The 118,587-nt window shown below is 46.1% G+C and overlaps 3 protein-coding genes across 3 annotated transcripts; 2 read left to right on the forward strand and 1 right to left on the reverse strand.

Annotated features, from left to right (window-relative positions):
- The first annotated feature begins 2,734 nt into the window (after positions 1-2,734).
- TLL2 (tolloid like 2) lies at positions 2,735-88,660 on the forward strand. The gene is made up of 21 exons (XM_032116854.1): positions 2,735-2,891; positions 34,433-34,543; positions 50,287-50,358; positions 52,811-52,981; positions 53,758-53,875; positions 54,278-54,456; positions 54,773-54,878; positions 59,802-59,926; positions 63,868-63,983; positions 65,823-65,925; positions 68,717-68,833; positions 72,213-72,358; positions 73,284-73,479; positions 76,744-76,869; positions 78,595-78,755; positions 80,133-80,313; positions 81,611-81,736; positions 82,558-82,685; positions 83,478-83,691; positions 84,716-84,966; positions 85,837-88,660. The coding sequence occupies exons 1-21, from the start codon at positions 2,741-2,743 to the stop codon at positions 85,969-85,971; spliced, it is 3,033 nt and encodes a 1,010-aa protein (XP_031972745.1). The 5' UTR covers positions 2,735-2,740; the 3' UTR covers positions 85,972-88,660.
- A 10,301-nt stretch (positions 88,661-98,961) lies between these two features.
- LOC116447580 (cytochrome P450 2C9-like) lies at positions 98,962-104,985 on the reverse strand. Its single transcript, XM_032116929.1, has 9 exons — positions 104,773-104,985; positions 104,275-104,437; positions 103,661-103,810; positions 103,196-103,356; positions 102,620-102,796; positions 101,969-102,110; positions 101,451-101,638; positions 100,179-100,320; positions 98,962-99,511 (listed from the first exon to the last, which is right to left on the reverse strand). Exons 1-9 carry the CDS (start codon positions 104,950-104,952, stop codon positions 99,330-99,332), a joined length of 1,485 nt encoding a protein of 494 aa, XP_031972820.1. The 5' UTR covers positions 104,953-104,985; the 3' UTR covers positions 98,962-99,329.
- Positions 104,986-110,187: 5,202 nt separating this feature from the next.
- ZP4 (zona pellucida glycoprotein 4) lies at positions 110,188-117,463 on the forward strand. Its single transcript, XM_032117011.1, has 12 exons — positions 110,188-110,587; positions 110,929-111,050; positions 111,129-111,231; positions 111,791-111,946; positions 112,320-112,507; positions 112,674-112,771; positions 113,107-113,237; positions 113,433-113,622; positions 113,697-113,844; positions 115,149-115,227; positions 115,540-115,656; positions 115,778-117,463. Exons 1-12 carry the CDS (start codon positions 110,389-110,391, stop codon positions 115,918-115,920), a joined length of 1,674 nt encoding a protein of 557 aa, XP_031972902.1. The 5' UTR covers positions 110,188-110,388; the 3' UTR covers positions 115,921-117,463.
- The last annotated feature ends 1,124 nt before the right edge of the window (positions 117,464-118,587 follow it).

The following is a 118,587-nucleotide window of genomic DNA, read 5'->3' on the forward strand; positions in this document are numbered from 1 at the left end:
TGCTCATGGATGCTATTCAGAAAGAGCTGTGTGCATTCTTGCTCAGCGAGGCTTGAAAGGACAGTGGATTTTGTCTGCATGTATTGGGCAGAAGAGGGTTCTGCAAAGGAAAAGACTGCCTTTGACAGCAATGGATATGGATTGTTTTCTTTCCAGATAGTTAACTGTTGGTGTCATGAGTTGCACTGCTGATGTGAGACTTCACTGAGTGTTTTACCAGCTCAGATGAAAACTCACAGGGCTTTCTGTGTTCCTTAATTGCACTGATGTGGCCCTGCCAGTCGAGATGACACGAGCTGATTTCCTAAACCCCAGGTAGCAGTCATTGCTCTGGGTACACTGCTTTGGCTGCCAGTTGCAAAGTGCCATGGTTGTTATGAGAACTATTTCTATAAGGTTTGAGCAGTTCTCATGTTAGGGACTTCCAGAATTCCCAGTAGTAGGGCCACATTATTTTTTGTGTGTGGATAATAGTGATAGACTCCTCTGAACTCCCTCACAGGCTCACTCTAATTGCACAATTAAGGATCCACATTTTAATTTACTCTCTTCCTCCTACAAAGCTGTAGGATGTCCTCTTTCTGTGTTCATCCATGTCTATAATAGAGGTTCTGTGTGCAGAAGAGGTTGGGCTCCCCACTGTAAACTGTCATGCTGGAAGAGGTTAACAAGCATTTTCCATGTGGTCAAAAGACTGTTCTTAGAGGGTGACAGCCCATATTTCTACAGGGATGACAAGGATTCATGATGCTGGTCAAGGAAGCTGTTGACCACCTGTACAAAGGTTCAAGCTTTTATTTTCCAGCTTCTCATACCCTCAGAAAATAATATTTTCTCTCTTTGCAGAGAGAAAAGAGCAGCTAGTGCTCATCCCATAAAAGCTGGGAGCTCTAGAACACAGAGGGGATCAGCTTTTCATTTTAAAATAACCATTAGACCGCTCTTATTTGACAAAGTCAAAGAAAGTAGCAACCGAATACAGAAAAAGTAACAGTAGTTAGTGTGTAAATGAGCAGTATAAAACTCAGGAGATGGATATTGTTACCTTACTAAGTTTAGTCTGATGGCTGTTTGTCTACACTCCTCTTCAAAAATCTACAGTGATGGAAACTCCCTGGTTCTTCATGGCAATCTGCTCTAGGACTTCCCTGTTCTACTGCTAGAAAGCTTGCCTGAAAGCTAAATCTACCTTGGTTCATTGAACAGCAGCTGTAAGAAACTCCAGTGTGTTTGATTAGCAGAGCTTTTCACCATCGTCTTCATGTCAGAGTTTGATGCAGCCTTTTTGGCTTCTGCGAAGGTTTGAAGAGGATTTTAAATACTAAATGAGAGGCAGGGGCAACAGTCAGAAACAGTTTGCAGTAGACTGCTTTGATGCTGAAGAGATGCCTGAATCCTGCTGTGCCCTTTTATGCTGAGTTATCATTCATTGCTGTAGGCTGGAAGAGAAGGGACAAATTTATGGATGGCAAATGATTATCTGTCTGAGTGAAGGGAGGGCTTGGAGCCCATGCTGTATTGGGAAATGCTGCTTGAAGATCCTGCTGTGGGAGCTTGGAAGCACACAGTTGAAGGAGCAGTTTTGGCACAGGGAGATCGTGGTATGCACGTCCACCCCAAGAACCGCCCACTGAGCTTGTACCCTTGTCAGCTCTCCTCTGCTCACCAGGACGGTATCTGTACCCTCTCTGCCTGATGCTACATCTGCTGAGCAGCATGAGCACAGGTGATCAACCCATAAATATTGCTCCAGCCTCAGACTAACATCTTGTCAGACAAGAGGCTGTGCTAGGCAGTGTTGAATTCATACGGAAGCACCTGACTGGCCTTTGTGAGATTCATCTTAGGACAATTCAGCACCCGGCGAGGTGGCTGGGCTTTGGCCATCTGCCCTTACCCTGTCACTATGCAAACAGCAGAGTCATTGTGCCTGTGTGAACTAGCTCCATCACAAGCCAGCAGCCCTAAAAGTATGATGCTTTACAGTGTGTTACCCCATGCTCTGCTGTTAGAGATGTCCAAGATATTGTACAGGTTCAGACAGCCACGATCCGCTAGATCAGATATCAAGGTGTAGATTTTGATGCAACTGAGTATCTTGCATGTGATCCATATGCCTGATTTCCCAGGCCTTGCTGTATATGGATCATCCCAAAGCCCAAATTTCCAGTAAAACAGCCCAGTTGCCCCTGAAAACTACTGTGAAAAGCAGGTGAGAGGGATAAATGCACAACTCGATATTCAGTCCCAGCTTTCTTAATTTCTCCCATTCTTTAGTTTGGAGTGATTTCTTTCGCATCGCTGTCCATCCGTGGTCTAACAACTCCACTTACGCACGGGTTTTAAGGCTGCGATGTGAAACGTCGTTTCTCCCAGCGGCGGATCAGGTAATTCTCTTTGGCTGCCCCTGAAGTACGGACTGAGGGAAAATAACACCAATAACATTAGTAGTAACTAATCGTAATATTAATAATTTCTGCCTTTTTTATGTACTTTATTATTGCGGCTGGGGCTCTCGCTCCCAAGTGCGGCGGGAGGCAGCGGCTGCGCCCCGGCTCCGCCGCGGGCCGGGCGGGGCGGGGCGGGGCGCGGGGCGGGGCCGAGGCGCGGGCGCGGCCGTGATTGGCTGGCGGCGCCGTGAGTGGCAGCGGCGGCGCCCCCCGCGGCCCCGGGGCCGCCGCCGCCGCGCAGTGCCCGCACCCCGGGCAGCCGCGCCGCCCGCTCCGCCCGCGCCGCCGCCATGGGCCGCGGGGCCGCCCCGCTCCGCCGCCTGCTGCTCTCCCTGCTCCTGCTGCCGGCCGCGGGGACGGGCGCGCCCGGAGCCTCCTTAACGCTGGGGGAACCGGAGACGGCGGAGGAGCTGATGGAGTACCGCGACCCTTGCAAAGCCGGTAGGGAAGCGGGCTGGCTGCAACTCTGGGAGAAGTTTGGAAGCACGGCGGCTGTGGACAGGTGTCCCTGCGAAGCGCTCTTCGGTAGCCCAGGTCCGCCCGGTCGAACCGTGCCCGGGCTCACCTGGCGGCGGCGGCGGCGGCGGCGGGAGCCCCCCCGGCCCGGCCGGGAGCCGTCTCGGCATCCCGCTGCCTTCCCAGACCCAGCGGGCACCCGGCGAGCTCCCGCGCTGCCCCCGGCCCGCCGCTGCGGGAGGCTTCTGGTTGTCTCCAGCCTGCGCCCCGCTGCCCGCGTTGCCGGGGGGCTGCAGTCCCGGGTGGGAGGCTGTGCCTGGCGCTTCTTTTGTAAATCGCCCCACACTCCCACACCGCTCCCCCACCTGTCCCGCTCCCTCTCACGCGAGCTTTCCCTCTGCAAAGCCAGGGCAATGCCCGGCCGTGCTTTGCCTTTTGGGGTTGGGGGTTCTCCCCCTCGCCCTCAACCATTTTGGCTTTTTCTGTGCATTTTCACAGCTTTTTGGCAGCTTGTCCCAAGCTCTGTCCGGCCCGAAGTTGCGGTGCGTGCCCCAGAGCGGCGGGAGCACGGCGGCGCTTGGCGGGGCTCCCCGGGGCGCCCCGCGGTAGGGAGCCGGCGCGACCCGCCTCGCACACAGCCCGCACTCCCGGGCCAGCCAGGTATTCCACTGCTGCCTGTGCGCAAATTACCGCATCCTCTCCAGGAAGCCTCCAGCTGCTCCCTCCATCCTTTTCTTGGAGTTTTTTGTTCCCTTGTCAGACTGCACTCTGCTGGTTCTGAGCTCGTTGCTTTTTATCTGTTTGAGTTCTGAAAGAGCTGCTGTCATCACTAATGTTGAATTCCCGTAAATTAAAGACAATATGGACCCGGATTTTCTCTTTGGAAAACTAGGAGGTACTCTTGATGTGAGTGTAACTCGTTTTGGTTCCAGCTATTGGAGAATGTTGTAGTCTTGTGAATTGCTTCTCTGCGGGGAAGTTGGCAACTGATGCCTTGTTAATCGTGTTGTATTTACAGATAACTTTGTGTGAAGTCCTGTTTTCTGAATACTGTAAGAGTCGAAAAAAGAAAGGAGTTTCTTTGTGTGTGGTGTTCTTGGTCTCTTAAGTTGAGGCTTTGCCCCCTGAATATGCTCCTAGCTGTTCCTCAGTGTTCCTTGGTGATAGCTTCTCTTGTTATCAGCTCTCTCCTGCCTGCTTTTGTGGTACTTGCAGCCGTATCTGCTCACATAGATGAGCTCTGTCAATGTAATGTCTTTCAGAGCTTCTCTGCCTGGTACAGCAAGTTTAGCTGGCCCGATATGTAGGCTGAGTGTGGTGGGTTTCCTTCCAAAATTCAGCTCAGTCCTCTCCAGAGAGTGTTTTTTGCACAAAACATTCCCTTGATCAGCAAGCTGTCATTTGATATATGGTTTGGTGTGTGGGGAGGTTAATTCTTTTTAATGAATATGGGATCCAGCCCAAACATGCTTTACTGTATTTGTGTCTACTTCTAAATGGTAATGAATTGATCTGTCTTTCCAGTGAAACTAATTGTTAGTGACACAGCTATGGTTTAGACTTGGAGAGCTTGAGGTACAGTGCTTTGGCCTTCCCATCTGAAAATGTTTTATCCTTGTTTTCTCCTCAAAATTATGCCATCATCTCTGCTGCCTCACTTGCCCTTGTGACTGCTGGGTGCTGCTGTTAGAGCAAGTACATGGAGGATGAGGAATGCTCCTTTAAAGACCACACAGAGAACATTTATTTAATTTGACTTCTCTACATCTAACATGGAATCTGTGGCAGAAAAGGGGAAAAAAATTATTTTCCCAGCCTTCCATTTGCCTGCCTTCACTGCAGGACCTTTTAGTTTTTTCTCCTGCAGTCCCCTCATTTCCCAAGTTCTCTCCCTTTCACTTCTGTACGCACACAGAAAAGACCCTGGACTGCCAAGGACAGCCTCCGTTCATTTACATCAGCACCTCCTCTTGTGGTGGGCAGAAAAACTTTGTGTGCATTATTCCTGTTAATTCAATTCAGGCAGGATCAATCACAGAAATTATTTTCTGACTTCTCAGTGTTTGCCTTTTATGCTTTTCCAGTGTCTTCTTTCCAATAGAAAGGGAGGAGTGAACAAGACCTGTAGGTCACACAGGAAAAGGATTCCTTTTCCTCCCAGGAGCAGGCTGGTGTTTTTGGCAGTGGTGGCACACAGCTGTCTGTGGTGGGAGCTGCCAGGCACCCTAGCCCAGCACTGCTCTGGCTTTCTGAGGCTCCAGTACTGCAGTTTGAGTTTGCCTTTCTCACCCAGTCTGTGCATGTGTGGAGGACAGTACAGTGCCTTCTGCTTTGCTGCAGCCTCCTGCACTGGTGAGCAGGGGTGAGCACCATTACCAGCTTTCTCAAGTTTCAGTCTTGTTTTCTGTAGAAGAAAGAGACTCTGGTTCTTTCAGTGTGTCCTGACTGGCTGTATTTCCAGGCTCTCTGATCCAGTTTCTCTTTGTGTGGCTGTGTCTACCTAAAGTGCAGGGCACTTAGGGAGCAGGACACTCCTTACATGCTATGTACCTCTCTCAGTGCACTGAATAGTTCCAATTTTTAAAGTTAGCCCAAGACAAACCAAACAAGGCTTGTACCCCATGTTAGACCCTGTTAGACTGTGCCTTGCATTTGCAGCCTTCTTCCTATCCTAGACCATCAGCTCCTAGTGGAGCTAGGCAGGTGTTCTCTGCTGCAAACACCATTTCAAAGGGTTAGTTGAGCTAAGATTAATAAGTGATCTATTTCTATTAGTAAAACAAGGTGAAGACACCGTTAATAGGGCTGTCTCTTGAAGAGGGCCTGTCTGGGCTGTTGTCTAATGCCTGTATGGGAAGTCTGTCACACTCTGTTCCTGATGAACTATAGCAGTGACAAGTCTTCTTAACTTCCTTAGGCCTGAGTTCCTCCACTCGTGGGACAGTATCGGGATCTGTCAAGAAGCATGACTGGCGAGGGCAGTGGCTGCAGACCTGCTGTGAAATGCTCAGGTGTCTGGTATGTTTTGCAAGGGGAAACAGGTGGTCTGTGGAAACAGAGCTGGCACTGTGAGACTTGTGGTGATGCTTCCATTGCCACTGTAGGCGCAAGCTCCCGTGCATGGTCCTGTGGCTGCAGAATGTGTGCAGGCTCTTAGCCCATTGTGAAGACAAGCTGCTGCTCCTCTTACATGATTTCCAAAGCTGTTCAAACTATAGTGCTTTACTTATTTCCTTTTATTATCTTTTTTTATTTTTTCTAATTTCCTGTGGCTGTTGCCCAGGGGCTGTGATGGATTTAAATCTGGCAGGTTATGACATGAAAGCTTGGCAGTTCTGCACCCCTGCAGCTCATGCCCTGAGGTTGAGTGCAGACTGTCGATGGTTGTTCTGCTAGACTGGGAGTGGAAAGCCTGGCACATGCTCCTCTCTGTTGCATTAGTGGAGGATGTAATAACTTCCTGCAGCAAGGCAGGAGGGACAGTAACCTCCTAAAGCAGTGCAACCACTGAGCTACTGGTATCAACACATGCCCAGTTACCAGGGCTCAGCTGATGGGCCATAACTCCACTGCTGCTCAAGCTCTTAACTCCACTCATCTGGGATTTTCTTTTCCTAATGTGCTGCTTTCCTGCCTTTTTGTAAGGCAGAAAGAAACAAGGAGATTCCTGAATGGCTGATCAAGGGGCAGTTGAGGCAGGGCAGCACTGTCAGGTTGAGTTGCCAGGGAAGGTAGCAGTGCTGGCTCTGTGGAGTGGATTTTGCTGAATGTTGTAGCAGGTCACTGGAGCTTTTCAAAGGTAACAGTACAAAGGTTCCTGCCCAGATTTGCTCTGTAGTAGATGGAAAACTTTCATAAACCTGACATGTGCTTTGGATGAATCTGCTCAGAGGATCCAGCTAAGGACACCCAGGCCAGTGTGCAGGTCTGAGAGAAGCTGTGTAACAGGCAGGCAGCAGGAGGAACTATGGATGCCTTCAAAACAAAACAAGCGTGTCCTTCTGAGACTCCTCAGACAAACTGGAACCAAAGGAATTAAATAGACTGTAGTTTGTTCTGGTAGTTATTTAGATGCAAGTTTGTACAAACTTTAATTTGAGGTGAAGAGCAGAACCTCTGAGGTTCAAAGTGACCTCTGGGGATAGTATCATCCAACTTATGTCAGCAAGGGGAGCAGGGGAGGTGTAAATAAGAGGGGGAGAGCTGGGCACTGAATAACCTCTGGATGTGTTGATAATCCCTTCCTTCCAGCCCAAATGTGCCATGAGGCTCTTTTCCAGGTGGGGGGAAAAAGCTGCAGTTTGGTCTCACCATCTTGATTTCTTGGTACTTTGGCTCCTAGCATGGTGCTTCCTGCCTTTTGTGAGCTGGAGGTGCAGTGCAATAGCTCATCTTCCAGGAAAGGGTCTATTGAGGGTGTTCTGTGTTGGAGTCCTGCTTCTCTCCGCTTTAGGCAGTTCATCCTGGTGTGACGTTCTGACTGCAGGCTGACCAAGTCTGCAGGACACAGGCCAACCTTCATGTCTTGACTCCCAGGTCAAATGCAGTGTTTCTCTGTGCAGGTGTTTGCATTAGGAGGTTGGCAGAGCTGCCTGCCCAGCCATGTGCTCCTGAGGCAGAGGGCAAAGGGGACTTGGGCTCCTGCTGCCTCCATGTGTCTCAAGAGTCCTTCAGGAGGGTTGGTGTTGCTGAGGAGAGCTGGACCAAGGAGGAGTTGCCTATAGGTACAAATGAGCCTGGCAATCAAGCTCAGCTTCTTTCCGTGGGACTTTGATCTTGCCATGGCTTTTGCTCTGGGCCGTTGCTTGCAGTGCTCTGAGCGGGGAGGCTGCAAAACAGAGCAGGGCTCTGGCAGAGAGATAGCCCCTAGAAGGTGATTAGTCCCCATGGATTTTGTGGAGTTCTCAGGAAATGAGCTCGAAAGGGGAAGAACTGAGGCAAGAGGTGTGAAGGGGCATCAACTGAGCAGCAATCCCATATCTCCTGTCTCTTTATCACTAGAAAAGTTATTAGAGAAGCAGTTTGGCAATGATAGCTCATCTTTTCCTGCAAGCCACTGCTCCTTCAAGTGTGGATGCTGCTTGTCCATCACAGGATGTTGTTGTGCATCATTGCTCCTCCTCCACCTGCTGATTTGATCGACCAACTTCTAAATGCCCCATGCATTTAGAATTCTCGCACTGAGTGCTGTCCTGAGAGCTGTAAATTGTGCTTCACTGTCGTTCTGTTCCTCACAGCTCTTCCTCTGTATAGGCACAGTGGCTTTTGTTCTAGAGACTACACATTTCATTCGGGCTGTGGCTGTGGCACAAACATCTGAAGTCAGGTGCAGACATTTCTGTGGGCTACTGAGGGATTTGCTATTAGGAACTGAAAGCCTCGAGGGGGTAATCAAATGAGAAAGGGGAGAGAGCATCTGTAAAGTCTGGGTCATTTGAATGTTGCTTGTGGTTTGAGTGGGAGGCAGATGCTGTTTCCCCTGTTGGAAGCATGGATCCATCATGTTAGCAGGGCAACTAGAAAGCTCTTTGCAGGCCGTGCTATGGATCCAGCCCACTCACTTCTTGACAAGGGCTTTCCTGCAATCTTGCAAGTGGTCCTGTTTAGTTTGGCAGTGGTGAGAGCACTGGCAGAGTGTGTGCCAACCTGCCCTTTGCTTGGGAATGACAGAATCCTGCAAAGAAATCTCATCTGCATCTTACAGATTTTCTCTACAGCTTTGAAGCTTCTGGGCTTGTATAGAAAGTGGCAGTGCAGCTGTGGTGAAGGTACCAGTCCTCTGGTGTGGGGTCTGAGTTGTAGAAGAGCGTGGGAGCTATAAGTTTACCCAAGGGCAGTCCCTGTGATGGTGGCAGTGCTGGGAGCTGAGTCCTGGTCTCCTGATGTTAGAAGGTATATGGCCTTCCAGAAAGGAAAGCTTCCTTTCTTTGCCACCAATGCTTATAGGAATGCTCTGGGAGAAGAATCTGGGACATGACTCAATCTGTGGATTCCTCAATGCTGTGTTGATGGAAACTTTTATCGAGGAAGGAGAGAGCTTTCACTGGCAATCATTCTCCTTGCGTTTTTTCCCTGGTAAATTGCAGGAAGGGTTAAATACTCAAGGAAGAAACTGACTCTTTTTGGGTGATCTGGGAAAGAATGAGAGACTAGACTGTTCAGTCTTTAATTTACCTGCTTTGGGGAGGTGACAGCAGTGACAGGACGGAAAACAGCTGTTTGCTACTGGGAAGGTGTTTTGCAGTGGGGTAGAGCTGCAGCAGGAGCTTCCTTCTCAAAGGGAAGGTTTAAGGTGACTTTTATTATAATCCTAGCTGAGCACAAGATAATAGCTCTGGCTTAAAGAAATAATAACCACCAACCCTTTTATTGCACCCAAGATTCCTGAGTAGGGAAGTCAAGGGCCTGGGGAATTGGAGAGCAAAACCTTGTGATCATTGTGACTTGAGATTTGGGTCTGAAGTCCTTCCAGTGTTTACCTGTCTTCTTGGGATCTGACTAAATCCTGCTTGATCTTTGACACTTCTTGGGGTGTGTTGGATCTGCTTGGCCTGTAGGAGTCGTAACCCTCTGTGCTATACCTACACCTTGGGATTTAGCGATGAACAGGACAGAAGATGGGCAAATTCACAACAGAGGACTTTTTTTTTTCCCCCTCGCTTAAAAAAGCCTGGTAGGGTGGGGAAGAGGTGCTTGCAGTTGTCATGGATACTTCTCCAGATCTTTTATTGAACTTTGTAGTCTGGGTACAGTTCACAAGTGTCTGCCCTTGACCACATCCTGCACAGGTGGGATCAAGGAATGCTGCTTGTTCTTCAGCTGTTCTGTAGCATAAGATTAGTAAGTCAGAGTCCCAGACAAAGGCATTTAGAATCTGTGCTGTAATTCTTCCAGGATTTAAAAGTCCACAAAGCTGAGGATTTTGGTCAGAGGCACTTTCCATTTGGGTAATTACATTATACCTTTGCAGTTGTGCTTGGAGATTTTATTCTCTTCCTGCTCCAACCTGTGTAGTGTGCCTGCTCTTGCTGATGGTTAACACAAGAAGTTGCTGCATTTACTGGTAACCCACCTCTTTCTTGCTGCTAAAACTGTGCCTGTGGGTGTCTCCCAGGTGAGAAGCCTCTGGCCCGGTCTGGGAAGAGCCGTGTGGCTGTAGATACCCACTGCAATGTGCTTAGGCTCACGCAGTAGTCCTTGGGAAATTGACAGTGCCATGTGCTGATACATTCTAACCTGCTTCCCCTGATACTTTAATTTCCTTCTTTTTTCCCATGGCCTTTGCTGCAGAAACTTTTGTGCTCTCTGCCTGCTTCCCTCTGTGTTTTCTACAGATTCATTTCAGGTGTTCCCCCATCTCCCTTTTGCTGAAGCCCTCTCCAAACCCTGCCTGGAGAATTGCTCAGATCCTTCTCTGTTTCCTGCCTCAGGTGTCCTGCAATGCCTTCTCCCCAAGGCTGTGGGGTACCACATCTCCTCTCCCATCCTGGCTGTAACTCCCAGAGGTCAGTAGGTTCTTCTATCCTTGCTCACCCAAGAGCAGCCCTGTTGTGAATCCACCTGCTGTGCTGCACTTGACCAGCCAGTTGTGTGCCACAGGCTGTTTGCTGTGATAATTGTGCTGCTCTGCCCTGCTCCCCTTCCCTTCGAGAAATAGGAGGGGACTGTAGGGCTGGCTTCTGTGACTCCGAGTGCAGAGCTGTCTGTGCTGAGGAGGTGATGATGGGACTGGGGGGACACTGACCTGACAGGGTAGTCTGTATGCTGGTTTGGAGATGGGCAGGCTTGGCTGAAAGGAGGCACCTCTGACACTGAATGACTCTGTTGTCCTGGATCACAAGTATTGCAGGTATTAAGCTGCAACAAAACCACTTTCAACTAGTGCTGAAATGTGATTTCAGTACTCAGAAGAGATAGATGACTAAGCAGAAACTGGCTGTTGTTTTGATTCAGCTGCTAGGTCTTCTGGGTTTGTTTGGTTTTTGGGTTTTTTTAATCCTTTGTTGCAGCTGAGCTTCCAGAAATGCTGATCTCCAAGCATACTTTGATGTTCAGACCCATTCTAGTGCTTCCTGAACAGGAAGACTCCCTGTCAATAGAAACTTCTTAAATTTGCAAGGAAGCCCTTGATTAAAGAACTCTCAATGACTGATTGCTCCTTCTTGGCCAGTTTGTGTCAGCCCAGCCTGCAATGGAGGGAAATCTCTAACTGCATGTTGAGAAGGAAGCCCACAGGAAATACCAGCAACTGGTAAATCCTGGTTTCTCAAGCCTCTGGTTTGAGTGGTACAAATTGTTGGAGACCCACAGCTGCTGCTGGTCCATGAATCAGCTCAACTTTAGATGTGAATGGAAATTCACATCCTCTCAAGTCATTTTGTGTTCATGTAAATGTATGTCAGCACTCAAGAAAAAAGCATCTGTTTAATTTCTCCACCCACAAACCCCAATGGTGTTCACAGAGCAAACCATACCATAGTATTCTGAGACAGAAGTTTAAGCCTGCTGAGTGCTTTATCTCTTCCTGTTGAGAGTTGCTGCTGGAGTACAGTTGGCTCCCTCTGCCTCCTTATTAGAAGAGGCTGACTGATGCTGTACTGGGTGCTGAGAATTATCTTTCTCCACTTTTCATGTCATAGTGGGTGTTGCCAGTCTCACGCTCCTCATCAGTGTGACTCTGAACTTAGCGTTGTCTGCAAGCAGCATTGCCTAATTAGAAGCACTTTCATTTGCTCAGAACTGTGGCAAAATTGGCTGGTTTGTTTGGCATTTTGCATGCTGAGTTTCAGGTGGGACCTGCTGGAGGTTGTTCATTTCAAAGAGCAGACTTTGAAAGAGATGGATGTAATTACAAACTGTGCCCTTCTTCCCACTAACAGTGGCTTTACCTGACAGAAGGGCTTGTCCCAGCTCCAGGAACAGACATCTGCTGTGGAGGACTGTCCACACTGCTGTGCGTGTTGGCAGGATGTGTGTGATGAAGGTATTGCTTCAGTAAGGCATTGGTTTTGCTTTGAAATTCCTCAGATATAAAAATCTTTAAACTCACTAGACTTGCCAAGTCAAAACTCACAGAAATGCCAGAGTCAGGTCTGCTTTGAAGCTTATGGTGTAGTTTCTTGGGCATGAAGGCAGATGATGTGACATGGAACTCTGACTTGAACAGCTATCCTCTGCAATGAATCTAACCTGAGACTCCATCAAATACGAGTAACAAAGGGCATTTCTGGCTGAATTATCCATATCTCTGTTGCAGAAATTGGGTAGTGGGTAGTATACAGGGCAGCTGCCACAGGAGAAGCTTGTACAGCTGCATGGCAGAGGTGTTTGAGCTGTACTGGATTCAAGAGGGCCCAGACTGAGAAACGTCCATTGGTAAATGATTCTTGCAGGCAGTGGGGGAACCCAGTGTAGTGACCTACAAGTTCAGTGGCCTTAGGAAAAGGATGGAACTCTTGCACCTGCATCTCCCTCATGCAGTACCTTGGACCTAAGTAGATCTATTCCTTGGGTCACTTATTGTTAGTAGCTCAAACTACATGTGGGCAGGAGAGTGATAAAGCAGCAAGGGTCGGTGCCTCATTTGTGGGGCCTGCCAGTAGGGCTCCCAAATGCATCTGTCTTCGGATGTGTTTGATACTCCAGAGGTCTAGTTCAGCCTTCTGTGATCACCAGGTCTTGTACCCTGCCATTGCCCACATGCTTCTTTGTTGTTTTGTTTGCCTGTGCATTTCCAACAAAGGTAAGGAACAGAACTTTATATAAAAGTGAGTTTTGAGAAGACAGCCAAGAGCTGTCTATGTTATTTGTACGGTCTGATTTCTGGTGCAGTCTGTTTTCCATGGTTCTGTTGCAGTTACATCAGAGATTCATAGACCATTTTTTTTTTGACCATGCTGGTACTGCTGACCCAAGCAGGCAGAGATGCTCTGGCTCTTGGGGCTGACCCTTTGAGGGGGCAGGGTGGCCTGTCAGGCTGATTTTGCCCTGGAAGAGGAGCCTGCTTTTTGCTGTGCTGTTGATGTTGGAAGAGTGTTTTTCTCAGTGAGGCTCTGAGCTGCAGCTGTACCAAGCTGCTGATGTGTTGTGCAGTTGACCGCTGCCTGGATTTAATCTCTAACCTTTGATTGTTCTTGAAAGCATGTTCTAGGGATTTCATTCCCACCCACACTGCTCCTGTGACCCCTTCCATTTCCTGGGTGTCTAAGTACAGAACAGAAAAGATTCATTAACCTGGTAAATAACCTCTTTTTATGAGGGAAGTGATTTTCCGTCACGCTCTGTTAGATCCTATTGATTTCTGGTTTTCCCCTCGTTGGCCTCTTTTGCCATATATTCTCCTCTTTGTCATGCTTCAGTAGGAAGGTGATACATGATATGCTGGTTTGGTTTTTATTTTGCTGTTTCCTGGGCAAAGAGCTGGGATCTCCTAAGGCCATCGCTCAAGTGCCCACGTCTCTGCCTTTTCTTGGAAAGCTTTGTTGTCAAGGCAAACTGCTGGTTGGTAATAGGATGTTGACATGAGGAGTAAAACCTCCTGGCTGCCCTCTTTTGTTTTGATGTTGAAAAGAGCATCTTTTGCTCTCTCTGCCCATTGTACAATCCCTCATCTCCTGGCAGAGGTGTGACACATTTGCCATGGGGTTTGCAAGCATGCGTGAAATGGGGAGACCCTCAAGCCATCACGTGTGCCTGCTCTTTCTGTCCTCCTGGGCTACGGCAGTGGCTGGATCCTCGTGCTTTTGTGGTGAAATGGAAGGACCTGCCAGGTTTCAGCTTGTCCCAGAGGCTTGTTGTTAAGGTAGATTGTGGCAAGTGTGGGGGGAAGAGGCATCGCCTTGGATCTGAGTGGGAGGCATGGGGGTGTCCCCTGTTTCAGAAGGAATAGGACATTCAGTGCAAAATTCCACATGGGGAATGGGGAAAGTGTTTGCTTCCCAGCCAGTTCCCCTCCTACTGTGCACATTTGTGTGTTTCTCCCTCTGGACAGCCATCTCTGTGCTATTGCAAAGATAAAATATTACAAATATTACAACGCTAAATACATGCACTCTCAGCAAGATACCTCGGTTTTGAGGAGGCTGTTGTTGTTTTCTGATGTACTTGATTTTTAGACAGAGCCTTTCTGTGATTCAAGGCAGATATTTCAGTAGTTGGAGAAATGGTTTTCTTTCCGAAAGTACACTTCCATCTTTTGTGTTAATTTCTCAGCTTCCATAGCTCTTGCTAAATTCCTCTTCTTTATGTATAAATATTCTGTGCTAGTCCTTTGTTGAATTATTGCAATTGTGAAGCATCAAAGGCTTAAAATCTAAGGGAGCATTATTGTTTTTATTAGAGTTTTGTGTTGTTACAGGAAGGTGTATTCTTAAGCTGTGGTTGGTCTTTACACTGCCTGTCCTAGTGCAGATCACAATGATCAGCTTTGCCCAAACAGAGAAACAGAGAAACAGAGCTCTCTGTGGCAAGGGTTGTCATCTAGATTGTCCTAAAGAAAGGTGTGTGAAGAACAGATCCTATTTATTTATGAATCTTAGGCCGTGCTTTCCCTAAAACAGGCAATTAAACCCTGAGGGGTCAGTGAGGGGATATGAGTTCTGTTTGCAGACCAAGCAGACTGATCCATAGTGGTGCAGAGTGGAAAGCTGTGCTCTCAGCTCTCAACAAAACAGGGCCTGGCTCTTGGTGCCAGGCTGTTGGAAGCCTTGCTTTCATGGTTCACTACGGTATGTGGGGAAAGACGAAGAAGGTAATTGGAAGTTTTTGTAGGGAAAGGGGGTGGATACTTGGTGAGTTGAATACACCAGAAATCTGCTGAAGACCTTACTGGATCACAGTCTTTGTTTTTGGTTGTAAGCAGTCATGAGGAAAAAAACACAACAAACTAAAATGTCTAAAATGCCTTCGATCAAGCGTTTAAAGTTGTTTTCCTCTTATTGCTTTCAAGGCTTTGAACTTTGAGTCTGTGGTAGGGTTTTTTTGTTTTTTTAAAGTTTCTACATGTCCTTCATTAACCCCAAAGGCTCCTAACATACCTTGCAAGGGGCATTGTAATCTGTACATGTTAATGCAGGTTGGAGTAGAGAGATTGGAAGGTCTCATAGCAAAGGGAAGGCTGGTAATGTTGCTGTCAGCAGAGGGTGGCACCCTCAAAGGAACAACTGGATGTGGGCCTGGCTAGGGAGGCTTGGGACTCCTTAAAACCCACTTTGGGATGGCATTTTCTATCTGGTGAGTGCAGGACTGGAGCTTGGTGACCTCTTCCTGCAGGACTGTTTTCAGAATGCAAAAGTGTCCTTTCAGTTGATGTGAAAGCTCAAAGGATTGTGTTTAGGGGCATGCAGGTCTTCCTTCCTGTGTGAGGAGTGGACCTCTCCTCTGTGGTGCTGCCATGTGATGCCAGCAGCTTCCTCAAGGGCTGGTCTGAGGATGCCATTGTCTTCTGAGGAGGGAAACTCTGGAATGAGCCGTGTCCTGAATGGACTGGAAGTGAGGAATGGGGTTGTGCCTCTTCTCCTTTTGCTGGTGTGGAGGCAGAGAGGGTGACAGATACACCAGAAGTTCTGTGCATCCTGGGGCTCTTGTTACTCATTGTCAAAAACTGCAGCAAACTCTGTTACGTTGTCACAAGCCAAGGTCCTGGCCTTGTCTCCATCCCCCTGCCTTGCCCTGAATTTTGCTAACATGCATGAATACAGAGTCCTGAAATTCAGGTTCATGGTTCCAAAGTTCATGGTCTTGAGAATAAACAAAAAACTATTGTGGTGGCTGAGAGCTGTATACCCCATTAACCCAGAATCATGAATATTTATTGTGCTGGATTACAAAAGAACATAGAGACTATATTGTATTTCCTATAACTTTATTTCCATGGCATCTTTTCTTGGTGGGTCACTTTAATGTAAGCTTTGCTTATTTAGTTGCACACTTTAAGCCGATTAACTTTTTACTAATAAAATGTGTGTTGCCTCCCTTTGTCCCAGCTACTGTTTGTTAGTGCCTACACTCCTGTGACAAAGAGTCCCAGAGAACTGCTTTAAGCTCTGGATAAATTCCACTGCTGGAGGATTTGGCCCAGCTGAATTGTGTCTGAGCTGATTTCAGCCTTGCATTTTCCCTTTTCCTCTCTTGCTGCATGAAAGTCGGACCCTCAAAGCAAAGGTCCTTGAACACCTTTCCACTCTTGAAACCATTTGTGTGCTCTGGGGCTAGCAGAAATTATTCAGCCTGTTACTGCTCTATGAGCTGGGCTAGAATAAAACTGTAAGTGGTGGGAGTTGGGGTTTTCCAACCATGTAGACTGGTCTGTGGCTCTGCATCTTCAGTAGTTTCCCAGCTGGTAACCACATTACTCTTTCCTGCTTACAGAATTTGCCCTGTCATTCAATGTCCAACATACTGCATGTTTTACTGTGACTTGTCTCTACTAGAAGTATCATCCCAGAGAGATGATAACATCCTGCCATTTTGTTAAAGACCCTCTATAAAACTGTGTTTTTTCACCAAAGGCAATTCAGGCCAGAATTTTAAAGTTAGTTGGAAGCCAAAAGGCATGGATAAGCACTCGGAAAATACTTTCTAAGGGACTTTTATAAATCTGTTCTTTTATATTTGGAGCTTTGCTAAAGCTAAAAAGATCCCTTAGAAATGTACTGTTAATACTTAAGAATGACTGATCTGCCCCAAAACCAACTCAGTAACCTGTTTTCATTGGGGCAGCAGTAAATGCCAAAGGAGGTGTGGAAAAGCAGGGTAAAACAGAGTGGTACATCCAGAAAGTCTCCCTGACTGCAGTAAACTCCACAACCCCCTGTCCAGAGATGCCTCATTGTCTCTAATGCTATTGGATAGCTTTGTCTTCCATCTGCTTTCTTTTTGAACCTGTGTAAGTTTTTAGCATCCATAGCCTGCTGGAACAAGAAGTGCCAGACCTTAACTGCAGCACCCCTGTGCTCTTCTCTTACTCACCTGTGAGTCAGAGCATCTGGTGTCTCAGAGGTTTAGTTAGTGTTGCCTACCTGTTTCCATTCTTGTTCCCTTTTACACCAAGGCTTCCCACATGTTGGCTCTTGTCTTGGGGAGATTCAGAGGAATTCAGCTATTTTTAATAGCAGGAAATGCTCATCCTTTGCTATTGAAGGAAAATCCTTTCTTTAAGAACTCTGAGATCACACTGGCTGTGGAAAAGGAGGGGAAACATTGAGGGCAGTAGCAGGCAGCCATGCTCCACACCCTGTGGAAACTGCTTAGTGCTTCTCTGCAGCAGATCATATGAACTTATAACTGGCTTTCAGCTGGTTTGGAATTCTGCTTAGGAGCTAGGGGTGAGTCAGGAAGAGCAGTTTCAAAGAGTGGTGGATGGGGCACTTTTTAGCTTGTGAAAGTTCTCGCCCTGCCCTCATTCTGCTGGCACCTGGAAAGCATGAAGTGGCAGTGCAAGTCCTTTGGGTAGCTTGTACTCAGTATTCCCTGCTGATGGCAGAACCAGGTATATTTAGTGTAGTGCATTGGTTTCCCTCTTCAGGGGAGTAGTTTGGGGTTTATATATTGTTTCAGATTTGTGAAGTTCCTTGGGTTTTCTTCCCCAAACTTTCCCAGTGACTGCTTGTCCTCTATATAGGACTAGTGGAGTAGATGAGGTTTCACATGAGTCATGATAGATTTTCAGCCTCAGGTGTGTGGGTGTAAAAGGGTGTATTAGCAACAAGCCCAGAGAAGTACACTGATGTGTTCCTCCACTCCCTTGCTCTCTGACCCGTGGTGAGGAAACAAAGCCAGGCTTAGCATGTGAAGCCATCACCAGCCATGGAAATAATGGTTCCCTATCCAATGGCACCCAGTTCCTACGTGACAGTTATGCCATGTCCTGCAGTAGGGACAGCTTTGATGCTAAAGAACACTGTGAACTGTATTTATGCTGCCTAACCAACATGTTAGTTGCTTTGTTTGAGGAATACGGTATGTTGGAAACCGAATTATGTTTTCAGAGCTACCTTAAATATTATTTTTCTCAACATCCTCAGATTGCTAGACCATGTAATGCCCCTTTTTACCAGTGGATTTGCCTGCTTTCAGCTCTTCAGTGTCTGATGGTGAGGGAGCTCCGTCCTCTCTTGCACCTACGTACGTGAAGAGTGGATAATGGTTTGCTCCCCACTGTACTGCAGGTCTGTGCAAAATCTGGAGGGGAATCAGAAGAGCACAGCTTGAAATCCTCCATGTTAGGCCATAGTGCTTTATGGTGGTTTTTAATCTTGTGCGAGGTGTGTACCATACAGAGGAACACTGGCATTTGATGGGTGTTGATGTGGCTGCCGAAGGATGACTGACAGGAGGGGGAGCAGATCTGCTGCTGCTGGGTTGTTACAGTAGCTGGGAATGTTTTTTGATGGGGGCAGCCATTCTGGAAAGTGCCTGCATTTTGCTTTCTGCTGATCCAGAGCTGGCTCTGAGAGGGTGAGCCAGAGGCAAATCTCCCTCCTCATCCTTTGTGCTAATGGTGGGAGGGAAAGGGGTTTGCTACTGCTCCCTCAGGCTCTCCTGCTGAGCTAATCCCCTGTCCATGGCACCTTCTGGAGGAGCAGGAGGGATTGAAAACCAGCAGCCACTGGAGCAAACACCTGAGCACCACCTCTTTCTAATCCAGGACAAGTGTCGTGCAGTAAACAAGCCACTTTCTATTTTGGTGCCTTCCTTTTTTTTCCAGCAGAGCTGGTGACCCTGCCTGCTGCTGATGCTCAGGGTTGCTGATGATAAGGCCTGACTTAAAGCTGTGGGAAAGGAACTAGATTCTATTTTGCAGTTCTTTGGGTTGGAGTTTTCCCTGACTAGTCTGCCTGTGGCTGGAAAGTGTTTTTAGAGCCTGAGCCAATAAAGGGCTTTGTTGTCTCAGAGCAAGCATAACACGGAGACCGTACTGGCACCGCTAAACCCTGGCAACAGCCTCAGAGCAGCTCTGGTCCCTCTCACCTTTGCTCCCTGCTTTTGTCAAACTGCAGTGTCCCACTTCAAAGACAGGCACACTCCTGACACAAGACTGTTTGCTCTCCAGAGGGCACAAACAGCTTGTCAGGGGAAGAACTTGTCTGTGTAGTGATATTTTATTAAAGCTGAGAAATGTCAAAATTGAAGTTTGCTTTTTTACCTTCAACCCTACTCTGCTTACGTGTTGTGGTAATCACTAATTATGTGATTGCATGACGCTGCTTCAGGAATGGATCCAGCGGTGGGGCAGAGGGGCTGATTTGGACACGGATCCTTTCTCTTCTCTTGCAGAGCCAGGGAGGTACATGCAGAGCAAGGATCGAAAAAGATCCTTGCTAGCTTTGTGCTTTACTGGGTGTTTGGCATAGGAGCATATGGATCACTTGCAGAAGTGCTAAGTACTTGCTGTCACAAAGTGGGGAGCAGAGCTCTGACACAGACTAGGCTAATGCACAGGGTGCAGCTGAGGTGTTTCAGAGGGGGATGGCCAGCAGAAATGCTTATGATTTATATTTATATAGTTGAATATTTATAATGTAATCTTACAAATGTTTGTGAAGGCCTGGGATGAGTTCTCTGACTGATCCTTTGTATTCAGGACAAAGCTGGAAAGGGAGGGATGAGCCTACTGAGGTAGAAGTCCACCCACTGCCTAAGGGTCCAAAAACTGCTCTCTGACCCAGCCATGTCCACTGATGCTGCAGTCATGGCTACTTTATTCTGATTTAAAGCTGGGCTGCTGCTGAGGAAGACGGTCTTTCCTCTCATCCTCCTTCTCCCAGTATCAGTGAACTGTGGGAACTGAGCACAAAGGGGGACTGATCTGGTTTTTACTCAGAACCAAGTGGATTTTTACTTTCCAGTCCTCTGAATGCTTGTGGTAGCACAGGAAAGGCCACAGGAACAAGTGATTGGAAAGGAAGAAGGGAAGTAAAGAGATAAACCCAGCTGCCTTTAGGAGTGTGAATGAGCAATTCTGCAAGCTGCATAGCATGTACAGTTGATGGTATTTCTGTTGTGCATGTGCTTGTCTCATCCTGCTCGCTTGTCTGGACAGTCATGGCTCTAGTTAACCTTCCCTGAGAGACCCTCCAGTTTCCGTGAAGTTGTAGGAGATTTCCTGTATTGGCAATCAAGTGTGACTGGAGAGCACTAAGGATGAGTTAGCAGTTAATGGAGGTGTGGAAGGTAGACAATATTTGCATATGCATGAAGCATAAGCCTTGTTGAATGTCATCTTCTGCTGGATGCCTGAGGGAGCAGAGCTCAGACTGGTGTCTCCGGCCTTCCCTGGGAGGTGAAGGATTAATGATGCCTCCTTCAAATTGCTGAATACTCTATTTTTATGCTGGCTCTTCACACCTGCTGTGGTGTGATACAGTGCTAAATGGCGTGAAGGGCCTTTAAATGGCAAACAGCTTCCACCCAAGATCCTCCTGATTCCAGAGCCTTTGATTCTGGTCTGGACCTGCAGTCTACTAGCAATTATATTTGGTATGAATTCCACCATCTTGCCTTTGGAGATGGCAGTGTGTTGATTTTAATTCTATTCCCAATCTCCAGTATACTGATTTCTGTTCATGAGAAGAATTAAGTGTTCTGCAATGATATCCCCAAAAGCAAAGACGACTGTGATGGACAGCCTGGATATGTTCCTAGCACTTTCTGGTGCTGGTCTTCCATTACTATAGCCTCACATGTGCTCCAGGCTTCCTGCAGAGTTTAGGGCATGAAATAACTCCTGTAATTTGGACCCATGGGAAGAGGCTGAACTGGAGAGGACCCTGCACTAACAGTGGAGGAAGCAGAGGTGGCTGATGTTAGTATGCTGAATTGCACAGCATTTTCATTCATTCCAGCTGTTTAATGGGATTACACGAGGAGTGGCTTCTGCCTGCAGACATTTAGTGCCTATGGAAATCTGCAGCTGTCTAAGTCGGTTATGTGCAAATCCCATGTCTCCCCTTTATGCATAAGAATTTCTGAATGATGGAAACCATGTGAATCAATTGTATGAGTAATTTTTCATGTGCTTCACCCAATATCAGATTTGAGGGATATTTTCTGTTAACTGTGCCTATGGTCCCCAACAACTTCCCCAAAGAGGGAGGAGATACTGCAAGGTGGCCACTAGATGTAGGAGTAGGATAGCTTTGGTGAGAATGGATCCCCTTACCTTGGGCAATGGGAGACAGCCCCCCGTGCAAGGCAATGTGGAGCTGGATGCTCTCATATCCCACTTGGTCCAACTGCCCTTTCTGCCTGGTGAAGTGGCAAGGAGTAGACACCCTCCATCCTCAAGAAAGGGAGGGGAACTCCAGCATCTTGGAGCTGGCCAGCAGTGGATGGTCTGTCTGATAGTGACCATTGAGGTGGAGATCTGGGACATCCAGCTCTATCCTGGATTCTGTGACCATAAAATAATCACTTCTTCACGACAGGCTGAGAAACATATCTTTGAATGGTTCTTGGAGGCACCTGTTTGGTGCCTCCTCCAGCAAGCTCTGTCTGAAGAGACAATGTGGGTTTTACTCTGCAAGGCCAGTTCCAGTAGGCACAGGCTCTGCACTGCACTTCCCTGGGGTGCAAGTGCAACCTGCCGTTGTTGACAAGGAAAATAGTGGCATCTGTGTACTTTCCCCTTCAAATTTTTTAATCCTTCTAATAGCCTCCCCTCCATTTCCAAATCGAGATGTTGATTGTATACTTCTCTGACTGGATATACCTCTTGGAGAGCAGTAACCCTGAGTGAAGGCCTTACTGACAGTCCTCTCATCTACACATCTAGAGACCATTAGTTTGGATGTAGTCTAGCTATAATATGGCAAGTGACCTCTTGGCAGGCTGGAATAGAGAAGAAAGCCACTGTGAATACATTAGAAGTGAAATGTTAGCTTCTGGTGTCACAGCAAAATGTGAAAACGTGAAATTATAGCTTATATGGAGCCACAGAGCTTCATTTATGCTTTGAGCAATTCCAGCAGTTACAGCCTGGTGCCCAATGGAAATGTCTGGATAAGGACTGAGCAAAAAGCATGACTGTCCTATGAGTAAGTAACTTTTTCTGGATCAAGGAGAAAAGGAGGTGGTTACACTGATAGAGGGTAACAAAGCACTGGAACAGGTTGCCCAGAGAGGTGGCAGATGCCCCATCCCTGAAAGCACTCAAGGTCAGGTTGGATGGGGCTCTGAGCAACCAGATCTAGCTGAAAGTGTCCCTGTTCATTGCAGGTGGTTAGAACTAGACCTTTAAAGGTTCTTTCCAACCCAAACCCTTCTATGAGTCTATGATTTCCATGTGTTGAGGTGTTCATCACAGGTCTTTTCCAAAGTCTGCCCACTGTGATCTGTAAAGTGTGTTGCTGCAGCATCATGATCCCAGGAAGAAGCAGTGTTTGGACCAGTCAGCAATATCTGACTGCAGAAGGGGCTGGGGAAGCCCAGGGAGACCTGGGAACAAAGGAGCTGTTGCTCCAAGATGAAACTTTTTTCTGTGGAAGCCAGACAATCTTCCCATTTATTTGCAAGTGGCATTTGGTCACAGCTCTTTGGCAACATATGGAAACTGTTTAAATTAGCTGCATGAGCCATGCGTGAAACAGATGCATGTTCTTGAGCAGGCTTTTATCGTTGATGTTTGAGCGAGTGAGGGGTGCAGCTGGCTTGCTTGGGAAGTGAGAACATGTCCTCACCCAGATGTAGTTAAGTGCTTGAAGTGAAACAGAACTAGCATGTTAAAGAATGTATCAATAAAGACCAACTTCTCATGGGCACCTACTGCATAAATAACATGAATGGAGGTAATGACACTTAACCTTTCACTGCTTTCTTGCCTGCTCACTGCCGGTGCAGGATCTATTGTGTCAAAAGATGATGAGGTGCATGATGCCTTGCTAGTGTCTTTCACTTGTATGCTGGTCTATCAACAACCTAGTTTAAAACTCCGAGGTCTGATCAGTGCACAATTCTACACCTTTCTGAGCAATCTCAGTGAGCAGAGAGTAATGAGATCTTGTTGAAGAAAACAGAAAACTATGGCCTCTGTGACTTTTGGGTGTGAATCTTGAGAGCAATTTTGTATGGTGAGAAGTTGCACTCAAAACTGATGTTTCTATAACTGGAGCTATGACAGCCCCTGAAGTCTGAAGCCTTGTGGAGCTCTGTACACTGGGAGGACTCGGCTGCCGCACAGTCCTAGATGCTCAGTGTGGTGTGCATGGCTGCAACAATAAAAATGCCCTTGAATATTGAGAGCTTTGACTTTATGCATGCCAACTGTGATGGGATAGACCAAGCTGGGAGTCACTGAGAAATCAGTGATTGTTGCTGTAGATGTTTGGATGACTGAATTTAGCTGATGTGGAACAGTAACACCGAAATTCAAGAACAGAACATTTATGGCAGTGGTACTCAGAAAAGGGTGAGTAAGCAATGAACATTTTGGGACATCAGAAAGAATCATTTGAAGGAAAGCCATGGCAGGATGCAGACCTCTCCTGTGAGGGCAGCACTGTGATTTTGTGTGCTGCACAGGGTTGTCTGCACAGTGCAGTATTTATAGAGGGACATGCTGCTACCAGATTTGTAGCACTTACCATTGCAAAGCAGACTGGAAGAGTGCCTGCTGGAGCAGGCTGGCTCTGTCCTCTGCTGTGTGTCTACAGGTGCAAATCCAGAGAGGTATTTGAACAGGCTGCTGGTGAGCCTTGTGAGCCACAGAAGGGGACACGAGATCCTGTTTACTCTGTATATATGATGAGGCAATCACCAGGTTTTTTCATCTTTCTTGTAGGAGTTTAAATAGACAGGGAATGGCCAGAGCGACATGTGGTATTTTAGGGGTTCTAGAAACAAGTTATGTCTCTGAACCAAGAATCCTTTCAGCAGCCTGTGCTGTGGGCTGTGTTGTGCTGAGCTACCAGCACAGTACCCATCTGGGGTGCCACTGTATCCTGCAAGATTGTCCTCTTCTGGGGAAGCCACCTCTTTGAATTACATGGCGCTAGAGGGCTGGTTTCAGTGACCAAGGTGAATTACTTGGTAAATGCCTGTTTCTGGGCAAGTTGGTGGTACAGGGAGTTTCCCCGAGGTGCATAGTGTGGTGTGAGTGCCCTTTCTCAGACACTGGTGGGCTGAGCCCTTCCCCAGGCTTGTGCACACCAGCAGCCACCTGATGGGCACAAACAGCCCTTGTGTGGAGGGGATTCCCCTGGCTGTAGCACCAAAGGCCTCAAATATAAAACCAATGCATTTTCAAAAGGAACAGGTAAACCAAACAGCTGTTTGTGATGACAGATACTGATACTTTGACTGGTGGATGAACCTGGGTGGAACAGCTCTTGTGATGTGTTTTGACCTCTCATTTGTTTTTATTCATATTCTTCTTTGGACTGTTTTTGCTGGTGGTGAGACTCACCTGGAAGCATCCTTGTCCCAGGTGTTACTCTAGCAATGTTTTGTGTATTACAGGGGGTGGAGAACTTCGTTTTGCAACTTTTAACCCCTAAATATTTGTGGTGAGGCCAGTCCAGGATGGTGACTGGACAGCAAGGAAGGGCTGTGTTCCCTGCCAGGGAGAGTGATTTCCGTTCCTCCTGCTCAGGGTGCCACTGTAATTTTTCATGTGTAGTATCTCCCTCCAGGGAGATTGTAAAGTTTGATTTTTATAGAGAAGAATGAAGAAAGGAGATCAAGTCTGCTGGCCTCTTTTTGTTTTGTGTTTGGTTGTTGGTTTGAGGGGTTTTTTTATTTGTTTGTTTCTTCAGAGGGGAAATAAACTTTTTATTTTGCCCCTTATTAACACAACATAAATGCTGTGTTTGAGAATTCACCACAGCTCAGCATGTGCCTGGGACAGCACTGACACCAACTTGGGACAGTTCTCTCCAAAACTGGAATTACCTAGTGCTTTGCTGTATTATGCTCACCTGTTTCCTCTATCACCTCTTGCTTTTCATTGATGCTGTGTCTTTGCAGCTTGTGAGGGCCCCAGTCCTGTGGGTTGCTGAGCCTTTCATTCCCTGGAGTGAGCTGTGGTCCTTGCTGGTTTGCAGAGCAGGAATGTGGCATTTGCCTGGTTCCTGAGATCTCATGCAAGGAAGAGTTTTTTTGTCTTTCCTGCTGGGACACCTGTGCCTGGCTTAAGGCATGAAGTCTGCTGTAATCTGGGGTGCCTTTGGTTACATCTCATGCCCCCCACCATGCCGTCAGTGCCACAGCCACTCTGGCTTCTAATCTCATTCTGATCTCTTCATTGTGGTGTTTTTGGCAACTCAAATTCCCCACCCAGGCCTGAGAATTTAACATCAGCACATTTGCATGACTGATCGGATTTGTCTCGCTTCTGTGACGACATTGTTTCTATGGAAAATTAATGGATTCTCACGTTGTATTTTTAATGGCTGAAACCACCTCCCTGCCCACCCTCCCATCCCTGAGCTTTCAGAGGGAAAGTCTGTAAACAGCTCAAGTTAGCTATCCTCCATAAATAGCTCCCGTTTCTTTCCTGCCTGCTGTCCATTTCTTTTTTCTCTTCCAACAGTGCTGCAGCACTCCTCTCCTGGTGCTGGTGGATAAAGAACAATGAGTAAAATGAGCCTATGTTTGCTTTCCTTGTCTGGCCCTTGAATAGATGTGATCTATCATGAACTGCCTTCTTTCATCCAGGACCATGTGGTTTTAAATTGTCAGCCTGCCTTAAAGTTTGCTCCAAGCAGGCCTGCTTTCTACCTTCCTTTTTTGAGGATGCAGTTCAGTTCATGGCTCCCCTTCTGGTCATTTTTGCCTTGAGCCAATTTCTTCTGTGGGTGGGCAGGTGGCAGTGAATTTTCTGCCTGTTTGGGGTCACCCATTCCCCTGTTGCAGTGCTTGGGGTGAGAACAGTGAGATTTTGACACCTCTGTGTGTCTGGCCACCTGAAGGAAAATCATCCCTCCCCAAATGATGCAATTTGAAATGAAATGTCCTCAGTGGGGGGACAGTGCTTAGCCACTGAGCCATTCCAAATGAAATTAGAAGAGTTTTAGTCTTAAATTTTCTTCTGTCATCTCTAAGGTTATGTTTCTCATCTTAATTTTGAGGAATAAATCCAGGGCAAGTCCCATGGTATGGGAATTATCTGAGGAAAAGGTCTGACCTGGATGTCTCCTCCCAGAAGACTGGAACTGGTGCCCATAAGGCTCAGGAAGTGTTGTGGGACAGCCACTGAGGAACATGCAATATTTTAGGTCAAGGTCTCCTAGCTCATGGTACCAAAACCAGTAGTGATGAACAGGAACCTGAATTCCTGAGACAGAAACTGCTGGCAGCCACTCTCCATGCCTGTCCTTGAGGTGGTGCTGGGGTAAGAAGGTGACCCCTAACCACTCTCAGCCTTAAATGGTTGACTGATGATAGTCAAGGCCTGGGGTCCCTACAAGGCAAAGGAGAAGGTCCTGTGAAAAGAGCTTGTTCCATTGCTGCACAGCTGGGCTGCACTTGGTTTACTGCACTGGGGTGTGCTTGCTGCTAAAGACCCTGCTCTCAGCCCCACAAGCCCACGGTGGGGTCCTGTCTCTTGCTGAAAGTAGGGCAAGTTATTAGGGACCTCAGCTGAGCTTTTGTTCCTGCTGTCAGCAAGAGACAGCCTGGTACCTCAGCTAGGAGGTCGTGTTTTCCAGCGGAATAGGCTTTCCTTTAGTGCTTTGGTAGTTGAGATGCACTGCTACAAATGGCAGGCAGGAAACGACAGGGACTTGATCTCTTAGTTACTTAGGACAATAACATTGTCAGGTTTTAGGCAAAAATGATGAAGGTATGCTTTGGATTTTTGTGGTGGGGGGAGAAAAGGACGCAAGAGAGAATCTTCTCTGTGCTGGCAGAGGCTGGGCTGAAGCAATGGACTGTGCAAAGTGTTACTTTTCAGGATGCAATTGTTGCTTGGGGCTTTGGATTATATTAGCATGGAAAAAAATGCCTCCAAGGGAAGAGGCACAAATCACAGCTTGACCAATAGGGAGGGAAAGAGGACTATAAAACAGAAAATCAATTTAATACTCAGTGGGTGTTTGCAGCGTGCTCACCCTTCCTTCAAATTGCCAAAGGAAAGATTAATTAAAGTTATATTGAGCAGCAAAAATGATGAAGGGGGTGAGATGGGGCTTGTGTAGTTCAGCTATCTCCATAATTAATTGATGAAAGCATCCTTGGATTTCATTACCCAGAACTTTGTCATCTCCTGCTCTTAAAGGGCAGCTGAAGCAATGCTGGATTTCCAAGACAGCATTGCTGCCTTGCAGGTTGAGCTAACAAGGGTCACTTCATAGGCACTTGGGGAAAGAGCTTCCTCTGTCAAATAATGCCACTGTGCTATTTATAGGTCTTATCACTTAGGATCAGGCCACAAAATCCTTTTCTCTGGTTATGGCTTTGTTTCCTGGTTCCCACTTCTAGTAGGGTTGAGAGATGTATGTGCACTGTGGGGTTCAGGCATTGGCAGGGAATGGAGATAGCTGGTTCTTAGGTCTCTTGTCTCTGTCTGCTGCCTTCATTTAACCAGAATAACTTTAGAGCAGGGTGTGACAAAAGCTGTTGGAGCATCATGGCTCCATGGAATGGACAGAATCCAGGAAGGATACCTGTGTCCCTCAGGCAGCAGAAGGGGGCCAGAGTTGCCTGGTCAGGACAGCCAAATGAGTTGCTGAGGTCGGTTTCACTTGCAAGGGAAAGAGGTCTCCAAGTGAGTTTACCTGCTTTTGGGGTGGCTTTGAGGATGTTTGCCTGTCTGTGTTGAGGGGTAGAGATCAAACTACATGTGTTTGTGAGTCCATGATAGCTTCTCCCTAAAGTCTGTTTCCTGCCTACACAAAAAATGTGGCCAAGAGGCACTCTACAGACTGTCTACAGCTTTCAGGGAGACAAATTCAGAGATGCACAGCCAGATCCCTTTCTCATGTTAGCATTGCCATGGAACTTGCCTTGTCACCTAGAGCAGTAAACAGAGTGTTATGAAGCTCCCACAGTTTAATTTACTTCCTATGGAAACAGGAGGGGTTAAGCCAGTTGCTTGGGTTTTGCACCCCACATTACAGGGAGCAGCTTCTTAGAGCTCTGAGGTGCTCTGAGGTACTGGGCAGCAGACATCCATCCCTGGCAGCACTCTCTATGAAGGTGCAGCTGTTTAACCATTTCAGGGCCCATAGAGGGAGCTGCTTTGCTGCTTGTGGCATGGATTTCCAGCTGCTTGTGGCATGGATTTCCAGCTGCCTGGCATGACTTTCCAGCTCTGTGTGTTCACATGTGCCCTCCTGCACTGCTCATTTTACCGGGAATGGGTTCACAGATTATTGGATTGGCGTGACTACCGTGTTGAAGTGGAAAAGACAAAGACCTTGAGTGAGGAAGTAACCAGCAGCAGGAGAGTTGTAAATTTTAAAATGAAAATACCTTTCTCCTAACCTGATTCTGGCAAGCTCTATTGCTCGGTTCCTGGTTAAAATAACAGTATTCAGTCCAGGGACAGCAAAGCTGGGCATTGTGTAGGCTCACATGCATGTTTGCAGTTTTGACCAAACTCAAGCCCAAAGTATTTCTTTGTTGTCACCTTCCGGGATAGGAAATCTACTGAATATGAATCAGGACTTCTGGCCTAATTATGTCTCCTGCAGATCAGTTCCCAAGAGACAGTGCTTTGGGAGCACTACACATGATAATTTAGGCAGTTTAGGTTTCTGCAGAAGTCTGAACAGGGATTTGGACTCTGATTTCCAGGAGATTTTGATGTTTTTGAACTATTTGTTGCCGTTTAGAAGCAGACCATGTTCGTAGACATTCCTACACAAACTGAGAGGAATTTCTGAAACAAAATTTGTTCCCTGGACTGGGGAACTTCCCACTGAAGATAGAATCCCCAAGTCCCTATTGCCAGGAAACCCCACTGATGCCAGACCCCAGCTCTGACTCCAAACACCCTTGCTGAGTGGAGCCGGTTACCACCAGAGCCTCCACAGCAGCTTATTCCCAAAGCTGGCCAGTGGGAAACTTCTGATCATTCCTACTGATCTGGATGAAAACATAATGGATGAATGCGGCAGTTTTGATGCTTTTTGTTTACTTGTTGCTTGTTTCCCATCTTCCTTTGTCTTGAGTGTTCAATGCTCACAATCTGGCCCTATTTCCAAGTTGTTGGTCTGAAATTTTTTTCTCTCTCTTCTTTCAGTGGTTTCTGTCTTACTTTGAGGCTTTGCTCTCCCTCTGACACAGTTGTTACTTTGCCGAGGAATGTATTGAGTTTTTTCTCTAAGGTATAAATCTTAGCATACTTCAGAATATTGTTCTGCTGGTTCCTGTGCCAGCAGGAGGTTCAGCAACACGCCTACCTTCCTGCGAGGAAAGAAATATGGAGGTGCCGGGAACACTCTTTGATCTGTTGATTTATTTTCTTATTGTGAGACTGCAAAGTGTTAGCCCTAATGAGAGCATGGCCAGCCCTGAAAATTAAATCTCCCAGCACTCAGACCTGTCAGCTTGGGAAGCATTCAGCACAGGCTCAAAAATAACTTGGTGTGTTTTTGCTAGTGCATGAGGAGTTGTACTGCTGTTTGCCAGGAGGTGGGATGTGTTTCTGTGTCCACATATGCCCAGCACCCCTTGCCAGGTGCTCCTGTTGCTCAGGTGGGAGGGACATGGTTTTTCTCTTGTACTATTTGGGTGTGGTACACTCAACTCCAGAACAAAAGGAACTAATTGGTGCCCTAGGACTTTTCCGTAATGTAGGTGATGGAGAGCAGAGATGTGGGTGGGGGTAGAGACCGTGCCTTAGAAATGTGCCGTGATTGATCTCGTGGGTGGGTTCAGAGCATCCTACGTTTGCACTGTGAGGCACAAACAGAGGGTGTGGCTCACCACTTGGGTGACATAGCTGAGTTAGTGTCTGGCAGGCTGTATCAGTTGCCTGCCCATGATGCTCATGGAATTGGAGATGTCAAGGTTAATTGTGCGAGCACTTCTTCCTCGTGTGTTTTGTACTGGCATGAGTCATGAGGCACCTCTGCTTGGGAAGCCGGCTCTTATCTACACACGGGGGTTGTGAACACTAGTGATAACTGAGTTGTGAGTATTGATGAAACAAATCTGAGGCACCTACTTGGGTTCGCATTGCTCTTTGTTTAACCTGCCCATTGCTATATTGCCCTGTGGGACACCTGCTCAAAAAGAGCAGCAAAACTGTGTTAAAGCTCTGCTAGAAGGACTGAAATGAAATCTGTCAGTGTGAGCTGTGCCAGCTAGCTGTGAATTCAGACAAGACCCTGGAGCTGGTGACATACACAGGTTAGTGTGACTCCATAGAAAAATTGGCCCCTTTGACTCAAATTGGAAGACACAGTCCTCAATCTAGGTTCAGATCCTGTTCATCACTTAAAACCTGCCATTTCTTAATAAAAGCTTCAGATGATGAGTCTATATTTGAGGTGGAGTGGGATGGAGGGAGCTTTGCCTTGGAGGCAGGCAAGGTATACATGTTTCCAAAGTCTCTCAGTCAGTCTCTGTCACAGCTGGTTCTGATCAGTGCTAGAGGGAGAATTTTAGTGGTCTTCCATAGCGTGCAGAGGGTGACTGCTTTGCTGATCCCTGTTCATCAGGATAAACCTATGGCCTATACTGATGCTGGAATAGGGGCTTCCTGGCAGGAGTTTGTGGCAGGCAAATGAATGAAAGGTTTGCTCCAGCATGGGGGCTGAAGATCAGTTCAAATACCGACACTTGATGTTTCTCAAGTATGGAGTTATATTCTTCTTCTGCCAGCTCAAGTGGCTCATGTTCTTGTAGAAGCTTGGAGCTGACTGTGGTGAGGGTGAAGGATACCCATCCCCAGGAATTTGTCTTGAAGTGTTAGAGATCAGCCTGGTTTTAACGAGTTGCAACAGTACATTTTGGTTTGAGATGTATATTTAGGAACAGTGTTATTTAGTTTTCTTTCTGAATACCATAAGCTTCTTTTGGTGATCTATTCTTTTCCTTAGTTGTCTTTGAGGGAGAGAAAAAAACCCAGAAAGTATAAGATTTTTCTTAAAAAGCCTGGATGACACACGCTTTTCATGGAAAATGAAAGTTTTAAACAGTTGTGAACACTTCTGAATTGAGTTTTCATGAGAGATAGCAAAATTATTTTTCTCCCCTGAAATAAGACTGTGCTGCTCAGAACCAGGAAAAGGAGAAAATGCAAGTGGGGAATAGGAGACGGACAGCCTTAGGGGGAAAAAGCAGGTTGGAGGTGATTCTCAGGGAAGAGTGGTGAAGTTTTTAGAAAGAAGACACTTTGTGCTGTCACATTGCTGGCGACTCCCCAGAATGTTACTGTGGAAAATGAGAACTGTGAGGACATTGATGGGTTTAGGCCCTGGTTGTGGGGGAAGCACCTGGGAAAACTGTTGAGCTTGTCCTCTGCCCAGAAGGAGGTGTTTTCCTTCCCTGTGCCACCTGCCACACTTTCCTGGTGTCGTGGCACCTCTGTGCTCAGAGCACAATTCGGACGTCAGCATGTAGACTGTTTTCCTGTGGGAGAAATGTGCTGAAAACGCAGACAGCTTGCCAGGCTGCTTTTTTCTTTTTGGTGCTGAATTTGTTTGTTTAACACAGTCATCCTTCCCCTTTGCCCAGCAGACAAATGCTGTCTGGTTGCATATGCTGGGGGGTGGTGAGGTTTGAGGTTCAGCATTCAGGTGGTTGGTGCAGGCTACCAGTCCAGTAGAGAAGCAAAGTCTCTCATGTTGGCTCCATCAAGCTCAATAAGAGCTGCTCTATTCTTACTATCCAGAGCGATTAATGCATTTTCTCAAAGAAAAGCTGGCATGCTGTTGCACTGTGTGTTAAGAGTTTGCACCTGGGTGTACGCTACAGAGCTCTGCCAAGAGAAACTCTGGATTCCGAGCTTGTTAGCCTGCTGTTTGGAGATTTAAATTATTTGTTTGTTTCTTTATTTTTCTTTTTTTTTGGAAATCTTCCCACATTAAATTAAAAAGGAGAACTTAGTAAAAGAAATCAGAAGGGATGATTTGAGATGCTTCATTTGCCAGCAGTCTCTGAACTTGTGACCCTTTAAAATAAAGTACTTGGGCTTTCCTGTGGGACGGCTCCCTCTGGGTGAAGGCAGGCTTTCAGGCTTGCATGTCTTTAGGAAGGAGCCTTTGACAGCACAGGAGAAGTTGCAGTGTAGCATTCTCTGCCGGGACTTCCAGCAACGAAAATTGTTCAGCTGGTTGGGGACTGTGATAAATCACAGTTCCCCTGGAGCATGCTGGGACTGCAGAGAGCTGGAAATAAATGCTAGGAAAATTCTGCTTTTGTAGTGGGCTATCTTTCAGGATGATGTATGGCTTTGTAACAGAAAGAGATCCCTTTGCTAGAGCTGGGAGAAAACTGCTGCCTTCCATTGGGAAGGAAAATATAACAATTCTGTTGGTGTAAATTCATGCTGCAGGCTTGCCCTGAAAGCTGGGTTTTTGCATGGGCTACCTTAGCCTGCGAAACAGACTGTGTGGTACTAATGGAGAGCAGCCACTGAGAGCCCACAGTGGTGGCAATTAGTTGGGACAGTAGGTTTGACAAGAGGGTAGGGAATAGTGGTGGTAGATGGCCAGTATAGTAATGACTTACCAAGCTTGCATCTCTGCCTCTTGACTGCCACATTGTTCTGGGCAAGTAATTTCTGTGGATGGGTAAAATGTCATCTCCTCAAACTACAGCCACAGAAACCTATGTCACTGCTTTCTTCCACTTTCATCCCAATCAGCTTGGGATGTTTGGCTGTAGTGGTAGACTTGTTACCTGGTGGGGATCTGCCAGTGTTTTGGGTTCTTCTCTATTCTGAGTGACAGCTTAGATTGCCCAGAAGTTGGGGAGAGCCTGAGTTCTCTGTTTGTATAGCAAATGGAGGTTCTGCCCTAGTTATAACTGATATCAGTCTGTGTATAGGTTTGTCTGCACTAACTATGTTCTCTTCTGGAACTGGGTTTTGGCAGCACTTTTAAGAAGACCCAGCCAAAAAGCTTGAGCCAGCCTCTCTTGAGGCTGCCATGGCCAGGCAAACAGGGGGGACAGCTTTGTCCCAGGGAAAGGGAGGAGCAGTAGAGTCACCCTCTGCTCATGCCAGGGCTCTGCTGCTTGTAGCAGGCAGTAGCAAGCAAAGATTTCTTGCCATGCCCACATCCCAGAACAGTGACATTGGCAAATTCTATGGTACTGACTGAGCTGCTGAGATGCAGAATAGAGGAATCAAGTGTTGCATCAGGACCAGGACCATGTTGTGTCAGAGAAAACTCTGAGTTAACCTTTCTTAATTCAATTGCCACAGATCTGATTGCAGGTTTCTGATATTCAGGCAAAGGTCCATATTTCATTTGGTCTTCGTAGTAAAAGTGAGATGATTGGTAAAGCACATTGGTTTCTCAGGCCTAATGTGTTTTGATCAGTGATGTTCCCAGTATAGCAGCAGGATGTTTTTTCCCCTCAAGTAATGTAAATGTTGACTTAACAAGAGAAGTAAAAAGCAATTTCATCCAATCTGACCACTGTTGCAGACAGTGCCTTAGCATTGTTCCTTGTCTGTCTGACCGATTTCTCTTCAGCTGTATCATTAATTAATTTGCTCTATTTTTTCTTATTTTTTATCAGCCTATACAGGCTTCTTGTATGAGTTTTAAGAACTCTGTTTGTAATCTGTTTATCTCTGAAAGATCTGCTAGGCTTGGTCAACTGCCTCACTGCCTGTGTTTATTTTGTTCAGATTCTCAAAGTGGTAACTATACACTGTGCAGCATCAACTCAGCCAGGATACTCCAGGGGTATAATTTTTTCCACTCAGATGATTTCTAGTCTGTTTCTCTGAGCTGTGAATATCAAGTGGTCAGTTTGTTTACCTTATTTTGGTGACGTCTGACTGAAATTCAAAGATTTCTACAAAATTTAAAACTCTGCAAACGTAAATCTAGGGAACTGATCCACAAGGGGACACATACCTGGTGTTTCTCTAGCAAAGTGGAAATGGTAGGCTGGCTCTCAGGCTGGATTGAGACCAATGCAGTGTGTCTGGATGAGTGAGGTCCTGAAGCCTGCAGCCTTTAGCTATACACTCCTGAGCCTGAGTGCTTCACTGCTGTGCTCTAGTCTTACACACATTGTTAGGCTGGGGATGGTGCAGGTGCAACATCTCAGTAAGGACCTGAGCTGTGACTTATCTAGTTCCTTCACAGGAAATAGGACAATGCTGGTGGTTGCCTCTTGTAGGCTTTAACGTTCACCTGGTTGAGTCACACCTATATGAATGAGTGGCACAAGGAATCCCAGCTAATCATCTCATTTTGGTGGATCTATGCTGTGACTTAATGTAAGTGCTGTCACTTGGCCTCCACTGATGTTCACTGTTTGTACTTTCAGAACTGCAGCAGCCTTTGACCTTTTTCTGGTCCATTAAGTCATTGCCTTTTAGATGTGATGCAAGCCAGATGGGAACTGTACTTTTCTTCCAAAATAAAAAACTAAACTAATTGCACTTTGTTTCTCTCCAGCTGCCTTTTGGGGAGATATCGCTTTAGATGAAGATGATCTGAAGTTGTTTCAAATAGACAGAGCTGTTGACTTAACAAAGCACTCAGATGGCAACGCAAGACACACTTCAGGTAAGGGCAGCCCTGGGGTGGTGGTGCCTTCTTTCACCTGGTTTTGTCCTTAGGGAAGGAGCACTTCCATTTCACTCGTGATGCTGTTCCCACAGCCAGGGCAGCGCATGCAGGGCTTAGTTATGGCACTGAGGGTGGGATCCAATTCTGAACTTTGTTAAATAAAAAACAAGTCGCAATTTGATGTAGCCAAATCCTATCTTGTCTGAGGGAGATTTTCAGATTTACGTCACTGGTCTCTTTCTATGAGGAAATACCTTTTTGCCAAGTTGGAAGGAAATGTGTTTGAGTTTGGGCCACTCAGTTTGGCAGGAGTTCTGGCTCTTACTGTGCTCCTTTTTCTTTCACTGTATGATCTTAATGGAATAACACATTTTTTCGGCTGTCTACCGAGTAAAACCTGCTGCAGTCTTGCATATAGTCTGCCCTAGAGGTGATATTATAATCGAAATAGGTTAACAATTGTGTTGATTTTCTGTGAATTGTGTGCTCATTTTCTCCCCCTATGCAACTCTAATGTATGCTCAGTCTCATGCCAAAGCAAAGGTGTTTCTTAACTCAGGAGCTCTGACTGCACTCCAGCTCTAACAGTCTCTGAAACACTCTGCAGCTGGTTCAGAGGGCTCCCCGCAGTATTTTTCCCTCTACTTCACTGTATGCTGCAAGAGAGAAATTGCTGGAAGTCTGAGCTCTGAGACATACCAGAGGGACTGGAGACAGAGCAGGTCAGAACAAACTTCTTCTGTTTTTCTTTGCTGCTCTGCTTCTAGTTTAGCAAGTAGGGTGAGAGGTTGGGTAGAGGCAAAAATCACTGAAATTGTATATTCACCTGACCCCTGTGCAATTCAGCTCATATATCATTTGAAAGCATTGGTGGCTGGATCTCTTTCCTTGTAACTGTCTAACTTTGGCTTCAGAGCATCTAAGCGCCGTGTAGGTCTGGTTCTGGGGAATGAGTGGTCCAGTTTCCTATTGGGATGAGTCTGAAAGGTGACGCATCCAACATTTTTGTTGGCGTATTTAATTGTCACTCTAACTGAAATTCTGGATAGAGAAGGGCTGTCCAGTTCTTCAGATTATGGGTAGCTCCCTGGAAAGGCCATTGTCCTGCATTGCCATGTCACTTAGCCCTTTCATATCGTGTTTTTGGCTGTCACACATTCTTATGTGATAGGTTATTAGGAGCAGAAGATATATCAGAAAATGAAGACTAAGTGGGACAGGCAGCATTCTCTTTCACATCCCTTTGTCAGTTCCTGAAGCTAGATGAGGAGACTACTGGGAAAGCAAAGTCATATGATGTTTGAATGTATCAGTTTTTCTTCTGGTAACTTTTTTAGTTGTCATGTCTAGCACATTTCTTTCACTTGGCACTGGTGCCAGACCCATGCCATCTGGAAAATGAACTGGGTTTTATAACTCACATCTGTATCAGGTAATGCAGGCACTGGTCTCTTACAGCCATGGCTTATGTGGTGTGGTTGGACCAGTCTCTTCTTTGCACTTTTTACTGGTGCATCATACAACGCTTTGCCTTAGGTGGAGACGTCACCTCACTTACCCTTGTCCTCATCTCTGGCAGGTTTCATTTGTACCCCTGGGAGTGCAGCTGACAAATGGGCAGCCCCCGTGACTGTGATGCTTTCTGCAGAGTACACACTGAGGGATCTCTATGGTCACCTGCCCTGGGAGGGGCTCTCTGCAGGGGCAGGAAGGGTTGATTCTTCTCTTGTGGGGCTTGCTTGACACTCATGTGAATTGTAGGAGAATGGTCTACTTCAGCATGGTGGGGACTGGGCTCCGTTCTTCCCTGGGAGAAAATCCTACTCCCTGCTTTATTTCCAGTGGGAAGAATGCAACCTCTGTACAGAAACAGCCTAAGACCTTTTTTGAATGGAACGCCTTGAATTATAACATTTCAGAGTTTCCTAAAGCTGTTAATCGGATTAGTTGTATAGTGGAGGAAGTACTTAATATGTATATACAGACACACAGGCTCTTCGTATCTGGGAGCTGCAGTTCTGAACGTGTTACTAGGCCAGGCATTCTTCTTGCCTGGTGTTGTTCCCTTATTCCCAGAAAATGCTGTTCAACTGGGAGGAGAAGTGAAAATTGTGCCATTTGACACTGCTGGGCTGTTTTTAGGTGTACACCCTAATAGCTCGTGTGGAGCATCTGCAGCTGTCAGGCTCTGAAGGAAGAATGAGGTTCCCATGTACTTAGGAGTGATGGGACATGTCCTCTGGATCCAACGACATTGTACTGCTTTAGGGAAAGCTTTGCCTTGGCTGGCAAGCACAGAGACTGTCAGATGTTTCAAGTTTTCCCCTTCTTCACCCTCTTCCAGTCATTGTCTAGAAAATAGCTAGGTACTTCTCTAGGTCCTTGAGAGAGAGGGGCAGGGAATCTGAGAACTGTTTGGATTCTGCCACAGATCTCTGTCCTGAGCTTAATTTCACAGCATGAGTGTGCTCCAGGTGTGTTTTCTCCATTAATTTCCTGCTTGCAGAAATGCCACGGTCATTTTTCAGAATCGGAAAATTTGTGATCCTGCTTGAGTGGGATGCCTTGAAGTTCAGTGTTTCAAAGCACTTTCTCAACAAATACTGGAGTTAGTGTTTTATTCCTAGTATCTGAAAGCAATGGACCAAGTAGCATTGTCTCCTTGGTGAAGTCACAGAGCAGGGTCATGGTTCCTTCCCTCTGAGAAATGCTGGCTCAGAGCTCTCTGGCAATCCCCTCAAAACCTGCTCATGTGGATTTTAGGGGTGGCTGTCTCCTTGGTACCTTACTTCAGTGCTCCAGCAATGATGTTCCTCTTTGGCTTTGTCTGGATGTCTCTGTCCAGTATACCCAGATTTTTTTGTGTGAGTGGTCACACTGGGATTTGACATTACACAGGGAATTCCATCACTTGTGTTAAGTACTTAAAGGCTTCTGGAGTGCAGCATAGACCTGATAGTCCTTATTCATGAGAGCAGCCTCATCTGCTCCAAAGGAGCTTCCTTCCTAAAAATTTATCAGGAAGAGTACAGGTCAAGCATCTGAATACTGCAGTAGGTTTTGCAATAGCATCTTGTGTGCAAATGTCCTTCTCTGGTGCAATTATACAAGTGGGGTTTTCTTCAGGCGCTGTTGAGGGAAAGGCAGGCATGCTGGTGGTCTACGACTAAGTGAAGCCCATTTAATGCAAGCAGTTGTTAGATGTCTGCATGTTGATCTCTGTTGACTTGGTTAAAGCTCTGAGCTGTGTGAGTTAGTAGAGGGGATTTGCATGCAGTGCAGACTAACTGTGAGTGAATGCCAGGAGGTGTGCTCTTCTAAGAGGGCTCAGAGCTACCAACTAGTTAATTTCTTGTCAAGACTCTTTCATGATTTCCCTGAAGGTTTTTTCCAAAGTGCTGTCCTCCAACCCAGTTTTAGATTGTGATCGTTACATGACTTCTGGGCTCCTTTCCACCGGTCTCTCAACCTCAGCTCTGTTTTACCTGAAATGTAGTTTTACTCTCATCAGATCTGGGAAAAGAGCTGTTTAAAGTGGAACATTTGACCTTTCTTTGAGTTGAGATAAGATTTTCGTAATTTTCTAAACCAGGAATTTTTTTTTCCCCTCATGGGCTGTTCTCCTTTGAACCTAAGTCCTAAACCAGAGACTTGCTTGTGATCTTTTTGTTTGTTGCTTTGCAGACCAAACTGTCCTCCACATCACCTGCTCATCCTGCTATCACCATCTGTAATACCATATAAAATCTGCCAAACAAGGAATTTCTCCTCTTCCTTAAAAATATTTTGCAGCTAGAAGAAGGGACAAACAATGAGGCATATTGTTAAAATGAAGGTTTTAGCTGCCTCTCGGCTTCTGTGGGATCAAGTTTAGATGTTACGTTTACTATGAAAATCAGGTGTTCTCATGCAGTGGTGTTGAAATGGATTCCCTTAGGATTTGGACCTGTAGAGAGACAATAATGGTTCAAAACATAATGAAATGAATCCGGTACCTGGAGATCTGCCAGTGAGTGCTGTCTCAGCAAGCCCGTGCATCGCCAACTCCTAATCACTTTGATGAAAGATTTTTCAAAAAGCTTGCAGTTTTGAAAAGTTTCTCATAGATTTTTTTTTTTAAAGCCTAGTGAAAATACTTGCTTTTACAGTGTAATTTTAGTTTAGAAGAAATTTGAAAGATTTGAGGATTCATCTGCTGCAATGGGAAAAAAAGAGATCCACAGGTGGGCTGGGAAATTGTACAGTGTTACCTGTCTTTTGGACACAAATGAGTCCGCTGGTGCAAGGTGATTATCTGATGAAGCACTAGCCACAGAGGAAGAAGACCTTATTTCTTGCCATGCCTCTGAGAGGTTTGTGCCTGTTTAATACTATCTGGCTTAATTTTTTATGGGCATTTTTGGGATTATGAGGACTTTTCTGATACATTATCCCTCTTCCTGATTTTTCTATCATCGCGCGAGTTTCTGGTTCAGAAAGGCACCTCTGTGAGTAAGAAGGGTAAGTTTGTCTCTTCAGAGTTTGGCAGCAGCAGATCAGAAGCCAAGGGAGTCTGGCTGCCCTCACTGATGCCTTGCTGTGCTGGGCTTGCTGCTAAGAAGCCGACTCCATATCCCACTGTCACCAAGAATGCTTTTCAAGAACAGTCAAAACAAGTTTTCTTTACCTCTCATCCTGAGAGATTTTTGGGGTCATGGCTTGAAAGCCTTGATGAGCCTTTCACACTGCCACAAATGACTGGCACCTTTTCTAGCTAGAGTATGCTTCAGATAACAGTGCAGCTGGGAGAGGGATATATTTGAACCCAGGCTTTCTACTGAATCAGGGGAGACAGAGGCTGCTGTGAGTGACTGGAGTCCCTGACAGCAAATCCATGCAAGTAATTCTCTGACAAATGAGGCAGACAGGAGTTCTGCATTAAACCTTGTCTTAATAAGAGCAGGGAGCTGGTTCGTTGGCAGCAGCTCTGTTGTTCTTGAGTGTGCTGTGAAAAACACAGGCAGCTACTCTGCTGCTTCACCACATCTGCACAAGGGTCCATCTGCAACAGGATGCTTTGCTTTTTCTTGTTTTAAGATGCTCATGGTCGCTGTCTCTGGTTGCATTCTTGAGGAAAGGCATTGATTCGCATGTGAGCTGGGTTTACTTGCCGGACAGGTCGATGAAGTGCAGCTCTCCTGCTAGGAGTTATGCTGCTTAGCTTCAGGCTAGAGAGCAAGACTTCTCTGGTGGAATACTTAAGGTACTAGTGGCAGCCACGAGCACGGTTTCTGCTGTTTCACTTTGTGAGAGGTTCCTCAGTGTAGGGGCTGTGGCCAGTAGTAGTGCTGCACATTACATCTGAGTCCTCTTGGATGCTACTCATGTGTTTCCAGTGCAATTTAACTTAGTGCAAAATATACTTCTAGAAGACTACAGAATCTAGGGATTTAAGCCGTGACTAACTGAGATTCCAGGGAAGATCTGATTTATGGATTTGAAAGCAAGGCTGTTAAATACAGCTGACATTGACACATGCTTGCCAAACTCAGCTTCTTTTCCCCTTGTAACTCATATTTGGTGCTCTACTGTACTGTCACTTGGTTCAGGGTAGAAGGAGTGGACTTCAGCTTTGCTGGACTTCACAGAACCATAGAGTCATGGAATTTAGGGCTGCTTGGAGGCCAACCTTTAACTCATTTAGACTTAGAGCAAGTCTACAGGTTGTGCTAACAACGTGAGCTGTATTGGCCAGGAGCAATGCAAGTAAGTATGTGCATGCTGTAACATAACCCACGTCTGTGAACTCTCTGCAGGGGTCTGCTCTTTGCTTGGGAAATCTTTAGTGAAGGTTGCTTCCTCCTATGTGAGTAGAGGAGCATCTTGGTTCCAACAGACCTGTCTGAGGGCTCTGTCCAGCTGTCTGCATACCTCCTTTCAGTTTTCCACAACATGTGACATGCACTCTGGGGATGTCTCTTTGCAATCCAGGCACATTCTTAACAGGAAGAGGAGTCTCAAGAGTGGAAAGGTAGGTGCCTAGAGCCTGGCCTGATGCTGAGGTTTGGTTAGCTGTGCCAAATGATTTTCCTATGACTAGCCCAGATGTTTACCTATGTGAGTCGATTCAGTCAGGGGTTTTACCAGGGCAGACAACCATGAAATTAATTTCCCACAGTTCTGTAGTTTGCTAAGGCAAGGCAGGAGCTCCCCTTTGGAAGAACTGAGTAAGTCCTCTAGGGCTGAGAGTGCTCTGTTCACACTGCTCTTCTGAGTTACCCCATGTCCCAAATCTACATTTCTGTGCAATAAGCCAGTGATCTTCTCTTTGCAGAAAAGCAGATACTGTGCTTTTCTCTTCCCCCCAGAGTCTTACCATCCTATTGCAACTTTCTCAGACTTGCCTTTCTCCAGCATAAAGATAACTATCTAGAAATCCCATGCCTTTAGCTGATGAGCCTTCTAATTCCATTGTAGTTAAGACTCTTCCACTAGAAAATGCTAATCTTTAGGTTTGATATTTTCACACCAAATACTTTTCTTTATGGATTTCTGAGTGCCAGCTTGAAGTTTTTTCTGTAAATTATTGAAAAGGATTTTTCTCATCTTAGGGATGCACTTTTTCTAGTCACAGGACTAGAATCTGCCAATCTGGTGCTTGATGGTAGGAGAGGAGAGAAGGTGATCAAGTTAAGATACCAAAGCATGGAACGTGTATGTGTGTAAAGAGGACAGATCTCCCTTGTCAGGTTGGAGAAGAAACCCTGTCTAAGGGCAGCACAGCTATCAGGAGGAGGGAAGTCAGATTGTTGGCCACATCTGCCTTTTCTCAGGGGCTGTCCAGTGCCTTCCTGTGCAGTCAGTTGCTGCTTGTGATCTGCCTGAGTATCAACAAGAGGTGCTAGAGTCTTTATTCCACTTGTCTCACCAACAGATATGCAAGCTCTAGTTTTCTTTCAGTTAGGGTCTTTCCAGTATGGCACATTGCTTTGAAACTAGTTGGGACTAGTGGGCTTGCAGTATTCCTTTACACACTTGGCTGTGGTGTTCCAGACTTGTGACAAGCAGAGAAATGAAATCTATCTCCTTTTTTTCGCTTTGCTTGTGATAAAGGCCCTGCAGGGCAGGGTAAAGAGAGTCCCAAGCAATAGATGCTGAGTACTCCTGAATGGGCAGAGCACAACCTGAATGACACAGCCCTGTTACTTGCTCCACATTACCTGTGGATTAAGATGTTCATTTTCCTCTTGTCTCCGTTCCCAGTGGCAGCTGGTCACATGCACCACAAAGTTTGTTTTGTAAATGCACTGTTCTCTGAAATCAAGTTTTCTGGATGGTGGCCTTCCACCTGTCAAAATAAGTGGTTTGATTTCTGCTGTGCCGTCAATGTTCAGCCTTACACAGGTTTTTTTTTAGGGTTTTTATGAGCTCTGCAATATTGCTTAAATTAATCCATCCAAGCAATAAAGCTTTCTCCATTGTAACAAAAATCCCCAGCTATTTCAAACTCTGCCACTTACTCATTCTTAGTGGAAACTTCAGTTGTGCTTATCTTGTGAGTCACAATTCATATGCTTCTTTCAGAAATCATCCAGGAAGGCAAGTAACTCTTGTCAAATGCTGCACTTCAGAAATCAAGAAGTATGGATTTTGTTAGTGACCAATTAACATTATTTAAGCACCCAAAAACATCTGCAGAAACGATCTGTTGATGCCATGGTTGAAGCTGCTTCCAAACAGCCTGTTTCTATAGTTTCTTCCTATTCAGCTTGGTGCCACCATCAGCTTCAAGCATAGCTGCAGCTTTGGGCACAGTTGCTGTGGTGCTCCTGCACAGATGATGCCGAATCCCTGCTGCTCCCTGCTTAACTTTACCAGGTTTTGGCTCCCAGCCCCCCTACGTTCCCCATATTCAAAGGTCTCTTGGACACATCTCAAGCACCTGGAAGTTGGTGCTGGATGGTACTATTAACCCTTTCGGGAGCTGGAGTAATCACCATGTAGGAGCATTTATAACATCTGATTTCTGTTTGCAACTGTCATGCTCTTGATCGCTCTTAATTAAATTTTCTTTTGCTCTCGTCTACAGCTGGTGTATCACACTTGGAGGCTGTTCCTTTTACTGATGCCAGAAGAGTCTGAATGGTCTTTTGTGTTTAAGTGGAGGTTGTTAAATAGCTTTATATTAATTAACTGGGATGGAGGGAACACATGGGCAAATGTACTTGAGGAGATCAGTTTAATCGTATGGAAATTACATTGAAAGTTAAATCCATTACCCTTATTGCAAAATTCGACAGTGCTTAGCCAATAACTGTGGAATTGGCTAAATCATGCATTTGTGCTTCAGAGCTGGGCAAATGCCTTATTTCCTTGAATATTTGCTCAAATGAAGAATTGTATTTGCCTCAACTTCATAAGCTGCCTTGTCATTTCTGAGAGTGTTTTAGGCAAGTGAGTTTGGAGGCAGAAATGATCAGTGAAAGAGTAGGGTCTAGTAAGCTCTGAGAGCAGTCATTGCAGGATGGTCACTCTGAAAAACTGGCTGGGATACCTTGACCCTCAGGCTCTCTGCTTTCGAGCAGGAATGTTTCTGTGCCCACAAAATAAAAGTAGCTTACACTGGTCAGAAAAATGTCTGGAAGGTCCAAGGAACAAAATGGCCTGATGGACAATAACAAACAACAACTAAATTAGAAGTTGTAAACTGCTCGTGGTTGATTCTGAACAGAAAGGGTTTGTATTTGTGGAATAAATGTGTTCACTTTGAGCTGCTTGTTCAGGCCTAATTTGGAGACAAGGCTGATGCTTGTAGCTGCACTGGACAAAACGCCTTTGCTGTGGCTCCCATTTTCAAGTGGTGAGGACAAAGTATTTATTCAGCTGTCAAGTGGGGAAAGAAAGCAAATTAGTTTTAGGCTGGAACACTGGATTGTGTTTGCTGTTGTAGTTCTGAGGCCAGATGGTGACTTGGACAGCCCTGGGGAATTGGTAACAAGTTTCTCCAGGGCAAAGATCAGAAGCAGAAGGAAATATTCAGATTATCTTGCAGTTCCATTTCCTAGAGAGGAAAAGGGAGCGTGAGATGCATTAGACTGTCTTAGGGAGGGGACTAGCCACCCCTTTTCTTCTGTTGTTGCTGTTGCTGAATCCTGGAGTCAGATGGTGGCAGAGTGGGTTTGAGACCTGACTCCCCCTGCGAACTGCAGCTGTCCCTGGGAAGGACAGGGCAGCTCTGCCAGCACCTACTGGGTGACGAAAGTGCCTCTGCCCTTACTCCTCAGCTCCCCCACAGCGCTTTTAATGACAGCAAAATGATTCAGGCATCTGTTTCACCAAAGGGTCAGGGAAGACATTGGGGAAGGAGATGGTCTAAGGTTACCTAACAATGGCTATATTTGGCTTGTGCTCCCGAAGCATTTTAAGTCCCACTTGCCCTGCCTCAGTGCTGGCTCCTGCCTCAGTTTCCCTGGTTTGGCAGTTTGTTTCAGGTACTCTTTAAATGAGCTGTGGTGGAGCTGGTAGGTAACCAGGCAGATGAGGTGTCTCAGCTGTACCTACTTAGGCTGCTCAACTGCCTGTTAAGCATGGTTCAGGCTCCGAGGGGGTAAGAAGGCACCAAAAACTCTCCAAGAAGCTCCACAGCTGTGAGTGTCTGAATATCTAGGCGGAAAATGAAGTAGAAGAAAGGTCTCTCTACTGGCACAAAACACTCTCCATGGAAGGAGTTTTAATTGCATTCAAACACAACTTAGCTTCCAGTGTGTTTTCATTTTGAGTTATCTTTTATGCAGTATCAACAAGGTAGGGGGAAAACAAGAGGACTGGGAAGGCTAAATGGAAGGAGCAGCCTGGCCGGGCTGCTGAGAGCCCCGGGCTCTGCCTGGGAGCCACAGCTGGAGCAGGGCAGGGAGCTGCTGCAGGGAATAGTGCATGGCTCTGTCTGGAGTGGCCCGGGGTGTACTGAGGCTGAAGAAATTAGACTCTGCAGGTTAGAAGGAAAAGGATGTCAGCCAAGGGGGCCATGAGGTTGGTACTGCCTACTAGGGCAGCAGTGGGTGAACCCAAATCAGCTCTTACAGTTTCCTTATTGCCTGCAAGTTCACTTGTTTCTCTTTCCTTCCAAAAGAGACAGGGAGGGAAGGTGATTATTGTGAATGGAGAGGAATGTAGCAGTGAGGCAGACACCTGTTAGGAAGAGATCTCAATCCATCAGATTGACAAGAAATCAAGTGCAAGGGGATGGGGATAGTTGGTACTATGATTGCTCAGTTGATACGCTAGGAGGGTAGAAGTCTTACACCATGTGTAGGGATGTGGCTAAACAACAGAGACATGCACATGTACTCACTTTAGCTTTTCATTTTCGCTTGCCTCAGTAAAAGCACTGTACTTGCAGAGCTGTTTCTCACTGCAAGAAATCAGTGAGATGGCACAGGTTGTAGATAAGGTTTTTCTTTCTTTTATCTCTCATTTATCTGTCTTTTTACCCTAGGGAACAGAAGTGATTGTTACAGCCCACAGGAGAAGACCCCTTTTAGTCTTCTCAGTCCTTCCTTGTATCCAGAGAATGTTGCTCCCCTTAAGCATTGACTCTCAGTTGAAAGGTTGGTGGAGAGGTTGGGTCAGATTGTCCCCTTTCTTGCAATGCATTATTTAAAAACAAGATGCATCACAGTATAAAAGTGATGCTGCCACTTCCAGAAGAGCGGGGAGTATCCAGGGGAAATACAGGGTGTTTGGGAATGGTGCTGCCTGCACTTCTACTCTGCCTGCTGTACCACTCCAAATACAGCTGCCCAGCAGAAGATCTTGGTCCATTAAGTGCTTTGCAGCTCATGTCTGTGGCAGCCCTGGGTTTGCTTAGCTGTATTCACCTTCCTCCTCTCATGAACTTCCCTGTGAGGCCAGTGTCCTCCTTGCCTGCACAAGCATTCACAGCTGATGTGGAGATGACACATCTGCCTGTCAAGCCTCTGGACCTTGGGACTCTCCTGAGTTATTGCAGCTAGTCAGCTTACTCTGAATATGAAAAACAGATTCCTGCAGGGAGTTTGGGGTTCAGAATTCTTCCTTTCTTTAATTTATTTTTCTTTAAGTAAATTGAGGGAACTTCAGCTATTCCACTGACAGGAAATACTGAAGGATATATCTCAAATCATTTGCTCAGATCTCCAGGGTATGGGGGTTTAGGAAAGGTTTTTGCTATAGACTCTCCACCAGCTCTGGGAAACATCTGTTCTGCATTCTGAATGCGTTTTCCCAGCAGAAATTGTTTTAATAAAATCATCACTTTTTCTGTGCTTAGAAAACCCAGTGCAGTAAAGCTTTTCCTGTGCTAAACAGTTCTTGACCATTGGTTAATGAAGTTAAAAACCTGCATGTAACATTGTTTGCCTTATCCTGTTTTTCCAGGAGCTTCTCTGATGGTTGTAATACGACAGAACTCACCAGAACTGAAACTCTCACCAGTGACTAGTGTTTAATATTAACTGCACTACTTGGTTTTGTTGGTGCTTCATTGCAATCTCCATTTGAAATCCAGTCTCTAAGCCATGGCATGTGACTAGCCATGTCTATTGAGTGAGACTATGAAAGCAGGGTGTTCTAAGGCATGGGTAGGGAAGGTGAAATTGTTAGTAATTTTTAAAAAGTATTTTTTTATCACTGTGTAGTGACCCAGCTCTGAAATGGCCTTTTCTCCACAGTAAGTAAGATATATCAGAAAAAGTCTTGCTGTGGTTTGATTCACCTGAGAGCAAATAATTATGTGCACAGCCAAGTTATTCTCGGCTAAACCAGAAAAACTGGAAAATCTGCCAAAGTCCTCAGTGGTCACTGTGGACTCCTTTGTCCTCAGCAGAGGTGATGAGCATATGGGTGGTAGCTACCTTCAAAGTTCAGCTGTGGAACCCTTTCCCTGGGTGGACAGCAGCCAGAAAAGGGAAAGGAAAACTCCATGAACATGAAGAGATTCTTCATTGGTCCGGAGAGGAAAAATTATCCCGGCTTGGACCTGTTCTGAAAGTGGTTTTGATTTTAATGGGATCTTTTACAGTTTGGGAAAAAGGGAGGTGTTGCAAGCTTCATCCCATCCAATTTCCCATGTAAGAATATTCTGTGTTCACAGACTGCAGTTTTTCAGACAACTACAATTCCTATTGTCACTAGTTGGGTTTTAGACTAGCATTATAGATAGGTATCATTTGAAAATGAAGCTTGACTCAGGATAGGCTGATGTTTCTCCTTTGCTTTCAGTTGGGTAACTCATCTTGCCTCAGAGTAGTGTTTTCAGATGAAAGCTCGAAGATGGATGGTGCTAAAATGTTTTCGAAATCAGCTGCCTCTCAAGCAGCTTTGAGGTCTTAAACAGACCCAGTAGGAGGGTGGTAGGTATTTCTGGGCCGACTGCATGCATTCTGATTCACCAGCAGACTGCTTCACTGCTTTGCCTGGCTTTCCTCTTCATTTTTCAGACAAGAACCCCTTCATGGTCCATAAACAAGTGAAAGAAGCACAGAAGCTTTAGTTAGCAAGAGATCTGGTTGTCCCCTCTTTGGTGATTCAGACTACCTGGGCTTAAACAAAAAACCCAAACCAGAACATGTACAGCAATAAATACCTTCAATCCTAAATTGCAGCTTGTAGAAGACACATTTTCAGGTCTGATATATTGCTACTTCTGCAAGTCCCACCCTCTCTTACTGGAAGTAAGGGTACTGAGTGGAGTCTGATTCCTGCTCTTCCTTCAGGTTGCAGATCTTTTGCCTGTGCTAGTGGTGTAAGGGAACTGCAAGCAGTATGGTTTTGATGGCATGTTTCATGCACGCTCTCTCTCTTAGCATCTTGTCTTTTTTTGGTTTCAGCTGAACGACTTGGACTTCATTTAACAAAATTGGATTTTCAGTTTCCTCTCCTGGGAGAGTGAGAGGAACTACTTTCTTCCCAACAGTGCCCTAGCCTGCTGCTTCTGCTTTGCTGGACCCTTACTTACCACCTCAGGCTGCTTGTAGTTCCTTAAAACAATTTAGACACCTGTTCTTCAGCCATGATTGCAGACATGGTGGATTTATCTCAGATTTGTGGTGCTTTCAAACTACTGGACATTTCCTTCAGTCAGCCAAGATCCCTTGGCAGTGCTGGTCTGTGAGAAACAGAAAAAACAAGTTGTTGTACAAGTGCACTGTAGGTAGAAGATGAAATATTCCCCAGCCCGGGTAGAGAATCTCTTTTGTGTCTCTGCCAGGTCATGCACAGAAAATAAGTTGCCTAGTTAGGGAGTCCAGCAGTGTTCTGCTGGGCTTGCAGCTGTTAAGTAGGACAAATTATTAGGAAGAATTGAATTACAAAAATGTGGTGTTTAAGAGGGTTTAGGAAACCTAGTACAGCTCTCTGTATGGAGACATGACCTAACTAATTCCGTATCATCAACTGGTTGTGGGAGAAACAGACAAAACTCAAACAGCCAGGCTGAAGAAAGGTGAGTGCTGGTCTAGCACAGCAGCAGGTGGGAAATACTGAGGATGAAAGTGATTTTGGGGGGCTTGTTAACTGCTGGATATCCATTAAATTCAGTGTCATGCCTTTGTGGGGTACCAAGCCTGCTTTTATTGGCTTTCCACAGAGCACAATGTCAAACTGAAATTCTCCCTTCTCCTCTTCAGTGTTTCCAATGATAATGGGCTTCAGTATATACATGGGCATTTCGTGCTCTGGAGCAGTAACACTGGAATATGTTCTGCTTTTGGATGTGACAGAGTAGTCCAACAGAGAGGTACAACTTCAGGAGTGTTGAGGGGACAACAGGACCTACACATTGCCTGCAACCTATGTGCAGCTGCTTCCAGACACAAGGTGCATTTCTTGGCTTCCTTATTTATTGGTAGTGGCATATCAGTTCTTCTGGGATCCTACATTAGCCGTCTCTTGAAAAGAATCAGAAGAGGGCTAAATGTCTGTCAAGTCACTTCAATTTTTGGGATATCTTTAGGCATCATGACGATAGGAAATGTCTAAAACAAGGTGAATCAGAACAGAATCTTCTAAAGTTCTCATGTTTGATTCCAAAACACCCTTGTGGGACACAAGGCTGTGGGTGCTCCCTGTCTGTATGAGTGAGATTAGAGTTTGAAATATCCGGTGTATCTGCACCCCCATATCTGGCCTTTGTGTAGTGCTCTCCCTTTTCATCGGTTACAATAAGACAAAATATGCAAAGATGTTGTAGATTTCATTAGTCACACTAGTTTATTCAAACCTCTTCTTTGCATAAGAAACCAAGGCCTGCACTGATCTCTGGGAAAGAATGTGCTCACAGCTTGGAAAAGCCGTGCGCTCGAATGGCACCGCGGCACAGCAGAGGTCAGCAGCTCGGGCACAGGAGAGGGGCCCGGCTCTAGGGTTTGGTGCCATCATTTGCAATTCAATCTCATGCAGCTCCCTCTTAGGAGAACAATTCACTAAATACAGAGTTGTGCTTTTTCCCTAATTCACCATATAATTCACCTCCCAAGTTCAATTAAGAAGCAATCTGTCTGTGACTGGAAGCAAGCTGCATTTATTTAGAAACACAAAATTATCCTTTGCCTCAGCAAAGACCGCATGCCTTAATAATTCTGGTGATGAAAGGCTAGTTGGGGTTTCCTTTAAATGGAATGAGATATTGTGTGAAGAATAGCATACTTTGCAGGGGTGGGGGTGTGAGAAGTCCTGGGGATGTAAAACTGAGAAGAGGAACTTTTGTTGAGCTTGGGCTTAAGGAAGTGAAGAGGACTGGGCATGAAAGAAAACAAAGGGAAATCTTAAGGATGGGACACTGAAGCTGGAAAAGAGTGATAGAGTTCAGAGCAATCCATCTTGTTGAATCAGGCTTGTTCCTGTTCACACATCTAGTGGCTTTTGTCCAGCCAAGCTCTGTTAAACTATGGCACTTCCTTTGGGAGACAAACCCCTGATTTACTGTGTCTCTTGGACCAGGAAGCTCTAACCTATAGCCAGCTGAGAGTCTGGGTATTTTATTTTCTTCTGAATTGTTTTGTAACTATCTTTCATCATAATTTTTCTGATATTCTTATCAGTTGTAGTAGTATAATGTTGGAGATTTGTTACCATCCTCTCAGTCCTTCTCCAGTGTGTCAGGGATATACCTTTTCCCCTGTCCTTGCCGCGTTGGACGGGCTGGAGAAGGATTTGTTAGTAGCCAGCTTCAGAGCAAAGGAGAGCTTTCCAGCTGGCGAAGCAAGACTGCTTCAGTGACTGGAAGATGTCCAGCTGTCTTGAAAGTGAGACATCCCTCTTGGAAGTGTCCACACTGCATCCAGCAGTGCCGAATGACTAACAGTGTATTCTTTTCTGCGTGTGGTGGTTTACCGTGCTCTTCATTCTTTACCTTGCCACCAAGACTGCAGAAACTTGCTCTTGCAATACCTCTACAGAGATCAGCTCATTCAGCTCCTGCTCTTAGTAAATCTCCATGAAATTAGCCTTCCCTAGAAGAGACTTTCTGCCTATTCAGCAAATGGAGAAACTAAGGCATGGTATGGTAATGAGTTGCAGGGTGTCATTGTAGGCTAGGAACAAATCCAGGAAAAGTGCCTAGCTTTATCAGGCATTTAGTCCCTGTTCCCTGCACAGGGAAAGCAGACAGTTTCTGTGGCCAGCGGACCCCCAGCTGACATTACTAGTAGGTGCTGTCCTTTCCACATCAGAGCTCTGCCAACCAGCTCACCAGAGATGAGTCTCTGCTCTTTTTTCCTTTGCAGGAGGCCTGGGAGAAGAGGTGTCAAGTGAGAATGCCACTTCAACTGACCACAGTGACAAAGCAGTTAAAAAGGGTAATGTTGTACCCCACCCAGACCTTTGGGTATTTTTTATTTATTTTTTTTACACTCTGTAAAAACATATTTTTGTTGTGTACATGTGTGTACCTCTCTGCCTGGGACATCAGCCCTGCCCAGGCATTTTTTGCTGTTGGTGAACTCTCTGAAAGGGTGGGTTTGCTGTGTATAATGTGGCGGGTTGACCCCAGCTGGAAGCCAAGCACCCAGTCAGCAGTCCCCTCCTCCAGCAGGAGAGGTGAGAAAGCAGGAAAAGCAAGAGTGAGAAAACCCATTGATTGAGATAAAGACAGTTTAATAAGTGAATGAAAGAGGGAAAAATATCCAAAGTGATATAAAGGCAACTGCTCACCCCCACCCACAAGCAGGCCCTGATAGAAGGATGTGTCAGGCCTCTCCAGGGAGGAGAATTTAACAAATTTCAGTTGTTAAAGGCAGAAAACTATAGCAGGAGTTAGGAGCAGTCAAGAGCTGTTGCAAGACTGGTGAGGAGAATTTGCCCAAGAGGGTGTGTTGCTGGCAAGGAATGGAAGCCTTGGTGGCACAGAAGTGTGGACCCAGAGTCCCCTGTGCAGAGCTGCTGCTGCACCAGGCACAGGAGAGCACAGAGCAGACAACTCCTCACTTGAGTTTGCTGTCAGGAGCTGTCCATGTGCAAATCCACAGAGCTCTTGGGCAGCCCCAGGAGCAATTTGTGAATAGAAGACAAGACTACTTCTGTCTTGAGACCCTCTCTCTTCTTCTAGCTGTGGACCTCATAATGCCATTGCCTGTGCTAGTACCTGGTACCAGCAGTACCAGGTGTATGCAAAGAGCAGGAGAGTGGTTCCTCCTCTGTTGAGAGAACACCCAACCTCAGAGCATCAGCCTTCCAGGATCCAGCAGCTGGCTTGGGGATGGGGCAGCTTCTGAAATGCCAGGAGGTGCTCAGGAGTAAGAGGAACAAAAGGCAAATTCCCGTCTTTGTCTTGCAGCTCAGAGCAAGGTATTCAGCAGGAAGGGCTTGACCTGGTGAAGCAGGAGGGAGGGTTTAAAGTTCATTCTTTTCATTCCCCTATACTGCCTGAATTTCCTTCCCATTGTATTGATCCCCTCAACCTTGACAGTAGTGGTTTGTTCACTGGTGCTTCAGCTGGAGGGATGAATAGGAGAAGAGGCTCTCAGCAGCCCCCCTGGTCACTCGAGGAAGGTCTTAGCAGGACCTGTGCTTTTTAATAACCTGGCAGCCCATGTCCCTGACTTGGAAAGCAAAGCTGTGGCTGGTCTTGCTGATTTACATACAAATTGCCGTATTCTTGGGCTTCACAGTGGTCCCCTGGGGAGCCACCATCAGCAGTGCTGCTCTTCAAGGTGACAAGGATGTTCACCTTGGTGTGACCCTTTAGGCCAGCAATCCCTGAAGTTACTCCTTTGCCCTAGTCCAGCTGATGCGTTGGCTGTGCAATACAGGGAGCTTATGTAGCAAGTGGTGTGTCTACACAGTCCTTACACAGGCTTGTAAAGCCCAGCTGGACTGTGGCTGCTTTGAGGTTTGAGCTGCCCATGGCACATCAGTCAGGGGGTGAACAACTCGGAAGCTTTGAGTAAAGGATATTTTCTCTGGGTCAGACTAACACCACATTAAAAGTGCAACTCATGTATGTATAACCAGTATCTGAGCAGAGCAGCAGCAGCAGCACAGATGTAGGGCATGGTACAGGGTCTGCCTAGAAGCCTGTATGAATCCTCTGGCAGATTTTAAGGCCAGCACCGAACACCACACGACCAGGCCTCCTCTACCCTTTGCAACAAGAAATGAGATGTGTTCTGCTTTCCCTTTTGTATTTTTGCTCCTTTTCATTAAAATAAGAGATTCAGCATGGATGGAGATTTGCACTTCTGTTTTTCCATCCTGAGCATCCCTCCTCCAGCAGAGACTGTCTGATCTATAGATTTCCAAACCACCCAAGACCTGGTATGTGAAACCAAATACTTTTCAGCCTTGAGTACAGATTTCAGTTAGGAGTCTGTCACCTTTTTCCAAGGCCAACTCGAATGAGTGAAGCTATTCCTGATAGAACAAACCATTCTCTGCAGATGAGTGGATGGGTCTAGGCTTGTTTGAGTCCCACCTCCTGTTCCCTTTGTTTAAGTACTATGTCCCCATTTGTGAAGTTGCTGTTGCAGAGAGTGAGTGGCTAGAAACAGGGAGGGATGTGCTTTTATATCCTAATGGGAGAACAGGTTTGGCACAGTTCATATGGAGGTTCCAAAATAAGAAGGGTCAGTTTTCTGTAGATTAGCAGTCTCAAAGTCCCAAAAAAATCACTGGCACATCTGGCTATGACTTGTGGTTTGGTTTAACACCTTGCTTTTTCTTTTTATCTTTTTCTGAAGCTCCAGGGTATTACCTGAGGGCTGCACGTGGAACTAAAGAGGATTTAAACAGTGTTGCCACTCTGTCTTGCAGACGGCAGGCAGAACACAACGCTTGCAAGGAGCCCGAAGAGGAAGGAATATAAAGATGAGTCTGGGATGGATACACACTCCTCTCCCAGAGTGCGCAGGGCAACCACATCCAGGGCTGAGAGGATCTGGCCAGGGGGGGTCATTCCCTATGTGATCGGAGGAAATTTCACTGGTCAGTAGTGAAAACACTGTCTTCTGTTAGTTACGGGGTTTGTGTCTCAAATTGTGTGGGAAATCTCTGGAACAGAGTTCTCCCACAAATGACTCAGGCCCTTGGAAATCTGTCTCCTGAGATAGGGTGGGCATGTCGTTGCACAAGGAATTGTGCACTGTGGAAGCCTGAAGCTGAGGTGCGCAGTGAGATGGTTCTTCTCTTGGAGTCCAAGAAATAATCGAGTGACTGAGTCACTTTTCTTTAGGGGCCAGCACCTGTGAGCTGTGCTCATCCCCTGTGTTTCCAGAAAAGAATCCTCTCTGCTGTTGGAAGAGCAGGAACAGAACTACTCTAGGTTTCTGACAATAGCTTTGCATTAGTTTTGAGGAGCATCTGTAGCACTCATGAAATTCCTGGGTGTCTTGGGGTGACAGAGCAAATTTGTCACATCACTTAGTAGCTGGTGTTCAGATCAGAACACCTGGCAGCTCTGCCAGAATGGCCTGTGCCTAGAGAGCTGTCATGTTTTATGTGCACAAATATTGACGTACTTAATCTGTAAAGTTTGCTACCTTTTTATTAGAGCAGTTAATTCATCAAGCACAAGGAGAGAAAAGATGATACAGGAAATTAATGCTATAGTTGGAAGTGGGCCCCAGAGTCCTAGAGGTGTCTACAGGCATAAGATTGGCTGTTTGAAAGGTTGACTGTTCCCATATATCCAGATGAAGTCCCTTAGAGATTTTCCTGAAAGCCAAGCCTTCACTGTTTGCTCATCTTGATTTCTTTTCCAGGAACCCAAAGAGCTATCTTTAAGCAAGCAATGAGGCACTGGGAGAAGCACACTTGTGTGACCTTTGTGGAGAGAACTGATGAAGAGAGCTTCATTGTGTTCACATACAGAACATGTGGGTAAGTGATGCACACACTCCCTGCAGCTCCGTATTGCAAACAGCCCTTTCAGTGACACATGGCTCTGTAAGCCTAGCCCAGAATAGACCAGTGGCTACATTGGAGAATCTGCCACAGAGATGCAGCTGGTCTCTTTCAGTGAGGGTTGCTAGGACAGTTTAGTATTTGCTCAGAAGGTGCTAAGCCTTTCTGGATTCTTTTTTCCTGGGATAACACTTAAGTGTACACATGCATATTTATAGATACGCACTTTTTTCTTTATGTTTTCTGTATACATACATGTATAGTGTATGCAACTGCTGGCCTGTCCTGAACCCTGCCAGATGCCATCCTCTGTTCCTATGTTTCAGAGTTTCTCAAGTCACTGAAGTGCTGCATGGGTTTGTGGGTTTTCTTTTCCAGGTGCTGCTCCTATGTGGGTCGCCGAGGAGGAGGCCCTCAGGCTATATCCATTGGAAAGAACTGTGACAAGTTTGGTATTGTGGCTCATGAGCTGGGTCATGTGGTGGGTTTCTGGCATGAGCACACACGGCCTGACAGGGACCAGCATGTCACTATCATCAGAGAGAACATACAGCAAGGTAAAATCACACTTCAGGTTATTCCTGGGTTTTGGCTGGGTAGAAACCTTTCTTGCTTCACTGTGGAAGATGCTGGTGCTCTGTGAGTTGAGATGGAGAAGAAGAAATATTGCTACTTCTTGTCTAGAATAAGGGTCAAAATAGCTATATGAATAGACATTTTGGATGTCCAGTTGGAATTGTTGGAACACAGGAGCATATCCATTTCATTCTAGGCTCCCAGAGGTAGAGGGCATCTTCTTTTCTTTTTTTCTTTTTTTTTTTTTTTTTCCTTTTACAGTGGTTTTTTTCTTTTCCGTTTTGTTTGTCATCACAGGTCAGGAGTACAACTTTTTAAAGATGGAAGCTGGGGAAGTGAATTCACTTGGAGAGACCTATGACTTCGACAGCATCATGCACTATGCTAGGAACACATTCTCCAGGTGATAATTCCAGATTACACATCCTTAGGACTATTTTTGGTAATTGTGGTTGACTCTGTGGGATATATAGAGCCTAAAAAGGGATCTCTGATCTATTGCTGCATTGCAAGGCTTGAAAAATATTTGAAAAAGCACAGTGGGCGTAGTATGGTGGGCTCCTGTTTTCCCCTTTCCACTGTATTTACTCAGTAATAATCCTGATAATCTCAGAGAGTTTCCAAAGCCTTGTTAACATTCTTTGCAGCCTTTTCCAGGCAGCACATGTGTATCTGTGTGCATATGTGCCCACGTGCAAGTTGGGTAACACTAAATCAAGCTTTGAATCTCTTGGTTGTCCAGCTTATGCTTTGGAGTCACAATACTACTACCTTCAGAGTCTCTAGTGGCTGTGCCAAGGAAGAGTTTAACTCTAGATCATGATCTTTAATTACTTGGGTATTTTTTTAATCATTTACGCATGAGCTTTCGATCATGGCCTCTGCAGCTATGTGGTTCTGTGTGACTGGGTTTTGTCATGGAGGAGTTATCAGTGCTGCTGCAACTAACTGCCAGTTTCTGCATAGGCTGTTTGTCCTTGACTCCCATCTCATCCTTCCAGATGGAGCCCACTTTCTGACCAGGCTGCTCTACTGGATAGAGAGGTGATATAAACATAGTTACGTCCTGGATTTGGAATGAGAGTAACTGGATGACCAGCTTCATTTTGCTGCATTATTAGAAGTTTTCTTCCGTAAACCCTACTATTGCTCTTTCCCAAGAGCTTTCTGTCACTACATATTATGAGTAAAGGGGTTGGAAGGTACAGTGGAAGTATTTACACTCTTGGCAAATTTTTGTTGCAAAAATTAAAGGTGTCTTTGGGACTTTGTTAATCTTCTTACTCCCCACTTGTATTGAAGGGCCAAGCCTGTTGTTCTGTGCTTTTGTTTTGATGACTTCACATCAACCAGTGGAAAATTACCAAACATGCTGAAATGCTGCTTGTTGTGGCAGGAGGAGATGGTGTCTGGGCAAGGGTATTTTGCAGCCTTCGGAGATTTCTTTGCATCAGATACCCAAAGCAAACAATTTTTCTTCCCTTGAGGCATCTGCTGGACCCTTCCAGCATTTGCTAAACTCTAAATGGTTAGAATTGTCTTGCACAAAAGCAGGATTAAGTTATTACAGCCATTTATATTGTGGATGCCTTTGAGTCTGTGTCTCTTGAAAACCAGGGTCCTTCAGAGCACTGCTGGGCCAAAATGGGATAAAAATGGCAAGAGTCCTTCTAAATTTAAATTGGTGCTCGATAGGATTTTAAAGTCTGTTTTCTTTAAGCCCTTTGTCTCTGTGACCCACCCTTACCCCAGTTGCAATCTTTGTGCAGTAATTGAACTGAGCACTAAGTGCCTCTGTGGGCTGATTGTGCTCTCACCACACATAAGCAGTGCTGGGAATAGGCTTTTACTTTGCCAAGACCTGTCTTGACATCTGCTCCCTGAGGAAGCAGTGTATTGACCAGCCACAAAGACTGGTGGGTGTATGCATGTATCCTTCCCACCTCACTGAGGTTGGCGAGTGCTGCCCAACTGCAACCCAAAGTGACAAAAGCACAGAGTCCATGAAGATATTAAGTTCCAGCAAGTTTCATTAAGATCAGTGGCTAGGAAAGGGAGAGAGTCCCTGCGTGGCCCTGTAAGGGAAGGGCTACACTGGGTGTGTTAATACATTAGCAGACACCAGAAAGCCAACATAAGATGGCGTGAGCCCCTGACCAATGGAGATGGGATGTGTGAGTGAGCAGGGGAAGGACACAGAGTCACATCTGTGACTTACTCTCTTACCTGGCACTTAGCACAACCTTGTTTTTAACTTCTGACAATATTGACAATAGTAAATCATATGGTGCTTGCCATGGTCTAATGCTGCTATAAATCCTGGGCTCTTTTTATTCAAAACTTTTACCTAAGACAGAAAGGTACAGCTTTTCTGAGACTTGATGAGTCTTGCTAGTGTGCTAGTCATACTTTTGAGAATTGGTGTAGAGTCACTCCTTCTTTCCATTTCATAGCAAAATATGTCTCTCATTTGTGTCTATGGCTAATAGAAATAGGAGTATGGCACAAGAGACTGTAATGACAGCAGGAACAAGATTTTACCATTGGAATTTCTGTTCTCATCTGTGTCAGAAATTTGCCTGTTTTGCAGAGTGTGGCTGCAGGCTTTTATTTCCTGATGGGTTCCTTACAGACATGGCAGCAATCTAACCTGGATGTTGCTGTATCGTGTAACGATTTCTTTTACAGTGGTCAAGACCATAAATGGCAACTTAGCAAGAAGAAAGTTTAAACCTCCACAAAGTCCTAAGCAAGTAGCTGGTTACCTTAATTCACTAGGTAGCTTGCTAGTAGACATGGCAGCACAGTCTGGAGTTACCAAACATGACCTCTACAAAGCTTGTGTTCAAATCAGAATGTAGGTAGCACTGCCTCCATATCCAGGGACATCTTGTATTTGCAATGCACTGTCCTAATCCTGCACAAGACATACAGATATCCTCCACAGATTGTACTGTGTGAAGAAGAGTCATGTAATCTCTCTTCTGCACATGGAGATAAAAATACAGAACTGGGACAAACGGTAGCTGCCTGCAGCTCAGTTCTTAAACTGCCTTGAATATCTGCTTCCTTGAGTGTTGTTTAAGCACCTGTATTTTTTACCCTATCTATTGGGACATGAATATTTAGCATTTGCTAAATCAGTTGATAATTTCATAGCATTGGCATGGCACTTTGCACACTCAGGGTACTGTGTGGATGCTAAGGACTCTTGTGAGTCTCTTCTCAAACTCTGTTGTTCTTCGCTGGTAGGAATGGTGGGGTGTTGTGCTTGACTTACCACTGCATTGGGCAGCTAATGCATGTTCTGCTCATGCCTGGACAGCAAGAGAATGGGGCATCCAGGATCCATGGGTCTTTTCCTACCTCTGGGAGGAGAGTTTAGATATGCTGCTCAAGAATGGTTCCGGTGTTAGATTTCCTGAGCTGCTTTGTTTAATGATGTCTGTTTGGTGTTTATTAAAATATTTGCACTTTTAGAGACACTCACCAAATGTGCAACTTTACACTCGAAGTGTTTTTAAGCAGATGGTGTTTAGGTGGACAGCATGGGACTTCTGGAACTTGTGTGGTTTGGGCCAAGCAGACTCCTGTTCTTGGTTCCTTTGATGGCAAAATGAGAGAAACTACTTACTGCTTTGTAGCTGGGAGTCATGTTCAGCAATGCATGTGAAAGGAGAAAAAAATTCAGTTGGAGGAAAAAGCAAAACCAAAAATCTGCCTAGAGTACAGCCTTCTGGAAGAAAATGTGTTTGGCAGATAACAAGGCTAGTTTGAAGTTATGGGTTGTTTGTGTTGTGTGAGCAGTGCCTGAGGTATACACTATGTGCAGAAAGCTGAGGGCTGTGAGTGTGCATTTGTGAGGGCTGGAATGGGAAAAAGAATCAAAAGTTTGCATGTGCAAATGGTGGTTTTTCTGTTAAATTCTGTAATTCTTCCCTGGTTGAGCCTGGAGATCTGCAGAAAGCATTTCAGAGGCCACAGAAGTATGTCCCTGCCAAATGCTGAGTTCTTCTATGAACTCCCGAGGAGGCTTGAAAATTTACTTTGAGCAAACTGACCTGTTTCTACGTTTGTGGTGTTTCTGGAATTGGAGGATTTGTTTTCAAGACATAAATAAATCCAGTCCAAGGCATGCAGCTGGCATGTAGAATGCCAAACTGAATTTATAAATCAATATTTGATGGACTCACCTCACATCTTGTAAGTACTGATTTTGGTGCTGATCAGGAATTTTTCTACTGCTGAAAAAACCCCAACATCTCCCATGCAACAGCTGATTCCAGTTTTCAAAACAGATTAAATTCCTTTCCTTCTATTTCTTTCTTCAGTTTGAATATTTACAAAACAATTTCCCCCTTTCCCTTACCACCTCTGGACTAGGCAGCACTAAAGTTACTGCTTCTGCCCTGATTTCCCATTGGACTCTCTGGACAGTTATATCCTGTCCTTCATGAAGAGCAGTCTGCTTCACTAAGCTGATGCTGAAGGTTAAGCTCGGTGTTAGCCTTGGCATCCCCAAGCCTGTTTGGCATTCAGGGGTGCAGTGAAAGGTTCCTGTGGACTGGACAGCCTGGCTGCAAGAGCTTGGATTTTGCCAACCTGGAGTTCAGGTTTCTGATTCCCTCCCTCCCTCCCTGCAGTCCTAATGCTCCCTTGGGGTCTCTCTTGCGTGCAAGCTCTTGCTTGGCTGCATGGACTGCATTTTGATAGAAGTGAGGCCTGAGCTTAAATCCCTCACTGGACTGAGATCAGAAGTGCAGTAAAGAGCTCCTGAATGTGAAGCACATGGAAGAAATAGTAGCAAGTAAAAAGAGGCAGAGACAAGTAGAGTTATTAGCTTGGAAACTCATACAGAACAAAGGTAGAGCACATGATCTTTTCCTCTTGTCTGTGGCAGCCCCAGTCACTGCCAGCCCAACCCCATCTGCTACTGAGAAAATTCCCCTTCCCTCTGCTCCTTTGACTTAAATGCCAGATCCTGCTGAGCCAGATGTGCCATGAACCTTCTGCAAGAATATTTCATTGCTTTTTCTGATTTATGGCAAAGAATGTGCTACCTCAAACAGAGGCAGCAGCAGTTTCGAGCTATCCAAGAGGAATTTTCTGGCTTGGCAGACTTGCCTGTACATTTGGAAGCTGTCTGCTGTAGTGAGAAGGCTGTCCTGAGATAGTTAGCAGTTACTAGAAGCTGCCCCACTCTTGCTTGTTAGCATGGGATATATGGCCAGGGGGATGGGTGTGGGAGGCCTGCCAGCACTACTTTCTGTTCATTGCATCACTTTCCCTGCTTCACTGCTCTGTGTCTCTCTGCTCTTCCCTTTAGAGGAGTTTTCCTTGACACCATCCTTCCCCGTCGAGATGATAATGGGGTCCGGCCAACTATTGGTCAGCGCATTCGCCTGAGCCAGGGAGACATCGCTCAGGCAAGGAAGTTGTACAAATGCCCAGGTAAATATGGCCTGGGGAGATGGATCCTGCTTTATCATAGACGCATGGTTTATGTGGTAGGCATGGGAGTTCAAGAGCACCTTAACAATGCCTTTGAGGAGAGAGACTTGGGAAACACAGACTATCAAGTGCTTTAGGCTGGAGCTGTGGGAGAGAAGTGAATTTGCCTAAAAATGTGTCTACTGTTAGTATTTTGCCAACATTCTTGTTGGGTTTAGGGCTTCAGATTGGTCCAGTGTAGGCTGTATTTGTAGAAAATTAAACCAATGTACAAGACCACAGACAGAGTGGGGACTAGGAGTTAGCACAATGCTGGAAAGATTTCTGTTCGTCTGAGGCCCTGGAAAGTGGTGGATAGCTGCTGTGCAAATCCACTGTTTTTCTGCATCCAGCAGAAGAGGTCAGAAAGTATGACTTCATAAGGGTCCATAATTAATTCTGAGGGCTTCAGGGTCTGTATGTTCAAGGATTATTGCTTTTAGCTTATAATGGGTGGTATAACTTTTGGGTCTATTAGTTCTAATAAACCTTTTTTCTTTTTTTGCTTTTTACCTCATCATTACATTTTTCTTTTTACACTCATCATTATCTTCAAATTGATTTTGGTTGAACAAAATGTTGTTCTTGCAAAATTATGTCACAGATTAGTTTAGGGGTTAATTTATTTTGCACTATGTTTTTTGACTGAGTCAGACTTAATCCAACCAGGCTTTTCATTCCCATAGCTGGAAGAATCAATTACAGAGTTAGATTTCTCAAGGCAAGCTGAAAAGCCACTTTGGCCTGAGGTACTAACTAAAAGCTACAAAGCAACTTTCTTTAAAATGAGGACTCTTCTGTGAGTCTCAAGTTTTCCATTTGCAAAGTAGAACTTTTCCTACTTTTTTTTCCCACAAAGCTTTAGCAGAGGTTATTGCAGTTCAGAACATATTTGGCAGCAAAATAATTAGAGATTTAGGCCTACTAAACATTTTTTTCAAATACCTGTTGTTCTGCTTTGGTTTTCTTTTTTTCTTTGCATCAAAATATATACACAGGTTGCATCTGAGGAGAAGAAGTGCAGTATATTTAATGACATTAACATCTTCATCTGCCATTTGAATCTGTGGCTTTAAAAGTTTTCTTCCTCTGCAAAATACAAAGCAAAGGAGTTCAAAACCAAAGGACTTCAACTGTGTGTTCAAGCAGGGTCTGAACGAGACTTTAGGATGAAGACACTTATGCTTATGTTCAGTAGTCAAGCTAAGGATTTTAGGGTAAAGTGCAGCAACATAATTCAGAAGTTGAATGGCAGATGGCTTCCCTGTTAGAAAGAGAGTCTCCATCTGAGAATACCTAATAATATATCCCAAAAAAAAAGAGCTAGTATGGTGGAAGATGAGTTACAAGTATGCACTGGAATCAGCCAGAACAACTGCTGTGTCTGTTTTAAGAAACAGGACTCTCCAGCTCATTAGACTGGCGTTCATGTGGCTGCTACAGTTAGGGCTTGCTTAGCTTGTCCATTCTAAAACCCTGCTGTTTCAAATTCCTCTTAATTCCCCAAAGCTTATACCTGCTGGGTTAAAGTTAGTGCCAGGCCAGGTGAAACCAAATGAAATTTGCTGAAGGAATTTCTGGAAGGCAAGATGCAGTCTGCTACATAGTAGTTAATGCTACATTTGCTATGGCTGCACAGTTGAGGATTTGATGACTGCAGTCACTACAAAAGCTTTAAAACAGCTTATCCTGCTGTCTTGTGCTGTGCTAAAGGAAAAAGGCTTGTGTAGCTGTGCTAATTGTGCAGGAATGGTTAAACTGTAAATTGAGAATGGTCCTGCATTATATCACCTCCTCCAGTTCTCTGGGCATTTTCAAAAAGATGCAGTGTACCAGTAACCAGCTGATGAGCTGCAAGTGCCCATCACTCAACTGCTTCATTTACAAACGAGTTCTGAAGCATTCACCTTTCTACTTTGCTTTTCACCTCTGTTCCTTTCTACCTGCTCAGTTTCTTGGATCCCAGAAGTACCAAACCGTTGCCTTATTGGACCTGTTGGCTTCTTTGCTACTAAGTGGAGTACAGTCATATTGCTTTTTAGAGTGCTCTGCAAGAGGTTGTGCTCTACCCACAAAGATGCATTGCTCACTGTTGTGCTTCCCCCTGCACTGCAAGCAGTCGCTTTCCTCCATGCTGTAAGACCAGCCTGTCACAGGGTCTGGGGATTTCCTCTGCAAGGGTCGGAGAGTTAGATAGGTCTCCTTGCATATTTCAGCAACGTAGTCTTTGCAAGTAGATACAGTAGTGATGCCTTGAAGTGGTGGCTACCTGAAAACAGAGGCTAGACAAGATTAAGGGAATAAAAGTAGGTATTTATTTGAAGGCATCATTCTTACCTGTTCCATAATTACAGAGTCTTGCCAGTAGCTGTGTAATTGCACTGTGGGAGAATTAAGTCTGGGCTGTTGGAAACCTTCACTGTGGTTCAGCCGAGGACAATAATCTCGTGTCACTATGGTCATGTTGTGCGTGTTTCGCATGATTTGGAGCTCCCTTTATCATTTCATGTTTGTTTAAATAGATTTTTGAGCAGAGAAAAAGAACATTTATTTATCCTGGTGAGTTATGGATTGGAATTCCCTCTTTATTAAAAAAAAAATATTTAAAAACCCCTCTCTGTGTCCCCACATTTGTTCATCTAGTCTGATCTGTCAAGCTGTGGATCAAACTTCCTTAGGGAAATTAAGAAATTCTGGGCTAGGTGACTCCTTCTCCCCTGCTTGAACATATTAAACTTTTTCAATGGAATCAGTCTCTCTTAATCTCCAACTGCCAACTAGCCCATCTAAATGTAATCATGGCTGCAAAATTAGCTTGTGATAGCATCAAGCAGAGGAACAACCCCTGGTATTTCCATGAGAAAGGGAAGGCCTTGTCAGATCTTTCAAAGCACTGCTGCTTCATCGGGGATTTTTGGGGGCTGCCTTACTGTGTCTGATGAAACAGAGTTGCAGATCCAGGGCAGCTTTATAATATCAGTTGGTTATGAAATGGGAGAAACAACTGGGAAGCAGGCAAGTCAAGGTCCCTGCTCCTTGCAATTGGCATTTGGATGCGTCTAGTGGGCAGTCTCAAGGAAATGGGAGCTTTGATATTTGTGGTCCTCCCACCCAGCCAGCCAGCTGCTCTGCAGATGTGGATGGTCACTCCTTGTTCCAGCTCAGTCATCCTGGCTCAGAGAGCAGAATTACAGTAGTCACAGCTTTTCCAGATGTTGGAAGTTGCAGTTCCCTGAAGGAGCATATGCATGTGCATATTCCTTGCTTCCCAAAAGTCGCTCTGGGGTCTACATTTCATCAACTGCAGCAGGCTGCAAAACAGGAAGTTGGAGACCAATGGGCTGCTGTGCTCATATGTAGTCCTGTGCAGCACAGTGGCCAGGAAGGTGCTGGGCAGCCACAGCATGAGGGCAGTGGGGCTTGCCCTGCTTTTGTTAGGGTGTTTTAAGCCAAAAAAAGACAACTTACAGTGGTAACTAAGGAGAACCTCATTGAGCAGCTTGTAATGAAGGGAAAACAGTTTTGCTGGTAGCAGTGTGGGGTTGTGAGGTGGGGTGGGGTTAATACTTTGCATTTGATTAGTGAATGAGATATTCCTCAGCTGAAACTTGAAAGTGCTGGCATGTGGAAAGAAGATGAAGGAAGAAGGGTTCTTCTTTGGAAGCTGTTTCCTCTGTGTCCTTGCACTGATCATCTTCTATCCCAGAAATTCTGACAAATTTCACGTCACCCCTTTGGCAAGGTCTCAGCTGGTCAATGACCTTTGGCCAGTACCATGAATGAGCACTGTTGGAGTACCAGCCATCGACCTGCACACAGCAGCCATGAGCAGACAGTTTGGTAGACCCTGATGTGTTTCAGAGTCACTCCTTTTTGACAGGTTTTTTTCCCCTCTCCTGCAGCTTGTGGAGAGACCTTGCAAGACTCATCAGGTAATTTCTCAGCCCCTGGCTTTCCAAATGGCTACCCCTCCTATTCCCACTGTGTCTGGAGGATCTCAGTGACCCCAGGGGAGAAGGTAGGTGCCACAGCAGCACAAGGTGTACTCTGCACTTCCCTCATGTGAGGTTTTGCCTGTGATGACAGTGTTACTACCTGCCAGAAGATCTCTGTATGCCTGGCGTGTGGAGCCAGGAAATGCTCCTGAGCACCACTCAGGAGAGAGATGGAGTCAAGAACACACATTCTTGAGGAGAGAAGTGGTGATGCTGGAGCAGAGCCCCTCACATATCTGGGCCATGTGTTGACTTCTGATCCTCCTCTCAGTTTGAGACTAACCCCTGCCTGGACATTTCCTGCCACCTGTTAGCTTTGGCAAGCACACACTCCAAAGCCAGTCAGATGAGTTAGATAAAATGTGCTGCAGTCTGGGGTCCTGAAGTGAGCTGAGGAGCCATGAGTGACATCTGTGGCCTGCCCCTGTCATAGAGGCATAATGTCCCTGTCAGGGAACTTCCACTTCCCGCCCTGAAACACCAAGCCCCGCTGCGCATCAATCACCCACCCTGTCCACTTCCCTCCCAGCTCCTTTTGTTTTATTGATCTTCCTGTAGAAATGCAAAATTTCCTTAATCCAGTAACACCAGCCCCTCAGGCCTTTCACACCATACCAGGCTGCAAGAATGAGCAGCCCAGCTTGGGAGCTCCTTGGCAGAGTGACTTTGCTGAGGATCACCCTCAAGACATGCTTAAGACTCAGACTCGGACAAAGAAGCGCAGAGCTTGTTCGTTTTGCAGCAGCTGCCTGGCTCCAGGACCTGGTTGTGTCACCTGCAAGCCCAGTCCCGTGCCATGCTGAGCTGCTGCCATCAGCTGCAGGGAGAGCATCGCTGGGGCAAGAGGGCCAAGAGCTGTCCAGGTTTGAAAACAGTGGCATTGAGAGTTTCGTGGTGTCCATCGTACTATAAACTCTCCCTTTGCTTCTCTGCCTCCTCAGAGTTGTGTCGGGAAGGACCCAGCATCTAAATGCTGAACCACTAATGTTAAAAAAGGAAATAAAGAATTGATTTCAGATTAAATGCTTCAATTTACCTGTTTAATCCAATGCAGTGATTGATGCAAATTGTTGCACTGAGGTGTTAGCTGAGAACAGATATTGGGCTTATAGAATTCATCTGTATAGAAACAGATGAATCTCCTTTTGCTCTCCAAAGTCAGAATACTGCAAAAATGTGAAAAAAGTAAAGACATTTCTGTGACTATGTGCAGATTATGGGTGTAAATGAATATATGGGTCAAATCTTGCAAGGAAAAAATACAAGTACACTTCAACAGTGACCTCCATAGGTGACCTCCCAGACCAAGGCCCATGATCCATCTCACAGAGGAAGGAGACCAAAATAATAGCATTTTTATGCCAAGCTCTGTTTGGTAAAGCCACTGAGTGCACTTGCATCACGATGATGGTGAGTCTGATGGTCAGAATGTGGAACCTAATTAGCAAAATCAGATATTTCTTGCAAGTATCATTTTTATGCAGGTATAGACCCTGAACATGTGTGGTTTGTGACAATGTCTTTCTCTGTGATGTTCACATTACTCAAAACCAAAGATTTGGGTTTTAATTTTAAAGATCCAAACTGGGCTTTTGTTTAAGTAACTGAGGGGTATTGACTTTGAATTACAGAGTTGATAGTAAAGGGCTGTCTGCTGTCATGTACTGTCATGGTTTCATTAAAATACTTTGAGAAGCCTTTCTTTTTTGACAAAAGGTGGTGTACAAATCCCACACACATCCCTACTGTCTTTGCCTGCATTTTCACTTATGCAGCACTATAGCAAAAATGAAACAATCTGTGGGGTCTTCTCTTTACAGTAACTCCCTCCCCAAAGAGAAATGTGCAATCTCTCCTTTCAGATTATGTTAAATTTCACATCGATGGACCTATTTAAAAGTCGCCTTTGCTGGTATGATTATGTGGAGGTGCGTGATGGCTACTGGAGGAAGGCTCCATTATTGGGTGAGTAGCTATTTCATTTTAATTGCATTTAGTGTGTTCTTCTTGATGCTTTGGAGAGTGGCTGGGGAAAACAAACAGAAACAAACTTTCCTTTACTTGGAAGGAGCCTAGGTCCAGCCAGTGCACTGACCATCCCTTAGTGTCTCCATCCAGAGATGTCAGTGTGCTGTACTCACTCCAAATGATCCATGCTCCAAGCCTTTTGGTTGCAAAGGCTTTATTCCTTCCTTTTCCAGCTTGAGAAATGAGGCAGGGAGGGAAGTGAGCCAGGGCCCTGGCTGGGACTAAAAATGTCGTCTCTGGAGTTTTATTATTGCTTTTTCCTAAGTCCAGGGAAGAACTGTCAGGCAGTCAGAATGAAGCAGCTGCACAACTCCTGACCCAAGCTCCAGCCATTATTTCTCATGTATTTGTGTTTACAAATACACAGTACTCTGTACTTTGAGCCTCTGTACTCCTAGCAGGGAACTTGCTAGACCATGCCTATAGTGTCAAATTGTGCAAGGACTCTCCTGCTTCCAGAGATCTCTAGGAAGTGCAGCTCCTCTGTATCCTCCTTGTTTCTCTGCCTCCTGCTATCATACCTGCAGGCCTTCTGTCAACCTGAGTGGTTCAGGAGTCCCACCTACTTTGCCATTGCCTCTGATCCTGACCTCATCCCCTAAGCTCAGTGTCCCAAACATGTAAAATGTGGCACTGTAAACAGCCCCTTCTGCCTAAAAGGAAAGAAGCAATCGGGTTGAGCAGCATCCCCAGCTGTGTTAGAGGGGCTGCATCCCATGCTGCAGAACAGAACTGGGCTAGTCAGCGTTGGGTCAGAGGGTTTAGAGAGGTTTGGGTGCTCTCCTTGGCCCCACTGGACATCCTAGCCCTGGTACCAGGTGAGGTGCTGAGGCTGAAGCCATGCTGCTTCCCAGGTTTCATTGGGCCTACCTTTCAGTGTAGTTGGCAGCTGGTTTTACTGTTTACTGCTTATTTTGGAGCTGGCAGCATTTATTGCTGTTCTCTGCTGCATATGCATCAGGTAACATTGCTCCAGCAACTGCAACTTAGCTCCTCGTTTGTTTTTTTTCTGCTGAGTAATTTAAAGGTACTTCAGAAGCCAAGCACCTCCCTGTCCCCCTAGTGCAGGTGGACTTGGGAGCGTTTCCATCTGGAAGGAGACGCTGCATGAGTGGCCATGGCTCCCGCATGGGGCTGAGCCCATGAAATTAGGTCGGAAGAGGCAGGCAGACGGCAATTCAGCAGGGGGTGGGGAGGGGGATTAGTGTGAGTTGTGAAAGCATGGGCTTCTTGTGGAGAGAAAAAATACATGTGTGCTGCATATTTTCCCAGGGAAGTGTGTGAAAACCCAGCCTTTAAATGGTGTATAACTTTTTATGAATGGGCCCTTTATCACACTCTGAGGAGCTTGCTCGTTCTTGTTCCTCATCTGCGTTTCCTCTTCTTGACACCCTTGTTAAACTCCGAGTCTAAATCCAAGAGGAAGTTGCTCAGTGACCCTAGAGGAAGGAGCTTTGCAGTGCTGATGCTGTTTTTAGCATCCCCTTTGGGAGTGGAGGTGGGAGATGCTATTGATATGCTGCAGGGCTGTCACACTGCCTCAACAGCACTGGGCAGGTTGGGGGCACAATAGTAGCTGAGTAAAGCTGGGTCCAAGATAATATTTGGATGGGTGATTCTGCAAAAAACAAAAAGCTGTCAGTGAAACTGCCATTCCCAGCCAATTACTGGGAAATAAGATCCTGTCTTGAACGTAAGGCATTAACCAGATTTTTACCCAGTGGAAATTGTTCAAAGGTGCCTTTGCCTGGTGTTGGAAGGCCAGGATCCCTATCACCACTGTTCTGACTGAATTCAACCTGAAGAGCTACTCTCTGCCTCTGTCAAATTCTGACTGGGATTCAGTTGGGCAGGGTGCCAAGACCATGTTGAATTCAGTGTATAGTCCTGCTGGTGTCAGCTGAAGTGAAAAACCGTGTTTGCTCTGTGCAAGCTCAAGCACAGGTCCCTGACTATCAGTGTGTACTTGGTGCTCGCTCTGTTTCTGTGAGGAGCTTCTGGCTTTAATAGATAGAGGAGAACCAAATAGGGGTTGCTGAGGTTGTCTGGGCTGCAAATGCTATCTGCAGTTGTTCTGTTTCAGGATTCATTCTTACTGGCAAAATTTGAGAGTTTACCAGTGCTGGTACATGCCAAAGAGCTCAAAGCTGGGGGAATCATGGAGAAAGATGGCTCCTGGTCTCTTTCTCTTGAAAGAAGTTGAATGACTGCAGAAGCTTAACTGGGATTTGTTGAGCAGAAAATGAGATAAGGGGTTTTTTTTCATCAGCATGGCCACGTCCTGCCCTTGGTTTGACTTGGACTATTTGCTCCTGTATGCAAAGTGCTGAAGGCTTAGCAGGTGGAAAGGACATTCTCTAATGCCACATCTCTAGAAGGACAGGGTGATGCTTCCCCACCACGACAGCTCAATTGCTGAATTATGTGACCAAGACAAGAGCCCTTTTGAATTTACCAGGGCAATAGAGGCTTCATCCGTAACTACTGGCTTCTACTCCTAGCTGAAGAGAACTTTAATTCACTTAATAATTGAAAAGAATATGAATTAATGGAGGGGGGACAGAGAAACTTATTCAAAAGCACAAGTTATGGGAGTGAAAGGGTGTTTTACAGAAGCACACTCCTTTAAGCCAAGACTCTTTGCTTCCCAGAGTCACAGGTGCCTGTTGTGCTGTGCTGTCCCTCAGGAGTTCATAGACATCTTCATTGTCTCTTTCCTGCCTTCTAGGTAGATTTTGCGGTGACAAGATTCCTGAACCAGTAATCTCCACGGACAGCAGGCTGTGGATCGAGTTCCGGAGCAGCAGTAACATCCTGGGCAAAGGCTTCTTTGTGGTCTATGAAGGTACAGCCCTTAGCTGGAAGTCTGTCACATTGTACAGAGCAGACAGAACAGGATGCAGGGGTTTTATGGGATCAGCAGGAGTTCTGCTGCACTGTGTAGTTAGATACAGCCACGCTCTTGTTTTTATGGGAATTGGCAGATTTTGTGGCTTGTTTCAGTAGACAAGACATGGATTTTCCAATTAGATCATCACATTTTGGGGGGCACAAGAAGATGGCAACACAAAGCAATAGCTTCCATACTTAGGCCAGGTTCTGTTTGCTCTAACCTGCCCCTGTAAGCAGCATTGTGTGGAGCAAGAGTTTCTTTCAGTATTTTAACAGGCAAAGTTCTGTTTGGGATCATACATTTTATATCACTTAATACAGATTGTCTTTTGTTTGATTGATTGATTGTTTTCTCAGATGCAAAGATTGTTCTTTTGTTTCTCCCTTGTATGTTTTACTCACAGAAGGTTGGAAATCAGTATGTCAGATCTTCTATAGGTCAGGTATTTTAGAAATTTGCATAGCACTGAGATGATGAAACCACTTTGAAGGGGAAGCAATAGTACCACAGTCATTACAAATCAGTAACTTCTGTTTTCCATATATGCTTATTTTTTTGCAACAATGATTCTAAAATATATTCAAAGCCTTCATTGTTTTCTGTGCAGCAGGCATTTTTCTTAGAAATACCAGTGTTGTCAACAGTATTCAGGTTGACTGTATTGGTACCAGCATTGCATCATCTTCTTTCTTCAGCGACAGGAACAAGCATAATGCTGGAAGCCCAGTGCCCAAATGTGCCATAAACTCATGAATAATGATACTAACAGAGGGAAGCAAAGCAAACATGGGACTGTTGGGGAAGTGCAAATAAAGCATATGAGGATTTCACAGCAGTTTGGGGCTAACAAATCTGTTTCACAGGAGAAATATCTGGTTTCTGTAGGAATTGTTGCCCCAGAGACAGAGGTATCTTGCCTGATGTTGTTTGTTTTTTTTTTTTTAACATCCCTCCTGAAAAGCAGCTGTTGCCTGGACCATGTGGTTTGTAACACCCCCTTTATGGTAGTTTGTTGGAATTAGAAGTGATCAAATTAGTGTGGATGGCATCGTCCTTCATATTGCTAAATGGTATTGGAAGAAAAAAATTTTACACTGGCTGCATTCCAAAGTCACTTTGCAAAGTGACTTTGTTTTCCCTTGACAATTTCCCATATTTCCTGTTGATTAATAAATGATCCCTAAAGATTTAGTAAATACAAGCTTGCTTCACTTGACTTTTGAATAGAGCAACTGAAGGCAGAATGTACATCTACTGGTTGAACAAACTCCAAGTTCATATTTTCCTGCCTCTTCAGGAGTGGCTTTTTATATAACCATTTCCTGCAAGAAATTTCCCATTGGAAGGCTATGAAATCTATGGCTATGCCTGACAGCAAGCACAGAGTATGACTGGTATAAACCAGCTTGTGCTACAGACACAGTAATGGCCCATTGCACAGTTCCTTTCTTATCTCAGCCTCCTCTTGTCAGAATAGCAGGTAGTGAGATTATCTACATCTCTCTCCATAATTTATTTACTGAAATAGGAGATTTTCCAAAAATCTTCTTTAATCCTTTTTTCCCTCTTAAGCAAGCTCTGACAATGGCTTGTTTCTTTTGCCCTTTGCAAAGTCTTGCTCAGCTGTTTTGTGACTTCTGTGCTTAGGCAATAAAGGTAGTTTTTGTTTCCAGGAGGGATTGCCTATAAGTCTTTAATTTTCTATTAACTTTTGTCCAAAATCTTTCTCTGTTGCTGTTAGTTCCTCTTTTGCTTTTGAACTCCTCTCTCACATTTAGCACTGCTTCTCTGTCTTTTGCTTTAGTGACAGTGCATCTGAACTTTTCTGGAAACTGTGGGTGAGGACTGATTTTTGGATTTGGATTCCTCCAAGTCTTGGCTCTAAAGTTTTCAGAAGTTGGGAGTAAAGAGGAGGAAGCATGTAACCACGTGATGGTAGAATTACTTGATACTGAATGACAGTTTATTTAGTAAAAGTGTCCTCTTAATTCAGTCACTCTGTTCCCTTTCATTCATAAGATTGAAGAAGGGAAGATGTTGGTGGTTTTGCCCTACAGCACTGCTGACAGCCCCGAGTTTGCCGTCACTATTGTCTTCTCAGGCTCCACCAGCAGATGTTCTTTCCATTTTGCAGCAAGGCTCTCCAAGTAGAGTTGACGCCCAGCTGTATGTTAGTGTGAACTTCTGCAGTGGATAGAGAAGGTATTATTTGTTGGCTGTCAGTTTCATGGCTCTTAGAAAAAAGTCCTCTGCTCTTGTAGCCCTCTTTCTGTTAGGGGAGGGAGACAGTTCTTAAAGGGTCCTTCAGAGGTTTTCTCAAGCACCACTTGTAGCTCTGAATATACGAACTCAAATTGCAACCTAAATTGTGCTCTGCAGCTGAATTTTTGGGTGCAACTCTTTGCTGGTGCTTTAGCACTGATTCTGTAAGAAAGAGGTTACCTCTGGGCTAATGAAGCAGTGCTTTTAACTCGGTTACATTAATAGCTTACAATGCAAAATCAAGAGAGTGTTAACCAATGCAAGCAATTTGCAGGACGCTACAGGGAGCCCATATCTGAATTGCTAATGCAGTGCCTTGTGGGGAGAAGCCAAGGGTGAGGATGGTTGATATCTGGCAGGTGTCATTGCAGTACCATCTCTCGTGTACTTTTTGCTGGTGCTTTTTGTTTCCTTGGCTTTAGGCACAGCCAAAACATTCATGTATTTTGTAGATGTGCGTTGTGCATCATGGGGTAACACAGCTTTTAGCCTGTGATCTTACTTTCATTGCCTACATAGTCTTGCAGACAATTTTGCTGAACTGCTGTTGTCTTCAAGGTCTTTACTAGCTTTGTATTAAACTAGATTTTCATTAAATTTTCTATTTTAGTATTTAAACTTATTCTTACATTTGGCGCTAAAACTGAATTTTTCATGCACAGCAGTCAGCCTGATGGTCTGGTGGTGAACAGCTCAAGTTGTGCTTGTTAATATTGCCATCGTGTGGCTGGATTTGATTTGCAACTCCCCCTCCCCCCCAGCCCCCCCCCTTTTCTTGGTTCTTACTGCTGGTAGCAGGTTTCAAGCAGATATGAAGGTGAGCAGCAGTATGAATAACAGAAGTTTATAAAAATTATCTGGCCCACTGAGCTCGCCTTCTGAGGACGTGAGCACAGCAAGGTAGGAGACACTGTCATTAAGACAAAGTGTTAGATTTGTAAAAACTTCCATGACTTGTGTGTTGCTTTTGTATAGCAAGCGATACTGATACAGATTTGATGAGAAAGGTACGTATGGAGCAGGCTTTACCTATAGAGAAACTTGCAATCTCTGTTTCTTTTTTATGAAGCTATTTGTGGTGGAGAAATACACAAAGATGCTGGTCAGATCCAATCTCCCAACTACCCAGACGACTACAGACCTTCCAAAGAGTGTATCTGGAAGATCACAGTTTCTGAGGGTTTTCACATAGGAATCACATTCCAAGCCTTTGAGGTGAGAAATGTCATTGTATATTATATTACAGATATTATTTTGCCTCTATAGATCCTTCAAAATGAATAATAAAGTCATAGTAATAATAATAAAAAAATCTTTTGGCTGTTTCAGAGTATCATTTACCTTACCAAACGTTTGCTCAGAGATTTTGAAGCCAAGTTTAAAATATGCTGAGTTTTCAAAAACTGTTACTCTAGACAGAAAGAATTAGAAGGGACTCAAAAGTGTTGATGATGTTAAATAGAGACTCATGAGTCCTTAAATTTTCACTCTGATCAAATGGAAGTAAATGGTCACAATCCAGGCAAAAAACACTTGTTGGTGTCACTGGGGCTTGTTAGATTGTAGGATGTGACTCCCCAAAGAAATATTGTGTTCCCAGATGGCAGACAGGCCTTGAAGAGCTCACAAGAAGTTTTCCTCTACTGGTTATAGGCTGTCTTACGCTCTTAGCTACATGCCAGTGATCAGCCTCTGTTAAGATGCTAAGTCACAGACAGGGGTGGACAGGACCTTGATTGGTGCATAAATCCCATCTATTCCACAGGCTCCTGTGGCTTGTGTACACTCACCATGCTTGTCTTGTGAAGGGCTGATACTGCTACCTCCCCACAGCTATTCCTTGAACCTTTTTGTTTGTAGTTCTGCTCTGTTTCTTACAGCTTCTCACGCAAAAGCAGTTTGTAGATAATCAGGGGCTGGGTTTCACCGCAGGATAGCCATGAGGTAGCAGCAGAAATGAGATGTGCCTAGGCTTGAATGCAGTTTGAATTGCAGAAGAGCTCAGTGGCAGCCACAGCAAGTACTTAGTTGTAGCCAGTTGTTTGGGGAACTGATCTGTGGCCAAAGTCTAACTGTGTCACTAGCCTGGCTGGAAGAACTCTTCCTAGTGAGGTAGAGGCACACACTTTTCCTGTTGCAGATTGAATGGCATGATGCGTGCTCCTACGACTACCTGGAGATCCGAGATGGCCTCACTGAACAGAGCCCACTGATCGGCCACTTCTGTGGCTACGAGAAGCCAGAAGACATCAAATCCAGTTCAAACAAAGTATGGATGAAGTTTGCATCTGACGCAACCATCAATAAAGCAGGCTTTGCAGCAAATTTCTTTAGAGGTATGTGATCTAGTCCCTCTCACAGTCAAAGCTGGGGGCTATTTATCCCTTAAGCCATCCACAAATGACCAATTATCATTCTATCTGCTTGTACTTAAGATTTGTTTGTACGACTGTCATCGATGCTGAGACAGGAACACCTCCTCCTTCATTAGGACAGAAAGCAACTCTGGGCTGGTGTCAGCATAGATATTGCACAGCTGGACAGAATGTTACCTCCCTTTAGCCATGCTAGAGGACACTGACATTCCCAAAGAAGTAGTAATACCGCACAAGGAGTGTTAAAGACAGCTCTCTGCTTAAGTTCTATTCCAAAACAAACGTCTGGAGTGAGGGTAAATCTGAATGCAAGTAGAGTCCCAGAAAAAGAATACTGAGACCTTTAGGACACAAATGTGTTCCTAAACTGAGATTCTTTTCAGGAAGATGTGAGTAAGACTAAGATTTTAAAATTTTTTCTCTTTTTAAGAGCTGGACCTTAGACATGGTCCTTTACCAGGATCCTGGTGACTTGATAGAGGCAAGAACCAAATATCTAACTGCTTGGGAAAATACCTGTGGAGCTGCTGGGGGGAAGACAGTCATGTTTGTCTTAAGTTCAGTGACAGTTGTACAGAAATAATAGTTACAATGCCAATATTTGGATTGCATAAGTCCTTTATTTATTTATACCTTAACTTTTGTCTCATGTTAAGGGTGTCATGGTCCATTTAGGTTTCACAAATTTTCAGGAGAATGTACTCTGTGAATTAAACTTTATTTCATGAACTTAAGACTTAAACAAATGTGTCAGGGCTCAATCCCCTTTGCTCAGACTAGACTATCCCATGAATTCACTTATTCACCATTCAAGCCATAAAATGTCATAATTTATAACCTGTAGTTCTTAAACCATGCACTTATGTGCAAAAAAAGAAAAAGTTAAATTAAGCTGAATTCACAGATTATATTGGCCTGTAAATTTGAGAGGTCTTAATGGACTGTGACAAAGGGTGATTGCAAGATCACTGGCAAATACTTACTGTGACATTTAATCTCAGTCCCTGGACAACTCTCCCAGTACCTAGACTTCCTTGTTTAAATTTCTACGGTTCCATAAAGGCACAGAGAATACTTCTTCCTAAAGACATTTTGGCTCCTTTCAGGAGTGAACAGTGCAGGCTGACTGTGGCAGAGATGTCTTTCAGAGATTAGCGCTACATGGAGACACAGCAAATCATTCTCTAAAATCTGAGGTTCATCTACAAGTTTGTAGGGGAAGAAACTTATAAACCGGAACCTGAGGTGCTTTTTTTGTAATACAGATAGTCAGAAATAAATTTGTTTGGGTTTTTTTTTTTTAATGTAAAAATGTGTTAACTTGTACACTAGTTCAATTGGAGACACAAGTATTTTCTGTGGAGTTTTTGCTGGCAGACTACATCTTCCAGTGTCTGCTCAGATTTCTCGTGTTTGAACCAGAAACCACGTAGCTTGTGGATGGTTAGGATGTTTTTAAGTCCATGCTAGTAAATTCAGCTGAGGAGTAAAGTGTTTTTGCTTGGACCAAGCATCACAGTAGTCATAGCTGCACAATTTCTAGCCAGCTGGCATTGTGGGCAGAGCTGATGTCTGTGTGCAAAAGCTGGGTAGACACACCTGCAGGCTACATGTGGAGTTTCAAGCTGGAATCTGAAGTCTGCAGTCCCTACCTCCATATCCAGCAGGCTTGTGACTACCAGACACTCCATGAGCAAAGGGATCAAAGTAGATGGCTCTGCAGGCACTCTTCAGACTGCTTCTCATAGCTGATTGAGCAATGAGTAAGCTTTGCCTTAATTAATTATGAAAGGAATAGGGCTTCAATTAAATGTCTTACAACATTGAAAGAAAATAACTTAGCCTAAAAAAAATCAGAGTTAAGGATGGAATTGAATGCTATGCTTTGTGAGAACATGCAGTGGTAATGTCTAACTTTTCAGAGAAAATAAACTTGCAATCAGCTTAGAGAGGGTAAGCCATTGGTCACCCCCAAGGCGCAATGCCAGGAAGATATGGAGAGCAATTACCTCACCTCCAGCCAGTCAGGTATATCTCATGCAATATCTCCAGGATTATTCTTGTTAGTTATCTTCATTTTGGCAACAAGTTGTTTGTGTCACTGAAGCCTATTTTGTATATGGTTAAAATGTTAGTTCATCTACCTGGAGCAGGGGAGAAGAATGAGAAGTAGCAGCAGGGTCATGTACTGCCTGTGGCTCCTCATCCCCTCCTGCCTTTGCACAACCCTGGTTTTGCTGCAGGGGCTGAGTGTAACTTGTAGGGGTACAAGGCAGGGGGAGAGGAGCCTGGAATGAAGCTGAGCCAGGAAAGGCAAGCAAAAAGGTGTTTTCTTTAAGTGTTTTAACATATTTATTTTCAGTTTTTGTTTCCCAATACCTAAACTAGCACTCAAATATTTATATTAATTGGCAGTAAATTAAGTTAAATTCCCCAAAATTGAGTCTGTTTGAACAGAACAGTAATTGGTGGATAATTTGTCTGTCTCGACTCAGAACTTTCTTGCTCTTATTCTTCCTGTTTTCTTCCTCATTCCATGGGATTGGTGGGCCAGGGAGTGGACCAACAACTAGGTGGGAGTTTGGCTGCTAGCTGAGGCCAACCCACCACAGCCATGTTAATAAAACCATCTATTAAGGGATGCATGTGGAATCAGGGGTCAGGGTGAGAAGCCAGTGGCTATCTTTATATTAAAATGTTAGTTCAGGTTGTTGAGATGTGATTGAAGAACGTTACTTCAAAGTGTAAGGTAGCAAGACTTCATGTGCCTGTGAAAAGGCAGAACTACGTGCGTGTCCTGCCAGCTCCTTTGCTGCCCCCTTTCCATGGGGTATGACCTCCCTCAGCTCCATTTCTGTGTGTGCCATAATGGGTTGGTTCCTGGTAGCTCAAGTTACTCAAGACCGTGAGGATTTTTAAAACAAATGAAACAAAGCAGAAAAAAATGGCATATGAGAACAAAAGGCAGTGAAGTCTTTACAGGAGACTGTGTTCTCCTGCTCGTGTCTAGAAAAAGCACTGGTGGCTAGTAGCAGTAATGGTAGTCCTTTATGGTTCTGGTGCTAGAAGTGTTTCAGCACTTGTGAGCTTTGCTGCAGTGCCTGCTCCACAGTCTTGGCTTGGCAGTCAGTGCTCTGTTCCTTCTGTCCAGAAGGGTTGCATGAGGAATATCAGGGTGTTTGGGTGGTCAGGAAAGTGTGACTTGCTCTGGCTTTCTCCTGACAGAGATGGATGAATGTTCTCTGCCGGACAATGGTGGGTGTGAGCAGCACTGTGAGAACACATTGGGCAGTTACAAATGCACCTGTGAGCCTGGCTATGAGTTGACAGCTGATAAAAAGAGCTGTGAAGGTAAGTAATCCACAGATTGAGTCATCTGACTATAGGATAGGTACTACAGCTAATAACGGAATTGATTAGTCTTGGAAATTATTTTCCTTGCCCCTCCATCCTCTTTATTTTGCTTTATTTTTCCCCAGCTTCTTTTTTTTTTTTTTGTTAATGCCTTCCATTGAAAAACAAGTTTTGGTTAAAAACCCCGAAAAATCCTGATTCTATACTGATAAACATCCCTAAAACCAGTTGTCCTTCATGGCCAGAGATTGCTGTTCAGACCAGATCTCCCACAGTGCAGCATAAAGGAAGTAGGCATAACAACCTAACCATTGAGTGGCACAAAAGTTTTTAAATCTAAAACTGAATTTATTTGTTTTTCAAAAAGGAATTATACTTCATATAATAAAATATCAATGTTTTGTCTGCATGCAAAACAGACTTCCTCAATACTGAAGAAAATTTTACTCCCTCTGTTATGGAGGAAAAAAACACGTGTCTATAATAGAAGCTGTTTGTGTCAGCTTTCTAGAGAGTTAATCTCATGCAACAAGTGTTGCTTCTGCCAACAATACAGCTGTTGGTGTGCTGAGAATCCATCCATTGTTCTTGTCTCAAAACTCTGTCTGTAGGGACATGTAGGGAGCTCCACATGCTGCCAGTGGTGCTCTCAACATCACCTGGTTTGCCCTGATTTCTGCTTTTGTCAAACTGTTTGGGTAAGAGTGCTATCGACTTGGTGAGAGCAAGTTAGGTGTGTGCAAAAGGGTTTTGAAAGCTGCTTTTTGGGTTTTTTTTAAAGTAATTTCTTGCATTTTTGAGCAAGCCAGTTGCTATAACTTGGGAGGGTTTTTTTTTAACTTCACTTTTAACCTCCTATTTTAGACTTCATTTGTGGGCAAAGCAGAAAGTCTTTGAAAGTGTAGCAATATACATCAGAGTAAATTGCTTTTTTTCCTCCAAAACCACTTGCTTGGTACTCTATTTATATCGAAGCTGCTCCCTTGGGATAGTCCTATTAATGCAAAATTATGCTGGGAACAAGACACAGAAAGAATTTATCCCTGTGGGTTTTGAAAGTGTGACCATATCTCTTTACTCTCAAGAAACAGCAAGAAAAAAATTGCTTCATTGCAAATAGAATTTTGCAGCAAATTGAGGTTTACTCCTTTGAGGTAACAGTCCTGCCTTCCCACAAGAGGATGAAGCTGAGATATCCTAAATTTTTAAAGGAAACGGGATAGTGGAGCTAAGTTTTGACTTTGTCTTCAACTTTCCCTAGAGAAGATGCAGTCCATATATAATAAACCACTGAAGAGTTGACAGCAGTGTCTTCCCTAGGATTCCATTATCTTATAATTATTCCATTTCTGATAAACTTGCATTAGTAAGGTTTGTAGCACTTAGTGTAGGTGAATTTACCAAGCTGGCCTTTACAACTGTGTTGTGCATGTCAAGCCAACTCATGCACAGTAAGCCCAAGGATAGAGATTAAAAAGGAAATTAATCTTATATGGTGGCTCTCAGGGCCATAGCCTCACTGGGTGCATTTGACTGGTGATTTACAGCAGATGAAGTTTCTGTCTTCCTCACACTTCCCAGCATTTTAAGCCTGTTCTGGAGGCTGGGATTTGAAATTTGCCATCAACCAGGATCTGGTTCATTTGCTAGTTAACACTGTGGCCCAGTCTGTGTGTCTGAACAGAACCAAGTAAAACTTGTGTTCATTTATTGCCTCTCCAGCTGCCTGTGGGGGCTTCATCACCAAGCTCAATGGGACCATTACTAGCCCTGGATGGCCCAAGGAATATCCTACTAACAAAAACTGCGTCTGGCAGGTGGTAGCTCCAGCCCAGTACCGGATCTCTCTGCAGTTCGAAGTGTTTGAGCTGGAAGGCAATGATGTACGTAACCAGTCCCTGCATCTCGGAGGTGGGACTCTTGGCTAAAGCAGAACTGGATAAATCCTTGGGGTACAAGGAAGAGGAGGGTCTGTCTTACTGGTGGAGCTTTTGGTTGTTTTCCCACCCTCGTTATGGTTATGCCAGTAACAGTGACTGTTCCCTTGAAGTCTGGATTTGCTTTCTCTCTAGAGTGGAAGGATTAAAGCTGTTCTATTATAAGTGGGTGCAATGGTTTAACCCAATCTGGCAACCAAGCACCAGACAACTGCTCACTCACTTTCCCCCAGTGAGGGATTCCCCCAGGGAGAGAATCGGAAAGGTAAAAGTGAGAGAAACTCATGGGTTGAGATAAAGACAGTTTAATAGATAAAGCAAAAGCCATGCATACAAGCAAAGAAAAATGAGGAATTAGTTCACTACTTCCCATGGGTAGGCAGGTGTTCAGCCATCCCCAGGAGAGCAGGGCTCCATCACACGTAACAGTTTATAGGGGAGACAAACAGTGTGACTCTGAATGTCTACCCTTCCTCCTTCTTCCCTCTACTTGCCCCCACTTTATATACTGAATATAATGTCCTGTGGTATGGAATTTGGTCAGTGAGGATCAGCTGTCCTGGCTGTGTCCCCTCCCAGAGCTCCCTGAGGACCCCCAGCCTCCTCGCTGGTGGAGCAGTACACAAAGCAAAAGAAGTCTTGACTCTGTGCAACCCCTGCTCAGCAGTAACAAAACATCTTGATATTATCAACCCTTTTTTCAGCACAAATCCAAAACACAGCCCAGTACCAGTCACTGTGAAGAAAATTAAATCTACCCCAGCCAAAACCAGCACAATGGGCTTCTTTTCTCTACTAGTTTTGCATAATAGTAGGTATTTTCCATCCCTAATAGGTGTCCCGTCTCCCACCTCCCCATGCTGTCTTTGCAGGGAAAATAGTTGGAAATGAACAATGAAGTAGAGTTCTTCAAGGATAAATGAAATAACAGTAAAAGAGTCTGTCCTCTGCCATTCAGGGTGGAGTTTGAACAAAGCACTCAGGTCTGAGTTTCCCTACTGTAAATGGGAGCAGTGGCACTTCCTTACTTCAGGAGGCTGCTAAAGTTCATTCAACACTGTCAGGTTCTTGGATAAGATGGAAATAATTGCTTTTGGTAAATTCAGTGGAACCTTTGCTATTCTGAAAAACACACCCATGCTTTAAGATCAGGGCAGCAAGCGAAGGGGTAAGAAAACTGACAGAGGAGATTTTGGGCAAGTTAGGGAGTGTATTTGAGTACAAGGCTGTTTCTGTTCCTTCTCAGTGAAGTCTTCGTCCCTTTCCTCTGAAATGCTCTGTTCCAAGGCCACAGAGCTGAGAAATCTCTTCCTCTCTTTGCAGGTCTGTAAATATGACTATGTTGAGGTTCGCAGTGAGCTGGCTTCTGATTCCAAGCTACACGGCAAATTCTGCGGCTCAGAGAAGCCCGAAGTAATCACATCACATGGCAACAACATGAGACTGGAGTTCAAATCAGACAACACGGTCTCCAAGAAAGGCTTTAAAGTTCACTACTTCTCTGGTATGTGACTGTATTCTTTTACTTGCATAGCTGTCTCCTCTGACTGAACCTCTTGGTTTTGGTGAACTTTCTTTAACACCGTGTCAGAACCTGGCATGGTTCATTAAACATAAAAGTATGGTTGCTCTGTGCTGTGTCACCTTCATCTTGGGTTCTCAGTGCAGTGTATGGTCCAGTTTCATAGTGTGGTGTCAGTAAGATGCATGTGTTGCATCAATGCCTCCAGTCCTTCCACAGCAGGAAGCAGTGTGGAACCTAATCCTAGAAGTTATTTCTGCTCCTAGAGTATTAAAGGAAAGCTTTTTCCTCTGAAACTAGAAGATTTACAAAATTTCCATTAGTGTTCTGTATAGCAATCATTCCCATCAAAGCAGTGTGTACTAGTGGAAGCTCCTCATCCTCTGTTCTCAATCCTTTGTGTCGGTGATGTACCTTGTTGGCAGGCTGTTCTGGAGGTTAACTGTATGTCATTTGGAAGTAGAAATTCAATTTCATTCTGTATTTTCAGCAGAGTCCTAGGAGTATTAATGCTTTTGAGGAGAATGATCAGGCAAAATGGCTTTGAATTAGGACAGCTGCAGAGTAGAATCAGGGGTAAGGGTTTGACTTATTAAATCTAACAGGAGGAAGGATGAGGTGGGTATGATTCATCTAGAAATACATTTGGGAATGAGGAGACAGATGAAGTTAATGAGATCTAGGGAGGACGTTGTCCCAAGAAAAATTGGAGATAAACGTCTCATAAATTAAATTGGTCTGGAAACCATGAGCAGATCCTATGCTCAGAAAGTGAGATTGAGGAATGCATAGTCCTAAACACACAGGAGTGAAGATCCACTGGGGCATATTTCAGCTTCAGGGAGCCGCTCATACCTTAGATCTTCTTCACCACCTGGCTATTTGTGCTCAGACAGAGCTATTTAGAAATGGAGGCTCATCAGAGCACATAAGAACTTGAGAAAATAAAGTAGATTTTTACTTAGGAGAGTGAATTTGTGTGATGCTTTTCCTAGACTCTATTTTTAAAGAATGAGACACTGCTCTAGGTTTCTTTTAGACAGGAGTCTTTAACCAATAAACTTACATTATAAAATAGAACACATTTTTGATACATTTTATGGAATGTAAGGCAGTTGAAGAGGATAGTATCTGGGCTAAAAAGCTGACTGGACTAATCCAGCAGTAGAGTTGGAGATTTGCACTGCTATGTGCCAGCCTGTGTATGGGGCTCTCAGCTAGTGACTGTGGTAACCTGTGTCCCTGTCAACTCAGTGTTTGTTGGTTTGATCCTGCCCAGACAAGGACGAATGCTCCAAAGACAATGGTGGTTGCCAGCACGAATGTATCAACACCTTTGGGAGCTATATGTGCCAGTGCAAAAATGGCTTCATGCTGCATGAAAACGGCCATGACTGTAAAGAAGGTAAAGTCCCCACTCCTGCCCTCAGGAAAGCCAAGGTTCTTCAAACATGGTTTGGTTCAGGGTGCTTCCTGCCCTGTGCTGGAAGGAAATTTGTACAGCATACCAGGCAAGGGCACTGAAAAAGCCCCAGCTAGCTGAAAAACTGCCTAGAAACAGGACCATTCCCATTCCCCAGTCTTGCTCTCTATATGCCCATAGGGGATGGACAGGGTGGGGATGAGAAGTTGGACTTGCAAAAGGAGCAGTTGTGGGGCATCATCATTAGACTGGTCACTGCTGCTTCATTCAATTATTGTGTTTGAGTCAGAAGGGAAAGGATGGGCTGATCTGACCACTTGCTGGTGCCAAAACTACCTTTCTTCCTGCACCCGTATCCCTGTTGTGTGCTCCCATGGCCTTCCTGGGTATGGTCTCTGGTCCTTGTCTGACCTCTCCATGAGCTGATTCAGCTTTCCAGATTGGCAAGACAATGCAAGGCTGAGATAGCACCAAAGTCAACACTTGGAGGGGTTGACATCATGGCCCTAGGAACAGGGCAGATGAAGTGAAGCAGCAGAGAATAGGTTAGGGTGTGAGGACATAGATTAGGTTAATGAGGCCCAGGGGAGTGAGATGGTCCATTTCACCATTTGCCAGGTTAGCTCAAAAAAAGCATAGACAAACCCACCAGAATTATGGAGTAATACTGAAAGGCCTCGTTTGATGACTGAAGCCTTCCCTGTCTCTGCCCTCTAGAGGGTCTCAGTGGGTAGAGAGGACCATGTAGGACACTACAGGGTTGCCATGTGAGACTTGCCCCAATGCAATTTCTCTCTCCCAAGCTGGTTGCGAGCACAAGCTGAGTGGTGCAGAGGGAATGATGAGCAGTCCCAACTGGCCTGACAAGTATCCCAGCCGGAAAGAGTGCACCTGGGACATCTCTGCAACACCTGGCCACCGAGTGAAAGTAGTGAGTAACCAGAGAGCGGGAGTGTGAGGCAAGAAGCAGGCCGGGTTGTGAGGAGCTGAAGTGACTTCCCACCACCGTGTGAGTGGGAGGCTGATCCCCTCAGGTCCTGTTTGGGGCTCTTGGAGGAAAGTTTCCTGGGAGGCTGCTCTGGCTTGAAAAAGGGCAGAAGGTCTCAGAGGGACACAAGACAGAGGAGAGGCAGCTTGGAGGAGACTCCAGCAGATGACAACTGTGGAGTATTGCCCTCCATAAACAAATGGCATAAATGCCCTCCCACCCCTACCCCTCCTTGTGAGCCACTCTGTTGGGGCCATATCCACATAAGGTGGTGGCTGAGCCAGCCCCCGGCCCCTCTGAGGGAGAGGTGTCAGGCCCATTTTACAACATGGCCTGATGCAAATGGCAGGACATGCCCAAAGCTGTGCAGATGGTCCATGTACTGGGGGAAATAATCCCTGTGCTCAGTGGAAGTAATATTGCAGAACAGCCCATCTGGTGTGCTGGGCAGAATTTCCAGCCAGAAAAATAAGTGTTGTAAGGCTTGCAGTTGATAACTGTTTTCATGCACCCATGTGAGGCAGAAAGGCTGAGGCAACACAGCACATTGATAACAGAATTCTGCTTGTTGCCACCCTGAGATCACTATGTCTGAAAGCACACTATGCTGTTTTAGTTTGTGGGGAGAGCGGGACAGATGTACCATTTGATCTGTTTCTCACTTGGCATTTCACCTTATGCTAAATTGCATGCTCAGATTTACAGCTGTCTTAATTCTCCATATTCTTGCTCTAGACCTTCAATGAGTTTGAGATTGAGCAGCACCAAGAATGTGCCTATGACCACTTAGAAATGTATGATGGGCCCAACAGCAAGTCACCTGTCCTTGGCCGCTTCTGTGGCAGCAAGAAACCTGACCCTGTAGTGGCTTCTACCAACAAGATGTTCCTCAGGTTTTACTCTGATGCTTCTGTGCAAAGGAGAGGTTTCCAGGCAAAGCACAGCACAGGTAAGCCGGTTGCCACCAATACCGTAGTGCCAAAGGATGTCATCAAGTCTCACTACATTTTTTACTAGGTAAAAACAGACACACCTTTTTCCCAGATCAACTTGACCTAAATTTTAAGCGGTGTATGTTCAGTTTCCAGACCATTGCCAGCAGCATACCATAAATACCAGCTTCCATAACAGCTCAGAAGTCTCTTGGTATTGGGCATTCTTGCTCAGGCTCTTTTGTTTAAATTGGAGGTGTTTGGTTGAGCAAGAATCCCTTCTGTTCCGTATCAACTGTTGGAAAAGGATGTTATGCAATTTAGCCTGTGTATTGGCCCACCCTCAGAACAGGCCCAGGTTAGATTGATTATGGTAGAAGCAGAGCTGTGCTGTGGACAGACACAGCTTGATCCTCCTATGTGTGGCAGCACAGGGGTGGGCGTGTTGTGCCAACATTCATTTCTTTTGAATCCCTGCCACTGTAAACACTGTAAACAGATGAAACATCCCTGGAGTGGCTGTGCATGTCACACTGGTGAAGAGGCGTCTTCCTCATTGGCTGTGGGACAATGTGTGCTAAAGCACACATGTTCTGCACAAACACAGAGCTACTTTTGTGCATTGTGTGGGCAGAAAAGGATTGCTTTGGTCCCCAGTTTTTTGATGTGTTTCCGCTTCTTGCTGACAAAATACTTGGGGTTAGAATTTCATCTACAGGACAAAGCAATTGCTTTCTAAAACAACACATTTTCCGAGAGTATGTGTCAGGAACCCTATCCTGCCAGTTTAAACTGGTCACCTCTTTCCATGTGTGTTCTGTACCAAAAGAACCAAGCTCCTCAAAGCTACGTGGGTCTTTGGATTCATGGGTGACTGTAGAATTCACTGGTTTATTGTAGTTTGGTGCAGTGTTTAATTACCTTCCCTATTGCACTTCAAGCCAGAGGTCTTTTCTGCTCATGACTGACCCAAAAGTGGGATGAGTCTTTGTTGTGAGTACGGACTATGAGAGACTGTTTTGTGTCCTTTTCTCCCTTCAGAGTGCGGTGGGCTCTTAAAGGCTGAAGTACAAGCTAAGGACCTATACTCCCATGCTCAGTTTGGGGACAATAACTACCCAGGTCAAGCCAACTGTGAATGGGTGATTGCAGCTGAAGATGGTTATGGGGTGGAGCTAATATTCCAGATATTTGAGATAGAGGAGGAGGCTGACTGTGGGTACGACTACATGGAGATTTACGATGGTTATGACAGCACTGCACCCCGTCTGGGACGCTTCTGTGGCTCAGGGGTAAGCCATGATGGTGGTGATTTCAGAGGGATCACTGAGGGTGGCAAGGAAGTATCCTCATACCATTTTTGGAGAAGGGCAGCTGTCACAAACTGATACTGAGAATGCTTTGTGGCTAGGTTTTGCTTCTTCCCCTTCCGCAGGATATCACAGCCATTTTATCTGATGCAGAGTTGGCTGGAAAATTCTTGCTTACTGACTGTCCATTTTTAGCCCAGGGCCATGTATTTCAGCAATTGAATGGAGAAATTTCCTATTGAATTTAAAGAGAGACAATCAGGGAGCAGGTGTGTGGAAGTTCTCACAAACTGGGGAAATGGTCTGGAAAATAAACAAAAGCATAGCAGCTTGGTGTGAAGAAGTTCAGGGCAGCTGGGTAGTAATCTACCTACCTGCACACTGACAAATGAAGAATGGCTGGGAAAGAGAAGCACAAGAAGATTGTAGCAGGTCACAACAGTGTGGGACATAACCAGAATTGTCATGTAAGATAAGTACCTGAGTTATTTGAACACTGGGAGAGCCTCAGCTGCCAAACAGGTTCCAGTTTGAATTGTATCATTTCCTGAAAAGACAATGACAAATTAGAGTAAACCTGAAGACTGGGAAAAGAACATCCAGGGAGTCCTGTGAAAAAAGTAACTGGAAGAACTGGGATTGTAGAGTGGACTGTCATCAGTCTTCAAACATAAAGAGCAAAGGAATATGCTTAGGAAGGCACATCAGGGCAGGAGGTACTGAGCATTCAAGTCTTTATGTTTACTGGCCAATCTGTCTTCACTGTGGGCTTAAACTCTAGTATCATAGTGCAGATAGTTATTTAGTCTGCATACTTGACCACTGTGTACTGTCTTCTTTCCTTTTCTGCAGCCTCTGGAAGAAATCTACTCTGCAGGGGATTCCATCATGATTCGATTCCATACAGACGACACCATCAACAAGAAAGGATTTCATGCCCGATACATAAGTACCAAATTTCAGGATGCATTGCACATGAGAAAATAGTTTGACTGTTCCTCACAGACATTCCCCATCTGAAGAGCAAGACATTTAACTGTGATCTTTGTCTTTTTTTTTTTTTTAAGCTTCTGTGCACTTGGCCAAAAGCAGTGTACAGTATTTTCTGTAACTAAAACTAAATTCAGTCTCAAAGGTTTGCCTCTGCAATTATTAGCATGACCCTTTCTTTTTAACATACCCAGGACCAAAAAATTCTCTTTTAATCATACCTGCCAGGACATAAACATTGTATTTTGCACAACTTGCCATGGGGCTGAATGAAGACTGAACTTGAATTGAGAATAGCCTTCGTCTCTTGCATATCTTGTTTCTAGGTGACATTTCCCAAGCACCCACATGAGCTGTCTGAACATATTTTCTGGAGCAGGTGATTTGGACAGACAACCAGTATGATTTTTTCAAAGGACTTTGTGTGAGCCACCTGCTCTCCCCTACCTGCCCCAAATACTCTGTGCAATAAGAGAACAACCAGATGGCTGTGCCTGCATCACTCTGTCCTGTCTATTTATTGTCTTGCTTATTGTTGAGTGGAGAGCAAGGCCAGGGACAGGGACAGTCTCTTTAGGGCTGCTAGCTACTTGGATTCCAGGGAATGAGAAGGACCCGGTGTTTGGTTTGCAGTAATTGTCATGGTATATGTTGAATGGAAGTACTTCAATGCAGTGCCCAAGGGAACGGTGGTGGCTGACATAGAAATGCTGTGGTGGGATGCGAGGCATGACTGTGTGATGGTGGCAAAGCTTCATAATAGGAGTGCTGACAGCATGCTCCAGTTACACCACCACACATGGCATCTCTGAGGGCTGTGGCAGCAGCCCAGGCCTTATCTTAAATAAGGAATCTCTCCTCCTCACTCCACCCTTTCCTGCTTTCTCAGCCTTCTTCATGCTGCTTCCTTTCCCTACTACCACTTCCCTATGAGCCCTTCCTTTTCACAGCTGAGCTGCTCTCCCCAGGGCTCCCCACCACAACCTAGGAGTGCTCTGCGACTTCAGCTGGACAGAACATCTCACTGAAGGACACACCGGGGCAGGGGGAGTCAGGGTGTCCCTGAGGCAAAGGGACACAGGCCATGCTACAGGTCAGCTTTGGTGATCTCTGGGAACCTGTCAAACATGTACAAGCTACAGGCATGGGACTAGGAATGGAAGAGCTCTTCTGGTTTCTGCTTCCTCCCTGTTTGTCACTGGTGCATGGCCCAGTCTCTTAACTTCATGGCAAGGCTGCAAGTGAGATGGTGACTTCGACTTAGAGCACTTAGAGCTATAAGACTCAGACACGTTCTCGTTTGCTCGTGAAAGCTACCCAGCCACATGCTCAAAGAATTTACAGGTAGCTTGGTGCTTCTTTCAGAAAAAAATAAGGAAAAATGTGTTTTTGGGAGAACCACTGTAATTGAGCAGTTGATATAAGAGGAAAAACAATACTTTATTCTGAATGTTTCATTAAGGCACTCATGGGCAATTATGAGCTAAAAGCTGAGGTGTGTTAGCTTTAATAAAGTATTTATAATCCAAGGATTACTATGTTTACATAACCATTGTGCTGTCAGGCTTTGGGGTGGCACCTCCTCTCTGGTGTATGACTGTGGAGAAGTGTGGGGCCAGTGCCACTGTCAGGCACAAATGACATTCCTGGAGATAAGGGCATTTTCAGATGGATAATAAATAGACCCAGCCCTCTCCAGAAATCCTTGAATAGAATATGGTCCAAGTATTGTGAATACTAGGAGAAGCAAATGCATGAAGATATTTTCTTGCTTAGAACAAGAAAAGTAAAGTAATTTATGTACACACACAGAGGATTATATGTATATAAAATGTGCATGTAGAAGACCAGTAGTCAAAGCCTTAATAAGTGTAATGTGAACAATACTGTACCATTGACTATAGCTTTATTGCAGGCTGTATAAAATCATGTTATCTCTGTTTTGGTTTTGGTTTATTGGTTTATTTCAGGTCTGCTTTGTTTCTTTTTTAAAATTTTGTGGCCTTTTTACAGGCAAGACCTCTGACCTCAAGCTGTTTGACCATGCAGGTCTGGAGAAGTAAGCTCTGCTAGATGGGGTGTGTGTTTGTCCTTCTCTTCCTTGCTCCAGTTCAAACAAAATTACAGTGAACTGGGTCTGGAAATAAAACTATGGCATCAATCCCTGTGAAACAGAAGCAAAGTTTCAGGTGACAAGTTCAAGTTTCCTGACCTTTTAGTGGCAGCAATGGCTCTAGGGAAAAGTGACTGTAGCAGGTTCCCATGTACTTTAACATCTTTGTTCCACGTTCTGGTAATTTCCCATCTACCCCAGACTGGTTTGTTGCAGATGCTTGCAATGTGGTTTGACAGATCCACTACACTTGTTAGTGTTCATCCAGGTGTCTTTTGTGACAGAGTGTTCACAAATGTTGTACTGTGCATTCCAACCAATGATCTATGTAGAATATTTCTGCTGTACTGACTGGACTTAACAGTCAATAATTCTAAATGTGTGAAATTTTCTTAAGGAAAAAAATGTCAAACCCTCTGATGTGTGAATATGTATTCTGGTCTTTGTGTGGTTTTACATTTCACTAACTAAAATCATTTTTAGAGGGGGAAAAGAAGAGGGTGTGGGGACAATCACAAATGTACCTGTGCCCAGAATGAATCTCTGCATTCTTTAAGACTGTGGATTCAGTTGCACATTCTGTTGTATGCATGCATTTTCCACTTCTGCAAGGGGAGGAAATTTCTTATTACATTCCTTGTTCTGCCAACTGTTGTTTGTCTCTACTGCTAATACCAGGAAGGAACTTTCCTGTGGGTGTTTAGGTTTGTCTTGGCTTTTGCAATCAAGGGAGCATTAGAAAGTGGGGCAGAGAAAGAATTTGGCCAGCCAGAGGGCTGCATTGTTCCATGTGTTGCTCACACATGGGGGCTGAGATGCAGGTCTGCAGTGATAAGTGTCAGGGATCTGGGAATTAGTCCATAAATATTTTTCAAAGGACTAGCTCATTTGCTTTGACACATTGCATATTACATATTGCTATGATATTTGCATATTACACTGCAGGCTATGGCCTTCAGCAGCAGGTCCCAAGACCCAGAGACATGAAACTCCTGTGCAAAGGACAGCAGGATGAGGCAGATGTTCCTTACTGCAAAGTTGTGATCCACATTCCATGGCAGCAAAATGCTGCTAGGGCAGCACCTAAAATGCCTTTCTTCCTCTTTCTGTCCACTGCTTGATGTCTACCCTGCTTGCAAAGGACCATGTTTTTGTTCTTTCCCCAACACACACCTAGTTTGTTTATGTCCCACCACCCAGAACATTTCCTGTGGTGTGTGTCACAGCTATACAAACCTTCATGGTGTCTGAATTTCCTCCCAGCTGCTCCCAAAGGCAAAGCAGCAATGGAGATGACCTAAAGAATAAGCATCCCCCTGTAACCTCCTGCACCAGAGTACCATGGCACAATATGACCCAGTGGTACAACTTACTTCAGACAAAGAATGGTGCCGCAGACCAGACAGGCTCATTGGTCTCAGCATCAAGCCAGCAGAAATCTTCCACTTTGTCCTGGCATTTCCAGCAAATGCTCTGGCAGATGAGGTGCTAGCCTTGGAAAGCAAAAGCAGGATTCCCCTCTGTGCCTCACGTTAAGTGCACTCTTAGAGCCAGAAGCTGCCTTATTTGCCATGCAGCTGGTAGAGAGGAGATGGAGGCTCCAGTGCCCTAAAGCCCAGCTTCCCAGGTGTGTACCAGAGCTTGGGTGTGCTGGGACCTGGTCAGTTTGTGAGTTAGCCCGAGAAATGCCATCATCTCTTCCTCTCTACAGGTTCTGCATGTATTAGCAGGAAGAGAAGCTTATCCTAAAAGGAGCACTAACCCTAACATTGGGCAGTCTGCTGTTACTGCATGCAGGGAATTTTCATGGAGAAGCGTGAAATGGTGAGTGGGAGTTGGTTGGGTCTTTGGATGGGAGTAGTGGGGGGAGGTCAGAAAGCAGGAGAGGTGGGGCCACTGGACCACCTGTCTAAAAGCCCCCTGGGAGTGTTTAACCCTCCTGTTCTCTGCCCCAACCAAATCAATCAAACTCACTGCTTCATTAGCTCTGCCTTTCCTTATGGTGCAAGAGACAGTTTCAGACACCTGCTTGAATTTTAGCATCTGGCCCCAGCCTTTCTGTCCTGGAGGTATTGCCTGGTCTTAGGGCACTTGGAGCAGAGGAGGCTGGTGCCCTGGATTATGAAGCAGACCTCTGCAAGATTGTTCTCATGGGCAGGTGTCAAGTGACCCTGTTGTTGTTCCAAAAGAAAGAGCATTTTTGCATCCACCTTAGGATATGTTGGATATTATCCCAAATATTATCCCCCATGTTGTTATTTATCTCCTGAGCATGTCCTGCATTCTGGAGCTGTTTAGTAACAACATTTTCTCGCTGCCCTGTGCTTCTCATGCAGTTGTTTGTGAATTGTTGATAGATGCTGTTTTGTTCATTGCCTCAGATGAATCAGCATCCCAGTGGGCAGGAATATGAATCATCCCCTCCAAGACCTCCAGATGTAAGCCATTTTTAACTCTCAACAAAGCATATAGGCTGCTGAGTTCCTGATTGCAGGACTGGCTTTTAGGGCAGCCTTAGACTAATGGAAAGCTCAAGGTAATCTCCTCCCCATTGTTCCTGGGTCTCATACATGACTGCTATTTCTGCTTGCACGTCTATGCATTTATTGCAATCCCAGATCAGCAGTCAGTGATGGTTTGCTATTGTTTTAGAGTACACAAGCATTAGAGCTGCAGCCTTCATGGGAAAAAATGGAGGGACAAGGAGGCATGGACCTGAGATGTGGGCAAATATATTTCCTTCAAAATAATGCTAAACATTTCCAAAGGGAGGTGGGAATTCTTGCACACTGTTTTCTCTGCAGTACTCACATGGTCTCTGAGTGCCTTGTGACAATCAATCACAGGAATTATGTTTTGCCACTAGGACTTTTATATGACCATGATGCAAGGGACAACAAGTATCTATGTAAATGAAGATCAAGACAAACACAACAAACTGAACATCTGTTGGGGTTTTAGTTTAGTCTGTTTTTTCTCTGTTAAAGGAATTTTCTCCCATATGCATGTTGCTAGGGGACAAATAGCTGTACTTAAGAAAGACAAAAGGGGAGTGGGGCGGACCTGGCTACTCCTTTGTCTACACCTGGGTGTGGGGTCAGTTCGCTCTGAGCGTCCGGGGAGAGAAGCTGCAGAGAAAGGAGCTGCTGCTTCTTTCTTTTTGGCCGTTCTTTCTTCCTGCTGGAAACAACGCCGGGACCCCAAAAGCCGTTTTCCCCTGCCCTGCTGGAGACCGAGCTGTGGCTGCCCTGCTCCGCTGCTGCTTCGAGCTTTCGCTACGCTGTAGCCCTGCTCGCCCTGCCTGCCTGGGCCTCCGTGGGTTTTTCCCATCTGGATACATCTCGTCTGCCACCCGGGATTTGCGTTCGTCCCTGCCGTTCCAGCCTGCTGTCCCTGAGAGCCCGGGATCAGCTGCCCAGCGGTTTGTGAAGCCTTTGTTCCATCCCTTCCCGGGATCCCAGGGCACCAGAGCCGCGGGTTTCCCGAGCTCGCTCCGGAGCGCCCCCTGCAGCCGCGGGGGAACCATCGCACCTGCCCTGCTCACCGGGAGCCGCCAGCGCCCCTGCCGGCTGCGAGCGGAACTGCACCCGAGGGGAAATAGCCTGACAGCCGAGAAGGCTGGCACTGGGTTTGTGATTGCTGTTACTGCCATAGTTGTTGTTGTTTTGTTTGACTGGTTATATACATATATATATATATATAGTAAAGAACTGTTATTCCTATTTCCCACATCTTCGCCTAAAGGCTCTTGATTTCAAAATATAATAACTTGGAGGGAAAAGGGGTTATATCTGCCACTTCAAGGGGGGCCTCTGCCTTCCTTAGCAGACACCTGTCTTTCAAAACCGAGACAGATCTTGGCGCCCAACGTGGGGCCTAAGGGCATTAAGAGATAGAGGTGAAAAAGGAATAACAGTTCCTCGATAACTTTATTTTGTGTGCTGGATATTGGAACCTTGTTAGGCAGCACTATGTGGTCTAGTTTACCCTGGTTCGGGTGGCATGTAGCCGTGGCTATATTCTTCCCCTTTGCAGCTCCTTACTTGAATATGGGTCCTCTGACTAAGGCTACCATTGCTGTTATCCAGCTTGCGTTATGGGTCGAGAAGGTGAGGAATTCATGGGTTTTTAACTTCCTCCGGAATGTGGGCACATGGATAAACAGCTATCACACACTGAGCACATGTTTTTGGGGTTATGTTAACAATGGTACCTTCTGTGAGGAAATGACACCAGGGGAAGTTTTCTCCCAACCCCTCAACCAGTTCTTTGGGCCCACCCCATCAATTTTCGAAGGGTTTAAATTCCCTCTGAATACTAACCATCTGCTGCTGATAGGCCTACTCTATTTAGCATTCAAGGATAAGTTGAGATTGGCTTGGATATCTACCCGGACACCAGCCCCAGAGACTAGAGATCCTACCCCAGAGCCTGATCCTGCCCCAGAACCTGACATGGCCCCTGAGAGTAGAGTTCCTACCCCAGAGCCTGATCCTGCCCCAGAGCCTGACACGGCCCCAGACACTAGAGATCCTACCCCAGAGCCAGAGCCTGCCACAGCCCCAGACACTAGAGATCCCGCCCCACAGACTGATACTGCCCAACAGTCCACCTCAGAAATGGATTACCCAAACTGGGTGGGGGTACTGGCAAAAGGGATGCAGGAGATGTGCCAAGAGATGGGTCAGGTGCGCCAGGGGATATGCCAGGAGATGGGTCAGGTGCGCCAGGAGATGTGCCAGGAGATGGGCCAGGTGCGCAAGGAGATGTGCCAGGAGATGGGCCAGGTGCGCAAGGAGATGTGCCAGGAGATGGGCCAGGTGCGCCAGGAGATATGCCAATTGCTAAGGGAATACACCTCCTCAGCTAGTGAAAAACCCTCTCCCTGCCCCAAAGAGGGTGAGTCCGATGGTGCAGCAGTGGAACCCACGGATGTTACAACCATCCAGGCTTCAGCTGAACCACAAGGACAACCACAGCCAGCAGCAGTCGCCCCTGTGCAAAGGAGGAAGTATAAGACCAAATCAGTACGACCAGTTAATGATGATGGGCAACCAGGGCCCTCACAACCAGCAGGAGAGCCAGAGCCAGAAGTCATCACTGAGTCCCTGTCGCACGACAGTCTCCGTGCTATGCGAAACGACATTGTGCGAAGGGGGCGTGAGCCTTATACCACCTGGCTGCTTCGGGTTTGGGACCTTATGGGCACAAGTGTGCAACTGGATAGTGGTGAGGCAAGGTATCTGGGATCGTTGACCCAGGACCCAGGTGTGGACCAGATATTTGTGAGGGAGCCAGGGCCTCTCTCTCTTTGGGAGCGGCTCTTAATGAGTGTGAGAGAAAGGTTCATTCACAAAGAAAGAATGCAGGAGTATCATCATAGAATGCAGTGGAAGACACTCGAGCAAGGGATCCAACAGCTAAGAGAGGTGGCAATATTAGAGGTACTCTTTGGGAAGGATGGACAGCATGATAATGACCCCGATAAGGTCAGGTGCACAGGACAGATGATGTGGAACCTGGCAAGGCTAGGGCCATCACAATACACCACCTTCATTGCAACGATTGATGCTGACAATACCCGAGAAACAGTGGGCTCTGTTGCCAACAGGCTCAGGCATTATGACAGCATGATCAATGGCCCGCTAAAAGCTCATGTCTCTGCTGTGGTCCAGGACCTCAAAGAGGAGATGAAGGAGATGAGGGAGGAGATGAGGGAAGAGATGAGGGAGGAGATGAGGAGGGTCAGCGTGGCACCAGTGCGAGTCACAGGCCCCCAAGTCAGAGCCCGTCGTCCCCCTGCGAGAGAGAGAGGGTACACCCCACGAGCTGAGCTGTGGTTTTTCCTGTGTGAGCATGGGGAAGACATGAGAAGGTGGGATGGGAAACCCACCTCTGCCCTGGCAGCGCGGGTGCGTGAACTCAAGGAGGGAGGCACTAACCGAGGGGGTTCCGCTAAGGTGAAGGTAGCCTCAGCCTCCCGTGACCGAGCTGCCAGGCATTACAGAAGGGAGGATGATATGTCGGATCCCCTTGAAGGTACCTCGAGCATGTACGCCCAGGGAAAGAATGATAACCAGGGCTAGAGGGGCCCTGCCTCTAGCCAGGAAGAGGCACGGGAGAACCGAGTTTTCTGGACGGTGTGGATCCGATGGCCTGGCACATCAGAGCCACAAAAATACGATGCATTGGTTGATACTGGAGCACAGTGTACTTTAATGCCATCGGGACATGTGGGGGCAGAACCTGTATCCATCGCTGGGGTGACTGGGGGATCACAGCAGTTGACCCTTTTGGAAGCTGAGGTGAGCCTGACTGGGAAGGAGTGGCAAAAGCATCCGATTGTGACCGGCCCAGAGGCCCCGTGTATTCTGGGCATAGACTTCCTCCGGAATGGCTACTACAAAGATCCAAAAGGACTCAGATGGGCATTTGGGATTGCTGCTGTGGAGGCAGAGGGCATTAGGCAATTGAACACCTTGCCTGGACTATCTGAGAATCCTTCTGCAGTTGGGCTCCTAAAAGTGGAAGAGCAACGAGTGCCAATTGCCACCTCGACAGTGCACCGCCAGCAGTATCGGACAAATCGAGATGCTGTGATCCCCATCCACAAGATGATCCGCGAGCTGGAGAGTCAAGGGGTGGTCAGCAAGACCCACTCACCCTTCAACAGCCCCATCTGGCCTGTGCGCAAGTCTGACGGGGAATGGAGATTGACTGTGGACTATCGTGCCCTGAATGAAGTGACTCCACCGTTGAGCGCTGCCGTGCCAGACATGTTGGAGCTCCAGTACGAGCTGGAGTCCAAAGCAGCAAAGTGGTACGCCACTATTGACATTGCCAATGCATTTTTCTCCATTCCTCTGGCAGCAGAGTGCAGGCCCCAGTTTGCTTTTACCTGGAGGGGTGTGCAGTACACCTGGAACCGACTGCCCCAGGGGTGGAAGCACAGTCCCACCATCTGTCATGGACTGATCCAGACTGCACTAGAAAAGGGTGAGGCTCCAGAACATCTGCAGTACATTGATGACATCATTGTGTGGGGGAACACCGCAACCGAAGTGTTTGAGAAAGGAGAGAGAATAATTCAAATTCTCCTGCAAGCTGGTTTTGCCATCAAGAAGAGCAAGGTCAAGGGACCTGCCCGAGAGATCCAGTTCCTGGGAGTAAAGTGGCAAGATGGACGACGTCAGATTCCCATTGAGGTCATCAATAAGATCACAGCAATGTCTCCGCCGACCAACAAGAAGGAAACACAAGCTTTCCTAGGTGCTATAGGTTTCTGGAGGATGCACATTCCCGAGTACAGCCAGATCGTGAGTCCTCTCTACCTGGTTACCCGCAAGAAGAATGATTTCCACTGGGGCCCTGAACAGCAGCAGGCCTTCGCCCAGATCAAACAGGAAATTGCTCACGCCGTAGCCCTTGGCCCAGTCAGGACAGGACCAGAGGTGAAGAACGTGCTCTACTCTGCAGCCGGGAACAAGGGTCTGTCCTGGAGCCTCTGGCAGAAGGTGCCTGGTGAGACTCGGGGCCGACCACTGGGATTCTGGAGCCGAAGCTACAGAGGATCTGAAGCCAACTACACTCCCACAGAGAAGGAAATCCTGGCAGCTTATGAAGGAGTCCAGGCTGCCTCAGAAGTAATCGGCACAGAGGCACAACTCCTCCTGGCACCCCGACTACCGGTGCTGGGGTGGATGTTCAAAGGAAAGATTCCCTCCACGCATCACGCCACCGACGCTACTTGGAGCAAATGGATTGCCCTCATCACGCAGCGCGCCCGAATTGGAAACCCAAGTCGCCCTGGGATCTTGGAAATAATTACGAACTGGCCGGAAGGTGAGACTTTTGGGTTATCTTCTGAAGAAGAAGAGGAGCAGGTGACACGTGCCGAAGAAGCCCCACCATATAACGAGCTACCAGAGAGTGAAAGACAATACGCCCTCTTCACTGATGGTTCCTGCCGAATTGTAGGCGCTAGCCAGAAATGGAAAGCCGCTGTATGGAGCCCCACACGACAAGTTGCACAGGCTACTGAAGGAGAAGGTGGATCGAGCCAATTTGCTGAGCTCAAAGCTGTCCAATTAGCTCTGGACATAGCTGAAAGAGAGAAGTGGCCAAAGCTCTACCTCTACACTGATTCATGGATGGTAGCCAATGCTCTGTGGGGTTGGCTGGAAAGGTGGAATAAGGCAAACTGGCAGCGCAGAGGAAAACCAATCTGGGCTGCTGAAGAGTGGAAAGACATTGCCACTCGGGTAGAGAAGCTATCCGTGAAGGTCCGTCATGTAGATGCTCACATCCCCAAGAGCCGGGCTAATGAAGAACATCGTAACAACAAACAGGTAGATCAGGCTGCGAAAATAGAGGTGTCCCAGATAGACTTGGATTGGCAACATAAAGGAGAACTGTTCCTAGCTCGATGGGCCCATGATGCCTCAGGTCATCAGGGCAGAGATGCCACCTATAAGTGGGCACGAGACCGAGGGGTGGATCTAACCATGGACAGTATCTCCCAGGTTATCCATAATTGTGAGACATGCGCTGCGATCAAGCAGGCCAAGCGGGTGAAGCCTCTGTGGTATGGCGGGCGATGGTCCAAATACAAGTATGGGGAGGCCTGGCAGATTGATTACATCACACTGCCTCAAACCCGCCAAGGCAAGCGCTATGTGCTCACAATGGTAGAAGCCACCACTGGGTGGCTGGAGACCTACCCTGTGCCTCACGCTACTGCCCGGAACACCATCCTGGGCCTGGAAAAGCAAGTCCTTTGGAGGCATGGCACCCCTGAGAGAATCGAGTCTGACAATGGGACTCATTTCAAGAACAGCCTTATAAACACCTGGGCTAGAGAACATGGCATAGAGTGGGTGTACCACATCCCTTACCATGCACCAGCAGCTGGGAAGGTTGAGCGGTGTAATAGACTGCTTAAAACCACCTTGAAGGCACTGGGTGGGGGGACTTTCAAAAACTGGGAGATGCATTTAGCAAGAGCCACCTGGTTAGTTAACACTCGAGGTTCCACCAGCCGAGCAGGCCCTGCCCAATCTGAACCCCTACAAACAACAGACGGGGATAAGGTTCCAGTGGTGCACATGAGAGGTATGCTTGGAAAAACTGTTTGGGTAAAGTCTGCCTTGAGCAAAGACAAACCCATCCGTGGGGTTGTTTTTGCTCAGGGACCAGGTTGCACCTGGTGGGTGATGCAAAAGGATGGAGAGACCCGATGCTTACCTCAAGGGGACCTTGTTTTAGGGTGAACTACCCATGGCTCTGTACTTGTATCAGTATCAGCATGTATATTTGTATATAATTTGGGTAATGCATAGATTTATGTGGTTAAAAAAGTTAAGTTTCATGTAACATGTTAGTATGGGAAAAAATTCGGGGTGGATAATGTTGGGGTTTTAGTTTAGTCTGTTTTTTCTCTGTTAAAGGAATTTTCTCCCATATGCATGTTGCTAGGGGACAAATAGCTGTACTTAAGAAAGACAAAAGGGGAGTGGGGCGGACCTGGCTACTCCTTTGTCTACACCTGGGTGTGGGGTCAGTTCGCTCTGAGCGTCCGGGGAGAGAAGCTGCAGAGAAAGGAGCTGCTGCTTCTTTCTTTTTGGCCGTTCTTTCTTCCTGCTGGAAACAACGCCGGGACCCCAAAAGCCGTTTTCCCTGCCCTGCTGGAGACCGAGCTGTGGCTGCCCTGCTCCGCTGCTGCTTCGAGCTTTCGCTACGCTGTAGCCCTGCTCGCCCTGCCTGCCTGGGCCTCCGTGGGTTTTTCCCATCTGGATACATCTCGTCTGCCACCCGGGATTTGCGTTCGTCCCTGCCGTTCCAGCCTGCTGTCCCTGAGAGCCCGGGATCAGCTGCCCAGCGGTTTGTGAAGCCTTTGTTCCATCCCTTCCCGGGATCCCAGGGCACCAGAGCCGCGGGTTTCCCGAGCTCGCTCCGGAGCGCCCCCTGCAGCCGCGGGGGAACCATCGCACCTGCCCTGCTCACCGGGAGCCGCCAGCGCCCCTGCCGGCTGCGAGCGGAACTGCACCCGAGGGGAAATAGCCTGACAGCCGAGAAGGCTGGCACTGGGTTTGTGATTGCTGTTACTGCCATAGTTGTTGTTGTTTTGTTTGACTGGTTATATACATATATATATATATATAGTAAAGAACTGTTATTCCTATTTCCCACATCTTCGCCTAAAGGCTCTTGATTTCAAAATATAATAACTTAGAGGGAAAAGGGGTTATATCTGCCACTTCAAGGGGGGCCTCTGCCTTCCTTAGCAGACACCTGTCTTTCAAAACCGAGACAACATCCAAACACAACCACAGCCCACAGGAACAAAGAAGCCCAGAAGAAAGTCATCTGTGGTGGAATATTTTTATGAAAACCATCCAGCCTCTTACTGAAAGAAGAACACCAAATTGTAGCTGGGGCCAGAAAAAAGAGACACTACCCTTTTCCTAAATTAATTCATTTTAATAAAGAACCTCTAAATCCCTGCAGTGATACTGATGGTAGCAAAAGAGCAGCCAGAGAGTTGGTTGCAGTCTTCAATGCTCAGGTAAAAGTGATCTCCTTGCAACATCCTGCAAAAAGCATGAATGCATTCTTTTCATTTGGCAGAAAGCCCCTAGGCTGTAGGACACCCTTCTTCTCCAGAACTGTGAGCCTTCCTGGCTGGAGGTGTGCTGCGACTGCTCTGGAGCTCCTTGCAGGCAGCAGCAGTGATCACAGTGAATGACAAAGACAGGATCCTTGCCCAGGAGGGAAAGCCCTTCCCACAGGGTGCTGGCCACAGGCTCTGCAGACCTACTCTGCAGTGCAGCAGCAAATGTGGGCACTGCCCCAACCCAAATTAAATAAAGCTCAAATCTTCATAAATAGATTTTTATTTATTGGATCATTAAGGCACACACATGCAGCACTATCCATCTGCAAAGCATGGTCTTGGTGGGATGTGCTGCAGGAGCTGTGTTGGCGCTGTTTGATGCAGCCACTGCACTCAGTGATCCTGTGACAGAGCACCAGTGCAAGAGGCTGCAATGTCACCCAGGGCCTCCTGGGGTGTGGTGAAGTTCCGTGAGCCTTCAGTGGTCTCTGCTTTGTGCGTGTACCTGTGTTTGGACTCCTTCCTGAAGGCCTGGGAAAGGTGGGCCAATATTCCTGCTGTTGATTTTAGTAAAGGAGATGTAAAGGAACAGCCAGTTTCAGGACACTGGGGAGAGTGGTTCAGTGCTTTTCAGCGGGGGACAGCACAGAGCTGATAGGCAGGAGGTACGTTGCCTGTCCCACTCAGAGTCGGGGTTATGTTGAGCTCCTGGGGGTTGACAACAGACTTCAAGGTAAAGTTCTGCAAGATGGTGGCTATGAGTAAAAATATCTCCATTCGTGCCAGGCCCTCTCCAGGGCATATTCGTTTTCCTGAAAGTGAAAGCAGCAAATAGTACTCAACGGGTGTTTCTGAGTTGACCAGAGTTTGTACTAAGCGGCTGGGTTGCACAGCTTTGTTTACTACACACAGCCATAGCAGTGAGATGACTGTCAGGGTTACTGAGGATATTTTCAAGAGAAGAATTTGTTGGCAAAAGACCCTTGACAGTTTGGATGGGTGTGTGAAGGAAGAACAGGAGAAGACTTAACCATGGAGGAAACACCACAAGAGTTAAGATGAGAGAGAGCAGGGTGACACAAAGCACAGGTGAGGAATTGGAAGATTGGGCCTATCAGTAGGTGAATGGTTGCACATAGCCTAAGAGGTACTTCAAATTTACTGGGGAAAAGTAGAGTTACCACAAAAAGATTCATTCAGGACAACTTGGGTATTTTAGACAGTGTCAGTGGATCCCATTCATGTCATTACACTGACAACTCCTAGTAGGAGATTTGAGAAGCCATGAGGCCTGAAGAAGATGGGACATGCCATTGGAGATGCGAGCAGCAGGGAGGAGTTATCCAGAGAGCAGTGAGCCCCAAGGAAGCACCAGTGGGATTGTGTTGAGAAGAGGCAGTGTGTGTTGCAGGGAAAGGCAGGGTGGTCTCCAGAGGAGGAGGCTGACAGAGAGAGGAAAAAAGCAAAACTGTGCTTTACCTGCTGAGAAGGGCATGAAGAAGTCGCTCTTCCTAAACGTGCCGTTCTTGTTCAAGAAATGTTCAGGGTTGAACTCATGTGGGTTTGGAAACTCTTTACTGTCATGGAGGACAGAACTGAGGATGGGGAAAATCGTGGTGCCCTGAAGCAACACAAGAAGAGCAGAACGTGAAAGGCAGGCAAATTAAATCACTCAACCTGACTGCCTGCCAAGTTGAGATTGTGCTTCTGTGTATAACCCTACCACTGCCTTTGGTTTCCCTTTGGGGACCCTTTAGAGACCCTTTAGAGGAGGCAGCTTTAGGGAGACCCTACTGAATGTCACAGCAGTTGTTGGCTGCTCTTCCTGAATGCTCCCTCTCGCCTCCAGAACATTTATCCTCACTTTGCTCTGGTCATCAGGGGACACCCCACCTAATTCTTCTCTTTCTTGGTATTTCATAATAATGACCTTGTAGATGCACCATGTCCCTTCTTTTCTGTGAGCCCAAAAAGTCAAAAGCACACAAGGTTGTGGAAAAGAAGGTCAATTCCTTTCTCCTGACAAATTTCTCCTGCAACAATCCTCTACCTTCCCACTTCCTGACCAGCCATTAACAGGGGCTGGACTAATCAGCAGCGATGTCACAAGAGTTCTCTGCTGGAATTTGAGCAGTTCTCTGGGTCCTGCCATATGATTTTACACAGACAGCTGGAAATCACACCACCAACCGCCCATGTACTGCTGTTTCCCAGCTGCCCACAGTCACCCAGAAGAGCAACGCACAGTGCTGCAGTGGGCCAGGCCAAGCCATGGGCTGCTCTAGCCCACCAGCCTGCCTCTGGCAGTGGCCAGCAGAGACTGCCTCAGGAAGTGTGCTAGAACAGAGTAAACAGGTTGGTTTGTTCCACTGAATGCAGACATACCCTACAGCATTTTGTGGCTCAAGGTCTTTCTTTGCTCAATAACCAGCAACTGACTTTGCTCGCAAGCATGTGCACAGGCTGTCCTGGATGGTGGTAAGCAGCTCCTCAGCTTTGCTGCCATTTTTGTGAACCTACTGTGCTTCTGCAGATAGGTAAAGATGCAGAGCAAGGGAACAATGGTGTTGGTCAGAGCTCCTGTTCTAGTCTTGGCCCATGGAGCATCAACAAGGGAGTGCAAGTGAGCTACAGCTGCCTGAGAATAAAACCCTCACAAAGGGCTGGGTGAAAACAAGGTCAGGCCACAACAGTTCTAACTCGTGGCTTGTAACTGACAGCCTAAGAACTGCTGAACTTGAGGGAGCTAACCTTAGGAATAACATAGTCTCTGAAGCTGGTGTCTTTGGTCACAGTGTGAGGGAGAGCCAGGGGGATAAGAGAGATGAAGCGCTGGATTTCATGGACCACCGCATCTGTGTAGGGCATCCGGGTCCGGTCAGCCACACAAGGTTTTCTTGATCGTCCTACTACCTGGTCAATCTCTTCTTGAATTTTTTCTGTCATGAGAAGCACAAACCATCAAATGGGTAAATAAAACCAAACCTATCTTGATAGGTTGCCCTAAGCTGTTTACAAATCATAGATGGCAGGAGCATTATGTTGGTTTTGGTGCTGACTAGAACACAGCTCCACTGCTGCCCATGCAAGGAAAGTTCTCCTATTGATTTGGCTAAATAAAGACGTGGACACAGGTTCCACAGAGAGAGAGGGAGAGAGAGGGAAGGATAGAGAGAGATATGAGGGGGATATTTGGGAGAATGATGTGGCATTAGACATGTGCCCAGCCCAGGGGAATAGCTAGAGAGGAAGAGCTCGCAAACTGATACCTTGTATCTTTGGGTATTTGAGAAGAAGCAGAAGCCCATATCGTACAGTGGTGCTTGTTGTCTCAGTTCCAGCAATGAACAAGTCGAAGGCGCTTGTTATCAGGTTCTTCATGTGGAAACTGGAATTGGGATGATCTTTCTCCTAAGAAAAAGGCTTTGTTGTTTCTCTGGCTGAGCTGAGAGAAGTGGCCCTTTCTCATGTCATCCCAGGCCTCCCTTTTCTCCTAGAGCTGTTGCATTTCTCTGCTAAGGTGCAGCAGCCATCTGGGGCATTGCAATGCTACCTTGAGCAGTAAACTCAATCCCAGAGCAACCTTCTTTTGAGCTGTGCACTTAATGGTACTCCACTGCTTGTTTGCTGTGCCAACTGCTTTCCAGTGAAAGAACTGCAAGACCAGACTTAAAAAGTCCCTGTGTTTTGGTGAGAGCAGAGCAAGCTCTCCCTCTCCAAGCAGCTGCAGGTAGTGGTGGCTGCTGAGCACTCAGACCCAGAGCTATAACCTCTAATACAGGCAATAGCTGGGGTATTTGCTGTTTTCCCATTGCAAAGCTGACTGGGAAGGGGTTGTCCCAATGTCTGTGTTACTTATGAGAGGGAAGGACTCAGCACAGGTGTGTTTGGGGATGAGCTGGGGCCATCTGTCTCCTTACCTCCTGCATTTTGCTGAGGAAACAGTCAATGAAATCCTGAGGGGAGTTGGGATCTAGGGAGGCTTGGTGCGACTTCACCTCCTCTGCTACAAAGGCTTTTAGAGCATCAAATTCTGCAAATATATTGTTGTGTGGGCCAGGCAAGTAATCCAGGATATTTGAGAACATCTGGTACAGCTGGAAGGAAAGAAACATGAAGGTGCCTCGTATGATTTTTATATGTATAAATTTGCCCCATCCTTTTGATGTTAGCAAAAAGCCAAGAAAAGCCTCAACTCTGTGAAATGAGGCAAGCAGAAGGACTATGAGGCTGGGCAGTCTGACAGGGCTTGCTTAGTAGTAGTGGGAACCTTATAAGTGGGAAAGAAGGGTATCCAGGACTATTGGGAAGCTGCACTTAGCTGGCAAAGCCAATTCCATTGGTGAGGGAGTGTCTCACTCTTGAATGAAATCCCTTCTGTGCAGCAGAGCATTGATGGGGTCCTAAACAGAAGACTGAAATGGAACTTCATTGGGAGGGAGGCCTCCTGCTCTCCTGGGAGGATGTTGCCACTGTGAAATGCCTACTGAATGTACCTGTCCCCAGTGGGAGTTCATCATCTCGAAGATGTTGTTCATGTTGTTCATCAGGGCCAGGAACTTCTTGTCTTTATAATCATATCGTTTCCCAAAGACAATGGAGCATATAACATTGGACACAGAACAGCTCAGCATGAAGGTTGGGTCAAAGGGTGTTCCTGTGATTTCAGAAAAGTTACAGACTATAAAAAAAGCCACAAAATGTTCTATGTCTACTGATTTCTACTGTGGGTAATCTGAACTCTGGTTGTTATTGGAAATATCAGATCACAGACTCTGAGTGACACAGAAGGGTCCTCCAAACAGAACAGAACATGATCACAAAATTATTACAGCTTTGTAATAAGAGGTAGCTGGTGCATGGACCAAATCCATAGGAACTTCATTCCTTGCTGAAGATGTGAGCTCCCTTTAATACAGCCTATTTTTTCAAATATAAAATGTATTAAACATGGACTGTACCCTTTGTTTTGTTGATCTCTTCCAGCAAGTAGTCAGATTCCTCTTGTATCCTCTCTTCAATGCTCCTCTTCCCCATTCCAAAGTTCCGCAGAGTGGTGAGAGAAAACCGCCGGACTTGCAACCATGGCTCATTGTTGCTAAAAACAATCCCTGCAGAGGAAGAAGGAGAGGGAAGACCTGGCTTGGGCATGCTGGGTGCGAGATGAACAGTGGCTCATGGTGACAGTGAGCCCTGTTCCTGGAGAGCACTGACATGGTAGTGTCATAGCATACTGTGGTTTGGAGGTTCTGTAGACCAACTGCCTGCTTTTGGCCTTCTCCGCTACTGACCCAACTTCCTTGTGAATAATTCATCACTCACCCACACACAATTTCCCTTGCTGCAGCTGGTGGCTGCTGCCCCTTGCCATTTCCCTGCCCATCTTTGAGAACAATCTGGCTCCCCTTCTCTGCTACCTCACCCCTTTGAGTGGTGGAAGTCAGCAATTACAGCCCTCTCTGGCCACCCACCCCTTGCAGTTTTCCCTCATGCAAGATACACTCCAGCTCTAATCTGCTGAACGCATCTTCAGCCCTTCCCTTCTCCTCAGAAGGAGCTCAGTCAGCCAACATACCTAATCCATTGTTAGTCCTATCTCCTATTGGCATGCGTCCTCTGGCAGCAAACTCGTCCGCGCGATCAACCAAGGCTTCTTTCACCACATCATGTCCATGCAGCACCACCACTGGGTTCAAGCCCAGGTGCACTGTGAACACTGGTCCATACTCTTCACTGAGCTGTAAAAATGCAAGAGAGAACATGGCCATGGAGCAAATAGTGAGGAAGAGTGGGAAAGTCTCCTTGCTGCTGCCTCCCACTGCAGACAATTAGCCTCACACACTGGTAACATCAAGATTTGGTTCTCTCATGGTAAATGTAGGTGTGGAGATGGGTCCCAGTTATCAGGCCCTGAACAACCTGGCAACAGCAATGAGAGGGGACAGCTGCAATCCCCATGACTTTTCTGCTCCCCTGGAATTGCAAGTCATCAAGCTATAGCCACAGGTTGACCCCATGCACAGGTCCCATACATTTCTCACCCACAGAAGAAAGAGAGAAGAAGTGGCCTTACCTTCTCAAGGGTTTTGGCCAAGTTATTTGGTTTCACCTGCAGCAGGTTACCTAGAATGGGAAGGGGAGCTGGTCCTGGAGGCATCTTCCCTTTTCCAGACCTTCCTTTCCATGCTGCAAAGGAGAGCAGGCAAGCAATGCAAACCAGGAGGACAACAGTGGCTCCTCCCAGGAGCTCCATTTGCTTCTGTGGCTCAGGAGGGAGTGACTCTGGCTGCCAGAATCTGAGTTTATATACCAAAGGTCTGTGTTAGCTCAAGAGCAGCTTTTGGGTTATTTGGCTGAGTCAATGTTACTAGTCAATCATTTGTTAGGTTGCCCTGTGTTATAAAACTAAGTCTTTTATTGGTATTCATTATTCACTGAAGACACACCTTTGTAGGTTAGTGACGGGTTTGGTCGGGACGGTCGGTGACGAAAGATCTCTATAGGCAGGTCTTGGGACACAGTCGGTTTATTGCAAAGGACGTGGGTATTGGGGCACTGCTCAGAGCTGCCAGACTCAGCTCTGAGCAGGCCCAAGAAAGCAAGAGAGTAAGCGGGTAAGAGAGAGAGAGAGAGAGTGTAAGAGCAAGAGTAGAAGTGGAAGTAGAAATGTCTGAAGTCCTGGTTACAATACAATAAATCATCTTCTGTACTGAATATTCTAATTGTCACTAACCAATCTAATACAAGATACAAATCCTATAGCATTTACATACAGCCTATAAGAGTTCTTATATTACCATAGAGTGTTACATCTTAACTTCTAAAAACTACTCTTTGGACCCCTTCTGCTGAGCTAGTAGGGTCTGCTCTGACCCTTGGACCTGCCTGCAAGCAGAGAGTATTGTTCCATCAAGAGGGGATTACCTTCAGTCGGCCATACCATTGTTTTCCAGTTGTTCAGTAACTAAGACTTGGTATTTCAAAAGTGGCTTTCATTTCGATGTTGCCTGTAGTTTTCATATTCCCAAAATCTTTTGTCAGGCAATCATATTTATAAGGCTTTCCTGTTTCATCTTCCCCAACACACCTTATCTCAAACAACTGCAGACACCGACAGAGATTAAGAAATCTGTAATGTGCCCATAAAACTTGGTTTGTTTCACCTAGAGTTGTTAGAGGTCATGCTAGGGGCACACTCTCCTACTGAGGCACTCACAGAAATTCACTGTCACAAGAGCAACTTAAAAGTACTTCAGTGCCATTTGGGTTTTCTGTTCATCAGTACTGATTGTGGAAGCCCTCAGTGGTGTGAGCCATCCTTCATTGTTCCTAAAATCTTCCTGACATTATTAGTAGAGTTTGAACTGCATGTGATTTGCCAAAGGACATGCAACTGTATTTTCCTCAGTGCACAGCAATAGCCTCAGTCTCTCTCCCTAGGGGTATCTGGCCTCACGAGAGAGGAAAGTAAAAAATATCCATCTGGCAAGGGCAGAAAGGTCTCCAGACATGACAATAGACAAGAAAGGACTTGCTGGGTGAGATTAAACAAAGATGTAAGAAAAGGTGACAAGACCTTGAGACTCTGACCTCTTCAAGGTCTCATAGAGGAGAAAAAGAGGCAGAGAGGAGAGAAATCCAGAACTTGTGAGAGTCTCTGAGGAATGGCTTCCCAAGCTGGGACAGAGATGCACTTGTCCAAGGCTGGGTATAGGTTATTGCAACCTGGCAACTAGTCCTTGCACTTGCAATTACCAAAGAAGCTCATCCTACCTACTGCTGGAAGCTGGCATGCACAGGTTCTTGTTTTGTTGATGTCTGACTCCACTATGAAGAACTAGTGCCCTGGAAGTTCCCTGGGTGCTCTGGGAGAGAGCAGAGCATGTCTGGTGTGTTGCAAGGGCTTAAAAAAGAGCTGGAGGCTTCCTGCCCAAGACTACTCCAGAGCCTGCATACCTGCGGGGTCCCAGCAGTGGTGTGGCTGTTAGAAACAACCCTCAGGGCTATGCTCAGCTTGTTCGGTCTGGCCTTATCCCTCTGTCTCTCCTGAACTGTGACACATTTGCAGGCAAAACTGATCAGAAGGTGTTGCAAGGATAGGGGATGTGGGACGCTGTCTCCCACAGTAAACTCCTGGAAAAGCTGGCAGCCCACGGCTTGGACAGGAGCACTCTTTGCTGGGTCAGGAACTGGCTGGATGGTCGGGCCCAGAGAGTGATAGTGAAAGGTGCTGCATCCAGCTGGCAGCCAGTCACCAGCGGTGTCCCTCAGGGGTCTGTACTGGCACCAGTTTTGGTCAATATTTTTATTGATGACATGGATGAGGGTATTGAGTCCTTCATTAGTAAATTTGCAGATGACACTAAGCTGGGAGCCTGTATCGATCTATTGGAAGAAAGGAGGGCTCTGCAGAGAGACTTAGATCTGTTGGATGGATGGGCAGAGTCCTACAGGATGAAGTTTAATAAGTCTAAGTGCCGAGTTCTGCATTTTGGCCACAAAAATCCCCTACAGCATTACAAACCAGGGACAGTGTGGCTGGACAGTGTCCAGGTGGAAAGGGACCTGGGGGTGCTGGTCGACAGCCGACTGAGCATGAGCCAGCAGTGTGCCTGGACGGCCAAGAAGGCCAACGGTATCCTGGCCTGCATTAGGAGCTGTGTGGCCAGCAGGAACAGGGAGGTCATTCTTCCCCTGTACTCGGCACTGGTGAGGTCACATCTTGAATACTGTGTCCAGTTCTGGGCCCCTCAGTTTAGGAAGGACGTTGAGATGCTTGAGTGTGTCCAGAGGAGGGCAACAAGGTTGGTGAGGGGCTTGGAACACAAGCCCTATGAGGAACGACTGAGGGAACTGGGGTTGTTTAGCCTGGAGAAAAGGAGACTTAGAGGTGACCTTATCACTCTCTACAACTTCCTGAAAGGAGGTTGTAGACAGGTGGGGGTTGGTCTCCTCCACCAGGCAGCAACTGACAGAACAAGAGGACACTGTCTCAAGCTGCATCAAGGAAGGTACATGTTGGATATTAGGAAAAAGTTTTTCACAGAAAGAATAATAAAGTACTGGAATGGTCTACCCAGGGAGGTGGTAGAATCACCACCTCTGGATGTGTTTCAAAAAAGACTGGACATGGCACTCGGTGCCATAGTCTAGTTGAGGTGTTATGGTATGGGTTGGACTTGATGATCTTGGAGGTTTCGTCCAACCTCGTTATTCTGTGATTCTGTGATTCTGTGACTTGGTGGGAATTAGCAAGAGGCCTGGGTGAACTGAGTGCTTGGTGGGGGTGTGCTGTTTGCTGTACAACAGTGTGTTAACGTGAGTTTCCCTTTCACGCAGAGGAGCTAGTGAAGGTCTCCATCCCTTGCAAAAGTTTTTGTACCTTCCCTACAGAAGGGAGTTCTAAGTCATCCTTGTTCTCTTGCATAGGTGCAATAATTTGCTAGTTGTTCTTTTCAAATCTCCTTTTACTTCTTAGAGCCATACTCAATACTTTGGTGGAAAAACTGAATTGCCAACAACTTTTGGCTAGTTGCTGATTTGCTGGCCAAATTCCTGCATCAGCTCATATGCTGTCAGGCCAGTTCATGGAAGTTCAGGTAGGTTTATGGACTTTTACCTGATGAAAGTAAAGTTCATGAGAGTTTGCATTGCCATATAAGGTGGCTGCCAGCTGCCAATGTTCATGACCTTGCCACCTTGACTACAAAGTTCCCTTGTTCCCATGGCACTCATTGATCAGACTAGTGGCCCACAGAGATGTTTCATTCACCTACCTTCATCCTCTGCATGTCCTTCCTGTCTGTGGTGGCCTTGGGTGCTATCTAAACTGGTGCTTACAGCTGGGTCACTGTAATGCTGAGAACTATCAAATGGGCAATGAAAAGATTTCTGAGGAAGAGACACCTGCCTGTTTCATCTCAGCTAGGCTGCTTTCCACTTTCCATAACAACTTCTTTCAAACAAAGTGTTTCGTTTCCATGGATTTCAGGCTCATTTGAAGTGCCTCCCATCCCTACATGATCAAACACAGCTGTTTAGTGTCTGTGCAGGAATTAGGAAAGGGCAGTTCATAACGCCTCAGTGGATCTACAGCACTTCCGGGGTTGTTTCATGTAGAATCATCCTTTAAGTCCATGTAGACATGTTTGCTGTCAGCATAAATAAAATATTGATGGGTTAAAGTGTAATAAAAGTACTTCCCTATAGCTCCAAAGTACTTCACTGATTTTTACCCAATTATCAGCATGTAATGCAATCAAAGGAAGCATTCAGCAGTCATGCAGTGATGATATGATTTGGGCATGCACAATGTTCAACTTCTAAAGAGATGAAGCCTCCCTCCCTGCCAAAGTCCAAATGTTTTCCCTGAGTGCCTCTCCACTGTTGCTGCCCAGTGCCCAGGCAGGCACTGTGGGGAGCACAGCTGGCTCATGAGGGCTGCTCAAGCCTCAGCCACACAGGCAGCCTGTCAAGATCCATTGCCTTCATCTCCTGTTGTGCAGAGCTGCTGACAAGGTCTTACACTTTTTGGAACAGCCATTCTGGTTGGTGCATGAAATTAGCAGAGGCAGGCACCATGACGTTCTTCACCAGCTCACCAGCTGGGATCCTGGCATTCTGCACAGCTGTGCAGCAAAGATGGGCTGTGGGATGAGGTGAAAGAGCAAAGGAAATGCCTTGCTCAGACTCAGATGCTGCCCACCATGACTGTGGTGAGGGCTGTTTTGGGCCAGTGTACTGATGGCTGCACAGTGGTGTGCAGACATCCAGGAGCTGGAGGGTCTGCTGAGGGCAGAAGTGTAAAGACATTCACAGTTCCATTGCATGAATGCAGAAACATGCATGGAAAGATGGACAATGAGGCATTCACTTAGTGTGGCTGCCTGATGTGTGGCTGGGGAAAAGGCTTTCCATGAGACCTTGCAGTTTCAGGCAGGCAATGGTTGCTGGCAGGCAGAGTTTTCTCTGGGATCACAGAGGCTCCATTTCTCTGTGTTTCAAGCCCATCTTAGGGGCCCACCTGCCAGTTTTTGGGATAGGGGTCCCAGAGAGCACACCATCCTGCCACTTAGCAGCCAGGCCTGAACCAGTCCTGCAACTATCTCCACACAACCACACTGCAAACAGGGCTGTAAGTCTGCAGCCAAGGGTGTTTACAGGGAATTACCACTGTTTAGGTGTGCAAAGCCTTCTGAGCTCCATGATTTCCCACAGACTTTATGTGGAGGACTATTTCTGTGCTTTTGTGGCAGCATCCTGTGTCTGGCATTTGAACCAATATAATCTTTAAAAGAGTAAAAGAGCATTGTCACTAAGTTTCTTGCACTTATGCCATGTAATGAGCAATTAGAGCAGCAATAGGGTGCATGGGAAGAAGCAGACAGATCTCCTGCATGTTCGAGCTGTGGGAAGAGCTCAGGGTAAGAGACAAGGTTTGAAGACCCTCCTGGGGCTCCACAGTATGAATAGAGACCCATCTCTTGACATAAGCTCAACTCTTGCCCTTTGGTTTTCTTCAAAGAGTGCAAGCAGACTCTGCTGAGTTCAGGTGAAAGCAATGGAAGGTGTTAAACTGCTGGGCTGGGTCCACCTGGACACTTCAGGGATTCCTGGTCCCAGCTGGCTCCACAATTTAAAAGGGATAGGCTAAGGATAGCTACTTTATGGGCCTTAGCAAGAGAGCAGGATGGGTGTTGTAGGGCAGTCTAGGGCTGCATCAGGAGCTATGCTCTTCTGGGTGCTTCTTGGTCACCTGGCTTTGGTTATGGGGGCTCATGTCAGTGTTTTTTCTGATCCTACCCTGCTGATCTGTGGCCAAGAAAGCTTACAGCTCACCTTGCCTCCAGGCTGGGAAGGGAATGCGTCATTTGTACTGACTACCTGGGGTAAGTGAGACAATGTCAAGTAGCATTTTTTAGCCATATCTTTGCCCAAATGCAGAGGTGAAGGGAATGAGAAGAAAGAAACAGGTTCTGATGTGAAGTGTTGCTGAACAGCTTCAGTGCATCCTGTGTAATCAGGGGGCTGTTTATGTGACACAGCAGTCAAGGATTTGGCAAAGGGCTATGCCTGGATCTAGATGGTCTTGGCTGCTGGATCCTCTCACTGCTGTTCCAGACCCTAATGCTGGCTTGGTCCCTGTTTCCCACAGAAAGGTAGGGTTGTAGTGGATCCCATCTGCAATGTGGGATGCTGAAGCCCCTGCTGCTGTGTCTTCTTCCCCTAGATACTGAAGGGAAGGCACATACTCTCCAGAATGACTCTGACTGTGGGCTCTTGGTATCTGGGACTCCAGATGGCTCCAGGAAAGTATTGGTCTCTTATGCTGGCTGTTATGTCTTTGAGTGGGTGAGTGACCTTAGGGATTCTGCTGGGACTATAACCACTGCTGCTCTGGCTGTCCTGACTGGTGTGGTTTTCCCCTAGGATGGCAATTATCTTATACTGGTTGGGCTTGAAGGAACAGATGCTGATGGGCAAAAGGCTCTTCATGAAGAGACACTACTCAGGTGCCCTGTGGACCTTCCTGGTAAGATACAAGCAGCTGTCAGAATCTTGTGGTGGTGAGTGCCATTCCTTTCAGATGGCTGTTCCTAGTCAGTTTTGGGGCTAGGAGAGGGGACTTATTGCTGTTCAGAAAACTCCATGGAAGAGGGTTTGGACATGGGAGCCACCAACTTCCTGGGGACTTGTGCCTCTCTGCAGGGTCAGCAGGTGAACATGTTCATTGTGTCTCCCAGCCATATTCTGGCTACATGAGTGCCTGCAAGTTCAAGGATTGAACTGGAGACTAGGTACAATGATTTTCTTAACTGCCAAGAGTTGATCTAGAACACTTTATCTTGACAGATCCAATTTAAGTCCAGTTGCCTGTACGTGGCTTTGGGGGGAGTCTCTGTTCCATGGAAAGGCAGCTCCCTCCTGAGCAGGCTTCTATGACAGATCCAGGACATGTGTTTGACCCTCACCTGACTCTAACTTCCCTTGATTCATATGCAGAGTCACCAGGATACCTTCCATCAGTGTCCTTCATGTCTTTGTCCCCCTGCTCTTGTGCTTTAGCTGCAAAGTCCTGCTGTTTTTTCCAGCCCTGGATGCTCCAAGCGGTACTGTCTGTTCAGCCGTTCCTAGCCAGGACCGGCTGCTGTGTGCCTCCCTGCCCATCAGCCAAGGAGACTGTGAAGCACAAGGCTGCTGCTATGACCCCAGAGACAGGGTGAAGCCTTGCTACTTTGGTAATACAGGTAAGCCTGAGCAGCGGTTCCTCCCTTCCTCCTGAGCTGCTGCAAAACAGGATTCCTCCCTTTGCTGGCAGGGCAGGGTTGGTGTGTACCACTCCTGCAGGTGGCTCAGGGCTATGTTTTTGTCTATCAAGAATATCATGTCCCAGTGATGTGTCCAGCATTTTCCAGTGTATTGCCACAGACCTGGTTTTATGGCCAGAATCCCTGTTGTTGGAGCTGGTTGTGCTTGTCTTGCCATGCTTAGCACTTGTTTTGTGGGTTAAAGGCAGGACAGCTTGCAGGACTTGCTGGCCTTGTCTTGGTTGTGATGTTAGGGCCTCCTTTCCATCCCTCTTCTGTCCAAGCTCAAGACTGATTATAACTCTTCCTCCAGTGACAGCTCATTGCACACCAGATGGCCAGTTTTCCATTGCTGTTTCTCGGGATGTGACCCTGCCACCTGTTGCCCTGGACTCAGTGCAATTGGCCAGTGGACAGGGTACTGGCTGTGTCCCTGTCCTGAAAAACAATGCCTTTGTTGTGTACCAGTTTCCACTCTCTGCTTGTGGCACTACTTTTCAGGTAAGAGCTGCAGCTGTCACTAGGCTGGAAGAGCTGGAACAGCCTGACATGTCTTTGGCTGCTTAATGGACATCCTACAGACTGCCAGAGGCCAAATGCTGTTCTCCAGCCTCATATTGATCCAGCCTGAGTTTACCACAGTGATGATGCCTATCTGTCATTCCAGGTGACTGGAGACCAGGCCATATATGAGAATGAGTTGGTGGCAAGCAGGGATGTGAAGACTGGGAGCTTTGGCTCTGTCACTAGGGATAGCATTTTCAGGTATTACCCTGGGGCTGATGTTGCTGGGTGCCACTGTGTTCAATGTCACTAGAGAAATTCCTGCTTGTCACAAGCTCTGAATTCACATGAGGGCACTGGAGTAGGTTAAAGACTGGTATGTCTCTAATTAGTAGGAATAAAGCTGGTGTTGACCAGTGACACTCTGCAGATTCTCAAATTGAAACACTAAAGAGAATTTCAAGTATTTGTTAAAAGGAAGTGTTGGAAGAAAGGGGATATAACTAATTAAAGCAGATGGTATGTTGCCATATTGGAGAAAGGAGGTATCTGAGTGACTTTTCTTTTCCTGATTTGGAGCTTTCCTTTCCCACCAGGCTACATGTCCGATGTAGTTATTCCATCAGTGGGAGCTCCATTCCCTTGAGTGCTCAGGTCTTCACATTGCCACCACTCCCTGCTGTGTCCCAGCCAGGTCCTCTGTCTTTGGAGCTGCGTGTTGCCTCAGGTAGGAGAGCTTTGCAGGACCTACTCAAGCCTCTCAGTGCAGGGCTCTGGTCTCTGATGAGTAACAGTGGAGTATTGATGTGTTAACCCAGCACCGCTTCCCTGCCATGGTGCGAACTTACTGATATGGCTATAAAGGATGCCTGTACCTGTTTCTGCCTGCTCTGAAATGGCTCTTGGGTTTCTTCTGTCCCAGATGGAAGCTATACTTCCTACTATACTGACAGTGACTATCCCGTTGTGAAGACTCTGAGAGACCCTGTTTATGCAGAAGTCAAGCTCCTTCAGAGAACAGACCCAGACCTGATTTTAGTTCTGCACCACTGCTGGGCCACACCAAGCACCAACCCCCAGCAACAGCTGCAGTGGCCAATTTTGGTGAATGGGTAAGTGACTTGTAAACAACTTTGGGTCAGGGGAATAACTTGCTCTTTTTTCACTGCTTACTCTTTCTCCTCAGGTGCCCTTATGCAGGGGACAACTATCAGACTCAGCTGATGCCTCAGAGTTTCACCTCAGGACTACTGTTCCCCTCTCATTATCAGCGTTTCACCCTCTACACATTCACCTTTGTGGACTCCACTTCCCAAGAGAAACTCTCTGGGCTGGTAAGATCCTGTTCTGACTGCCTAGCTTCATATTTAAGACAAGTAAAATGTGTGAGCAGTAAGAACCACTTCATAACTATGAGACTCTTGGGGGAGTGGGGCAAAGACTAGAAAAATCACCTCCTGAAACAGAAGGGGAGAGGTTGATGCCAGAAATCTTATTCCCTGAGGTGAATGTGGTAGAGAGAAGATACATCACTATATGTGTGACAGAAAATGTGACTACTAGAAGGGTAGTAGTTTACTTAAGCAAATCCTATCTTGTCTCGTGAATTAGCTTAGGGTGTGTGCTCTAGTTATGCTGATTAATATTCTCTAAACTACGTTTCTTGGCCAAAATTACTTGGAAATAACTTTGAGTACCTTTTTGAAGCATCTTGGGCTCTGAATCTCATTGAGCTTCTCCAGTTAAGTCACATGAAATTCACCCTGCTTTATAATGTTTGCTCAGCCCTCCTAGGATCAATTAATACTTAAAATTGGTCTCAGCTGTACCTAACAAGGTTCACAGTGCAGTGGTGCTCCGGCAGCCGTATTCCAGGTGTCAGGGAGAAGTGCTGTAATGCCGGATTTGACCGAATTTGAAAGCGTATGGTGTAAAGGTTTTGAAGCTGCCTTGCAGCGGACAGCAGAGGGCTCCAAGGTTACAGCCTGGATGTGAAACAAGCCGAACAGACTTTCTTGCCTTTCCCCATCTGTGACCGGGTGCTCTGGTATGGAGTTAACTCTCCTCATAGCAGCCCATATGGTGCTGTGGCTTTGGATTTGTCGCTAAAACTGTGTTGAAAACAGATGTTCTTGCTGCTTCCTGAATAGCACTTGCAGAACACAAAGACTTTCTCCTCATTCTGCTGTCTCTCAACCCCACGTGAGTCAGCATGGAGTAGGCTAGAAGCTACGAGGCAGCAGAGCTGACTCAAATTGGCTAAAGGAATATTCCATGGTGCACGATTTTATGCTCAGCAGTAAACACTGGGGGATTTAATCTTCCAGTGTAGCTGGGCACTTCTGTGTCTGTAGGAGCCGGGTAGGTGACTTGCCTTTACATCGCTTGTGCTTTAGGTTTTATCTTCCATCTTCTCCTCTACTTCACTTGTTTAACTGTCTTTATCTCTCCAGCTACAGGCTTTCTTGCTTTTGCTCTTCCTATTCTTTCTCTGCCCTGCTGGGGCAGAATAGGGGAAGTGAGGAAGCAACTGTGTGGGTGCTTTAGCTGTTGGCTGGGGTCAATGCACCACACCAGGATATCACCAGTCTCCAGACACTGCCTGAGGGATTTCAGGCTGTGTTCCATTTTTCTCTAGGTGTACCTGCACTGCAGTGCTTCAGTGTGCCACCAGTCTGTACAAGAGTCCTGCACCACCACTTGTCCTGCCAGAGCCAGTAAGTGTCCTGGCCTTCTGCTTCCCTATCCAAAGAGGCAGCAAGGGCCTAGTCTCCAGGCTGGGGAGTAGGAGATAAGTAGCCTATGCACTAATTCCCTTGAGCCATGGATAGCTTAACAAGGCATTTCCTGCTCCTTTCCACTGACTAAGGGCTCCTCTTGTGCCAAAAAGGCAGAGGTCTTCATAGGCTCTTAGCTCTGTGTGGACTGACATGGAAACTTTGGTCTTCAGAGCTTCTTGTGTGTTGACAAAGTTTACTACCTTCAGGGCTATAGGTCTTCTTACCTACAACCTTCATATTGCTCTGTAGGGGGTAAAAGGAGTGCTGAGCATCCTTTTCAGGAAGGTACTTCCCATGTGTCCAGCAAAGGCCCTGTGATTTTCCTCCAGGATGAGCTAAGACAGGATACAGCCAAGGATGACCTTGGTAAGTGTTGCAGCAGAGCAGGAGAAGGGGCCTAGTCTAAGGCTTTTCTACAGAAAGGCTGAGCCCCTAGCTCATCCCTGTGCCACACTGGGAGTATTAATTGGGGTGTCTCTCCCCACAGGAGTAGCTGTGCATGCTCCAGCCCCCTGGGCTCTGGGATTTGCTGCTGTGGCAACTGGGGCAACTCTGTGTGTGGTGCTTGTGATTTCTGTGCTGTGGCAAAGGAAGGTGTCAGCAACACATGAACTCAATGGATTGCAATAAAGTGGCTGTCACACCCATTTGGCTGGTGGTATCCCTTCCCCTGGCAACCCTAGATATAAGATTTTATTTGCAAGGGAAAGTTATCCCAACAGCCGTGAAAGCAAAGCTTTCCAAATGCTCCAAACTCCTCTCACTCTGGAATTCTTCTGCTCTAGGCTTGGTGTTAACTGCCTGCCTTGGACAAACTGGAGACCTTGTCAAGGCCTGGGGTGCAGACTGAGGCAGGATTGATGCTAGGTAGTGTTGGCGTTTCTGTTAATGACTATAGTGGCTTTCAAAAGTAGCGACCTTGGCTCCATTCAAACACTGAGCGGAAGTGTAGCAAAACTCACTAAAATGAGATCCTGCAGCCACTTCTCTGGGGGTGCAGAGCAGGTATCTTGACTGTGCTGAGGAGCTGGGAATTGCACACTTGTCCCTAAGGCACTAGGTAAGTTAGGACTGTGCTCCTGTGGCACGGCTGGAAAGCAAGGATGCCAAAGCACTACACAAATGGGCCTTCCTAATGATGCTGTGCATGAACTTGCTTTTCTTGTCCTAGAAACAGAAAAGGGTAGGTGGCATTTTTCTGGTGAATGAGAATACAGAAACATCATTCCAACTGGAAAAAAATAAAAGGGCCTAGGTGGTTTGAACTTCAGGGGAAAAAAATCAAACTTTACCTAGAGATTAATCTTAAGCGTTCATGTGACAGCAGACAGTTAGGAGTCTTCAAAGGTCTTGGATTAAAGCTAATTTGACAGCACTGTTGGCATAACAGGGCTTTTCTTAATTTTTTAACTTATTTCTTTTAGATGAGAAATAAAACCTGCCATTTTGAGCATCAGGAGCCGTTCAGTATGATGTTGTCAGTCCTAGCAGCTGGGCAGCATCCCTCTTAGCTTTCTGAGGTCCTGGGTGAAAAAAGTACAGCAAAACTCTGAAGTTAGTAGAGGGGAAATTGGGCTCCACCCCCTCCTTCCTGCCCAGCCTGGGGAGCTCTAGTGCTTGCACTCACACTGAGTTCTGCTTACAGCTGCTGGGGGGTAGGTAGTCCTTGAGGGGAAAGAAAGATGTTTTTCTCTTTTTTCCTCTAAGACTTGATTAGAAATCCTCCCTGTTAAGGACAGGAGAGGAGTCTTAATTGTACTGCTTTGGGGCCTTTAAAAGGGAAGAGTAGCACTTACACATGGAAGCAAAGAACTGATCGGTAGCTTGCTTGAGGTAGCAGATATTGTTCTTTTTAATTAGTTTTTGCTGATACTGTGTGATAGGAGGGTGTTAACAAGCGGTGGGATCTGTGTTTTAATTCCTTTCCTATTCCAACAAACTTCAGGAGTCATCTTATATTCTTATTTTTCTAGTAGAACTGCTTTTCCCTGCTACTGTCAGGATAACCAGTGATCTTTGTCTTGCATGCTTTCAAAATCTAACTAGAAGAAAAGACTGCTCCAAGTTGTGTGATGGGAGGGAGAAGGAGATCACAGGCCAGAAAAAAATCATCATCTGCAGATAGGTCAAACAGCCTCCTCCTTTGGAGCGGGCCTCTGGCAACTAAATGACCTTTGTACAGGTGGAGCTCTGTCTGGGAAAGCAGAGTGTGAACTCATAATGTGCCTCGTGACAAGTCTTTAGCAGCTGTCTGTAATGTTAATTAACTGGGCAATTAGAGGAGTAACATAAACCACACCTTCACAGCGCACCAAGCAGCGTGTTCTGGAACTGGTTTTAAGTGTGTGTGTAAGCCAAGACCTGAAAACCTCCTGACTGCTACTGGAGCCTTCCTATGCCTCAGTAAGGGAGACAGAAATATTTGCTTAGAGAGTTTAGGTGCCTGTGTGCATGCTGAAGGGGCTGTGAGAGTCAAGTCCCTGCTGCCCTTCGTGGAGTTACTGAACCATCCCAAAGTGGCAGGGAGCTTTGGGTGTGTAGCATATGGGAATTGTGTAGATGCCCCTGCAGGGACTGTCCCTTTTGGTGCAGAGCGGGGTGTAGGAGGTTGGTATGATGCTTAGTGTAGGTTATGTGCAGTGCTAAGTGGAGGTGGGTGAGCAAAGAAACAAACTTAATTCTGTTATCCACTTTGGGGAGTCTTCTGTGTTTAAGGCTTGCTACTTGGTCTTCAGCCAGTGGGAAGGGCATGAGCAGCTGTGGGATGAGATTTGTTCTTGTGAAGCACTGGCACAGGGGCAAAGGCAACCTGGAGGTCTCATCCTCTGCTGCATTGGCCCTGTGTTCATTGCCTGTTCTCCAACACCACTGGGGTGTTAGTGGCTCTCCTGGCTCCTGTTATGCAATATTTGCTTCTGCAAGCAGTGTATTCTTTTCTTTTTATCTTCACGGGTGTGCTTCTGGCTTACTTTTTTTCTAGGCCTCTACATTCTTTAGTTGGGTCTCACTGACTTTTCACCATTACTTTCTTTTGAATACTTGTGTGTGACTTCGTGTATGCACCCTCTTTAGCTTCACTCCATACCACCTGGTTAGACATCTGCAGGTGAAGAGAAGCTGCTCTGTCCAGGAGGGTGCTGCTGGCTGGGAATGAAGGAGCTGAGGTGTTACAGTGGGGATACTGCAACACGTGTATCAGACAACGAGGTCTGTGGAAAAGAAATAGATATGGACCGATTCTTGATAGGTATTTTCAGAGAGATGTTTATTTCTCCAGCTGCATGGCCGGGATCTGCC

This window comes from Corvus moneduloides, chromosome 8 (assembly GCF_009650955.1).
Source record: "Corvus moneduloides isolate bCorMon1 chromosome 8, bCorMon1.pri, whole genome shotgun sequence".
In the NCBI taxonomy this organism is placed as follows: domain Eukaryota; kingdom Metazoa; phylum Chordata; class Aves; order Passeriformes; family Corvidae; genus Corvus; species Corvus moneduloides.

What these genes read in the sequence shown, in the direction of transcription:
- TLL2 (XM_032116854.1), top strand. Translation starts at nt 2,741, where the DNA reads ATGGGCCGCGGGGCCGCCCCGCTCCGCCGCCTGCTGCTCTCCCTGCTC. An exon ending in CCGCGACCCTTGCAAAGCCG is followed by an intron (nt 2,892 to 34,432) that starts GTAGGGAAGCGG and finishes GTTTCTCTCCAG; the next exon opens with CTGCCTTTTGGGGAGATATC. An exon ending in TGCAGCAAATTTCTTTAGAG is followed by an intron (nt 73,480 to 76,743) that starts GTATGTGATCTA and finishes TTCTCCTGACAG; the next exon opens with AGATGGATGAATGTTCTCTG.
- LOC116447580 (XM_032116929.1), bottom strand. Translation starts at nt 104,952, where the DNA reads ATGGAGCTCCTGGGAGGAGCCACTGTTGTCCTCCTGGTTTGCATTGCT. An exon ending in AGAGATCAACAAAACAAAGG is followed by an intron (nt 103,357 to 103,660) that starts GTACAGTCCATG and finishes CTGAAATCACAG; the next exon opens with GAACACCCTTTGACCCAACC. An exon ending in TCCTCAGCAAAATGCAGGAG is followed by an intron (nt 102,111 to 102,619) that starts GTAAGGAGACAG and finishes CCTTTTTCTTAG; the next exon opens with GAGAAAGATCATCCCAATTC.
- ZP4 (XM_032117011.1), top strand. Translation starts at nt 110,389, where the DNA reads ATGGGTGTTGTAGGGCAGTCTAGGGCTGCATCAGGAGCTATGCTCTTC. An exon ending in ATTTGTACTGACTACCTGGG is followed by an intron (nt 110,588 to 110,928) that starts GTAAGTGAGACA and finishes TTCTTCCCCTAG; the next exon opens with ATACTGAAGGGAAGGCACAT. An exon ending in AAGAGAAACTCTCTGGGCTG is followed by an intron (nt 113,845 to 115,148) that starts GTAAGATCCTGT and finishes ATTTTTCTCTAG; the next exon opens with GTGTACCTGCACTGCAGTGC.